We start from the raw sequence: 144,179 nt of genomic DNA on the forward strand, positions 1-144,179 counted from the left end.
GGTGACTGCTCTCACCCCATGCTGACTGGAAGCCTCTGGACATTGAGAACCGGGCCGCGGGGGTGGTGAGGGCTGGGGATGGCCTTGCTGCTCCAAGTGTGGTCCATGATGCAGATCCGTGGAGCTTCGGACATTTCCAGTCCCGGGCTAGGATCCGCATTTTCCCATGGCCGAGGTACCTCTGTTTCTTATGGCTGCAAATAAAACAAATCACTATAAACTTCATAGCTTCAAACAATGCAAATATATTGTCCTATACTTCTTGATGTCAGAATTCCACAGTGGGTCTTCTTGACAAAAATCAGGGTGGCTGTGTTTCTTTTGAATGTTCTAAGGAATTGTCAGTTCCTTGCTTTTTTCAGCTTTTAGAAGCCGTCCGAATTCCTTGGCTCATGGTACCAGCCTGGCTAGCAGCCTCATAATGTCATTTTCAAATTTCTTTTTCACTGATTCTGACCTGTATCCTTCCTTCCATCATCATGTTTTCTAACCCTGATCCTCCTACCTTCTATTTGTAATGACCCTCATGATTATGTCTGAATAACCAAGCATTCTCTCCTCAAATTCCTTAACTTCATCAATTAATAAAATCCCTTTGAGCCATATCAGGTAACATATTTAGAGGTTCTGGGATTAGGACATCTTTGGGAGCCACTATTCTCTCTACAACGCCAGACTCTTCATATCCATATTAAAGTGAGACCCTGGCTCACTGGCTATAAATGCGTTCTCTTCCCTACTTCCCTGGCTGCTCCCACACATCCGGCTGAAACCTCTGAAGCTAAGTGCATTATGATAAACTTGTTTTGCTTGTTTGCTTGACCCCTATACATGTGTGGTTCTGTGCGGGTTAAAATGACTCTGATCTTTATTATTAGCAGGTTTTGCTTCAGGAAGTGGTTGGAATTGGACATTGTATATGTGTCTGGTTCATATCCTCTGGGTATTTATATTGGTGAACGTGCTGTTGCTAGTTGGAATGTTCAAGAAAATTCCTTTCTGCCAAGTGCTGGTCATAATACCTTGCAAGAGTCACCTGACTTCTCTCGGCGTCTTTGTCACAGATCTGGCATGGAATATAGTGAGATGAAACTCTTCAATAATAGGGAGCCCCTGCGCAATTGTAAGACATTAGTGGATGCTGAACTGTGAGGAATGAAAGGCCCCCTCAGACCTTGTCACTGAGAGTGGGCCTGTCCCTGCGTGTGCTGCCCCCTTGTGGTTAAGGCTTTTAATAGACTGGTGTGGATCAGATTAAGAAGCAGAGCTGGGCATTTAGATACCTGGACCTGCTCATCCAGGGAAACCTCTGCGACATTATTTTCTGAAATCTGAGTGCACATTAGAATCACCTGGAATAGGTCTAAAAGAAAGCCTCCAAGGAACCTGCTTCTAGAGATCGCTATTTATTGGAGCTGGCAAGAACTAGGCATCTGAATTTTGATAAATCTCCCCAAGGAAACAGAATGTGAACTATCTTTTCACTCAGCAGGTTTGTGTAAGCTTGAGCTCCACTAGTAGGAACACAGGAAGTGGGATGAAGAAGAGGACATGTCACAGAGTTGTGTATGGCCACCCTGCTGTGTGGGACAATTGGATGGACATCTGAGTCTCCTGCTTCCAGAGGAACTTGGACAAAGTCTTCACAGTTGCAATAAGTGAGTGGTATCAGAACTCAAAGCTGCTAACAGAGAAATGAATGACTGCCCAAGATTAGCCACCAAGATTTATCTTTGAAAACACCCAGAAAAGAAAACATACACACACACACTTCCTTTGGCTTTGAACAAATCTGTTAGATCATGAAGCCAAATAGCATAATGATGAAAATAGTTAAGTGTGGGTTTTATCGTCCTTTTTTAAGTAAACAGTGTGCAAAACTCATGTGTGCTGAAAGTGTCAGACAGTTAAGGAGTAAGGAGAGAAATGCAGTGAGGGTAACCTAGACTGGGATGCTTTCCCTTGAGATAACAGCAGAATCTTTCTTATCACCTGTAGACAGGTGGGTCTGATTTCACTGGATGCATTTCCTTAGAAATGCTCTGGCTGGACGGTGATTTTATCTCTGCTCTGTGCAAGAACCATCCCTCATGTCATGTCAAAAGCATGAAGCCTCAAAGACACGCCAGAGCCTTCTACAAGCACCCCAACATGTGTTACTAATGAGCTTGCCCTCCTCCTCCTCTTCTTCCACCTTCTTTTTTTTTAAGATTTATATATTTTTTAAATTTATTTATTTATACAAGCACTGGGCACAGTCAGAAGTGCGGGAGGGTGAGAGAATTCACCAAAGCCAGCGTGGGGAGCAGAACAGGCAGACTGTCGAAGTACACTGCTGAGGGGAGCAGCGGGCGGCAGGAGAGGTCTGCACGCCATGTGGGACCCTTCCTGGTGGCCAGGGATCGAACCAGTGCTGCAGAGGCTGCGGGTAGCTTCACAGCCCAGCGCTCAACCGCTGCGCCACCAGGGGAGGCCCTTCTTCCACCTTCTTATTGGTATATTTTTATGCTTATTAGGACATCACTATGGAACATTCTAGTTGAAAAACTTGTGAAAATATAGAAATTTTATGAAATATAAAAAAATAATGTCCTTTTCCCCTCCTTCTCCCCTTTCCCAGGGCAGGGTGCTGTCATCCCTCTCTCTGTGGACCCCTCACCTGGCACAGCCAGGGGCAGAGAGGGCACTCAAGGACACCTGTGGAGGGATTAGAGGAATCACCACCATGAGCCCCAGGTGAGCCTCTGCCTCTACATTCAAGGTGGAGTGTGTCCAGGAAGGGGCCCTGGGTGGGCTCGCTGGGCGGAAGGCGCCTCCTTTCCGCCCCATTACTGGGCTGATGCCTGAAGAGCTGAATTTCCCTGAAAGATAAGTTGGACTGAGGAGAAATTCCTTTCCCTGGGAGCGGTGGGGAGTGTCCGTCCTGGGCTTGCATCCTGGCTTGGCAAACACATGCGTGTGCACATGCACACGTGTACACACACATGTGCAATCATAGGTCATCCTATCCCAGCCTGCTCCCCAGGGAGCCTAATTTCACAACACAGACTGATCGGTGGGAGCACACTGAGCTGAGAGGCCTGAGCGTTGAGTTCTTATATGAACTTTACACGACGTGGCCTAAAGCGTGGAACTAAGCACGCAGTCTTCATGGGCCTCATCTTCTTTATCTTCCAAATGGGCCAGCAGAGAACCAGGCATGGAGGAGACACCAGCCCCGGAAGGACACTGCACCTTCCAGGGCACGGCTTCGGGAACTGCCCTTGACCCCCGGTTTGTTGTGGGAGCCAAGACACAGGAAACTGACATTTTGGGCAGAGCAGGCAGCTGTGCAGGGGGAGGGGTGATGTCGGAGCCAGCAGCTGGTGGCCTCTGCCCAGGTCAGCAGGTCAGCAGCCCCTCCTCCTGCCCTGGAGCAGCTGGCCAGGAGCTGAGTGACCCCCAGCAGGGCACGCTGCACCCCTCAGAGGACAGACTGGAGAAGCCCCCAGCGCCCGGTCATGGGTGTCTTCTGCAGGCTGCAGATGACACCATTGGGGATGCTGCTTCTGCCTTCCTGACAGTGTGACCTGACTGACGCAGAATGTGAGGACGGGCTACAGGCGGCTCACCCCAACCCTACCGGCTGTCAGCTGAGTGAGCTGGCCAGTCACCAGACTCTTCCTTCCCTATCGTGAGGTGTGGAGCGAAGTATAAATGTGCACTTCTCATATGAACAAATAATATGAGCTTGGTAAACATGTATTATTGTTACGACTAATGCCGGCAACAATTGCAGCCTTTGGAGTTGGGGACCAATGATGTCCAATGAATAAATGAGAAATGCTGGGGAGCTAAGAGGCTGCCGTTTCTGCCACCAGCTCCCCGCAATGCCAGCCCCACAGCTCTTGCCAGTAGAACACCTGTGCCCTAAACTCATCCTTAATGCCAGTCCTAGCCCCTGTGATAATAACTTGTGTTCATCTGGGATTCTAGGATCTTAATTTCAATTGAAGTTGGTTCTGTTTCTCTGCAGACACTAACAGACTGGTCGCTCAAAACTGCATCTAATGCCACAGCCCTTCTCTATGCCCAGGCTGTCACTGGTTCGAGTCATCATCATCTCTCCCTGGGGTGTTAGGTTTGCTGCATACCTGGAATCTCGCTGCAGCTTATTTCCCAATGAGCAGTCAGGGTAACCCTGTAAAACCATGAGTCAATTGTGTGACCCCCTTCTTTAGTGTCCTCCATCGGCTCCCGTCTCAGTCAGAGTAAGACCTGAAGCCCTTGGACAGCCTCCCCTCCTGCTCCTTTCTCTGACCTTCCTTTCCCCTCCCTGCTCACTGGACCCCAACCACGTGCTTCTCCTTTATCATGCCAAACAAGTTGCATTGTGAAGGCCTTTGCAGTTGCTCCTCTCTCTGCCTGAAAATCTCTTTGCTCTGGATAATCCACCTGAGCCAAGCACAAACTGAGTAGCACTGGTTTCTTCCTCTCAAGAGAAGCAACAACCTTAGGCAGAGTGGACTGTTCATTTCGGATTTGTCAAACATGTGTCTGAAACAACATCCGCTTCTTGACAGATGGCTTGGGGAGAAATTCCTTCCCCTAGGAGTGGTGGGGAGTGTCCCTCCATATGTTGGTCTCGATCATTACGTCATGTCTGTTGCTGCACCTGTATGAGGTCGATGTGCAGGTGAGTCAAGACAGGATGCTAAGTTGGAGCGTTTGTGTGAAAGGCAAGTTAGGCCATAGTTTGTCTTTTATGTCTGCTCCTCACTTCCTTCCAAGTCTATGATCACCCACTATCTAAAGAAGCCCTTGCCCTTTGATCTTGGGCCCAAGATAATTCATGCTTTGGTCAGGGAAATGGCTTGGGATGCATGGTAGGAAGTGGATACTCTAAATAGGAGTGCATGGGGGATACACCCCTTTGGGGGTGTTCAGATGAGAGAGCCCTGTGTCCCTATACGCTCATCCTTGTCAGCCCTCCTCTCCTGGACTTACCAGAAGCGGCCAACTAGCTTTGACTGTTCACTGTCAGAACACCCAAGCCTTCCTCATGGTAGTTGTGGAAAGAACCTGTGTATCTGGACCGTGGAATTAGCTAGACCTGGTTCAAGTCCCTCATCTGACATTCTTAAGAGGTGGGGCCTATGACAGATTGTGTGTGCCTCTTGGTTAGTGTCCTCACCTGCAAGATAGAGATGATAGTGCTTATATCGTGGTGTTGTTATTGTGTAGCGAGTGCCTGGCTGGTAAGTAGTGAACATTCAGTGACTTTGAATCAGGATGAGTCTGCCTGGCAACAGAAGCCTGTCCAGATGTATGGCCCAGACCTGTCCCCTGAGATCATAGTGATGTAGCTACAAGTCAAGGAATGTCACCAGAAACTAAAAGGCAAAGGGAAGATTCTCCCCAAAATCTCTGCAGGGAGGGTGGCCCTGTGGATACCTTTATTTTAACCCAGTAAACTGGACTTTGGACATTTGTCCTTCAGAGATATGAGTGAATATCATTCTGTGATTATCAGTTACCAAGTTTGTGGTACTTGTTACAGTGATCATAGGAAATGAATGGATTAGGTATTCAGTAAATATCAATGAAACTGGTAGGGGAGCTAGATGCAGATTTATGTCTATTTAACTGACCCATAAATACATCAAGCTGAAAACTTGATGTATCTGATCCAAGCGTACTGTCCACATTGACACAAAGGGAGATTCTGGTCTTTTGCCAACCTCAGCTCTTGTTCCAGAAATCTACTGATTTTAACTCCAAAAGCACCTTAAAACAATTAAACTGGTGTGTGTGTGTGTGTGTGCGTGTGTGTGTATGTGTGTGTGCCTATATGTTGTCATTTTTTAAAAAAGTTTTAGGTGGTTCTAACATATAGCTAGGGTTGAAAACTATCTGGACCAGGTTCTTCATAGAACTGGTTGATCCTCTCGAAGATCACTAAGAAGTTGAGTCTGTGAGTGACTTCAGGGTTTGCAAAATACAGTTAACCTTTGAGCAATGTGGGGTTTAGTAATGCTCACACCTCCCTCAGCACCCTGAGGCTACCAAGATGCTGGTATGTTCCACCCCTTAAAGTTGGCCTTCCATCTGGTGCATGCAGGTCAGAGGCGAGGTCCAGACGTTGTCACCTAGGACCGAGCTGGTACCTGCAGCAGACACTCATGACCACTCCAGTGGGACTGCTCTCCTTCACCTTGTGACCCACTGCTCCTTCCAGAGTCGAAACTCGATCAGCCTACTTCCAGCTCTAAACTGCAGGTAAGATTCACTTAAAGTGCAGCCCCCAAGCAGCTGCAGGACCCAGTCTTAGCCCACACCTTCTCACTCTTTGCCCATACACCGAGAGTCTTTGCCCTGGGCATTAGGAAATATTAAGCAGTTAGTGACCCTGAGGTCTTAACATTGGTCATGCCTCTGCCTAATGCTGTTTGCATTCAGCCACAGTCTTTTCATCTCCTTGGGGACATCTCATGGCAGGTTTTCTGAAGCTCAGACACACTGTCAGCTGCCACTCTGCTCCAAGGCCTATGCAACATGGGAGAGCGGCCAGTCTGATGGCACCAGCTTCTTCTGCACTCTTGTAGCCTCAGCATATTTGGTCCTGCATCCTTTCTCCTGTAAGATCACATCCAGGTGATTTCCTAATTCCTGCTGACCAGGACCTGGGGGGAGAAGGCAGCAGGGGGAATGCATGTTTACCGTGAGGAGCTGGCTCACTGAGGCTGTTGGGGTGGAGAGGTGATGCCGTACCCCCAGCTCCAGCCTCACCCAGAGAGCCAAGGCAGTGTTTACAGACAGAGGGCATCCCCAGGAGGGGATGGCTTTCCCTGTGGAGGGGAGCCAGTGCAGGCCTGGTCAGTGAGCCAGGAGCAAGAGCACAGCCCTCATTCCTGGGTGCTCTCTGCCCTCCTCCCCCGCCCTGACCACCCTCACAAGAACTAAACTGTGTATCTTGGTGCTAGAATGCGAGGAATGTGCCACAGCCTGATAGGCATGAAGCAATCTGCAGAGGCAGGGAGGAGCCCTGCTCCCTGGTCAGAGGCCTGTCAGTGCAGGGCTATGGGGCCCGCTGGCCGGCTGCCCCTCCCATCCTCCCTGGGCCTCCTGCTGCAGCAGGCATATCAAAGGCTGCATTGTGCATTGGGCCGGCCTTGGTCCCTCGTGTGCAAGGGAGGAGGCGGGAGGAGGGACACCGTGGCGTGGCGGAGTGGTGAGGCTGTCCCCTCCCTCTGCTCTTCTGGCTGGTGTTCCCAGGGGCCTCGGCCCGGGGAGGATGGTGCACACATGGGTGGCTGCTTCTGCATCCCTGGGGAACAGAGTCTGCCCTGGGGCCCAGGTGAGTCTCCGGGGTCGGGGGCTCTAGGCTGTGGCTTGGCCAAGGTGGCCGGTCCAGTGAAAGCTCAGGGATCTGCTGGGTTGGGGAAGCTACTCTTCCAAAGGTGGGGAGGTGGTTATGCTTTCTGGCTGCCTGTCCTCCCCCCAAGTTCAGTATTTGTCATTCTGACTTTTAAAAGGGGAGTGAAGCCTGGGAAACATTTACTTTTTGAGAGAAAGAGACTTTGAGTTCACTCAGAGTGAGAGCTGCACTTGGCGGCCACTCCCAGGGTGTGACTAAGCCCTTCCTTCCTTTTTTCCCAAGATTCCCTGGGTCAGGAAGAAAGCTCAGGCAGCCAGTTCCTCTGTGGCTCATGGGTGGTCATGAACTTGACCTCAGTCACTCAACCCTATTTTCGTCAGTATTGCTGTTACTGGAGAAAAACAAGCCGTTTCCTGTCTCCTACCTCGACAGTGTGATTTTTGAGGGTATGTCAAGCTGAGGCCATGGAGATCTGTTGCTCTAAGAAATTGTCAAGTCATCTGAGACTGGATTCGAGTGACCAGCCATCCCGGTTTGCCTGGGACAGTGGGCTGCCCGAGGATGTAGTCCGGGCTCAAACGGAGACCGTTCCCGGGAAACCTGGATGGTTGGTCACCCTAAGGGCAGAACGGAGGTGAACCCCGTGGCCTGGCATAAGGCAGTCTTCAGGACGAGCATGGCTTTGTGGGAGGGGTGGCTGGAGAAGGACTAGCTTGGGCGGAGAAAGAACATTCCTATAAGGAGTCATCCTAACCCTCCTTAGGATTCTGTGTCTTCCTGGAGCACAGGCTCCCTGGAGGGAGAGGACAAGAGCCACCTAGAACATCGGCTTCTAGAAGGTGACTTCTCCCTGTGGCCTTGTGACTTGGCCTGACGGTGTGAAGGCTCTAGAGGTCCTTAAATGAACAGTGAACCTGAAGCATCTGGGTCCTGCTCTTCTGCTTGGAGTTCCAGCCTAGCTATTTGGCTTTTCTGGCAGGAAGCGGTGCCCAGACTAAGGCTACCCTGGACCAAAAATTATTATCAACCCCTCAAACAACATCTTGGCACAAAAGGCACAACCTTTAGCTATGAAGTATTTTCCTTCTCCAAATTTTTGGATTTTTAAACTTTTCAGACCTTCTCCTTAAATCCTGTTGTTATGGTAACCCATGGGCACAGGCATAGCATGGAGCTGGGGAGACATGAGGATCGCCATTCGGTAATCTGGGGGCCTGGCTTCTCGATCTGACTCAGTTTACCTCCCGCGAGGCAGGCATCATGAAGGCCAGTTTTGATCTTGCTTCTTTGTGGTGCTTTGAGCAATTTATTCTGTGCTTAGTTTCTGTGTTTTAGTTTCCTTGTCTATAGATTTCACGATATAGTTATGCCTTCCTCATCAGGTTATGGTGGGAAGTCATGTGGAACACTTAAGTCAACCTGGCACAGTTAATTACTTACAATCAGTACATAGCCACATTAACTGTGGCCAATATGCTATACTCTTGCTAGGTCTCTGCCCAGCTGTAAAGTGAGGGGAGGTCTTAACTGAGCCCGTGGAGGGCACTGCGCTGGCTCCCTGACCCCCAGCTTCAGCTGGAGCATCTCTGCTCCTGTTTGACATCCTGTCCTCACGCGAAGATTTCATGCAAAGTGGTTCTGCAGCTCAAAAGCAGCCAGAAAGTCAGTTCCTACTGAAGGAGGCACCACAAGTTTCTTATGACCCTCTGCCTCTATTTCATCCTTTCAGCTGGTTTTTGCCATTGATGATTGGTTGACATCCTGGATCCTCATTTTCACCAAGAGTTAGGCTTCTGGTTATTTCTCCGTACTGGTCAGCGCTGATATGGGTGTTGTAGGCAGATCTGAGGCCAGTTGCTGTAAGTATCCCTTTGTAGGTGTCTATTTATCCTAGAGAAAGGGAACCAAGAATGAGATGACTTAAGGTGGTGTGGCTGTGGGGCGCCACTTACACTCTTGAAGCTAAGCTGTCCTGGCTGCCACCTGGGTCTAATGGCGGTGTCTGTCACATGGAGGCTTTGTGAGGATCCAATCAGATAATTCCTCTAGGGGTTTAGCACAGCGTCTGGTTTCTGATAACCCCTCAGTGCTTGTGGGTTGTTTTATTGTTGGCTAGTAAGACCCCTCCCACATCCTTTCTTCCCAGTTCCTGACTCTGCCGGCTGGCGTTGGCAGAGGGGCGGTCTGTGCTTTTTCTTTGGCCGCTTCTGCCGCTGTGGCCATTTAAGTGGGAGTGAACAGTGAGGACTGATAGTCCTCAGGGCTGAGGGGGCAGAAAGGAGCAGGATCCTGATAGCACCAGGTTCTGGATGGTTGCCCAGCTGGCTTGCTGAGGCGTGATACGTGACATTGTTGGCTCTGAGGACCTGAGGCCTGTTGCTTTATCGCACGGCCCCTGCCTGTAACATCTGCTCCTCAGGATGTTCCTCATTTGCTCACATAAATCTCCCCTTTGCACATGATGGGAGGGCAGTTCCTGGTCACTTGCCATCACCCGTGGGCCTCCTTGGTGGCGCAGCGGTTGAGCACTGGGTTCTGAAGATGCCAGCAGTCTCTGCAGCGCCGGTTAGATCCCCGGGCACTGGGTGAGGGTCCCACATGGCACGCAGACCTCTCCTGCCTCCCACTGCTCCCCTCAGCAGTGTACTTTGTCAGTCTGCCTGCTCTGCTCTCCCCTCTGGCTCTGGTGAATTCTCTCACCCTCCCGTGCTTCTGACTGTACCCAGTGCTTGTATAAATAAATCTTTAAAAAAAAATAAAAAAAAAAATCCCCCCCTTGCTCACCTCAGATCACAGGGCAAGTCATGTATGAGTTTGTTGGTGTCAAAGTTTCCAGAACATTCCTCTTATGAGCAACATTTTCTTGAAGAAATTTGGGAGACTGACACCCTTAACTAGCGGACGAAGAGAGACTGTGGTCGTAACTGGTGTTTGGAACTATCCACCTTTCTGGTAAATTTGCATCATCAGTGTAATAATAGGAGACTTAGTGCGACTGCCAGTGACAGCGACTGAAATTGTGCATTTGAACTTTAAAATACTAATGAGGCATTTCAAACACATCCGAGAACAAGAGAACAATAGAGCCACCTAACCTGAGCACATTTCTGCTTTATGCTGTATTAGCTTCAGAATAGCTTTATTTTTCTTCCTTTTCCTTTTGAAGAAGTAAAACAGGACAGATACAATTGGGGTCACCTGGTAATTCTTCCCAATCTCATTCTCCTCTCTCCCTAATCACTTCCATATTTTCAGTGGTTTTGTGATTTTATGACATAATCACATATTCATATGCTCATCATCAGTGCAGCGAGTTTATTTAGAAGATTTTAAAGCTTAAGCAAAATATCGCTATGTAACTACCCCCCCCCCCACTCTCCCCTTCCATGATCTGAGAGATATCTGTGTAGCTAGAAGGAGTTGTAGTTCCAATATGACACTTGTCTCAATAAGAACTATGTGAATCATAAAAACTGCTGGTGGTATATTTATCAGGTCAATGAAGGAAAAAATATGTAGGTAGAGAAAAAGAGCTTGGAGGGAAATGTTCACAATTTAGTTTTCTTTTCAAATTGGGTGTGGTGGTGCAATGTAGGAGCAAAGAGACTAAGAAAGAAAAAATGGGAGCGAATTCTCATTCCCGGCGCATTTTTGTGAGTGAGATTTTTCCTGCATTAGAGACTTTAGACCTCAAAGTTCTGAGGTCAGGCTAGCGCAATGAAAACAGCAAGATCTGCCCTCCGTGATCTGGATGCCTGCCGACTCTGTGCTTAACCTACTGTGCAACGGTGGTAAAATCACTGTACCTCTCTGGGCCTTTGTTTCTCCACAATAAAACTAGGAGTGAAACAAAATGACCTCTTAAATCTTTTAAACATTTGTTTTCTTTAATTGTCCCCTCTTTCTCATTTTTATCCCACATATGCAATATGTCAAAATGGCTTCTCTTTTCTTAGTTTAAAATATATTATCCGTCACTCTATCCCTAACTTCTCACTGCCAAGACCTCAGTCACATTCCCACACTCTCATACCTGGATTGTCATGCAGCTCTTCGACTGGCCTCCTTGCTTCTTATTTGCTCTGTATTTTCTGTGTTCCCCCAGCGAAAATTTATGCTTTATGCCATTCCCACGCTCAAGAATGTTTCCTGGCTCCCTATTGCTTGCTGTATCCATTCTAAAGCTCTCTGCCCATCTCCCCATGCTCTTCCTAGCCTGTCTTTCTTATGATTATCAGTTTTAGTCCCACAGTCACCCACCTTTCCAGTACATGTATCTGACCTCTGCCAGCTCACATGCCTGCAAAGCCTGTTTCCTCCTATCCTGCTGATCTCTTTACTGTTGATCCTGTTTGCTCCTCGCCCATAGAAATCTAGCAACAATGTAAAAAGGCAAAAAAACCATTGTAATGCAGAAATGAAAGGTAAACAATCCAGTTAAAACAGGGCTAAAATGTGTGCAGACAATTTCATTCTAAAAATATAATGGTGGCAAATAAGCATGTGAAAAAATGCTCAGTAGCATTAGTCATTAGGGAAATGCAGCTACAAGCTAAAGCTGAATAGCTACCAAATGGCCAAAATTAAAAAGATTGGTACAAGCAAGGGTTGGTGAGCATGTGGAGCAACTAGAATATTGCAGGTGATGCCAAATGTAGCAGCCATTTGGAAAAGCAGTTGGCTGTTTAAAATAAAGTCTCAGTGTTTTTCGAAATGAGTTAGTAACTTTTTCTGATCAATAATCATAAAAATAAATAGCTTACACCAAAAATAATTTATTGAATCACATTGTCTAATCAATAATATTAATACAAATGAAATTGACTTATAGCAAAAGTAATTAATTAATTTATGAATGAAGTCCAGGGGTTATTTGTTTCAGGTATGGCTGGATCAAAGTATTCAAATGAAGTTTGAATCAATGAAGTTAACTTTCCTAAGCTCTGTACTGAGTCGAACTTAGCTTCCACCTGGCTTTCTCCTTGTGGTGGATTCCACAGCTCCACCTGCCGAAGTAGAGAGGCTACCCCCAGATGTTTGGAGGTAGAATAGGTTAAAAAAGAACTCTAGGAATATTTTTAATTCATCGTTTTATTAAAATTTAGCATTCATATGGAATTGAGCCTCAAATTATGTGTGTACAGCTTGGTGAATGTTTCCTGGGTGAATATATCTACCTCTTCTGCTTCATTTGTTTATTCTCATTCTGTGATCTTAGTCACAACTTCAAGTGCAGCAGAAACAAATCTTCTCTCCCCTAAGAGTGCTGATAAGGTTCCTAGGACCAATTCTCACTGACTTAACTTGGTTCATGTGGCCATGGTGTAGCATAACCCCATTGGTATATACTTGAATTATGTGCCCACTTTAGAACCTGGCCCAGGAGCCAGCCTCACCTGAACTGTGTGGGCTGGTTTGGCATGGGTCACAAGACTCATGAAGAAGGCAGGGGTTGAATCCAAGAATGTCTAATTGCAGTCTTTATTCCATTCTACCTGCCTCAGTGTTTGAAAAGAAATGCATGCCCATTATGGCATATTAGTGTCAAAAGTAAATACACTGTACCTTTATAAACTTACATGTAGTAAGTAACTATAGAAAGAAGAATCAGAAGAGTGATTAAAAATGACTCAGCAGTAGTAAGCACAAATCATTCAAAGTTTATGTTTTTCTTAAAGCACTTCATTCTATATGACAGTTTTTGTTGTTGTATTGAATCATCTCTGGTTCTTTTTCAAGGCCCAGCTCAAATCTTCAAATTCCTTACAATTCCATGTGAAAGAACTTTGTGAATTGTAAGTTCCTGTGCCGCTAGTACCTATCCTACTTATTATAGGGCTTACTCTGATTTTCTAGATTCCATATTGTTTCTTTCTTTTTTTTTTTTTAAGATTTATTTATTTATCTTTAGAAACACTGGCTACAGTCAGAAGTGCAGGAGGGTGAGAGAATTCACCAGAGCCAGAGTGGGGAGCAGAACAGGCAGAAGGGCGAAACACACTGCTGAGGGGAGCAGCGGGCGAGATAGGAGAGGTCTGTTGCGCCATGTGGGACCCTCGCGGCAGCCGGGATCAAGCCAGCACTGCAGAGCCTGCAGGCAGCTTCGCAGCCCAGTGCTCAACTGCTGCACCACCAGGGGAGGCCCTCCATATTGCTCTTGAAGCACATGGATCCGGGGCTCTCTCTGCTCCAGAGATTCACACCAGAAACCCCCAAGGTGCTGCATAAAGTGCCTAAGTCCAGAGGCTACCTCCAGTTGTTTGGAGGTAGAATAGGTAAAAAAAGAGCTCTAGGAATATTTTTAATTCATTGTTTTATTAAAATTTAATACTTATACAGAATTGAGCCCCAAATTATGTGTGTACAGCTTGGTGAATGTTTCACAGGTGACTATATCTACCTCTTCTACTTCATTTGTTTATTCTCATTCTGTATTGAATTTAATTGTATGTCCTGTCCCCTATCCATTTTAGTGTAACTGGGCATTTCAGTTGTTGTTAGGTTTTTGCTGCTGTGCTGTTCTGAAGTTGTTTATAGATGTGTGTTGGGGAACATATGTGTGTATTCAGGTATGGACCTAGGTGTGGAGTTGCTGGGTCTCCATGTATGCATGTGTTCCATTTGAACTGATTCTGTAAAAATTTTCCAAAGTGAAAAGTTGCAAAATTCATCCTCACACTTGCATATATAGGAATTTAATTGTTGTGTCACCCTACAAACACTTGGTCTTTTCATTTTCGCCAGTCTAGTGGCAGCCCCTAGTTTTAATTTTCATTTCCTTCATGTGTTTGAGAACATTTTCAAGGATTTATTGGTTGTTTGGATATTATCTTTGTGAAAAGATAAGGGATAAGATAAGATCCCTTTTGTGAAATTACTGGCTACCACGTCATGCAGATATCCTTAACTATTTTTTTATACATCTTCTGGGACAGGTATCCTTTAAAAGATATGTATCTTGGTCATTCTGATGCAGACTGTCCACATTTGTGTTCTGTGCAATCTACAATTTTCTGCTCTCAAGCCCACATATTCTAGAAGAGCCACGTGTGGTGCCGTCTCCCAAGTCAGTACACTGTCCTGGGCCTCCTCCTTCAAGGTGGGCTCAACTCATGGGCCCTTCATTGTTTTCAGGCCATTGTTTCTTCTCCTGCAGTCTCACAACAGGGACACTCTCACCAAGGTCACCTGTGCCAGGGGCAAATGGGTGACCTGACAGAGACCAGATGCCTGCATAGGGGCAGCAAACACACAGGCCCAGCTGACTGTGCTCCAAGAACATGAGGGACCTGCTACAGATTTTCCAGGCAAGCCAAACCTCTGGGCTGTGTAAAGAATCCCAATTTCTAAATGCTGTCAAGTAGTTCAAACTTGAAATACTAACTGTGTGGACAAATAAATCAATCAACAATAGGGAGAAAGGAAAAAGATGTATGTAGGTTGCTATGGCCCATGGCCTTTGCCTTTCAAACTCTGTCCTCAAGTAGAGAAGCAGGTTGCCACCCCCCACCTCCCCTGCCCTGCTGGTGAAGCATGGGGCCTGCAGGACCACCTGCCGATACACTAGAAATGCAGGACCGGATCCTGGCAACCGCTGAGGCAGAATCTGTGTTTTAGCAATATTCCCAGGTGACTCTTACACATATGAGAATTTGAGGCCACCAATTCAGGTGTGTGGTTCTCAATACTGCTCAAATTAGAATCATTTGGGGAAACTAAAAAAAAATAGCTGGGGTTTCCTAGGAACCACATCAGTCAGCATTTCTGGAGATGAAGCCAAGCAATGGTATTTTAAAAAAATTCATCCTGAGTGACTCAAATATGTAGCAGGGTTGAGAAGCACAAACATAGATCAAGTCCTCATTTATGAGTGGATAAGTGAAATCTCAAAGATGCAGAGATGAAATGTCTTACCCAAGGTCATGTAATTGATGTGAGGGAGAATGTGATTTGTGCTCTGACCTCATAGCTCCTGGCTCTCCAGTCAGTGTCTTTGCTACAGTGACTCTTGGTTCCTGGGGAAGAAATAAAAAAATGATCCTGTTCAACGATAGCTCATTACTGCCAGCTTTCCAGTTCAGCTGCTTAGCTTTCTGCACTGAACCCCTAACAAAACTGACTGGATAAGAGCTACGAGGTGATGGGACCCCCTTCTGCATGTTCAAGCCTAAGTCTATTTAATTCTCCCTGTCTCTCACCCAAGTGAGTGCTCACTGCTCCCGCTATGAGGAACTGGAAGATCCTCCACTTGGATTTCAAAATTCTACTACCGAGAAACAGGAGGAGGCAAAGGTTCCAGGCAGCAAAGGGAGAATGTGACAATAAGATCCCTTATAGTACTCACCAGCCTTGAGTCCCGGATAGCAGCAGTAGAAACACCATCCAAATGCAAACCTGTTGGGCTACTTGACCCACCCTCCACACCCTCACAGGTGGAGAATCTGGGAGTATTGCAAGGACTCCTTAAGTCCTCTTTTCCAGGAGCAGATATGCTTGTAATTTCTGACCCCATTGCTGAATTGTTTTGTGGTCAGATCACAGAGTAACCACAAGTCATATATTAAGGACTCAAGTCCTTTGGTATTTTTGGGATATAGCAATTCTTTTGAAATTGCCTTTTATCCTTTCCTATCTACTGCCACATGCTTTATACCTACACTCTCTTTGCAACTCTCTCCCATTCAAATAGGGGGACCAAATAAGGGATCAGGAAAAGAAAAAGACAAAACTAGCAGGCAACTATAAATTGGAGATATTCAGCAGGAGAGAGGGAGGGAGTTGGATTAAACCAGAGATGGGGTGGGTCCTCCTTGGTGACCCAGGGGTTAAAGTCTCAGCGCTATCAAGCTATCTCCAGCCACTCGGGCATGAGTTCTATCTCAGCCCAGGGAGGTGACCCACATGGCGCAGCAGACCTCTCCTGTCTCTCCCGCTGCTCCCCTCAGAGGTGTATTTCAGTAGATCTGCCTGTTCTGCTCCCCACTCTGTCTTTAGTGAATCTTTCCACTCCCCCTCCCTGGCCTACACCCAGTTCTTATATGCATAAATAAATAGAAATAAATCTTTAAAAAAATAAAATGGGGGAGAGAAGAGCATAAGAGACTATGGTGACTTGGTGGTGGGAATTATATGGGGACTACACCTGAGAGGAGAACTCAAACGTTGTACAAAAATGAACAATGATGTAAATACATACATATATATATATATATTTATAAACAAAACCAACTAGCCTTCTCCCTAACTCTTGCCTGTGCCACAATCTTCCTTCTCCTTTCACTCCAATTCTGCAGCTGCAGAGACAGGAGCTTGTTGGAGAGCTGGGAGAGAGAAGTCTATTTAGTGGGAAGACAGGGCAGGCTGGGGATAATCATGCATTTCAGGGCCATTCTACAGTGGCCCCAGCCACCTCCCTAGAGATGCGACTCTCTCTTGCTCCAGCACATCTGCAGGCCACCCCTTGCTGTGGCCATAACCACAGTGACCTTGCAGCTTAATAGACACTGAACACCTTCAGTGTACTGAGCGATGAGGCTCAGCCTGACCTGTGGGGGGTGGATTCTTTCTTTCTTTCTTTCTTTCTTTCTTTCTTTCTTTCTTTCTTTCTTTCTTTCTTTCTTTCTTTCTTTCTTTCTTTCTTTCTTTCTTTCTTTCTTTCGTTCATTCGTTCTTTCTTTCTTTCTTTTTCAAATAAAATTGGGACACCCGAGCACCTGCAGGGTTGAGATGGCATGCATGGCAGTTCTTCGATAAGAGTTGAGTACTAAATATAAGGCAATGGTGATAGCAATGAGAATTCACGCATGCCACCAGCCCCAGAGAAACATTCTCATTTGACAAAATGTTGCTTATAACTTTCTAATACTCCCACAAGTGATCTTTCATTTGATCTTCTCTAGGTAAAGGAACTCCTTCCAAGGATCCAACCATATCCAGTGAGGTTTTAACCTCATCCGAAGACAAAGAAAAATGTTTCCTGCCACAGAACATGACTCCAGGTATCTAAATGACAAGATCTAGCAAAACTTCAGTAACCTTCTCTCTCCCACCTGCGGGCAGTTCCCTCCCTCTTATCCTTTCCAGAGACCACCAAATGCATCTTTGCAGGTGTGACCTTGGCAATGATATTGACTTTTTCACTAATCTTCCATTGCTCTCCAGTGCCTTCTAGATAAGTTAAAAATTCTTACACTGACACTCAAAGCCCTTCAAAATCTGGAGCCTATTGGGAGTTCTATACATACTTGCTGTATTAAAGCATATCATTGATTTGATTTGAAGGTGTTGGAGGGTAGGGTTTTTTTTTTTTAATAATTATGTATTCTACATAGTTCCTAAAAAACTGATTTGTACATAATCGGTGCTCAGGAAATTTTTCGTAAATAAATACATGGATGGTTGAATAAATATGTGGATGTCATTTGTATTCTATGTAGTACCTGATAGTATATTAGTAGGTTCTGAATAAATATTTGTTAAACTAATGAATAAATGAATAAAGGATTAAACATGCGGAAGGAGGTTGGCAGAGCCCCTTCTGGGCATCTGTATGACTCTTTCAGAAGCAGAAAAAGATTTTGAAGTTAATGTGAAAATATCTTACTCTCAATACACATCTCTCACAAGGTTCCTCTTAAGAGATCTCAATGAAGTGGGCAAAGAGAGATGTCATCAGAGACTGGCCAAAACTTGCTCTACAATCTCTGAGAATAAACCTGTAGAAGACAAGCATGTTGGGACTTCCATATATATTTGCTGTATTAAAGAAGGCATGTCATTGATTTGATTTTAATGTGCCGGAGGATGGATTTTTTCTATTTTTGGAATAATTATGTATCTGCAGGATAAGCCTGGAGCAAACCATGTGCCAGACACAAGCCAAAGTGATCCTGGTGTGTTCTCCTCATCCTCATGTACTCACCTGTTAAGAGATGGCACCAAATCCCTCATTTTGAAGGTAGCTGCCAGGGTCTCAGACAGGGAACTAACTTCTCTACCACTACACAGGCAATTCGTGGTGAGAAAGGGCAGGGTGAGGGATACCCCGGGAACCCAAACCTGCCAGCTTTAAGTAGGTTCTGTCATCCGTTGTGTTAAGACAAAACATACTCTAGTGCATAAGACCTTTAATGAAAAGAAACTTTAATACAATTAGTGTGCAATATAGATAAGAGAAGGGAGAGAATAGATAAAATAGTTTCCAAATCAAGCACCCAAAATTACCCATCCCTTGTGGGTAAATGCCCAACCAAACAGGGTTGGCCCAAACAGGGTTGCCACAAGTCCAAGGCACCTTCGGTGGGGACACATAGAAAAGGGGCAGAAGGCGCCAGACAAGTCTGGAAGGAAAGACCAAAATCAGGATAAAGGCTGCCATTGTTAACCTCCCCATGGGTCTCTTACCCATGTCTCTTTCAAGTGTCTTTTTCCATGTCCCCAAGTCCCTGGTACAAGTCCAAGTCTGAGAAGCAAGCATGGCTTCCTCACATGTCTCTCTGCTCCAAGTGCCTCCTGCAGGTCTCCTTCAGGCCTCCTTCAGGCTCTCCATCTTCTTCCTTTCTCTTCTCAGTCTCCTCCCTAGCTTCTCCTCCTCCCTGGCCAGCACCATCCTCCCTTGGGTGGGGCAGGGAATCTGGAATCTCCCCTTACCCTGGGGACCACCTTGTTACACTTGTTCATAGCCATGATGCTCCATTGCTCTCCAAAAAAGCACTTCTTTTTGGCACACAAAATACAGTTGTTTCCCATTGGGGAGATATGTTCTAATACCCCTGGTGGATACCTGAAACCTGTATGTTTTTTCATATATGTGAGTATATATATCATATGAGTATGTATACACACAGATATATGATATTTTATCAGTTAGGCACAGTAAGCAATGAACAGTAATAGCTAATAATAAAATAGAACAATTATAACAATATACTATAATAAAAGTTATGTGAATGTGGTCTTTCTCTCAAAAATATCTTATTGTATATGATATTTCCAGACCATGTTTGACTGCAAGTAGCTGAAACCATGGAAAGCAGAGCCCTGGAGGGAACTGGGGGAAGAATCTATACTACTGTATAGATCTGTGGAAAAGATTTGCATTAGGAATGTTTTAAAGGACAGAAACCATGGAAAACAGATATCGTATAAATGTCATACCAGCTTCTTTCCTTCCTCAATTTCAAATTCTGTCGAACTGCTTGATTGGCAATGAGAAAAACTTGTTCTTTGTCTCTTGCTGTTGTGTCAACCTGCTTATCTGTCTGTCAGCTGGGCCATCCCTGCAAGAAGCCAAATCACCGAGTCATCATTTGCCTTATCAGTGTGTGAAGATGGAGAATAAAGGGCATGTGTAGGTGAAGCCCAGAGACCAGAGGCAGGGCTTGTCCATCTTCCAGTGCTTTCTGCCATGATGCTGCTTCCAGGAAGATGGCGGACGAGAAGAGGAGCCAGCTCAGCTGCACCCTTGCCTTCACGCTTAAGAGATGCAAACAGACTCAATCATATATGATATCATAATTATCTGACTGGCTTCCAGAAGGATTAAACAGTGACAAGCTACTCTTCACGCTAAACCCTGAGTGAACTTGATTTTATTCCCCCTCCGCTGGTGTAGAGGGCCCTGGAGGCTCCGGAGAGTATGTGCTCTCACTGGTTGAGATCACAAGAGCTGTTTGCTTTCTTAAATCCAAGCCTTTTAAGGTGCTTATGATTAACCTGCTGCCAAGGAGATTCATACTCAAGGGATGTCATTTGTGAGGGGGGGATTCTGATGAGAAATTCTAGAATTTAGTTTGGTCCAGTTTTGTAAGGATAGGGTTTGGTGAAAAGGATGAGAGACTCAGAGTCAAGATTAATTGCAGGTGTGGCCAGGTGACAGCAATCATTTCTGGGGTACAGGGTGAGGGCAGGGGATTTCCAATGTGTAACAGCCAAGGCTTATTATGCTTTTCAAAAAATTTTTTTTAATTAATTTTTTTCCTTACATCATTATAGTCCCTTTAGTTCTGTCATTACATCACCTGTGATCCATCACCATATTCCCCTGTGCTCTTCTGTCCCCTGTTTTGACCCCCCCCTCCCTTCCCTTGCTATAGGCCTCAGTTCTATGGTCAGCTTGCCAGTTTTGACTTTTTCTTGGTTTCTCTATATTCCACATATAAGTGAGACCATCCGATATTTATCTTTTTCCTTCTGAATTATTTCAGCTAGTACAATTAAGGCTTACTGTGTTTAATGTACATTTAGTGTGGACCCAAAGCTTCTTGTGCATAATCTTGTTTAGTAAGCCTCTAAAAACCTCTGGGGAATAGATACTCTAATGCCACCTTGCTAATAGGAAAAGTCAAGCGTTGACAGGTAGTAACTGTTCAGGGCGGTGCAGCCAGGGCAGAGCCAAGCTTTGAGCTGGAGTCTGTGGCTCCTCCTCCTAGAGATCAGTGTGCACTGAGGTCACCCCACGGAGGGCTGGACTGATGCAGAGATGAAGGGCTCGGACAAGTTCAGAACACAGGCCCCGAGGATCTGAGTAGGACGAACAGCCACCCCAGGTTCACCCAATGTCAGGTCAGTGGGGTATGTTGCACAGGAGCTGGTCCTCCGACGCAGCATTTTCAGGCTTTCTGGGTTAAAGACAGGCCTTTTAAAGGTAGGAGGTCAGGGCCGCCGGCAGACCAGGCCACACTGCAGGGGCCGTTTTCTCTAATGTGCTCAGGAATCTGGGGAGTCAGAAGAGCATCCTCGTGACTAGCCAGTCCAGTGCCTCTTAGTTCATTGTGCCTGATAATTATTAACGGGGTTGCTACTTAGTGTCCCAAGAAGACAAGTGACACATGTTCTTCCTTGGGTCGCCTCTCCAGAAAACAGAATCTAAAGGGATATACGCTTCCCCACCAACTCAGTCTCCTCCACTCATCTCTTTAACTTATTTATTTTTTTTTCATAGCACTTTCTCCACCAGAAAGTACCGCATTCGCAGGATTAGATATTTACCATGTAGAATACATGTTGCATGAGGGGAGGGGTCACGTCTGTCCTGGGTCCTGCTGTGTCCCAGCTTTTACCACAGAAGTTTTGAATGCATTGGAATAAATTAAAAGCAGCTTTAATACATTAATCGATTACTCTAACAAACATTGATAAACACGTTACACGTTTCCTCTACTATCTGCAAGTAGAATGCTTCTATTTTGTATGATTTGGCAGGCTATTTTTTGGGTCTGGGGATATTCAAAATTTTTTCCGTATAAATTAGTGGTAATAGTGTTCCCAGATGCAAGACAACCTATGAAATCATGCCAAATAGTCACATTCTACTCTAAGATGGCAGGTGAAACCTGCGTAAGAAGAAGAAAATGTTAATGTGTAACATATATAATATCTATTACATATTATAAATATGATATATTTATCCATATGAATAATATAGCGCTTATTCAAAACCTTCAAATCATCCATAGAAGGAAATACATTTCCTAGCTTCTGTGTCAGCACCATCACCTCAGACCCAAGCTGTGTAGAAATAAACCCTGTACAAAGCAGAAACAACCTGATTGCAGTAGTTCCCTAACTCCAGAACATTCCTGAGCACTGTTAAATTTTCCTGGGGAGACAGTTTAAAGGAGGTGCTCCAAGGATGTTAAGACTCCCTACGCCTCCTAATCAGCCCCAGCATTTTTCACACCAATTTAGGGGCTAGGTATGGGAAACATTGGGGCTTATCTAATTCTTTCCTTTTGTCATAGTTTCACCCTGATTTTTTCCTCTGTTCTTGTTTCTTAAATTAATTTATTTTTTTACATTGCTGTTCATTTTTGGACAGTATTTGCTTTGTCCCCTCAGGTGTAGTCTCTGCGGTTCTCCCACCACCTTTGCCCCTGTGATAATCACCACAGTCCCTGTGCTCTTCCCACCCCTATTTTGACCCCTCTTCCCTCCGCTCCCCTCCTGAATGCCTGACATCTATGGTTCTGTCTGTCCCCTAACCCCTTGGTTTCTCTATATTTTGCATGTAAGTGAAGCCATCTGATAGTTATCTCTCTCTGTTTTCCTTAAGACCTGGCTCTCTCCTTCAGTGTGAGGAGCCGCTCCCGGAGGTGCGTCAATGGCCCCTTGCAGGAAGAGGCCCGGAGGCGGCTGTGGGCGCTGGAGAATGAGGACCAGGAGGTGCGTGCCCTGTTTAAGGTGAGCGGGGGCAGAGTGGCCCACCTGAGGCGGCCTCACGTAGGCACAGGCTCGCCAGCACCATGGCCAACGCCAGGAGCAAAGTAGATGCTCAAGAAAACCTCTGACCATTGAAAGGATGAGCAGAAAACGTACACCTCAGCTCAACAGGAATGGGGCAATGCCTGGGGCGGCGAGTCAGAGAAAACCACTTCCTTATCTGCCACTGTTAATTGTTGAGCCTTCAACAAGTGACTTAATTCACCTCTGTAGACTGGGAATGGGTGTAGTACCTATCTCACTAAGGATACATTTTAAAAAAATGTGGTAAATCTGAGTTTGTTATTTTTTTATTGTGATCAAATATACTTAATATAAAAATTTCAATTTAAGGACTTTTAAGTGTGCAAGTCAGTGGCATTAAGTGCATGCACGGCCCTGAGCAACCAGCACCACATCCAATTCAGGACTTCTCCTGCACTCCAAACCGAGACTTTATACCTGCTGAGGGATAACACTCCTTATCTCTGGCCCTCAGCTACTGGATGTTCCTTTTTTTTTTTTTTTTAAAGTAACAAAATTGTCAGTCAAATAATACCTGTAAATATCAGGAGAGGAGGAAAAGGCTATAAAGTAAATAAACCAGTTCTTCATCTTTCATACTAGATACATAATATCTTTAATCATTAAACCAAGGAAGAAGGGCATGATCAAATGATCATGCTCAGAACTGATGTGAAAAATGGTCCAAAATGGTTGAAACTTGCTGCTATTGAGTTGGGGAAGGAGACTATGGCTTCATAAATCAGCATACATTCTGGTTATCTTTATAGTTTCCATACTAACTTCATATAAACTGTCACATATATAGTGTCTGGTTTGTTGAGGGGAGTAAATGAGAGAGAGCATGCCTGGAGAGACTGTGGTATTGTGCCTGTGTGGTGATATGTGTTCCAGAAATAAAGGGAGAATTGGTTTTTGTCTGTAATCTCTGGAATTCAAGGACTTGGAGGCACAAGCTGGTAATTGTCACCAGAGAGTGTCTTTTGCTTTGCTTCCTGCCTGGGCAAGGTCAGGTTTGGCCGGGACAGTCGACCTGCTAGGCGGAGGCTGCAGAGGGGCAAGCTTGTGAGCCCACACTGAGGCCTGGACACAGCTTACGCACAGGTGATGTTGGACAAATTTATTGGTTGTCTGTGCACGACCTCCTTGATTATAAAACAGGGGTAATGCCATTGCCTATTAAATGCCATTGGTTATTAAATCCTAGATGCCATTTGTTTATTAAATGTGCCATTATTTTATACATCTCTAAAAAAGAAAATGAATGCTACTAGTTAAATATGATGCCATGCTTCCTTATCTTTTATTTCAGAAATGGTTAAGTGGGATGAAAGTGTGTTCTTAGAGGGGATTAGTGCTGTAACCATACCCTCTTCATAAGGCGTTGTGACAGCCAGCGAGGCCTTGCCCGTCAAGCTCTTGGTGAAGTGCTTGGTGTGTAGTGAGTTCTTTGTAAATGGATTTTTATCTAGAACCCCTTCTCTGATTACCAGGTTCTACATCTTCCAAGGACTTGGGCCTCCTGGGGCCTCATGTGGCAGAAAGAGTTTGATTTTGCTGACCTAGAGAATATTCTTTCAAAACTTTCTATCCACTTCTTTCCCCAAGGTGTCTCAGGACAGGGATCCAGGGGTTGATCTTTGATGGCGAGACCTGGCCTGGGGGGAGAGGGACTTTCTGGCCATCGCTCATTATAGTCAACTCCAGAAGCTTGGCTAAGCAACAGAGAGCTTCTCAGGGGAAAACCAAGTGTGGACATCAAGTCAGGCCTGTTTTACTCGATATTAAAAATGGAGGGCTTGCAGCTTTCCTCCTGCTCTGCTTGTGAGCATGTAAATTGGCACAGCCTTTCTGGAGGGCAGCTTGGCTTTTGCTTTTTAGGACTGAAAATATACATATGCTTGCATTCACAGTTGCACTTCTTAAAATTACTCACTCCAAAACAATCAAGGAAGTGCCAGAGATTTAACTGTTGGAGATTTATCACAGACATGTTTAGGATATTAAAAAATTGACAACATGTTGATTAACCTGACACTGATGTTTGATATATGGTAGTTTCCCCTTTATCTCTGGGAAGTATTTTCCAAGACCCCTGCTGGATGGCTGAAGTCATCCAGTACAAAACCCTATATACGCTGTGGTTTTCTCTGTACATACACACCCATGATAAAGTTTAATTTATAAATTAGGCACAGTAAAAGATTAATGCCAATGATAACAAAATAGAACAAGGTGAATGTGGCCTCTTTCTCTCTCAAAATATCTTATTGTTTATAATATTTTCAGATCATAGTTGACCTCAGATATCAGAAACCTCAGAAATCAAAGCTGATTTGGGGCTGTGCTATTTGGGACTATGGTATGAGGAAAGTTGCTAAGAGAGTGAATGCTTAAGCATTCTCATCACAAGGACAACTTTTTCCCTTTCCTCTTTTCTCCTTTTGTTTCTCCTTTGTATGAAGAGATGGATGTAGCTGAACCTATCACAACAATTTCACAATATATGTAGTGAAACCATCACTAATGCAGTGAGTCAATTAGTTCTCAATAAAACTGAAAAAAATGTAAATTACTCAAATGTCTAGCCATCAGGAAAAGGTAATAATTATGTTAATGCAACAAAAGCATATGTAACCATTAAAAGTAATATATATTATTTCATGACATTGGAAAATGACTCACAGGATATTGTTTGTTTGGTGCCAAAAGAAAACCATAGAATAATTTGTGTCATGTAGCTCTAATAATATACAAATAGTTACATAGAACTCATGGGGTGGGGGAAGTTGAGAGTGAACAAGGTGTTAACAGTGATGATCTCTAAAAGAAAGGCTTATGGACAATTTTAACTTTTTGTGCTTTGGTTTTTCTGTCAGCCCACTTTATAAAAAACATCATTAGACATAAAGTCAAATTTGATTCCAAGATGCCTTCTGTGACTCATCCTCCTCCCTTGACCATGCATCTTTTTTTTTATTTTTAGCACAAAAAGTAGCATTCTCTGTTCTTCTGTCTACACTCTGATTTCTTTTTGTTGCTGTCCTACTTAACAATGTATATTTGGAGTCTGATTCAGTACACAAAGAGCATCTTACTTTTTTTTTATAGTTGCATAATGTTGTATTATTCCCTTGTAGGGTGTATTGGGTTGTCGGAAAAGTCATGACATATTTTTGTTTGAAAAACCTAGGAAAAAAAATCATGGTTTATCCAACAACCAAATACATAATTCATGTTAACCAGTCTCCTGCTGATGAACATTTAGGTAGTTTTCTTTCTTTCTGGTGATGTAAAAATCAACGCCATAAACCAGAAGTTCACACAAAGCATTTTGTACAGATGGGTATTGTCCTAGGCCACGCTGTCATCCAGCTGACCTGCTTTTCTCTCTGTTCAGGACCTCTCAGCAAGGTTGATGAGTGTCCAGTCCCAGAAGGCACAGTTTCTCATCACTTTCAAGACCATGGAGGAAATCTGGAAGTTCTCCACCTACCTTAACTTAGGTAAGACCTGGAGAAGGCAAGTGGAAAGCATTTACTTCACAACTCAGTCAACTTGTAGGGCTTGGTGTTAAGGAATTGGTCTGGCTCTAATATGGATGGTTAACTTTCTTTTTTTTTTTTTTAATTTTGTTTTTGTTTTATTTGTTTCTTTTTTTTTTTCTATTTATGCATACAAGGGCTGGGGTGTAGGCCAGAGGTGAAGGGAGGTGAGAGGATTCTCCAGAGAGAGTGGGGAGCAGAACAGGCAGACTGACTCAAATACACTGCTGAGGGGAGCAGTAGGCAAACAGGAGGGGTCTGTTGTGCCATGTGGGTCAGCTCTCTGGCCGGGAATCGAACTCATGCTGCAATGGTTTCCCATAGCTTCATAGTGCTGTGCCACCAGGGAGGCCCCTGGATGGTTATTTTTTGAAATATCACAAACTTTTTGGAACTAAACCAAAGCAAACATTAACTGCAACTCTAAAATGCCATGGACAACATTTGTTTTCAGGGAGACTTCTTCATTAAATAATCAATTGACAAAGTTACAGATCATCTACTAAGTTCAAAGTACTGAGATATATGCAAAACTGATGGTTGTAAAAAAAAGGAAAAAAAAAAAAAGAGCTAGGCTTGAGTAAGGCCAAAGTAGCTGTTCAAAATAATAAAGTTTGGGATACTTTATCTTAGGTCTTTGGGAAAGAGAATAAGAAAGAGATGGGAGAATTATCTGTCAAAGGGCTTTCAGACTGGAACTTTTTCTAGAAGGTAAGGAAGGATGTGGTGGGGAATGGCCCACTGCCTTCTCTCCAAAGGTGAAAAGGAAGTTTCTGTTACAAATAAAAGTCAAGCATAGAAAGGGAAGCCCCTTTGACTTAACTGGTTTTATATCTCCCAGAAAATGCTGCTTCTATGCAGACTTATACAGGAGGTGACCCTGTGTGGGTCTGGAAGTTCAACGTGGCCCTTGGTAGAAGGCTTACTTCTCTGCTGGTAGCAGTGGTGATTTTCTGCTCTCCACACCACACCTCTCCTTTTGTGCTGATTAGAGATTCTCACTCTTTAAAGTGTTCTCCCTGGACTAGCAATATTGGCATCACACTGGGCTTGTTGGAAAAGTGGAATCCCTGGCCTGCCCACATCTGTATTTTAATAAGCTCCCCAGGTCGTTATTTGCACTTTAAAGTATGAAGCGCATGATAGAAGGTGCATGTGACCTAAATCAGTACAACAGAGTCAGGATGGAGAGACCAGCTTTTGCCTTTTAAGAAAGAGATGTCTCAAAAGAAGTGAAGTTTAATGCAACCAATTCACATATATATGCATATATAACTGATCATAAAGTTCCATGTATGACTGATCAAATTTTACAGTTTGCATAGCTTCTAGTCTGGTGTTAATGAGGGGGAGCTTAGTGGGCATGGGGTGAAGGGAGGGTCAGAGTGGGATTGCTGAGGTCAGCCTAACTCTTTTGTGGGTTCCAGAGAACCCCTCCCCCCAGCCATGGTCCAGGGTACAGGAATTTGAATTCTGAAGAAGGTAGTTGGCTTTGCTTATGCCATTATATATTGATGGAGGTCCATAATAGGTTGAAAGTGATAAATATCATATTAAAATGACTTGTACATCTCAGAAGATGATGAGAAGAATTGATTCATTCTAGAAAAGTCTAATTACTCCTCTGATGTGCTCTGACTCCAGCTAAGTGGGGTCAGCCTGGAGAGGAGGCTGGGACTTCAGCTCAGCCTCTTGTACACTCAGCTCATGGCAGAGATCCTCCAGGCCCCCTCTTGGCTTGCCTCCTAGGCTATGTGTCTGCATGCCTGGAGCACCTCCTCTTCGACCACCAGTACTGGCTCAGCAGCAGATTGGTGGAGGACACGGAGCTCCAAGTGTCCGTAGATGATAAACACCTGGAAGCCATCTACCTGGGACTCCTGCTGCAGGAAGGTGAGCAGGGAGGAGCGGTGAGGATGGGGTCTTAGCTGGCTCTGTAGCATCAGAGTCCCTAAAGTTCAGATAAAGGGAGGCAAAACCATTCAAACATGAGAATATTCCCACCAACCCACCTCTTACAATATTACTCCAACAGCTCTCTCAGTATAACATTGACACCCTGTGAAGTTATGTTGGCCTTTCTCATGATTGCCCAATGGCAGACCCACTCAGGGAGTCCTACAAGGTGCCCAGGCCAAGGCTCCTCCTCTCAAGAAAATTGAATTGGGGGGGGGGGTTTGCCCAGACTCTGGTATCGTTTGAAAGTTTCCCTGGCAATTCTGATTGCATCCAATGTTGAGAATGACTTCTCAATATAGGGTATATTTTGAGTGTAAAATAAAGTTGCAATGTTTGGATTTTCTGAAGGATTTCATGAGATTGAGGACAGGGATGTTGGGAATTTCTTCAAGTGCTCATCAATCTGTTTGCAAGGAAAGATCTGATCAAGGCCACAGCAGCCCAGTCACAACTGAAAACATAGTGGACACACTGAAAGAGCCAGACTGGGGTATTTTACAAAATGTTCTCTTTATAATTCCATTGCAAAAATTCTTTATGAAGGAAAGAACCTCATATTATGCTACTATACAGTTTAGTCAGAGAAATTGCATTCACCCAAATCAATGGAATTTATTCTTTGTTGGTCCTCAGATGAAGCATGAGGTTGTATCAAGTATGTTTTCTTAAGTTTTTGTTTCTTTTTCTTAAAGATTTATTTATTTATGCATATAAGAACTGGGGTACAGGCCAGAGGTATGGGGGGGTGAGAGGATTCACCAGAGACAGAGTGGGGAACAGAACAAGCAGATTGACTGAAATACACTGCTGAAGGGAGCAGCAGGTGAGACAGGAGAGGTCTGCTGCATCATGTGGGTCACCTTCCTGGCCGGGGATCGAACTCATGCTGCAGTGGCTGCGGATAGCTTCATAGGTTGCGACTTAACCCCTTGTTCCACCAGGGAGGTCTCTGTTTCTTTTTTCTTTTTTTTTCAAGGTAAAGTTCCCATTAAGCCTTATTCTTTTGAATTACTCAGACATTTTGCTGTGTATTTTAAGTGAACTCCCTTTTTTCCTCAGAACCAGTTTTCATGGGGTCACAGGGACCTCCTCAGTGCCATCCCCTCCCTCTAGGGTCTGTACTTTACTCCCAGGAAGAAAAGTATTTGGGCTCCAGATGGAAACATGATATCGTGTGATATTCCCTGTCCACTTCTTGCTACTCCTTGGAAAAGGCTTTTCTCATTACCTACAGGCCACTTCTTCTGCAGAGCCCTGTGCTCAGTGGCTCAGTCAGCTGAGAAGGAAGGAGAGTGTTTGCCGCTCTGCAAGAATGAGCTAATCTCAGTGAAGATTGCAGAAGACGGGTCCGAGTGGGAAGGAATGTCCTTGGTGACCGGCCAGCGGGGCCTGGTGCCTGTCTCAGCCCTGGAACCCCTGCCTCTCCCTTTCCACCAGTGAGTAGCCCCTGCCCCCTGGAGGTTCCCCAGAGCAGACTAGATTTGCATAGGACAGAGCAGGCACGCTTGCAGATATGGGCACCTGTGGTGCCAGGGAGAGAACAAGAGGGGTGGCCTCTTATCTTTCGCTATTTTTTAACAGTCAAGGTTTGCACAGTGTCATGAAATTGGAGACAACTCTAAGTTTCAGATGGACATTGCACCTGGTGTCCAATGTCTCCCAGGCTTGGGGCTGGGGGCCGTTTGGTCAGACTCAGACCCCTTAGCTTTCCACAGACTCTCTTGGTTTCAGGCACCTGTAAATTTTTTTTTTGGAATAATGAAATACACATATGTATGTATAAATACATGCATATATTTTTGGTGCTCTATATTTGTACATAAATCTGTGTGTGTGTGTGTATGCACACATAAATCTGTAAGAATTATGTGTCTCCTGGATAATGAGCTTTAGTATTTCCTAGGTATCATCTTTATACGTAGGGCTACCTGCCACTTAGCACAAAATACTTTTTTTTAAAGGTCTGAGCCCAAATAACACTTAAAAACATCAGCTTCCCTTATATAAGGGACATTTTTCGCACTAAGGTTTGAGAACCCCTAGAAGACACTGTGAATTCCAACTTGCATAGTGAAAATAAATGTCGTCCCAGGCCACGGGCCCTGTGTGTCGGTGGTGGTAGAGAATCTCACAGTGAGGATGGAGCGGGCCCTCCACTATTTAACTGACAGACTAATAGCAGAGGCCGAAACATCTAGGTCTACAGAACTGCTTCCTTTTCACAGTGCCTGGCACAAAGGAAGTTCTCAATAAACATCTGCCACCACTGCAGGAAAACTACCAATACTAATTCCCGTCCCCATTTGTTATTCTAATAGACTGACAACAGCTCAGGGCCATAGTTTTTGAAATCCATGCTTGCAAATCCTGTGTTCCTCTTGACAGGTGGTTCCTAAAGAATTATCCCGGGACCTGTGGCTTCTCCAGGAAGAAGGACTGGACAGACTCCTGTCCCATCGGTATGGCTGAGTTGAAGGCAGCGTTGCTAGGGAGATGATAATACTCTGCCTCCTGATTTTATCTGCAGCCTGGAGTCACTTGATGTGAATTCCTGCGTCACTTTGGCTATTGGCTGGATTTGTAAATAAGTTACTAGTTGACACATGGGTTTTCTTGCCTCTGAATCAAAAGGTCTCAGTCCAGGGCTGTGGCTGGGAATGTCCGCAGGCCCCCGAGGATGCAAGATGGTGGGGATGGCAGGGACCACAGGGGCTTGAAGATACACAGTGGAAAAAAGCCTAGTATGGCCAACTCTGGCTGCAGGAACCTGCTCTCCATCTCTAGTCAAAATATTTTCTAATTTCCATTAGAGATTTGTGAAATTAATCTTGAATTTAGGACGAATAAGAAATAAGAATTTAGGAAGAATTTGACAAATAGTGGGTACTCATTAAATTTTCTTAATAAATGAATGAAATATATATGTATAAAATATGCACATATTTTAGGTTCTCTGTATTTGTATATAAATCTGTGTGCGTGTGTGTGTGTGTGTGTGTGCACACATAAATTCACACGCATATCTGTAAGTATAAAGTTTCTCCTGGTTAATGAGCTTAAGTATTTCCTAGGTATCTTTATATATAGGGCCTTCCCTTACACCTAGCACAAAATACTTTTTTTTTTTAAAGGTCTGAGCCCGAATAACAGTTAAAAAAATAGAAATAGATGGGATTAGGGAATCCAGACATTTCGAGCTAATCGATAACCACTCATAACAAGACTTTTATCTTTCTGAGGAGTTAGGACACAGGGCTGGGCAGTCAGTTCTGGGTTCAGATTCCAGTTCTACAATGTAAAAACTAGAGTGACCTCAGCCAGCTCAGAGTTTCCCCCTTTTAAAACAGCACCACAGAGCCAACTTCAAGTGTCATCCTGAGTGTTGAACTAAGTGACACCTGTAAGCCATTCAGTACATTTTTTTCAGCGTTCAACTAGGTTTAGTTAAGTCCAGTTAAACAGTGTTTAGTGCACTGTAGATTCCACTAACCTACAGAGCAGTGAGAACTTCTCATCATGAAAATGCAATCAATAGAAACTTGACCAGAAATGTCAGGATAAAAATAAACCTGTAACTTTAGCAGAGGAGCTAAAATGGAAACTGAGGCACAGAAGTGCCTTTTTCTCAAACAGAGCAAGATTCCTGAAAAGAAGGGTCACCAGCAGCTGAGAGACTGAAGTGCTCTTTCGGGCTCCTGGGGAGACCTGAGAAGGTGGACATGTGCACTTTGAGCACCGGATGGTACAACAGTCAAGAATGTCATTGCTAGATCCCGCTTGGGCTACTTATTAAGCTGGATAGTGACCGGAGTCCGAGGGGGAAATCTTCCCGATCCTGCTGGGTCATCAGTTTTCTTTTCGAACAGCGACACGAGGCTGGCATGGCTCACTTTACCCCTCTGGCTTTTCCTAATGTTTGATAGAGGGTCGCAGTGGCCACAAGGTTGGAAGGAGCGGAGAGAGAGAGCCTCCAGTGGGGGTCACCCTGGGCTGTGGACTTGTGTTTCCACGATGATGATGGAGGCCAGACAAGGAGGGCACTAGAGTGACCTTTCCAGTTTCCCACATGCTAACCTTTCAGTTCTAAGGTATATCCAGTTTCCTGAGATCATGTCTCCTACATTTGTTAAAAATCCTTTTTACAAAATGATGATACAAGTGGGTGGTAATTCCTTTCTGGAATGTTCGAGTGACTAAATGAAAGGCCAGCTACCCTGTGTCACACTTGCCAATTCCTTTCTTTCCTTTTTTGGGGGGGGCGGGGTGGGGAGAATGGGTTTACTGGTACTTGAAATTCTAAATTCTGGGAAGGCCTCATTTCATATTACAATGAAAACTAGGGGAAGGCATAGCTGTTTCTGCTGATTATTTCACGTGTGTGCTATTCCCTCACAGGCAGAGGAAAATGTAAGGTCTGGAAAGAATATGAGAGGGAAGAAAAGGATGAGCTGAGCTTGCACCAGGGGGAAAGCATTGAGATCGTCGGCTTTGTCATCCCTGCGCTCCAGTGGTTCATCGGGCGGTCGGTGCGCTCGGGAGAGGTGGGCTTCGTCCCCACCAGGAACGTAGATCCTGACTCATATTCCCCAATGTGAGTATGACAGAGAGGCCCTCTGGGGTGTCTTGGAGTGGGGTGTTGTGTGTGTGTGTATGTGTGTGTGTGGGTGCCTTCCCTAGTAGCCCCTCCTCATTCCCAGCTGGTATGCACATGAACTCTGGGATTCCCTGGTAAAACGGAGCCAGAGGCGCACACTCCAACAGCCGAGGCTGGTGAGGAGTGACAGAAAGGACAAGGGTGAGTCGTCAGAGTGATCGGGGATGGAGTTCAGGTCCTTTCAACAGAAGGCCATGCAGGCCTTCCTCCCTGTGAGGAGGGAAGCACAGCCCCGAGGTATGGGGCCTGTGTGGGGCACCAAGGCTGTGGTGTGGTACTTGAATCCTGCCACCCACCCCATCAATCAAAGGCCACATTGAGAGACCTTGGATCACAGCGTGGTGAATGGAGCGTTAGTTCCTCCGTCGGGGTCTGCTCTCTGAAAGCTTAGTGTGTGAAGCAGTGTTGCTCAGGAGACTGGAGTGTGTCTTTTATTCCTCCTGCCTGAGTCCAGAAGGGCTGGGTCTGAGGAATAGAGCCATCCAGGGGACCAACCAGGAGGAGAGGGCCAGCCCACTCCCCCCACCCTGTCCAGAAGGGGCAGAGCTGGGGCTGTGGCCAGTGTCTCCGGATGGGCTTCCTGCAGGGGTTAGGAGGTCAAAGGAAGCCTGTGCTTGGAAAGCAGGAGTGGGAACACAGAGCATCCCTGCTGGGTTATGACGCAGCCCTCCACCCCAAGACAGTGGGCCTGGATTGTCTAAAGGTCTGACAGCCCGGGATTCTGTCCTCTGGAGCTTGGCATTCCTCTCGTGGCACATGGCAGTGTTCTGCTTCCCATACTGGAAGTTCCCTACTTTTTCCTTTTGCATTTTTTTTTGGGGGGGGATGGTTATTACATGGACTTGATTGATGCAATCTATCGGCCTTTGGTGATTGAGTCAAGCTCCAGTCTCTCCAGGGGCTGGGGCTGAAAGTTCCAACTCTCTTTTCAAGGTTGGTTCCCTGGCAACCAGATCCCCCATCTCTAGGGGATTTCCAAAGGTTGCCTCATCAACGTAAATTCAGTTCTGGTTGAAGGGGCTTGTAATGAATAACTCGATGCGGGGCTCACCTTTATGGCAGAGAAGCAATTTCAGGAACTGAGGATATTAATGTGAAAGATGCTTTAGAGAAATATGAAAACAAATGATGCTCCTATCGTTCTTTTAACTTCCAGCGATTTTGGGAGCTGTGAGCCAGAAAACATGGATGGAGGTCATACTATACATTTACTACAAATCATATATCACAGGCAATTTTAATAGGATTCTGAGGGTAGGCATCAGGTTTCAGGAATTATATCTGGATTTCTGCATCTCAAATCTTTCCCCAAAGATGACAGCTCGGTAGCACTCAGTTCACGTGACATCACATTGTCGTTGTCATAGTGGTAGCTGCTACACCGTCACCCTGAAGAGCAGCACCCCTGTTTCACAGCGGTAGGGCCAGACCTACTTCTTTCCAGGGTGGTCACCCAGTGGTCACCTACTTCTTTCCTCCACCTGGTCACCCAGTGCACCAGGGACTGCACATTCCCCAGGGAGGGGACAGTGAGGCAGGAATGGGGTGGGGTGGGAAGAACAGAGAGGGAGCTGACTCCTTGCCTTCCCCAAAGAACTGTCTAGATTACAGACACCCCTGACCCCTAGCAGTCAGAGGAAAGCCCTAGACCTGCCTACAGGTGTGGGGGCTGCGACATATGCGCTTGTGTGCTGTGCCATATCTGGCCACTAGATGTCACTCTTAGTCTATTTTCATTTGGCATCAGGTTTCTGAAGACGCTCCAGCATTCTGCTGGCCTCCATCCCCTCCCCACAGGTCCCTCCTCTGCTTGTGTATTACACCCTAGAGTGTATCTTTGTATATGTGTAGTCATTCATTTATTTATCCTTTAACCAAATTGGCAATATATTGAGAGTTAAATTTCTCAGAAGCTGTTTTCAGTGTCAGATTTAGCCTGTCCCTCTCTTGCATGGGAATGGGCTTTGCTTGTTCACAGGAATGAATTAGTGGATTTCCTTTACTTACAGCACAGGTTGCAATACCCGCCACCTAGTTCCGTAGGTGGAAAACCAGTGCTTAAAGCCTGTGGCAGCCATTCTGTCTGAATAAACATTATAACTGCATTTGACCACAGCGACATTATGAATCTCAGCTTTTGAGGGTGACAGAATGCCACCACCTTCCTTTCTTAGTTTTATGGTTTTAAAAGATAGTTGGCATTTGTGTATGTGTTTTAAGGGGAAAAAAATCTTCAGATGTAGTTGAAGACATCTTTTACCCTTTCCTACTTTTATACTTTGATCCTGTTTCCTGTTCCTTGAGGCAAAATATTTGAAGTTGATATGTATTTTTTCACTTTTCATTCTGATACATTTTAAAGATAGGATTTGTTCATGAATAAAACATTCTATAGTTTTGTGTATTTAGAAATTTATACAATGTATTTCTTGCAACTGCTTTTTCCAGATGCCATTAGAAATTTATGCTTTATTCACAGTGTAATATAATTTGCTTTAATAAAGTATTACTTAAAAGAAATTTATATACTTAAATATCTAAATTAAAAATGAGTAAGAATGAAAATCACTCAAAGCTAGGGGGAAGAAAAACAAAATTTGGTATTTCATATGATCGAACGTTGAAAAGTTTCTGTTTTTGCTATATCCCCACTCTCAGGCTTCCTATCGTGTCTGTATAAATCTCTTTCAGTGGCATCTGTTTTTGCTGATGAGAAGTCTCATAGTCATTTCTTTGTAGGTAGGCAGCGTTTCCCCTGACTGGTTAGTGGGTTTTGATTTTTTTTTTTTTTTGGTTTTCTCTTGATTATTGATGCAATTGTTATATAAAAAGCAATTCTGTTACATATACAGCAAACTGTCCACCCCCTACTTCATAGTGTATGGGTTCTAGTAATTTTATTGGTGGAGAGCTGTAAATTGTAAAAATCTCTCAATCTTTAGTTTTTGTCTTAAAAAACTGTCAAGTAATAATTTAACTATGTATAGAACAATACCTTTCTAGTGTAGAGGGAATAATAAATTTTCAAACCTGTTTTGCCAAGGCCTTGTGATTCTGCTTAGCCTTTTCAGAGTCAATTTTTCTTTTGTTGGTTATTTTATTGCTTACTTGCTTCTTCATTAATTTTATAATTACCTTGTCCTTTTCTTTCTTTGTTTATATTTCCTTATTTATGTTCTTAAACCTTTACATTTTACTCTTTCATACCATAAATTAAACAGTAAGTGATTGGACCCTGAAAGAAGGATTAAGACAAAGAGAAAACCTGAAAAGTTGATAACCTCCAAGAAATGAAAATCATATTTAAAATTAAATTATTTTTATTTATTTTGCTCAGGATTTGGTGTACTTCTTCAACTTGAAGACGCATGTCTTTCTTCAATTCTGGAAAATTCTCAGTCATTCCCCCTTTGAATGTTGCCCCTCTCTCATTCTTTTTAGCCTCTCTTCTGGAATTCCCACTAGAGGTATGTTCAACTTCTCGTTCTAGCCTCAATCTTGCTTAATGTGTTCTTTTATGTTTTTCATCTTTTTGTCACTCCAGATTATCTTTTGGGTGATTTCCTCAGCACAATCTTCACTTTCACTAATTCTCTCCTCTGCTGTGCCTTCAGTGTCCACACTTTTATTTCCATGTCTAGAATTTGTATTTTGCTGTTTTTCATGGATGCTTGTTTCATTGTAACTTCTACTCATATCTTTTATCACATCATTTTAATCATGCTTATTGTAAATTAAACTTTAGGTTATTGTTACATCTCGATTGTGTGGTGTTAATTCACCTATTTGGGAATGTTTTTTCTTTCTTTTTTTTCAAAGATTTATTTATTTATGCATACAAAAACTTGGGTACAGGCCAGAGGTGCGGGGCAGTGGGGTGGGGGACGAGAGGATTCACCAGAGATAGAGTGGGGAACAGAACATGCTACTTTACTGATATACAATGCTGAGGCGAGCAGCGGATGAGACAGGAGAGGTCTGCTGCACCTTGTGGGCTTGTTCTCTGGGTGGGGATCGATCTCATACTACCATGGCTGGCAATATCTTGATAGTGCTTTGTCTTTAACCCCTGTGCCAAAGGGAGGCCCCTTCATGCTCATTTTAAAGAGGCAGAAATTGGCTCATAGACATTAAGGTGCTTGTGGGTGGCAGAGGCTGGCCAGGCAGAATCCATAGGCCTTGGTCTATAACTCCAACTCTGTGCTGCTGCATGTGGCCATTGGGCACCTGAACATGGAAAATCCCAATCGAGGTGTACTGTCAGTGTAAAAGACACTAGATTTCCAAGACTTTACATATACAAAAAGAAGTAAACTGTCTTGTAAATAATTTTTCCATAGATTACATATCAAAATATTATTTTGGACATGGTGGGTTAAGTAAAATGTGGCATTAAACTTAACTTCACTATATTTAAAATCTTTTAAATGTAGTTATTCATGGTTGGGTAAAGGTCTCCTTTGGGTCTTGAATCCTCATATGAGGAAAGGGTGAGTAATTTTTTAATATAATTGTATCCCATGTTGTACGGGACATACTTATACTAAAAACAGTATTCACTGTTTATCTGAAATTAAAGTTTATTTATTTATTTTTATTTCTTTAGGCATACAAGGAATGGAATGTAGGTCAGAGGTATAGGGGATGAGAGGATTCACCAGAGACAGAGTGGGGAGCAGAACAGGCAGATTGACTGAAATACACTGCTGAGGGGAGCAGCAGGTGAGACAAGAGAGGTCTGCAGCACCTTATGGGTCAGCAACCTGGCCGGGGATCGAACTCAGGTTTCAGTGTTTATAGCATGATGGTGTTGAGACTTAACCCCTATGCCACCAGGGAGGCCCTTCTTGGACACCTTAGATACTTTTGACTTGGGATGTGGTAGATCAGCTGTGAGGTGAGGGGGCAGATGCAGAGAACTTCATCTTTGGCCTGAACTTTATCCCAATCAGCCGTGTCATTGTGAGCTGATTATGCAACATTTTTGAATGCCCCCAAATATAGATTAAAATACCTGAATTTTAAGATTGTGGCAAAGGGTAAATAGAACAGTAAATTCAGGAATGCCTTGCAAAATTTAAGTGTTCTGCACAAATTTGGGATTATCTAATTTTTAGTCTACAGTGACTTTAATTGTAGATTTCATCATATACCCTTTTGAGGATGGCAGCTGGGGTGGTGCTGGTGGTCAGGCTGGAGAGGGGTCAGTAAGCGGGGGTCAGTCAAGTGGGGGTCAGTAAGCATAGTGGGAGGAGTCCCAGCTCAGAGGGCAGAGCACTGCATCATTGCCAGCTCTGTCACCAAGTGATGGCATGACCTTGAGCAGTTCATGTTAGCTGCTGGCCTTCTCATTGCTGGTTTTCAGCTCATTATCTGAGCTGTGGGACAAAGGGTAAGTGGCAGACAATGAAACCCCATTCCAGCCCCTCCTTCAATCCTGCTTTCACCAGAGATGCTCTTCCTATGTCCAGTGCTCCTCCCCTTATCCATGGGGGATGCATTCTGAGATCCCCGTTTGCTGCCTGTAACGGTGGAGAGTACTGAACCCTCTATCTGCTCTGTTTTTTTCCTATTATGACATACAAATGACAAAGTTTAAAATCTAAATTGGGCGTGGTAAGAGATTATTATTTTTTTTTAAGAGGCATGTATTTTTATTTATTTATTTGTTTGTTTGTTTGTTTGTTTGTTTATACAAGCACTGGGTACAGTCAGAAGCGTGGGAGGGTGAGAGAATTCACCAGAGCCAGAGCAGGAAGCAGAGCAGGCAGAAGGACTGAAGTACACTGCTGAGGGGAGCAGCGGGTGGCAGGAGAGGTCTGCGTGCCTTGTGGGGCCCTTCTCCGGTGGCCGGGGGGCAGCTGGGGATCGAACCGGCGCTGCAGAGGCTGCGGGCAGCTTTGCAACCCAGCGCTCAACTGCTGTGCCACCGGGGAGGCCCAAGAGATTAACAACAATGACCAGCAATAAAATAGAACAGCGGTAACAATCTACTGCAGTGAACATCAGTAATGTGGTCTCCCCCACCTCTTGAAATATCTCCTCACATGGATATTTTCAGATCTGGTTGACTGTGGGTAACCAAAAGTGGAAAGTGAAACTGCTGATAAAAGGATAACTGTTGAACTTCTCTACCACTTTCTAGCCACCACTTTTATTCTTCTGGGCCTCAATTTCTCTCTCTGAGAAAAGAAGATAAAAACAGTAAATACCTCATAGGGCAAATTGTATAGAATAAATGAGATTGTGTCTAATTCATATTAAGCTTCCCCTGGCCACCCCCCTCATATTAGTTGTTATTAACACTTTGTAAAAATGGATTCTGAAGTTAAACAAAATCTCCATTTTACATTGAAAGAGATCTTAAAAAATGTTCAGATAGATACTGGTCTAATATTTTCTGAGGCACTTCTACTCTTCCAACTCTTCTATGGTAAATCAGTTTGAATAATTAGTTTATATAATGGAGGGAATAGAAGGATCTCTGTTACTTATAACCAGTTTTCCCCACCCCCGACTCTCCTTTTGCCCACTCTCAGCACTCAGCATGAGATTCCCCTCTCAACACTAAAGACCGTTGCTCTATGTCATGGAATCCCTGTCCACTACGTGACATTGCAGTCAGCCTTTCTTCATCGTTCCTCTAGATGGTGACGCCTGTTCTTGCATTTTCTTGAAATAACCTGACCCAAAAACTTCTTTCAGTGGTCCTTTCCAACTCTTCCATTCAAGACAACCAATTCCTCCATGGGCCATTAAATCTGGCACCACGTGGTTAGCACCACGTGGTCTCAGAGATTGGTTTGAGATTGACATTGAGAAAATGGACTTGGCTTTTCTTAGGAGGCTCAATTTTTAACAGGAAGGGTGCTTTCCATCCCCCTTGGGCTTAATCAGCAGGACTTCATTCTCCAGGACTTGGTGCTAATTGCTCTTCTTTCTTGATTCTGCATAATTTGCACAACAGAGAGGAGACTGATTTCCACCATGGAAAATGGCTGATGGCTGCTCTGTGTCCTTACCTACATCCTAGGGTGAAGGGCGAAGGGGCTGCCTCAGGAGCCTTGCACTGATCCCTGTCCATGTCGTTTGCCTCACAGGAGCAAGAACTCTGCTTTTTTCAGTGATGAAGAAAGATGCTCTCTGTGGGCCCTGGGAAGTGACAGGAAGGCCGAGGGTGCCACCTTCCTCCACACGCTCGCCCACACCGACATCACGTCTGTCCACCGGCTTAGTGAGTGCTTGCTCCTCAGACGCCTTTGAAAGCCCAGGAACTTCAAGAATGTTCCGATCCGGGGAGAGATAGCTCTAGATTCTAACCCCATCCATGACCTTAGGGATAGAACACCATTCAGAGGCTGATCTGGGTCATATTTGATTAGCAGCATTTTCACTTTAAATTTTGGCATTTCTGGGTTATGCAAGATTTGTTGCCTAGAAACTGTGAGATGTGGTGAAACCAACTCTGCTGTCACATGAAGGTCAGCCACCTTGAGCCTTCCATTCTAATCTTGGGGGAAAAAAATCTTCCCAAGAGGTGACTGAGGTCCTTCCTTCTAGGGCTGAAGGCCCAATGACAAAGGGTACCATAGAATTGTTACAGTGAGCAGGAGCCTAAGAGATCATTTCCTCTCATTTTATAGATTGGGAAACTGAAGCCCAAGTGACCCAGAGCCTGAGCCAGGATAAGCCTGGCTATTTTCTAGTCAGGGCAATCCCTACTTTACCACTCTTCCCACCACCAAGTGACATTGGACTATTAGTTACGTTGCAGGTGGTGGCTGTGGAGAGTCAGTGCCTGGGGAGGTTTTCAGCATGTCCGAAGGGCTGGTGGAATGAATGAATGAATGGATGAATGAATGAATGACACCTTTCCCTTACTTTGGGAAAGTCTTCCTGCCCTGTCAGGAGGTACATTCACCACTTACAGTGGTTATGGACAGATTCTTGCTTCTCCCATCTCTTCAGGGGTGGTGATGCTGTGCCCACCCCGGTATGGCTAGGTCAGATGGGTCAGATTTCAGTGGCACAGGCAGAGATTCTGCAAAACAGCCCTCAGCTTCCAGAGCAGAGGCAGCCAGTGGAGTCTGTCTCCATGCCTAGGGAGTATTTGCCATAGCCTTGGTATTTGCGCCCCGCCCTGGTGGAGGTTTCTTCCCACTAGATCCCCATCACCCCTCCGGGTGTGGGTGCTGCCTGGTCGGTGGGAGCTCAGATCTGATAGTCAGGGTGCACCATGGGGTGTATCATTGGTGGGGGCAGCAGAATGGTATCACAGGTAACTGCCAGCTGTTGCTCCAGTTGCTGGGTAGCCCAGGCAGCCCATCGCTTCTTTTCTGAAGACCAGGAATGCGATGCAGGGTGCACCTTCTGTCTGCACAAACTTCCCTGGGTGCCAAGGCAGATGCCACATTCTTTTGGCAAATTCCAGCACCCCCAAGACCTGTCCCCTGGGGACGGACAGCTCTCTGTAAGGGGTGTATTTAGTAGCTCATGTCCCGTCTATGCCCTTGGTGGTCCTGCTGAGAGAACTGGCTATCATGAGAGAGCAGGAGATCCTCAGGGCAGTGAGGGGGGCACTGCAGAAAACTGTAATGACATTCACAGGAGGAGTCTCGCCCAGAGAATAGTGGCAGAAGCTTGACTTGGTGACGGTTCATGCTCATAGGAGAGCCAAGATAGGGCACAGGAACTTGTGCTTCTCTATCAGGGAGAAGTAGACTCTTCTGGTTAGGAACCCCTGTATCCCCCCTTATTTTTCCCTTTGATTTTGCCTTTTCAGTCTACTTTGCTGGCCCCATCTACTAGTAAAGGCTGGTATTTCTCAGGCCTGGTCACACCCCCCACCCTCTACCTCCTCCCACTTGCTTTGCTTTTTTTCCCAAATGCTTTTCCCAGGACCTCACCTGCTTCTTGTAACCTGCTGGGGGTCCCGAGTCTATAGTTACAGGTCTCAGCTTTTTTTCTTGGATACAGATCTACTTCATGCCCTGCCTAAAGCTCCTGCAAGAACCTCCAACTCAAAATGTCTAAAACCAGGCTCAAGACTGTCTCTTTGTTTTACCTCATCCCACTGTGTTACTTTGGGGACAACTCGGAGCCTCAGAGGCATCTTCATTTTCTTCTCTTCATATACACATCTGTTCACCTTGTCCTGTCAGTTTGACAGATCAGCGGCACACATTCAGCGGGTGTCTGTTGAGTGTAGACAGGCGACAGAGGAGGAAGGAGGAAGAAGGGGCATTTTGTGTACACAGAAACGGGGCGGGGGGAAAGGCCTTGTCCACAAAGCCAGCTGCACTTGGAAATGTGTTTCCTGCCCTGCTATGGACTCACTGAGAGCCTGGTCCCCCAGGGTCCCCAGACCCAGTTCTCTGGGCATAGAGGTTGTGTTCCTGGTTTTTCTTCTCTGACTGCGTCTCACTTCTACCTCAGCTCCCAGCTGGAAAGTGAGTGGGTTAAACAAGATGATCTTTAGGTCCTCGCAGTCTGAACTGATGGTGAAGGGAGAAAGCTGCCCAGTCCTTAGAGATGACAGGAGACATGAAAACTGAACACAGAGTATCCTAAGGGGCCGCTGATCTGGGGTACACCTGCTGGCTTGGGCACGGGGCCCACTCTAGTCTGACGCCAGGTTGTCCTTCATCTCTATCCAGGTGGGTTTGAATCCCTCCAGAATCATCCGAACGATTTGAGCGGTGAGTAAAGATCATGCTGCACCTGACCTCCGTTCTTCGGGACAGCATCCTGCCCTCTTGCCCAGAGCTGGCCACTGTGGCTGCAGATGCTTAGGGTTGCCAACTCTGCCTGTCCTTACAGTGCCCCAGGGCTTCAGGGAGGCCAGGCCTGGTGGGGCCTGGGAGGAGCGTCAGCCCAGGGGCTCCAGACGGTCCAGCGGCTCCGAGGACTCCAGTCTAGAGGAGGAGCTCCTCTCGGCTGCCTCAGACACCTACCACCTGCCGGAGCCTGATGACCTCGATGACCCGGAACTGCTCGTGGACCTAAATACTGGTCAGGAGGAGGAGGAGGAAGCGGAGAGCTTCGCCCCCATACTGGCCTTTCTGGACCATGAGGGTTACGCCGACCATTTTAAGAGCCTCTATGATTTTTCTTTCTCTTTCCTCACATCTTCCTTTTACAGCTTCTCCGAGGAGGGCGAGCTTGTGGCCTATCTGGAGGCCTCGAGGAAGTGGGCCAAGCGGAGCCACATGACCTGGGCCCATGCTCGGCTCTGCTTCCTCTTGGGCCGACTGGGCGTCAGGAAGGTCAAACTGTCTCAGGCCAGGGTGTACTTTGAGGAGGCCATCCACATCCTCAACGGGGCTTTTGAGGACCTCCCCCTGGTGGCTGCGCTCTACATCAATTTGGCTGCAATCTACCTGAGGCAGAGGCTGAGGCATAAAAGCTCGGCCCTGCTGGAAAAAGCCAGCACACTATTGGCCTGCTTGCCTGACCGAGAGTCCAGTGCCAAGAATGAGCTGGACATGGTGGCCTATGTGCTGCGGCAGGGCATTGTGGTGGGCAGCTGCGTCCTGGAAGCCAGGGCATGCTTCCTGGCCATCCGACTGCTCCTGAGTCTTGGGCGGCATGAGGAGGTGCTGCCCTTCGCAGAGCGTCTGCAGCTGCTGTCTGCACACCCTCCTACCTCGGACGCCATGGCCGTTATCTTGAGTTTTCTATATGACAAGAAATATCTTCCACACCTAGTAGTGGCCTCTGTGCGGCAACGTGGGGCCCAGAGCACCCAAGCTATCCCTCTACCTATTTGGCAGGCCCACCTGGTCCTCCAGAACACCAGCAAGCTCCTTAGTGTGCCCTCAGCAAGATGGGGCGAAGTCTCCGCCCTGGCCTGCCCAGCACTGAGGCAGGTGCTGGCCGCCTGTGAGGAGCAGGCTGATCGGAGCACCCAGAGGGCTGTGTGTCTCATCCTGTCCAAAGTGTACCTCCAACACAGGTGTCCTGATGGTGCCATCCACTACCTGAGCCAGGCCTTGGTGCTGGGGCAGCTGCTGAGTGAGTATGAAGCTTTTGAATCTTCCCTTTGCCTGGCCTGGGCCTATCTCTTAGCCAGTCAGGCCAAGAAGGCTGTGGACATCCTAGAACCGCTATTATACTCCCTGAGGGAGACAGAAAGTCTGACCCAGAAAGGAGTGGTCCAGAACCTCTTGGGACTTGCATTTCAAGGTGAAGGCCGGGTGAACAGGGCCGCCAAGTGCTACCTGCGGGCCCTGAACAAAGCCCAGGAGATGGGGGATGTGAGGAATCAGGCAGTGACTTTGGCCAATCTTGGCCACCTGACTCTCAACTCCGGGGCTCAGCAGCTGTCCAGGGACTACCTCCTGCAGGCTTCCCGGCTCTATTCTGAACTCCCCGCCAGCATGGAGACAGACATGGAGTTAGTACAGATGCTGCTCTGGTTGGCCCAAGTCCTTGTGTCTGGACACCAGGTGGTCAGTGGCCGCCTGTGCTATGAAGTGGCATTACTGTTCGGCTTAAAGCACCGGCACTTGAAGAGTAAGTATGTCCAGGTTGCTGGCAAGTCTTAGAGAAAAGTCTTAGAATGTGTCTTGCTGTGTCCTGCCTCCAGTCATCTCATTCCTGTCCCTGCTTTATGTTCAGGTCAGCTTCAGGTCACCAAATCCCTCTGCCATTTCTACAGCTCTGTGTGCCCCAACCCCGAGGCATGCATCATCTACCACGAGCACTGGCTGGCCCTGGCCCAGCAACTCAGGGACCGGGAGATGGAGGGAAGGCTGCTGGAGTCGCTGGGGCAGCTCTATCGGAACCTGAACACGGCCAGGTGAGTCTGGGCCAAGTCAGAATATTTTCTCTCAGGAAGTCAAGTCCAAAGGCACACGGCACATTTATGGCATCATGGAAAAGAACACTGGCTCTGCAGCACCATACGAGCCAATCTGGTGCCAGGCATCACTAATTAGCTGTGCGGCTTTGGGCCAGTTATTGAATTTCTCTCTGCCTCAGCTTCCTCATCCATCAAAGGAGAATAACCGTGGCATCCGCTCATTGGTGTTATATGAGGAGTAAATGAGTTCTTGCATATGGAAGACTTGGAACAGGGCTCAGTGGTGTTGGTCATAATATAATTCTTTGTATGTTTCTATAGCAACCCATCATGTGAGCATGGCTGAGGGTGCAGAAGTCGAGAGGTGGCAGTTACACAGGACTGGAAGCCTCCAAGGAGTGGCCTTAGCTGAGGGCAATTGGCATTGGAGAATTAAATTATAAGTTATACAATTAGCCCACTGAAAGCAGGGGTATAGAATTTCAGAGAAGTTAGGTTAGGACCTTATTCTTAGAGTGAAACTGAAAACTATGAAACTAAATTTATATTTACCTTTTAGTTAAGAAATTAGGTTATAATTGCAACTAAATCTTAGAATAAGCAAACAACAGGAGCAGTGCTGACTTCTTAGCCTGATTTGTTGACAAATATATTTGTATAATAGCATACCCAGACATCCTTGTCTTATGACTGGCTTTTCAGCACTTTCTTTCTTTAAAAGGCTCATTTTTGCAAAAATACAACACATTTGACTGTCTTATCCAAAGATATCTTTTAACCCTTTGATATTTCAGTGTTCTCATCTGAAACAGCCTTCTATCTTTTGTTGATTTTTCTCATCTCCTTCTTTTGCTGGTCTAATCTGCTTGATAGCATGGCCCTGCAGTTCTGTTCTTTAACAAGCCTTTAATTGATTCCATAAAGTCCTACATGGTTTGCAAGATATTCAATTTCACTTTGCAACAGATTAGCATTGTATTCATAATTATGAATGACTGCTAAAATAGAGCAGGGATAATTGTTAGTGTTGAGCCGAGAGGTGGTTGAGCAGAAGCAAATTAAATGACAATTTTTTTTTTTCCAGCAACCTGGTAATCTTGGTTCCTCTCTTCCCTCTACCTCTCCATTCTGTCCCTGTCCTGTTCCCTTACCCTCCCCCCTTTTACAAGAAACTGGTGTCACCTAAACCTTCCATTGGCTTTGTCTTCACCCCAGGAATGGAGTTTTGATTGCGGAACATTCTAGGGGTTTGCATGGTTCTCGAGCAGATCCAGAAGGCAGGCCCAAATGACCCTTAGAGATGAAATAGTCAAGTCCAGTTTGGGGCATCATCGGGATGGGTTTTGGTAAAGTTGGATTTTAAGGGACAGAAGCGAGGATAAAATAGGTGTCAAACTTATTACCACCTCCGGCTGTGTGAAAGATGTCTCAGATTAATCTGGGTCATCACCTAACCCACTGCCACTCTTTGCTCATCACCCTCCCTGACACCTCCAGTTGCTGAAAACCACAACCCCCAAGGGGAAGCCAGAGGAACAACCCTGGACACTGTCAACACTGTGGAGGCCTTCCTTAAACAGTGTGAGAATCACTGGGGTAATAGGGCAGAGGTGAGGACTGGGCTGTACTTGACCCAGAAATGACTGCGAGACAGAATCCATGGAATGGGGAGAGGAGCATCTAAAACTGAATTACATGTCCTAAACAAGTTACTTCTCTTGTTTGCTCCATTTTAAAGATAAATCAAGGTGCCTTCCAGTTCTAAAGTAGTGGACTGAGGACCACCTAACTATGCTATTCTGACCCTGGAAATAGCCCTGTTAGAATTAGAATTCTTGCTGCCTTGCAGAGTCCTGGATTATGGATGTAGAGTATTACAGCTGTGGGTCTTCTAGAGGGCCTCAGCTTTCAATATTTTGAAAGACTCCGCAGTAGGCTCAGAAGGTCCTGATGTAGTGACTGTAAACAGCATGAGGCAGAAGTTGTGTCAAGCACAGAATAGAGGAGACAAATAATACACGTTGCTGTGGGACAGCCAAGTTGTTAGTTAATTGCAGTTGACTCTTGAGCAATACAGGGGTTAGGTTCACCAACCTCCTGCACAGTAGAAAACCTATATGACTTTTGATTCTCCCAAACTTAATTACTAATAGCCTGCTGTTGACCGGAAACCTTACCAGAAACACAAACAGTTCATTAACACACTATATTGATTTTTACTGTTCGTTAAGTGGAGTGCATCATCAAAAAGGCCTTCACCCCAGTCACCTTCACACTGAGTAGGCTGAGGAGGGGGAGGAGGAAGGAGAAGAGGAAGGAGAAGCAGGAGAGGCAGCCAACTCTGTATTTTACAGAAATACATCATTATTTCTGTCCCAGTCCTTCCACTGCTTGCTTTAGATTCAGGGCCTGAATCACAGGAGGGCCCACGTCATAAAAGAAATCATGATCAGTCTTGACCCATCGAGCCCTCCTGCCAGATTGTCTGCTGGCAGTTGTGTCCTGGCGCTGAAGCTTCTCCGTTCTCTCCCTCATGGTCCGGCTCGGGTTCCCCAGCACTTGTCTCCATCACGTCTCCTGTGACTTTCTCGGGTGTGGCGTCTCTCCACGTGTAAAGGGGTACTAGCAGTTAAATCTGTGTTGTTCAAGGTCAGCTGTAGTTGATCTACTAGCTCACAGCCTTTGAATTCCAAGTATATGCTGATTGACTTCCATAGAGGAAATTAAGATGGGAAATGGGGACACTTAGCTGGAGGGGGTCCCTGAATTCTTTGCTTAAGGCTCAGGCATGATAAAAATGATGCTTAATGCTTAGAGGCAGGTGCCCTATAGTGGTAATTACAGTAGTGAGAACCTGTTAGGAGAACTTCAGATGCTACCTAGAATCCTACCTACATAGTACCAGCTACACCCTTTCTTAAGGATAAAGAGCCAAGTGACAGTGAATTAGATAGTAAATTAAAATACCAGGGACTTCCCCCCCTAATAGAAATAATATTTTTTCTCCAAAATAAAAGTTATTTAAAATTATATTTGCTGATGATAAAATAATTAAACCATTATTAAAAGTTATAAGTTGAAAAATAACTTAAAGATTCCCCCCCCAACTCTCCTTTCCCCAAAGCTTCCCAGAAGATTTAAACATACCCATCAAGAAATATTTCATGCACAGGACAAGTGTATGTGATACATATTCTATATATCAAATATGATATATATAACATATACACACACAAAATGCTCATTTATAACGTTTCTTAAGTGGAATATGATAAAAGTTCTGTTATGCAATATTCTCTTCTGTTACTTGTTTCTTGCACTTAAAAACATCACGATGAAATGTTGATCTTTTTATCACCTGGTGGGGGGCTTCTAATATATCAGGAACTGAGGTAGCTGGAGAGGAATGTAATAATTTGGAAAAAGATTCCCACGGCACTATCTCGACATGGAGCAGTCCATCCTCTGTGGATGTGAGTGTGGCATCATTACAAATATTCAAGCAGAGCCTGATTATTCAGAAATCTTATTGAAGACTTTCCCGAATTGAGCTTTTAAATAATAGCTTTATTGAAGTATATGCACATACCATGAAATTCAGCCTTTGAATAAATGTACAGTTCAGTGAACTATACAGTTAGCACACTCACAGAATCCTCTAAATGTCAGAATACATTCAGTGCCTCACAAAGGAAACCCTATTCCCACTAGCAGTCATTCTCCATTAACCCACGCCCAGCCTGGCGCTGGCAGCCACTGCTCTACTTTCCGTCTCTGTGGATTCACCTCTTCTGGACGTTTCATGTAAATGGATACATGTAAGATGTGACTTCCGTGACTGGTTTAGTCACTTAGGGTAATTTTTGAGGTGTATTCATGTTGTCACATATATATGTATTTCATGCCTTTTTATTGCTGAATAATATTCATGGTAGATTGGTTCTTTTATCATAAAAATTCCCTCATTATCTTTAATGACAATTTTGGAATTTTTACCTTATTAGTCTAGCCATTCCAGTTCTCTTCGGTTGATGTATCTTTTTTTTAACTTTTATGGAAACTTATATTTTTTTCTTGTGTCTTTGAATCTAAAGTATCTTTTGTAGACAGCTTAAAAACGCTCATTATGCCAATCTTTTTTCAATTTTATGTTTTATTAATTTTTTTTTTACATCGTAGTCCCCTTAATTCTTTCATCATCATCTCACCATGATCCATCACCATATTCCCTTGAGCTCTTCTCTCCCTGTTTTGACCCCCTCCACCCTCCCTTGCTGCATGTCTCAGATCTATGGTCAGCTTGATAGTTTTGTCTTTTTCTTGATCTTTGGTTTGGTTTCTCTATATTCCACATATAGGTGAAACCATCTGGTATTTACCTTTTTCTTTCTGGCTAATTTCAGCTAACATAAGCCATCCTATTGAATGGGAGAAAATATTTGCACACTGTACAACTGATAAGGGACTGATATCAAAGATCTACAAAGAGCTTACATAACGCAACAAAAACAAAGCAAACAACACAGTCAAACAATAGGGGAACCAAATAAGAGATCAGGGAAAAAAAAAAAGACAAAACTAGCAGGCAACTATAAATTGGAGACATTCAGCATGGGAGCGGGAGGGAGAGCATAAAAGACCATGGTGATGGTTCACGGGTAACTTGGTGGTAGGAATTTTGTGGAGACAACACCTGAGAAGAGAAATCAAACATTGTACAAAAATGAACAATGATGTAAAATATGTCTATATATAAATATTTAAAAATAAATGGGCAGAAGAACTAAAGAGACACTTCTCCAAAGAGGAAATGCAAATGGCCAACAGGCATATGGAAAAATGTTCAGCATCACTTATGATTGGGGAAATGCAAATCAAAACCACAATGAGATACCACCTCACTCCAGTAAGAATGGCATATATCAAAAAGGCCAGAAACATCATTCTGCCAATCTTTGTTTTTTGACTGAAGTATTTGACCCATTTACATTTAATTCATTTGCTTTTACTAATAAGGTATGGTTAATAGCCTCCTTTTTGCCATCTATTTTCTCATTGATTACTCTGAGGATTAAAATTACCATCTTAACTTTTGACAATCTCAGGAGTTTCCTAGACAGGCACACAGTCCTGCATATGCGTGTGGTGTTCTAGATTCCAAGAATAGGCAGTTTTTCAAAGCCTAATGAACATTTCGTTTTCCCTTTTATTTTTGACTTTTTAAAAATCAGCTTCTTCTTTGCTCCAAATGCTTCCACCACCTTGGGCAGGAGCCATGTTAAGCAATTGTTGTTGTTGGTCTTTTTGGACAGATACCCCAGGGGAAAGGGGAGTCAACACAGAGAGAGCTCTGGGTTAACAAAAACAAGTTCTGTGAGTGGAGGCTTTCAGGGAACTTCCAGACAGGTCAAATAGTGACAATACAATCCCCTGGGGACAGAACTTTGGGGATTTCCAACCCCTCCCATGGTTGCTGCTAGCGGTTTTCCCAGCTACTGGAATTGCAAGACTTTTGGTTTTAAAAGTCACAGAGCTGCAGAGAGGTGATAACCCTAAAGGAAATTAAAAAAGCAAGACAACTCAATATTCTGAGAATGATTCAGCTTTTTTCTTGAAAAAATGTTCCTCAAATTATTTCAAGTGTTTGGTTAATTTCTAGTAGTTCTGAACGTGTTGATCTTGACTTTTTTTTTTTTTTTTTCACCAGTATTATCATTGCTTTTACTGGGGAGTGAAGTTTTGGAGGTCTTGGAAGTTGATCCATGCTAGGGTATTTTAATACTGTATTTTAATCTATAGTGCTAAAGTCAGAGATTGTTGTTTATTTAATTAGGAGGAAGTAAACATCCACTTCTGCTTTACCTACTGACCCAAGAGGGAAAACTAGACTAGAGGGAGAAGGGAAATGCCTCAGGTGCCACGTGAAGCCCTCACAACCACAGGGTCCTCATTTCTTTGTAGAAGGCTCATGAAGGAGAACATGCTATAATGCTGTATCTTAAAATTTTTTTTATTGAATGTTGGTTTATCACATTGTATAATGCTGTATGTACTTTTAGTCTGTTTAAATCACCTCCTTCTGCAGAGTATTTGAGAAAAAAGGAAAACCAAAAGAACAAAGACCAGTTAACAGACACAGAGAAACAGGTGTGTCCATGCACCTGGAGGAGGTAACTGTAATTTAGCTCTAAGCTTCCTGGTAGCTGAGGTGAGAAGGGGAATGCTGTAAGAGGTTTTCCCTGTCTGATAAAAGAACTTAAACAAAAGTATCTGCAGGAGTATTTTTCCCCCCTGGCACTGAGTTGTTCTAGGAGGAATATATTGAGTGGGTTTTGATGTCATGGATGGATTTCTTCAAAGGATTTCCATTTGCACAAAACTTGAAGTCATCGCAAGCAAAGGTCACAAGTATTCACGGGAGAGACGGTGGGCATCTGAAGGGCAGGATTCGAGGGAAAGGGGAGAACACTTTCAGCTAAGGGTGGGGAATTCTGTCAGGGAATTCCAGGAAGGCATGAGACTGGGGATCAGGCTGATTGGTGGCTATCCCACCATGCTCCTCACTTCTTTTGACCTACAGCCTTAGGGGTGACTAGAGGAACTGGGGTGCTGGCCCTTTCCAGGCCAAACCATTGACTCATTTGGTGTGTCAGACAGCAGAGATTATTGATTGACAGAGGTGAACAAATGGGGTGATGAGTGATGATAGGAAAGAACCAAAGGAGTTGCCGACTACCTCATAATTTAAGACCATAAAGACATTGTGTTTTACTGGAGGTCATGGATGAGGTGTGAATCTTGGCAGGTGGCAGTGGTCTTTGGGAAACCCTTCAGTGCTCTACAAGTCTTGTTAGTGCTTGTGAGTAGCTGGGTCTCTATAAGCCCTCCCCCACTCCCTCCCTCCCCCCATGGGAATATTTCCTGGAGAGAGATACCGATCTTTCATTCACAGACATAGTGATCTAAGAGAGAAAATAATCCAAGAAACAAATGCCTGCACTTTGAGTTGGCTTCTATACGAATCCAAATCTTGCTTCTTGGGGGTCTGGAGAAAATTGCCTAAAGGTCTCCCAGAGCAGAAGTGGGAATAAATACAGAGCAGAAACCAGAATTAGGATGGTGCGCCAGGGTCCTGTCTCCATCAAATCTTCCAGTGGGGGTGGGGAGAGTGATGGAAGCCAGTTGTGCCAAGGATCTCAATACTGCTTGAGGTTTGGGGGTACAATGTGGATGAGAGAAGGGCAGGGCTTCCTGTAGTGAGAGAACTTTGGATGACCTAGCTCCTCCAAAGAGGTGGGTGAGGTCCAGCATTGCATGCAGTAGTCCAGGTCACAGCCCATTCTCAGCAGCAGCCTGGTGAGAGGGTGACAAGTGCCCATCCTGACAGCATTAAATCTTATGTCAAGAGTAAGCCTATAGAGAACATCAAGTTCTTTCTTCTCAGAATTAATAAGGGTCAAGAGTCTGGAACTTTCTCCAGAGCTCCAATGGCTGCCTCATTCATAAGACGTCTCAGGCAAAACCTTCTTATTCCCTGTGCTCAAAGAAGCCTGGGGGGTGATGGTTATATCTGATGAAGCCCTCCTAACTGGTCACAGACTGGTCAATGATGACCAAAGTTTTTAGAAGGATTCGCATAGTTTGGTGCAGTGGTCTCAAATTTCCTTGAGCCTGAACATAACCTGGGTATGTCTTATGTGTCTTGGAAATACAGATTCCTGGTGTACAGCCAAAATGGCTCTGACTCAGCATCAGCTCCAGGAATCTGTAATGCTGATGCATTGCCCAGCTGTGAATTGGACCTGAAGAATGGGTATGTGGTGGAATGAATCCTGTGCCAGAACTCAGAGAAGGGGGTTCTGGCTTAGATCTTTACCAGTGTGCCAGGCAACCTTGTGCAAGTCACTTCCCATCTTTCGACCAGCCATAAAGGGGCTGAACTAGATCAGCAAGACTCAAGCCCAGCCATGTATGGCATTCCTACTAGAGAGTATTGCAAGATGCTGGTGCCTGAGCCACCTGCTCATGGCCCCCTGGTAGCATGCATGTCAACAAATGGGATGACTTTGCCTACGTTTTTATGTTTGAAAGCTTCCAGCTCATTCTGATGTTGTTGGAGTCAAGAACTACTGTCTGGATGATTTCCAGTACTTGGTCTTGTTCTAGAATTCTGAACCTATGCAACTCTACATTACCTCTGTCTCTTTTCATCATTAATCCCTGTCATGGGGGAGAGTTTTCTAACATAAGACAATTTTCCAGAAAATTCAAGAGTACTATGTTAAGTACCAACTTTAAAAACTTTTGTCCTTTGATTTTCCTTCTTAAACAAAGATCAAAGTCATCATTTATGGTCATTTATTTGTGCATGTATTCCATAAATATGCATTTGGCATTTACTGCTTGCTAAGGGCTTCTGACAAAAAATTCTGTAGTGTAGTCAAAAGAGCGATGGATGATGGGTTGTAATAATAATAATGATAACTAACATTTAAATATTCACCAAGTGCTTACTATACGGTAGGCACTGTTCTGAACACAATAGTTCTATTACCTCATTTAATCCTCAAAGTTGTGATAATTATATGCCCATTTTACAGATGGGAAAACTAAGGCACAGAGAGGTTCTGCACTTCCTCAAGATCACACAGCTGGTTAAGGCAGAGCTGGGATTCAAAAGTCTATGTGATGATAAGTTGTTCCCTCCCAGAACCTTGGCTTCCTCTGTGCTGAGTAACTCCCAGATCCCTTTGAGGCCTCACACCCTATGATCCATGTCTGCATCCTAGATCCCTCAGGAAGTCCCTCACCTGCATCAAAGAGAGCCTGCGTATCTTCATCGATCTGGGAGAGAGAGACAAGGCTGCTGAGGCCTGGCTGGGGGCCGGGCGACTCCACTACCTCATGCAGGAAGACGAGCTGGTGGAGCTGTACCTGCAGGTGGGTCTCCTGTTGGCGCCGCTGCTGACTCGGAACATTTGGGCAGGCAGCTGCACATTCCAAAGTGACTGGCTTAACTAGAGAGAGGTGATATCCAGGCCAAGTCCTTTGAGGGGGGTGGGGCAGCTCCCTGGGCATAAGATTGAACCCAGGGAGGTCTGGCGGGCTGAATACAGGAGGCAAACAGCAGACCCCACGTCCCACGTACAGCTGTGAGCCCCCACCCCCGACCCCGTCACATGGTTATAGCCATTTTCCCGACTCACACACTTTGGTTTTTTTTTTTAATTCTTTGCCTTGATCATCTTTCACCTCCATCTTTTTTTTAAAATTGATTTATTTTTTAATTTTCTTACATCGTTGTTCATTTTTTGCATAATATTTGATTCTCCCCTCAGGTGTTGTTCCCATAATTCTCCTACCACTGCGGTGGCACCCGTGATCCATCACCACAGTCCCTTGCTCTTCTGGCCTCTGTTTTGAGCCCTCTCCTTCCCCTCCCCTTGCTGTGTGCCTCAGATCTATGGTTTGTCTGCAAGTTATGTCTTTTCCTCATCTTTGTTTGGTTTCCTTATATCCCTCCTATAAGCGAGACCACCAAAAAAACCCACATGCATTTTGATTCTAGGGTTTTGCTGCAACTAGAGTCAAGGTTGATGTGTGCAGGGTTTTAACATGATTGCCTCTTAGGATTCTTTTCTTTGCACACCTTTAATGTCTGAGATATGGTACAGTGTGGTGATACAAGGCCTGGGCTTTGGAGACAGACAAGCCTGCAACCAAATTCTGTGGTCACCAATTAGGTACTGTGTGACTTTGGGCTTGCTATGTGAGCTCTCTGAGCTTTTTTCACTTCTTAGCATAAGGAGTAGAAATCACTTATAGTAAATGCATTTATTAAATGCTGGGGACTTAGAAAATACTTAATCAATCAGATTATTATTATAACTATTTTTCTGCTTTTTTTTTGGCATGTAAGGACATTTGTTATCTCAAAAATAGGCCTGCTGTCATTCCTTCCTTCCCCTTATTATTCCCTTTATTCTATTACTTGAACCTAAACTCACTTCCACTGAGTCTTATATGGTGTGTATGCTGACTGCATGCCTACAGCACCCTGGAGGCTTTGTTGAGCGTATCACATGCGTGATGTAGTTTAATTCTCATTACAAATGCAGCAGGAGTTTCTACTGAAATTTCCACTTGCTGACATATTTTAGTGAGACTGAATAACTTGCCTGAGGTCTAACGACTAGTGAGAAGTAAAGACTGCACCATGGCAGTTTGACTTAAAGCATTCATTCTCAGTTCTAGAACATCATACCTTTAGATTTTAGAGCTGGAAGCATTTTCAGAGTGCAGACAATGCAGTCCTGTGCATCACTTTCTGGCCCCAAGGGAACTGTCTGGGTGGTTCCCTGCTGGGTGGCAGTGCCTCCCGACTCAGACTCCAGCTCACTGCCAAGTGCAATGATAGTGGGGTCCTGCGATTCTCTGGTCTCAGGCCCACCCCACTGTGGACTGCCACCTAACTGAGGCTCTGGGGCCATCCCCACCAAAGTGTTTTGAGGTCCTGGAGCCATGCTGCAGAGGTTGGGGGACATTCTGTTTAGATGCAATATGAAATACCTTGTTGGAGAGAAAGAGGGCTTTCTTTCTCTTTCCTCATGGGGGTTGGGAGAAGGATAATGGGCTAGAAGACACTAGTGATTGCTTTCCACTAACTGGTGATGTGAACTTGGCCGTGGAGAAGTTTCTTGTTCTTTCCTAAGCCTCAGTTTCTCCATCTGGAAAGGGTAGGTGTTGGCCTAGACAACTGTTTTCCAAGCCTCAGTCATTTACACATCCAGTCAGGATATCTTCTGTATGATTATTTACTCCCCACTTTTACTCCGCTTCAAATCAACTTAGATTTTAACATTAAGTGATACTGCCTGAAGTCACAGGTTTTGATGTATTATGAGTCTTTTTTTTTTTAATAAATTTTATTTTTATATTCCCCATACAATTGCAATCCCCTTATTTTGATCCCAATCCCTCCCCTCTCCACCCCCCACCTCCCATAGAGTGTCTCTTGTTCATAGCTGTTTGTTGATTTTGATATTTTCTTTCTTATAGTTATTCTTTTTCCTGGTCCCTTATTTAAGTTTTCTAGATTTCTGCTATGAGTGAGACCATCCGGTATTTTTCTTTTTCTTTCTGTCTTATTTCACTAGCATGATCCCTTCCAGCGCCATCCATGTTGCTGCAAATTGCATGTGTTTATCTTTTTTGAATGCTGAGTAATATTCCATGGTATATATGTACCGCATCTTTTTGATCCAGTCATCTATTTTTGGGCATTTGGGTTGTTTCCAAAGCTTAGCTGTTGTAAATAGTGCTGCTATAAACATAGGGGTGCAGGTGCTCTTTGGAACTGATGTTTCTGTATCCTTTGGGTAAATACCTAGGAGTGGAATTGCTGGATCATATGGAAGCTCTATGTTTAGTAGGTCCAGAAATCTCCACACAGCTCTCCATAGTGGTTGGACCAGTTTGCACTCCCACCAACAGTGCTGAAGAGTTCCTTTTTCTCCACATCCTCGCCAGCATTTGTTGTTGCTAGTATTTTTAATATGTGCCATTCTCACTGGTGTAAGATGGTATCTCATGGTAGTTTTGATTTGCATTTCCCTGATGACAAGTGATGTTGAACATTTTTTCATATGCCTGTTGGCCATTTGCATTTCCTCTTCAGAGAAGTTTCTTTTTAGCTCTTCTGCCCATTTTTTGACAGGATTATTTTCTTTGTTGTTGTTGAGTCTCATCAGCTCTTTGCAGATTTTTGTGATCAGTCCTTTATCATTAGTGTTGGGTGCAAAAATGTTCTCCCAGTTGGTGGGGTTTCTCTTTGTTTTTGTTATTGTCTCTTTTGTTGTGCAGAAGCTCTTTAATTTGATGTAGTCCCAGCTGTTTATCTTTGCCTTCACTATCACTGCTTTGGGAGCAGGAACCCACCGCCGGGGCAGACCCGGCACGTAGGGAGTGCATCCCGCATCGCCATTTTAGAACAATCCAAAAGGAGTCTTGTTTTTCTAAAACACATTGTTTGTTCTATTAAAACACAAAATGTTTGTTTTTATACTGCAAAAAAATCATTTCTAGGGTTACCAAAGTAATCTCTCCTAGCATGATGGGGAGATGCGAGATCAGAGACCCTCCATAGCTTTTCACCAGCCCTGTGAGTGGGGGTGTGGGGGGCAACTCAGAGTTCATGCACTTTAGCAGAAGGTTAAACTATTGGCCTGCTATCACACGCCTGCCTGTCCTGTGGGCGTTTGGAAGTCCTTCTCTCTATCTTCCTGTCTTTGACAGCCATCTCTGTCCCTCCCAGGCCGCCATCCAGAAAGCCCTGAAGTTGGAGGAGCCCTCCCTGGCTCTTAAGCTCTATGAAGAAGCAGGTGACTTGTTCTTCAATGGGACCCGCCGCAGGCACCGTGCTGTAGAGTATTACCGAGTGAGTCCTGGGCTGCCTGTGTCCAGCTGGGCCGGGCACAGATGGGGTTTGTGGGGACTGGGGCCTGGGATCCAACCCTTTCCCCTCTCTGACTGGTATTTCTTTTTCTCCCCTTCCTCTCCAATGCCCACGATGCCCTCTCTTCTGTATGGCACTCTCCAGGAGGCTGCGGGTATACCTTATCATTCTCGTGCTTGATAAACACTCTAATCATCACCCCTCTTGTGTGCATTGTACTTTACAGTTTGTAGCACACTTAATACTTTCCAGAATGCTCTCATGTACTGCTGGTGACATCGTGGGAGATGATTTTAAATGGGCCATGAATGAATGCTTTTCTTTGACTCTGTTTTTATCAAGCATGCATTTTAATATATTTTAAAAAATTAAAATTGTGTAACACCAGTTCATCTAACCCATGATTTCAAAGATATTGCAGTGGATGAGGCAAGATAATAAGGGTTTATTTAATAAATTATACCAATTAGATATGCCCAGAAGTTAACGAAATGTCAAAAATCATATTTGCTGTTCACCCTGACTAAAATTTGGGGAACCTAATTATCTTATTTGAACCTAAAATTTCATTTATTCAGATATTCATTCACTTATCAGTTGTTTATTCAATCATCAAACACTTCTCAAGCACCCAGTTAAGTTTCAGGCACTGAGCTAGGGTGGGGAGAGCAGGAAGCACTTTCCTGACTGTTGTGCTTATCTTTATATGTATTTTATAGATGAGAAAATAAAGGCTCAGAGAGGTGAAGTGACCTGCTCCAAAGTCTATCATAATAAAAATAATAGAGCTGACCATTTATTGGGCACTCTCAGACACTATGCCAATATTGCATATGTGCACTTTGTAGATATGGTGCTAAGGGAGCATGTAGTTAGGAGAGAAATAACTTCCCATGTGACCTTGGAGAAAGTCATATCCCTTTTCCCACATTCAGCTTTTCTAATTTTAGGAGGGCTGATGACTTCTAGTTATTCTACCTCTAATTTCTGTGTGTAGCAACCAAGAGCAAGGACCAGGTGAGCAAGTTAAGGAAAGACATGCATGGAAGTACAGCTGTCATTCTTTGCTTTTAGTCACAACAACCCTCTGTGGCTCAGCCCTGCCTGTGGCATGCAAGCCTCTTAGAGTCCATCTTTATCCATGGTTCTTGCCGAGGCTAAGATTCCCGTGCCTATTATTGGGGAGGAAGTACTTTCCTTTCTTTTTACCCTTCTAGGTTCCTTGGCCGTTCTAATGACTAAAATGGCATAAGCTAGACTAACAGAAGACAAACAGATTTAATTATCTACATGGGGGGTAGGGAAGGCCTTACAATGACCCAAGAGCCCCAGAGAGGCAGCGTGAGGTATATCTGCAATCTTGGGCGATAGCATCTGGGACTTCAAAGGGAAGGAAGGCAATTCACAGGAACAGGAGAAGAGCAAATGTTTGCTAACCAATGTTTCCTGAGCCTGCAGAAATAATGGGGCAGAGAAGACTTTGAACACAGGTTTTGCTAAGTGTCTCCCAGTCTACTGCATTTAGTTTACGTATATGTGTGTTTTTGTTTTTGTACTTACTGGATGTTACATAGCTTACTTCCTTGACAGTGCTTTTTTTTTTTTTTTTAAGATTTATTTATTTATTTATACAAGTACTGGGTACAGTCAGAAATGCGGGAGGGTGAGAGAATTCACTAGAGCCAGAGCGGGGAAACAGAGCAGGCAGACTGATGATACACTGCTGAGGGGAGCAGCGGGCGGCAGGAGAGGTCTGCGCGCCATGTGGGACCCTCGCCCGGCTGCCGGGGATCGAACTGGCGCTGCAGAGGCTGTGGGTTGCCTCGCAACCCAACGCTCAACCACTGCGCCACCGGGGAGGCCCCTTGACAGTGCTTTCTATACAAATTACGTTAAACAATTAAGGGAAAGACAGAAAAAGGCTTCCTGAGTAAGCTGGGTGCAACTTGTCTTTAGCTGCCCACATCTCAAAGCAGCCTATCTGGGGGAGGCATATTCTGAACCCCTCCACTATGTTCTCAGGCTGGGGCTATTCCTTTAGCAAGGAGGCTGAAGGCATTGAGAACGGAGCTCCGGATTTTCAACAAGTTGACTGAGTTGCAGATCAGCCTGGAAGGCTACGAGAAGGCTCTAGAATTTGCCACACTGGCTGCCAGGCTCAGCACAGTCGCAGGTAGGTGGCCTTCCCTGCTGGTGTTTGAATGGAAGGAGAAATACTCCCTGAGGAGGGACAGCAAAGCAGTGACAGCAGACACTCTGAAATCAGACTGTGTGGGTTCAAATCCCAGGTCCAAAACAATCAATTAACCAAGTTGTTTAATGTCTCTAAGCCTCAAGTTTGTCACTGGCAAATAGCATCAGGCTTGAAAATAGCACCCATCTCCTGCAGTTGTTGTGAGGAGCAATGATAATCCGTGTGAAACATGGGTCATAGTGCTTGGTGTAAAATACGTACTTGATATGTGATACCAGTGCCACATTAATTATTATTATTATTGTGTAGTTGGTATTGTTCGCCAGCACAGGGTAAATGGTATTTTATCTCCATACCAACAACAGCCCCTGTCCTAACACTCCAAAGGACTGTGACCTAAAGTTTTGACTGTTCGATCCTTAGTCAAAAGCACATTTCCCCCAAGGAATTAAAATGTAAATGGTGACATTCCTATCAACTTAACTCACTAATAAGCTGACACAGTTTGCACTTATACCAAAAGCTATTGGGGAGCAACAAAGGTCATTAAAAAAATAAAAAAAGACTGAATTAAAAAAACAAAACCTCATCTCAACTGTTGGTGCTCGAGATATGCAGTTTGATGCGAGAAGCCTTGATTCCATTTTGAGGCAAATGGAGTCTTGGGTGAAGATTCCAGATCAAGGGTGTTAGACACTTTAGAGTGTCTAATTGCTCTCTCTCCTTTTCCTACCATTTTCCTTATTGCAGAAAACCTTATTGAGCGGTTGCTTCTCTGCTAATCCCAGGAAAGGCCTTGGGGACTCCAGCAGTTCCCTCTCTGAGCTCTCTTTATCCGTCCCCCCCCCCCCGGGGAAAAGCGAAAAAGAGGATATAGCCACCCTTTCACACATTTCCCTGTGACTGGATTTTTCCATATCAGAGTATTTTCTCTTTTAATTGTGCCTTTTGGTCCTTTGAAACTTAAAAGTGATATTTTTAGATTGCATCAAACAGCCACCTTGCAAATATTCCAAGCACACAATTGGAAATTTTTGTTCCCTTTCAAAGGCCACATTGTGTTAAAGAAATTGGTTATAAAACAGCAAACCTACCAAAAACCAAAACAAGTCATAGACCTATTGGAAATCAATGTAAAACAAGCATGTTGAAAAACAAAAACAAAAGTGAATGGGTCTCTGTAGCTTATCTGAGACAGGGAGTTGGTGACTGAGCCTGAGGTGACCTGACCAGAGGTGACCACTAGCAGGACAGCCCCAGGAGCAGCTGACTAGAGCCTTTTGTGGAAAGTTGTTGGTTATACGAATTTGAGTAGTTTGTCAGGATTCGTAGCTACTCTATCAAGCGAAGACTCCATCAAGTCTTGTCATCATGACCTATCACAGGGGTTTGGAAAGAACTAGTTCCTAGAATCTCAAGTTACTGTGACATCTGCAATAAGGAGAAAGTTTTCTTCAGGAATCATCTCTGAAAACTTTGACCATATGCTCTAATCGCTCTCCTAGAGAGCCCCGTCTTTGCTGTTGTAGCTGTGGGAGTGGAAAACATCTCCTTCTATGCTTTTGGGTTCTTTCCATTAGCCTAATAATTAAATTGACATGACAGATTCCTAGGAGAAAAACAAATTTAATTTCACATGTACAGGGACCTCAAGACCTGGCACTCTGAGAAGTGACAAAAGCTGGCAGTATTTAGACCTTCTTGAGAAGGAAATAGCAAACTTGGATAAATAAACAAGAAACCTTGAGCTGGGGTGCTAATAGGAATAAGTAGCAGAGTTTGTTTACATAATTTCTGTCTCTGGTAATATGGTAATAAGGGTAATAATATGGTAATAAGGGTAATAATATGGTAATAAGGCTCAGGGAGGGTGCCGTTCCTGCTTTCAGGGAGACGGAAAAGGGTCACAATGACTTTCTTTAACAAGCTATTTCTTAAGTATCTTTAATGCAAAATATGCCAAAGTGGTGTATTTTGGGGTGAGTTGCCCCACACCCCGACATAATACTCAGCACAAGTGTAATTTTCCCTCTGTGAGATTATTTAAGGAGTGTCTGTGTTCCACGAGACCATTGGTCTCCTCAGGGCAAGGTCTCTTCTACTTTGTCCCCAATGCCCCAAACTTCGTCCCTGACTCTAACAGACCTTCAGATGTCTTCACGGATTATATGGACGGTTTCACTTATATGTGGAATCTAGAGAAACTAAACAAAGGTAAGACAAAGACAAACTGTCAGGCCAAGCCTGAAAGCAGATCACATATCTGAGACCCCTGGGAGGGGAGGGAGGAGGGGGAGAAGGGGACAGAACAAGAGGGAGGAGAGTGCGGTGGAGGCTGGAGGACTGCAGGGACTTCATCGGGGTGGGGGGCAACTGTGGTGACCGGGCCCAAGGGGAGAAATCCTATCCTGTGAAAAAAATGAACGAGGAAGTTTACAAATAAAAAAGAAACAAGGAAAGCCGTTCCGAATGAACGCGTGAACACATGCGGTGAAGCATTGGCTGCAGAACCCTCTCCGTCTTCCATCCCTAGGAGATCAGAGGCAGGAGCTGGTGGCCTTTCACCGTCTGGCGACCGTGTACTATTCCCTGCACATGTATGAGATGGCCGAGGACTGCTACCTGAAGACGCTGTCTCTCTGTCCAGCCTGTCTGCACAGCCCCAAGGAGGCCCTGTATTACGCCAAGGTGTACTACCGGCTTGGCCGACTCACCTTCTACCAGCTGAAGGTAAGAGTCAGGCTTCCAACTCCGTGCAGGAACTACCATCTGACCTTAGGACGCTGAGCCTTCAGGGTAGAGTTGAGGGCTAGATTGGGGAGTTGTGTCTCGTAGGGTAGGGTGGCCCCACTGAGAACAAAATGGCTCTTTCTACCTGTATCGGAGGCCTCAGGGGGCTCCATCTCTGCCTGGAGATCAATCCCAGCTCCTCAATCTCCTTGTCCTTCTTCCATCTCTGTGGCCACATCATCCATCAATGCTATGGCATGTTGCTTGGTGCCTGTGAGCTCCTCACGGTCCTGTGAAATAAATGAGACCAAAAACAATATATGAGCCCCTCAACAAAAAAACTATCAGCTCTGACGTTAATGTCTACCTGCATGTTTAGGGGTACAGGGGAATATTTCCCCCATCCCTCCTGGCTCTTCTCACGTTAGTCAAGCAAACAAATTCACATTAGATAAATTACGAGAAAAAAAATAATGGGAGAAGTTACATGGATGTTAATTCTAGAGTAAATGGGATAGACTGGGGGCTTATATCCTGAGCTAAGTAGGGTCTGGAGCATCAAGAAGAGAGGTTGGGGTCTCACAGGGCAAGGAGAGGGTGAGGCTTGTGACAAAACCAGATGCTCTAGAAGTTTGCCTTGCCAAAGAGAGATGTCACTGAAAATATGATAATTTTTGGAAATGACCCTAAGGCTGCTAATTTAAAGTAAGGTGAGAGTTTCTCTTGAAGCTCACAGGATCTCAGTTGACTTTAACTTCACAAGCCAAGGTGATGTGTACTTGGAGAAGCTTATCTAAATATTTTTTTAGAGGCCTACCTTTCCTATGTCTACAAAAGGCTACAGGTTAACTGATCAACTGCAACTCACTTCCTATAAGGTTCTACACATCTATATTTTGGGAGAAATTTAAAATTAGGTGCATGGTAATATGTCAGAGATAAACATATGTTGAGATAAAAATGTGTTGAGATATATGATATGTTTGAATGGAAGCATGCCTAGGTCCTAAGAAGGCCTTGCTTTTGATTCTCCTATTTGTTGTGCTGGAGTTGAATCTAGGACTTCTTATTTTTCTCGTCTCTTCTGGGAATGTATAGGTGGTCCTTTATTCTGTTACAATTTTGTCTCTAGAAGCTTTGACTTCCTCTTACCAGAGGTCCCAGCCTATTCCAGCTCAAACCTAATCTCTTAATACAGTGACTGCCTGTTTGGCCCCCTGGGGGCCCTTGGGGCTGCTCTGCTGTGCTTTTCTTATTTTCCAGACGTTGATTCTGGCCTGAATTAATTATTGACTTATGAGGGCTAATGGGAACCAGACATCTCTTTTTGAATCTCACCCAAAGAAACATCTGTTGCTTATTCCTAGGGAATACAGCGAGTGTTGAGGGTTGTGGGGTATGTGTGTGTTTGTGTGTGTGGGTTGTTCTCGAAGTACTCCTAGCCATCTTGCTGTGTCTCACAGCTCCCAGGAAGTGGCTCAGGGACCAAGTATGTGGGATTGAATAGTATGAACCAAGGACTCTAGGAATTGCCAAGACGAGAGCTCATCTCACATTAGCTTAAGCAAAAGAAATGACAAGGTATTGCTACAGAGACTGGGAAGCTCAGGTGTAATATAATTTTTGGTTGTTTCGGATGCTGGTACTCAGAAATCTTCAAGGGTTTCCCTATCCATCTCTATGTCTTGGCTCTGTATGTTTCTACTTCTGTATCTTGCCCTCCCTCTCCTTCGGCTCTTGATAGGCTCTAACCTCTGTCTAAAAGGGTGTAGGACCACTTTCTCTGCCAGGTCACATTGAAAGGTCCCAAGTGATGACTAGATGGGTCATCTGGGGTCATCCCTGAAGCGCTGGGTCTAGGGCAGTGCTGCTGCATGATTGATCAAGTCTGGCCAGATTCCACTTTTGTGCCAGGGTCACAGAGGACCACAGTGGAGTGGGGGAGGAGCTCCCCAGGAGACTGGCAGAAGGTGATGGAAACATCTATTGGACACAAAAGCTAGGGTTCCTGGAGCTCCTGGCAATGCCTCACAGCCTGTCCTGGAAATATTTGCTAACACTGTCTCTTCTTTGCCCCTGCCATGGGGTTAGGATGCCCACGATGCCACTGAATACTTCTGGCTGGCCCTTGCAGCAGCGGTCCTGCTTGGTGATGAGGAGTTGCAGGACACCATTAGAAGCAGACTGGACAACATCTGCCACAGCCCCCTGTGGTATAGCAGCTCTTCTGGGCGCTCCTCAGAAAGGGCGCGGTGGCTGAGTGGCGGGGGCCTGGCCCTCTGAGGAGAGCTGTCCCGTCTCTGACCAGAGGCCCCAGTCAGAAGCTGCCTCCCTGCCCCAGGATCCTGGACACTGATCTATCTGGAGGATTGAGTCATTCCCTGACCAACCCCCCTCATTTTACAATGGGAAGAGAGAAGTCTAGAGGCAGAGGTCTTGTTCTGGGCCACACAAGTTGTGGGTGTCGGAGCAGGGATTAGGAGGCCTGGCTGTGCGTCTAGAGCCTTCCAGTAGACTGGCCCTTCCACACACATGTCCACTTTCTCAATGTGAGAAACCTGGCTTAGGAAACCTATCTCCTTCCTCTGTGAGGAAACCAGATGGCAGATGGGACTCTGTTCCCTTCACTTACTTCACTCAGTGGTGGACTCTTCGCTTGCTAGTTCCTTTCCTCTTTCTTTTCAGCAAGAACCAAAGGAGGTCTCACTCTTCCTGCCACTGGGCACTGGCAGGAGGGAATTCACTGTGTTCTTAGCACGAAAGAACCTCAGGAGAGCCCGCTGGAAGGCACAATATGTGAGACCTGAGGTAGATTCACCATCTCTTCCCTGTCCCCGGCTCTGCTCCCATATACCTGCCCAGAACCCTTGGGGAAGCTTCCCAAGGGTCAAAGCTTAAAAACTAAGCACCAAGAAAATGATGCCCTAAGTGACGTGTAAACAGTATATATTATTAAATATTGACCATGGACATTTGTACATGTGTATCTCCTTTATAATAGGGAGAGAAAAGATGGCAGACTTGAAGGATGGCTGAAGTAGCCAGGTGTTGTGTTGGTTTCAGGGTAGCTCCTTTTCAAAGCGTGTCTACTGGTCATACACCGTTGCCTAACCTGTGCCTTGAAACGTTAGCTCACAGTTTCTGTAGGAAGGCAGGAATCCAAACTTGATGTAGCTGAATCCTCACCCGTGTGGCTCATCAGGCTGCCTTCAAGCTTCTGAGGTAACTGTGATCTCTCAACTTCACCAAGAAGAATCTGCTTCCACACTCACTCAGTTGTTGTTGGTGAGAGTCAGTTCCTTGCTCGCTCCTGGCCAGAGGCTGCCCTTGGGTCCTTGCCACGTGGCCTCTCCCCAGGGCATCTCACAACAGGTAGCGCACAGGGGAGCCAGCGAAGTCAGGAAGTCACGGCCCTTTCATAACCTAAGCTCTTAAGTGACTTTGCCCTTCGTTGTGCTTTTTCTGTTCATGATAAGAGAGTCCTTAGGTCCAGGCACACAAAAAGGAAGGGAGTTACCAAGGGTGTGAATATGAGGGAAGCTGAGTACTTGGGGATATTTCTGGAGCTGCCCACAACATATCTGAATTCTTTGATAGGCAGTGAAGCCAACATATGGTCCACTGACTGCACCAGCTGCATCACCTGTGATATTGTTTGAAATGTAAATTTTTGCCCATCCCCTCTTACCACCCTTCCACCCCAATATCTTGGACTTGGAGTCTCTGGAGCCCAGGTGAGCTTTACCTTCTCCCCAGGTCACCCAAGTGCACACAAGCACACGAGGAGCACAGACAGGCTCCAGAACAGTGGTTCTCAGATTGTGTGTAAAACAACCATGGGGAGAAATGTGGGGCATCACTTTCTGGGTCTACCTCAGCACTGAAATCTGGGGGGTCTGGAACATGTGTTTTAATGAGCAGCTCAGGTGACTCGAATGCAGGTGAATGATCCTGCCCTGGAACGTCATACCTGGGCATGGATTTAACCATAGACAAGACACCAGCTGCCCTTCAGCTTTGATTTTACTCTTGGCCCTGCTGTTCTTAATTTCTCGCTTCTTGGGCTGAGCAGATGGTTGGTGGCTTGATGGGGCGAGTTGAGTCAGCATTGCATCTTCTAGGCTCCAAGCTTGTCTGCATAGCCACTCGTCTTAGTTTCTTTTAGGAGCTTGGTTGGTTGTCAAAAGATTTTTCTACTGTAGAAAGTCTTCTCTGGGAAGGAAATGCAATGACCTGATCTACCATGTAAATTAGGTGTGGTTTCACTCCTACCACATGAAAGCCGCTAGTAGGAGCGGGTGTTGTGGGCGAGTCCAACTTCCCATGCAGAATCCTTTCAAAAACATTCCTGGGAGACAGAGGGCTCATGCTCCAAACTGTATGCCCCTTCCCTGTGACCCCGCTCTGTGACACCCCTGCCCCCTCATCTGACTCAGGTTACACACCTTCTGCCTATTCCCAACAACCTGTTACTCTTCACCTGTCAGATGCCAACTTCTGTCCCTCTGAAAGTGGGGTTCTCTTAGCTACACCAGGCCTTTGGCATTGGCTGGTGGGTAGTGAGTGCAGAGGGACATGACTGTGCTGAAGGAAATGGAAGGTTGTATTTGAAACTTGCCTTCAGATTTTCCTTCTTCCTGGTAGCCACATCTTGCCACAGCTCATATGGAGCTTATGGCCAATTGTAATGTCTTTCCACATGAGCTTCTGTTTGGCCAGATCTTTCTCAATTGCTCCAAATACACATTTTTCAGTCAAGGACATGATATCTACCCCTTTTACATTTTGTTGGGAATTTTGGTTAAAATTGTCTGATTCAGTACTTTGGTTCACCTGTAAATCTGGTAGATTTGCCTCTAAAATGTTTAGTACATTTCCAAACACTGTGATAGAGCTATTTTTTAAAGGAGAAAGGCATAGTGCTCTAGCCTGGCAACAATCACACGCTATATGCAAATCCCTCTGCTAATATTGTCTTTAGAAGTGTTTAAAAGTCCCATTTTAAAAATGTGGTTTGATGTTGTTTTTTCATGACCCACAGAGAATGAAGTGATGATTGAATTGGGTCTCTGTTCAAGCAGGTTTAATTATACATAAACAGTGGCCAAAAATGAATGAGTTACCCTCTTTATTCTATCTGCACCCAACTGCCTAGCCCTCCTGGCTCCTGGCTCCTTGTATCTAATCTAAATAAAGAATAAGGAGGGAATTACATGTTTTCTCAACTTTCAGTATATTGCTTCCCTCTCCAACAGTGTTAATGCCTTGAAAGCCAATGTTGTTTTTTTTCTTTTTCTTTTTTTGTTTTTCCACTGTTTTAAAATGTCTTTCTATTGCCTGTGTACACAGGAATCTACACATATGTGCATGTGTGTGCCTGTGTGTTTGCTTGTGCTTTGTAAGTAAAATATAACTTTTGACAGAAGTTTATCTGGGGAAGGGAATGCAGAGAGCTGGAAGGGGTCAGATCAGGGGTGAGAAACAGATCACCTGGTGGTGGAGAAACATGAATCTTGGTCTAGAATTTGATATAAACTTATAATCTGACCTTGGGCAAGTCATTTAGCCTCGATGCACCTTGGATTTCTGTTCTGTAACATAACAAATAAGATCACCTCTCTGTTCCTTTGCAGCAATGTTATTTCTGTGTCTTTTAGACAGGAGGATAGATGGTAACCGAGAGGTGAAATTATATATTTTTATGGCTCAATATTATTCTCCTCTTTTTATGGGTGAGTAAGCTGAGAAATAGAAAAGTGATTTTCTTCCAGTTACACAGGTAGTTAATGGCAATGACAGCATGACCCAAGGACTTAGTAATATTGAGGACAGGTTTTCTCTCAGCGCAAATTTCATAGTTGAGTGCATGTATGCATGTGTGTATATATAATAGGTGTGTACACACATGTATGCAAGCACGTAGATGTGCATGTATACATGCATGGCTGTATAATGCATTGTGTGCATACTCACATATTTATTACCTTATGTGTAGCTGAACGTTTATCACATTTTTTCTTTTTTTTTTAAAGATTTATTTATTTATGCATACAAGAACTGGGGTATAGGCCAGAGGTGTGGGGGTGAGAGGATTCACCAGAGACAGAGTGGGGAACAGAACAGGCAGATAGACTAAAATACATTGCTGAGGGGAGCAGCGGGCGAGGCAGGAGAGGTCTGCTGCACCATGGGACCAAACTTGGCTGGCCAGGGACCAAACTTGTGCTGCAGAGGCTGCGGACAGCTTCATAGTGCTGTGCTTAACACCTTGCGCCATCAGGGAGCCTCCATATCAAACTTTTTCTAAGGCAATTTATTCTCTTCACTCATATCAATTGATTTTTAAAGGATGATTGAAGAAAAACTTGTATTTTATAAATATAATTTCATAAGTGAAATAAATTCAATGAAAAGAAAACAAAATTCAAGCTAGATCTTGTCAGCTATGGCAAATAGCTAGCCTAGAACTGATCTGGAATTAATTGCAAATAGAGTGATTGACAAGTGGCAGGGAGTATTGAGTGGAGACTACAAGTTTCTTTTTGAGCCATGAGAACAGTGGGGAAGGCAGCACAGAGGATGACCTCCCCCAAATGAGAGTCAGTGCTGCTTGATGTCTGATCTCCAAGCACATGCTTCCCACTTCAGGGATGTGGGATTTCAGCTGTAGGAGAGAAAGGAGCAAATGATATAACATGAATGTGATTCGGGATGAGAACTGCTGCCATGGGAGTTGATTGCAGGGGCTTATGGGAACTCAGAGTGGACTGAACCCAAGTATGGGCCGGGGCAATCAGGAGGGCTTTCTGGAGGAAGTGACATCTCAGGTCTGGGAGAGGTCTACTTGATTTCATGGCAGGCCAGGGAGTATGGAGGAGATAAAGCATGTGCCAAGCAGTCCAGAGGATGGAGAAGGCCTGGTGTTTTCTGAGAACAGCAGCATGTTCAGCAAAATCTGAACACAGTCAGGGTGAGGGGTGGGAAAGTGACAAGAGGCTGGAGAGGGAGATGGAGACAGACCCTGAAGGTCTGATGTTTGATCTTCACCTTGAGGTTGGGGGTGGGGGGAGAAGGGCACAAGAAAGTTATAAGCAGAAGAGAGAAACATGATCAGACCTGTGCTTTGGAAAGATGGTTCTGGGAGTAGCATGAGAAGGGATTAGCAGCAAGAGAGAGGGCAGTAGACTTAGGATGTACGTTTTGGATTTCACTGCAGCCTTTGTATTTCCCCAGTTTCTCCAGTAAAATCCTTTTTGTGATCCAGGATTCCAGGGCATTAACTTTGCATTTAGTTGTCACTTTGTTTCCTTGGTCATCTCTTGTCTGAATAGTTTCTCAATCTTAGCCTTTCTGTGATTTTTATGACCATGACCATTTTGACCTCCTTTGCTGTGATAATTGCTCCATGGACAGGGGTAGGGGAAGAAACAATTCAAGGAGATGGTTCTGCTCTCACCAGGGAGAAGTTTCAGGTGGGTTAGGGACTTGGGTGTATGTGGGTTAGAATCTATCTCTTAGTAGCTGTGTGACTTTCAATAAGTTAATTAAAGTCTCTGAGCCCAGTGTGGTCAGGGTTATATCAGGCAGCACATGTAAAAGTACTGAGCACACACAGTGCCTGGCACATAAAGGATCTGATAAAGATTTGTGTACCTTCTTTATTTCATAGATGAGGAAATGACTGAAGCACATTTATTTTTGAGGGCAGCCCTTTACCCAGGGAAGAAAGAAGCCTAATTCAGACTCAAAACAAATGAGTTTATTTTTAAAGGCAGTTAATGAAATGGGTTCTGTTCTAAAAAATGCCCACTCTGACCACACCCATAGTTTATTTATTTTAAAGTTAAGATTTAAACCTTTTTTAAAACTTGGCTTTGTCTGACACTTTGCAATGGAATCACGTTTTGTTGCTTTCCTGATGTGAGCCTTGAAGTTAAAAGTACAGCCAAGGAGCTATCGGTGGCTGGAAGCACTGGTCCGGCATCAGGGACTCCTGTGTGAAGTTGGCCTCAGCCTCTTCCGCAGGGAGTGACCTGAGCAAGCTACTGTACCCCCTTGTGCCTCACCTTTTCCTCTAATTCATTATGATTTGGGACCCCACTTATGGATAACTTGGACTGAGCACCCAATTCATGGTCACTGTTAAAAGGAAGCAATATGAGGTAGATTCTTAGTAAGCATATCTGGCTTGGGACGTGATGCATATTTCTCCAGGCCTTTTGGGGAGGACTTTCTGGTGGCCAGTTTGCCTCTTGAGTGCGATAACGTAGTTTTCCTAGTTTGTGCCTCTCAGCTCCACCAGCCCCTTTCGGTTGTTTCAGAGCCAGGAGATTAGTGGGTGGAGGCTGTAGGCAACCCAGGCTCTGAGAATACAGAGTTGGTTGCACATTCCTCCAAAGGGTGTTGTCTCCCTGTGTTATAGGACAGGGAGAGGGGCAGCCCAAGCCCCGCAAACCTGCCTATTCTAAATGGGTTCTGCCATCCGCTGCATCAACACAAAACATATGAGACTTTAATGGGAAGGAACTTTAATAAAACTAGGAAACAATACAGGAAAGGCAAAGAATCTAGTTTCTAAATCAAGCACCCAAAGTTACCCGTCCCCTCGTGGGTAAAAGTCCATCCATATGGGATTGGCCCAGAGCAAGGCCCCAAAGCCTGCTACAAGTCTAAAGCATCTTCCAGTGGGGACCCACAGAAAAGGGTCACAAACAACTGGACAAGCCCGGAAGGAAAAGAGCAAAATCAACATCAAGATAAAAGCTGCCATTGTCACCTCCCCATGGGTCTCACCCACATCTGTGTCACCCAGTCCACGACCAAAAGACAAGTGCAGTTTCTTCACGTGTCTCTAGGCTCCATCCTGCTTCCTTCCTCAGTCTCCTCTGCAGCTTCTCCTCTTCCTGCTCAGCTCCACCCTTCCTTGGGTGGGGCAGGGAACCTGGAACCTCCCCCTTTCCTGGGGACCACCCTGTTACACCTGGAGAAGCAGGGACAGGTGGCTCGGGAAGAGCTGCCAACTGTGGTGTGCGGTGGCAGGCAGGGGGCTGGGATAGTGTGTGGCTGATAATCATGGTTTGACTTGGTTTCCCAAGAGCAACTAGGGGGGCAGCGGGAGGGAAGGACACTGTGCTTTCAAAGGTACTGCAAAGGTAAGAGCTCTCACTCCTAGTGAATCTAGTGTGCCCAGGGCATCAAGGCAACTCCAAGGTCAGTTGCCTCTTGTTGAGCTTTCAGACAGCAGGAGGAGGATGGCTGAGGTCAAAGGCAATAAGAAACAAGGCTTTTGCTGATCTGCTCTGGAATTCCAGCAGGGGGCAGTAATGTCTCTCTTAAGGAATAGATCATTTACCAAAGTATGTATTTAATCGCTCTGGGTCAGCCTAGAGCTGTGGTTTTAACACCTTGTTTTTATAATTTTGTTTTATTTTTTACTGTGATACATAGTAAGAAATGGATTTTATATTCTGTCTTAATACAGAGACACACAAACACGCATATGATGATGTATGTTGGATAAAACACTCTTTCATCCTTACTACATGAAATGCATTTGGAGAAGCACTATTCCATTCTGTTCTGTTCCATTTCCATTCCATTCTATTCCATTCCATTCTACGCTATGCCATCCATTTTTAAACATTCTGTTGTAATGTTAAATTCTCCAGCTTATGACTACTAAATTGATTTCTAGACTTACTAAGCAGCAGCTTGAAAACCACTGACCTGGAGTGAGGGCTTTCAAAAGTGCAAGAAGGAGCTGGCCATTGTTCTCTCTGATATATCATTTGATGGACAGCTTTGTTGAGAACAGAAATGCTTACATATCAAAATAAAGATGGCAGAGGACATTGTTGAATGGGTACTAGGCACGTGATCCAATGGAAAGCATTTCTGAGAACGCTCTCATATAATCTAGCAGCATTTTGAGGAAAGTACTTTTTAAAAAACAAAATCTCCATTGAGATATAGAGAGTGGAATGACGTAGGCAAGTTGAGCTGAGTGGTCGAGGTGAGATCTGAAGCCTTGTCTCCCTGATGCTGGGACCAGAGTGCGAAGCTGGCACGTTATGTTCTGGTCCAAGGCAGGTGGCACAGCCTTGTCATCATGAATAAAAAAAAGATGAAAACTTGTTTCGGCAGCCTGGGATACTAGGCTAAAATTCTGGTGAGTCAAAAAATGAATTACTCCAGAACAGGACTAGAGAGATTTGATATTTTTGGAGTTATTCTTGACCATACTCTGGAAGTGTAGAAGAAAGGATAAACCTTGTTTCCTAAATAAAAAAAATGAAAGAAAGACTAGGAAATTTATAATGGTATAGTGGTGATAGGGGAAAACAAATTATAAATTAGATTTTGAAGGTTCCAGGTGAGGACTAGGATGAATGAAAGGAATTTGCAAGGGATCCCAGAGCCAATAATGCAAGACTATGGACATCTGGTAAGTGTGAGCACCAGGTGGAACCTCAAGGGTGGGCTTGAGAGGCAGTGGCAGAAAGGTGATCATGCATGTGGCAGAATTAAGGACTCTTGATAAGGGAAAGCAAATAGGACCTCTTCCTCCTCCTCCACATGTGTCTTGTGAAACAAGTAGCCTGGGAGAAGCCCATGCTTATATTAAGATACTTTAATTTTTACACATAAATGGTGTTAGAAACAATTTTTACTCGCCCCTTGTACTCAGGAATGCCTGTTTATTCTCTTGAACTTCCTTATCATTCCTATTTGGGATTGCATATCTCCACCATGATCTAATAGGAATAATTATGAAAATGGTTCTTATATTCTCTTTTTGATTCTTACCTTTCAGATCTATGGTCTGATATTTAAATATACAGGATATGATTCTCAACTACTTAAACCACTCTTACATAGGCCAAATATTATGTGTGAAGATGACATTTCTGTTCTTGAACTTTCTTGTAAATTGAACACTCTTGATGTTTGTTCATCCGGGGATTTTGGGTGTCTACTTCATAAATATGTGCACAGGAATGTCCCTGACTTCTCTGAACGTGGGGCCAGACACCACAACACCAGCTCCATCCGCCTTCCTCAGGGGGGTGTGCCAGGCCAAGCTGAAATAACAGCTGCTTGGTAATCTTGGTGACCCAGCAGCTTCTTATTCATGAAACAAACAAAACGAACGTTTGTCTTAGAACATGTTACTTTGGGAGTTCTGTGGGCGGAGGGAAGAATAGCCAGAGATGACTTGGAGGATATGCATTTTCGGTTGTTTGAAAGTCCAAAGGGATATTAGAGATGGAAAATCTGACCCTCTTCCAAGTCCTGCCTAGTTCCTTCCTTCCCTTCCCAGTTATGTAAAGTCTGTCTCTCTTCTTTCTCTTCATGTCCTTAGACTAGGTTCTCCCCTTTGCATGTCCTCATAGATCCCTGTAATTTTCATTCAAGGTATTTATCACAGTTTATAATTATACTATCTGTGTGGTTAAAAAAATTCCTAGGTACCATCTAGGTTGGAAGCTCCAGGAGACTGGGGACCTTGTCTGGGTCACCCACCTCTGAATTTCCAGACTTGAGTCCAGTGTCTGAAACATGGTATTGTCACCACGCACGTGGTGAGTGGATGAATAAAAAATGATTGAATGAAACTTTAGTTTCAGTTATCAAGTGATAACTTCTTATCACTTATGAAAGGGAGAGAGTATTCAAGCTTAATCTATCTATCTATTGCTCATTAGTGCCTGGGGAGTTGGCAATAGGGCTGCTCACATTCATAGCACTAAAAGTTGACCGAGGATAGTAAACATAATTTTAATTTATTGAGGAAGAGTTGTTCAGGTCTCTTCCTGATTTTCAAAGAGGTAACATCTGTCCAGAATAATCAGTCTTTTACTGAGGCCCTGCTAGACCTGGTGCTAAATAATTCATCTTCAGTATTTGATGTGATCCTCCAAATGACCCTATAAAGAAGGTGTTATTAGTCCTAGTTTCTAGGTGAAAGAATCGGGGATCAAAGTAGTTAAGACACTTGCAGAGATTCAGAATCTGCTTTGTCTGAACTGAAAATCAGTCTTTTGAAAAACTATGTAATTCTTGTATTACATTTTCTCTTTTAGAACTCATTGTCTTGAAGAAAGACATTTCCCCTGTGAACATTTGATGGCTCCCCTTTGTCGTAAGGAAGAGTGATGGCCAGAACACCTAGTGGCAGGAGCCTTGATTTATGTGGTCACTGTTATATCAAGTCCCCTAGGAAATCCCTCTGGTGCTGAATGCACCTAGGAACAAAGGGCACCAGAGGACAGGTGGCACCTTTAGCATATTTCAAGACTAGGTGGGCAGAGTATTATTTCAGAATCTCAAGGTCCTTCATTAGAGAATCATAAATTGGGGATGTTGTGAGATGCAGGACAAAAGACCTGGCCTGCCTTTGAGTACCTTTTGATCTATTCGGAGGAGAATGGATGCACCTGTGGGATGCTCTAGGAGAGAAAGTCTGAGTCATGGAATAGCTTGCATCTATCCATCCATTCATCATGCATGCATGCATCCATCCATCCATCCATCCATCCATCCATCCATCCATCCATCCATCCCCCATCAGTCTACCCATCCATGCATCCTTCATCCTTGCAAACATCTATCCATCCATCCATCCATGCATCCTTCATCCTTGCAAACATCTATCCATCCATCCATCCATCCATCCATCCATCCATCCATCCATCCATGCATCCTTCATCCTTGCAAACATCTATCCATCCATCCATCCATCCATGCATCCTTCATCTTTGCAAACATCCATCCATCCATCCATCCATCCATCCATCCATCCATCCATCCATCCATCCTTGCAAACATCCATGCATCCATCCATTCATATATCTGAACAACCAATATTAGCACCTATTATGGGCTAGGCTTCACTCCAGTGAGCAAAGTAATCATTATTCATGACCTCATGGAATCTACAGGTTCCTGGATGGGCCAGGCACCTCTGATGGACTTCTGCATTATTCTTAACCATCATAACTGAGATTTGAGCACTTACACTGTAGACGCTGGCTTAAAGTTGTGATCCCATTATATCAAATACTTCTCTTAACAGCTCCTTCCCACATAGGAAGTAATTGCACCAAATAATTGTTCATATAGCACATATAAAGACATGAATTCCAAGAGATCAAGGAAGAGGGTAGCTCCTGCAATGTCCTGCAAATACAAAGTGGAAGAGTCAGAATATCAACCTAAATGTCATCCTCATTCCAAGTATTACATTAAACTGAAGTTAGATTTTTGCAAAATTTCTTGGAAACTAGCTAGATCTTGTTCACCTGAACATCCAGTCCAAGAGGGTTGGTAGTATTATTGAATAACCTGTTCATCAAATGTGTGACTCAAAAAAGTTTCTATTCTCTGGGTGCCTCACTTTCATAATTGGTAAAGTGAGTGTGTTAGTACTTATCTTCGAGGGTTTTTGTGAGAATGAAATGAGTTTATAGATAAAATTCCTTGACTAGTGTCTGGAGTGTTACATAAATGGTGACTATGATTGCTGTTGTATTGATAGGCATCTCAAAGAGCACTTGTTTGAGTGAAGAAGATAATGAAATCAGCTTGTAGAACAAGCTTAAAGTTGCATCCAGCAGATTGTAAAACCAGTTTAATGTTCCCATTGAGACCTGACCTGATGTGCCAGGAGGTCAGGTTGTCTGGCTCAACAATGCACCCACACAACAGTGCTTGACCCTGGCAGGGTGCTCAGGATTGATCTGTTGGATCAATGAACGGCCTGAATGCATTGTTAGAGCATAAATCACACATGGATAAAATCATGAAATGAATAAATGTGCTCCCTGTGGAATGCTGGAAGAACCTGAAATAGAGAGGTACTTCCTGAGGAGATTCCACGAGACATGTGGCTTGCGGGAAGGTGAGGGGTCATTCTCTTCCCAGTTCTGGCATGAAATGTCCTTTCAGGGATCTGGTTTGACCTGGATGAGGCCCTCACAGCATCCCAGAGTTCTCCCCCAGCCAAACCATGTGACCAATCCCCATAAAAATAGGACCTTTCTTCCTGTCCTTTAACTTCAAACTGGGGTCAAAGGCTTTAGGCTGGTGTGAAAATAAATAAAGACCCTAAGCAGACAAAGGCTATTTTGAAGCCAGTCCTCACTGTAAACAGTGGCCTTCCTTTTCTCTGCCTTGAAGCTTCCAGGCACTTCCCAGGGCCCACCATGCTCTCACTTAGCCTAGAGGTCTGGAGACTGCGGCAGGTCTGGATGGGAGGGATGGGACCTTCTGAAGAAAGTTAGAAGTGAATGTCCAACAACAGACTTTCTGAAAAAAAAATTGTGTGCATGCTTGTGAGTGCACACTCAAGTGCAACCTAGATGCTACCTTTAGAGAGGATTCACAGCATACAATTCACAGACAACAGTAAAATGTAAATACTGTTTTGCAAATTTCATATAGCCAGCAGATCCTCAGACTCTGCGTTCATGGACTTAAGTGGAACTCTTGTATCTAGAGAGTCACATGGTTGCAATTGAATAGGCCGTGTTGTTTTTACATGAATGTTGGTTAATATTTTCATCAACGAGAGAGATGAAAGTGAAGTAACCAAGAGGTTGGGAAATCACTCCTTTGTCAATGGTGTAAGTGACTTTGTTGCTGAATTGGGAAAAATATTGTTTCAGTTTCTTGTGCTCATCACAAGCTAACAACTGTTAACTTGACATGGTTTTAAGTATAAGCTACCTTATTAGCATCATTTTCTTAAATCTAGACACTCAACAATGCCATAAATAAAGGCCTGAATTATAGCATTTGCAAATTTTTGTGGTTATTAATATTTCCACCCTGACTGGTTTCAAGCTACGAAAATGGGGCTCGGAAAGATGTTCAACTCTATCACATTTTGACTACACAGAAATGATAGGTGTGGGCAACCTCCAAAGTATCAATACTTGCAAAATTGACCTTATAATTTAAATGGGTTAATGAGAGTTCTTGAAGAAAAATAATTTCCTGGCAAAAATCCAGCCATGTTGGATTTAAACCCCTGCAGTTAAAGGCATGCAATTAGAACACCCTCAGTGCCAAATCATGGAGTCAAAATGTGTGGCTGGCAAAATGGATCCGCACAGAAATGCCCATATAGGGAGCTCAAAATTTCCTTTAGCTGTTCTGGGTGACTGGAGATGTGATCATTTTCAGGGGAGGTGTTGACAAGCAGGCAAGGGAGATAGTCACCTCCTTCGCAAAGCCAGTAACCACGTATGTTCTTCTAGGCATGCCTTCCCCCCACGAGGTCAAAGTTCAGTAGGTGCAGCTAAATCATTTCTACTTTTTGATATCTCCCTTCTTATTTTTTCAGGATTATTTTTATAGCTATTAATATTCTTGTGAGCTTTTACAAGGATGACTTCATTTATCAATTGTGATTTATGGGCACCAAACTTCGCCTTCTGTCATTGTGAGTTTTCAGTTGAGGCTTTAATTCTCCAGTTTTCCTGCTTCATGTTTTGTTGATTTGAGCTTTGTTTTGTTGATTTGAGCTTTGTCAGGACATTTCGATTCATCTGTCAGTTTAGTCATTAACATGTTTTGCTTAGTGTGCTGCTGTCAGTTTTATTTTAGATGATGGATTATTTCAACCAAAACAAGGAGAAACAAATGCCCCATCACCTTAAGCATCTAAAGAGGCCATGAGTGGGCCAGGGGAAGGTAGATCTGAGTGAAATACCCTCAGTTTTCAGAGGGGCAGACAGGAAAGTCAGTGATAATTATCAATGACAACAACTTTAGAGAAATGTGAGATGCAGAGGCTTGAGATGCATGAAGCCTGACAGTTTTCTAAGCCTCAGCCAAGCCTGGGGATTGTGCATGTAATCCCCATGGCCGATCTCCAGCCAGGCCCTTGGGCATGGAGGGAGCGGAGTTAGATCAGCATGATGCAGTCCAGGATTCCGGGCTTTGGGCCGGGTGATCTGGGATCCTCACTTCCTGCTGTGTCTGCTTGGGCAAGTCCATTTCCCTTCTGTGACCTCACCTTGATTCATTAAAAGATGGATCAGTGACGATATCAATGAAATCTGTCCTTCAAGTTTTGTGTACACATTCACATTTTGTACACAACTTCAGGGAATTCCTGGACCCTTTAATGATGCTCCAGGATGACAGTTAAGAACACCCAGCCTTGGTGACCCATCAGGACCTGTCTAAGGCTGACGTGGTGGGACTTACATAGGTGATACACACACACACACACACACACACACACCTGCCAGGTAATGACTGAGAGCTGACATACATACATATGGAGAAAAATGGAGAAATCCAGAGAAGAATCTGGAACGCTTAGTATGCAAGACTAGTTCAGTAGTATTTTCGTTAGTATTATTAACGATTAAGAGTGTAGATCTTGGGGTTATGCTCTCTGGGTTAAAATCCCAGCTCTGTGCATTATCTTGGGCAAGACACTTAACAATTCTGGGCCTCAGTTTCTGCATCTGTAATATGGGAAAATGAATGGTACTGACTTCACAGGGCTGTTACATGAAATAGTTAAATATTCTATGATGTTACTTCATATTACCTCTTGGATGAACAAATGCTCAGAGAATTTGATATCACACAAGTGGTATCTATTACAGATGGTGGCCTTTTGAGATCAACTATTGATATTTTGATTCTTTCATCTTATGAATGACGAGCCAGAAAAGGGAAGATCCTGCTCTCTGACACTCCCCTCAGACGTTGGGAAAACTTGGCCGCTAACATGATGTCATCAGCATAACATTTGCAATGCAAGAGGAGGCTCGCCTCCTCAGACCAGGCCCCCCGTGTAATTATTTGCTGTGTTTGTGGGGTTCTTTGATACCAGCTGTTTATCCTTATGAGTATGGTGTGATTCAGTGTGGGTCGGACATCCATGGGAATGATTTCTACAAAAGCAATTTGTGAGAGCCTCTGATTCCACCTGGAAATTAGTCACCCTAATTCTAATTACAAGGCTCTCTGACCCCGGCCTCTGTCACTGGCAGCCTCTCCCAGAATAGGCATTTCAGCTACCCAAATGCAATGTCTAGGGGCTGCTTCGTGTCACCACCAGCAAAAGAACTAGAGCCTCAAGGGGAAACCTGACATAATCACATTATTGTCTGACTCAAGGCAAAAACAAAGGTGGAAGCCTGCTCAGGAAACTTTTGAATTCTGCTAGAAACTAAAAGGTAAGGATGATCCTGCATGATCTTCAAGTCTTTGCAAAGACCTGAAGGAATTGTGGGTTAAGGAGCTGGTGGGATGACTGTACTGCTGCGCTCTCAGAAGAAGCAGACTCCATCCTGGAGCCGGCGAGGGGTACACACTGCCTGCTGGAAGCCCCTCACTGCCCTGCTGGTTCCGGGCAGGTGGACTCTATTTATACACAGCCCGGAGCCCACTGCCAGGCCTGGGGGTGGGTCCTGAGCAAGCCACCCAATCCATGTGAGCTGATATCCTCATTTCTGTAGAATATTTTCAAGAATGGAATCTTAGTAACAGTTACAGATACCATTTCAACACTTAATTATTGCAATAGATTTATAAGACTATGTATCAAGGGTCTCCCATCTCTGAGGTAAGTATAAATATTTACAGGTGGAGAAACTGAGTCTCAGAGAGCCACATATTTGCCTTTCCAAAGAGGAACTATTGATCATCTCATGCAACTGTATTTTAAATGACCACTCTGTTCTGGAGAGGAAAAGGGACGGCAAGTGTGACTGGAGACATGAATAAGTTAGAGGAAGAACCAATAGAGCAACCCGCCTCACCCCTGGACCCACCACTATGAGATCTCATTTTGAGACTCTCCGTTTCCCCAGGATGCTCACCTGTGAGAGATGCAGAGAAAACTGGCTTAAAGGGCTACAGATTACGTGAGACGAGAGGCTATTTGGAAATGACTCACGGAAGGCCACCCCCACCCCATCCAACACACACGCGCTCATGAGTGTGCACGCACATGCTCAAGCACACACATGCACCCACATATGTTCCCACACAGCTGCCCCAGGAACCCATCCTTTTCTGCTTTGTATCTTCTCCCCCCACCCCATGGATATATAGAGAAAGTTCCTGAATGTCCAGGTTGCAACTTCACTCTTCCATTCAGCCTGTTTTGCCTGCTTTTAGGCTCCAGACTGTTGAATCTCTTGGGACTCTGTGACTGCCCATGTGTCCTGAATAAGTAGCCCCAATATCTCTGCACTCGAAGGGTGAGGCACACAGGCTTAGCAGGGCAACCACCAGAGTAATCTGGACAATACAGAATTATTACTATTTTTTTAAGATTGATTTATTTTTGCATACAAGAACTGGGGCACAGGCCAGAGGTGTGGTGGGGGTGAGAGGATTCACCAGAGACAGAGTGGGGAACAGAACAGGCAGACAGACTGAAATACACTGCTGAAGGGAGCAGCGGGAGAGCCAGGAGAGGTCTGCTGCACCATGTGGGTAGCTTCTTGGCTAGCCGGGGATTGAACTTGTGCTGCAGAGGCTATGGGTCGCTTCATAGTGCTGTGCTTAACCCGTTGCGCCACCAGGGAGGCCCTGGACAATACAGAATTATACCAATGTCTGAACTGACATACACAACCATCGGAAAATGTCAACACCTGGTAATTCCCAAGCTCAGATGTAAGTCCTGCCCTCAGGGTAATCCCCAAGGGTGCCCAGTTGTGCTGACAAAGCTATGGCGCCTGCCCGCTGATTCAATCACTCTGTGAGATTCTGGGTGTCTGGAAATTCCGAGACGTTCCCAGCTGTGTTTCTGCTGCTTAAAAGGTGGACTGAGGGTCAAATCTCAACTCAAGGTACTTATTATCTGTGAGGCGTTAAGAAATCATGTCACTGTTCTGAGCCAAAGCTCTTCAACTATACAATGGGGATAATAAATACCTATATCACAAGGTTGTAAATGTATGGAGTCAATGTGTCTAATGCACTTAGCTCAATGTCTGGATATAGGAGACACTAAATACATTATGGCTATGACTTTATCTGGAAAAAAAGAATCATAAAGGAAATTCAATGACTCCAGAAAAGAACCCAGAGAAATGTAAAAAAATAAAAAATAAAACAAAACAACACAGCAGCAAATTCTTCCATGACTCAAGATATCATTTTGTGTGTATTGTGTGTGTTTATGAGTGTGTGGTTGGCGGTGGTTTATAATTCCCTCATGCAGAGCATAACCAAACCAGATAAATTGGCATCTCAAACCCGAAGAAGAAAGCAAAGTAACAACCCTTGAAGATTACAGTGACGGGAATTATGTTTTTTGAACCATAAAAAGAAAAATTGTAAGCTGGCCTAGGATTTTTATGCTCTTCTTTGGTGTCTGAGGCAGCTTCAAGATACAGTTTGGATGAGGAATAGTAACTTCTAAAAAATTCCCGTGATTCGTGGGAAAGATTATTTGAAATGTGGATAATTTTGAAGGACGGTCACTGGCGCTATAGACCCATTGTTGCGGATTTGTATTTGTAGCCAACAACTATAGTTGACCCTTGAACAACACGGGTTAAATATGCGGGTAATTGTGGAGACTAGATAGCAAAGAGGGCTTTGTAAGATTCCCATTTAGGGTAGGATTTTTGAAAATTCTCTTCATTTCCATGGAAAAAGGAGAAGGAGCTTTGTTGACTGTTTTTCATCAAGTGCAGCTAGTTTTCTTGACTCTCCTGCCAGGCAACTCCTAGCACCCATGCATGGGATTTTCATAATCTATGAGGCCGAAACAAATCAGTCTTAATCCTAAGAGGGGCAGGAAGGATGTCACTTTTTCAGTCCCCAAGTGGGCAGGTAAGACTCTGTCCCTGGCCAGAGGCAGGTGTAACAGCACTGTCTGCCCATTTTGTGGGAGTGTGTCAAGAGTGGCGTGGGGCTCACATTTGGGCACACTCACTACAGAACTGTTCTCTGGGCCACAGAGTAGAGATCTGTGGATGAGAAAACCCGTGATGGAAAGAAACCCCTGAGATTTTGGATGAGAGCTGGAGCGAGGACGTGACTTGGCGAGCCTTGCGTACTTCTTAAGTGGTGTGGGAGTAACCAGAATTTTGTTCTTCTAAGTCTTAATCTGATGATACTCATCCAATCACCCCGCCTCCCTCATACAGTTTCCCTTTGTTTCTGAGGTGGTAGCTGGCACCCAGCGCTTGCCTGGAGTGAGTGAGGTGCTCAGGGAATTACCATAAATTAGCTGAAGTGAGAAACCAAGCCAGCACGTGGGGGTCACACGAAATATGCCTGACACAATGGACATGAAGACCACCAGGTCTGCTCTGGAACAGGGCTGGTGGATGGAGACCCAGTCTGATCACCCCCTGAATAAGTCATGGGGAAGCGTCCACTGGGGTAAATAACCCCAAGTTTGTTTATGCACTAGCAAACAGTTATTAGACACCTTGTAGGAGCCTAGCTCTGCCCCAGGCTCAAGAAATAGCAAACAAAAATCACAAAGTCCCTGACCTCTGGGAACTCACAAGCCAGTGAAAATATTCCAGAACATTCCCAAAGGGTGGCAAATGGAACCAATCTGTGGTTGGCCATTTGGTCAGCAATTATGCATTTTTCTCCTCCATACTGATGGGTTACAATGATTGAACTTTAACTTAAATTAGATTTAGAATTATTTGCCTCACACATTTCTTCTAAAAAGTGAGACTAATAAGATGGTTATGGGATAACTCGAAAATAAAGTATTTCAAATTAGAGAATTACACACCATGAATTCCCATGAAAGAGATTTGTTACTGAGTTAATTCTTGATTTTCCGAAAATCATTTCAAGAACAATAGCTTCTTGGCATGGAACTGGAGTCTTTGAAAACTCTGCTTCTCCTCAGAATTCTTGATATGACCTCATCTTATTGCATTGTTAAATAATCTCAACCCTTTTGGGTGTAACTGATTTAACAAGTTAACACTTGAAGCTGTTTAGACAACGTGTCCCTCAGAGGAGCAAGACGGAGCAGGACCGGGCAATAACTGCATGGGAATGGGACTTAGGCCCCTCGCATCTAGTTGCCCGAACAATTCTCAGGCTCCAGTTTGGCTGTGATACCTCCAAGTCACCCCAACGAAAGACTTGGGCATGTGTCAAGGAAGATACTTGTCATGTAGTCAGACTTGTGACCCTAAATTTGTTTTTTTTTTTAAGATTTATTTATTTATTTATATAAGAACCGAGGTACAGGCCAGATGCGCGGGAGGGTGAGAGGATTCACCAGAGACAGAGCAGGGAAGAGAACAGGCAGATGACGAAATACACTGCTGAGGGGAGCAGCGGTTGAGACAGGAGTGGTCTGCTCACCATGTGGGTTGCACTGAGGCCGGCGGGGATGGAACCAGCACTGCACAGGCTGCGGACAGCTTCACAGTGCTGCGCTCAACCACCTGCACCACCAGGGGAGGCCCGTGCCCATAAATTTGATTAAAGTTCACTTTTGTAATCATTGTTCAATGAACATTGCTTGAGGACCTGTTACGTGCCAGGCGACACAGTCAACAGCCTTCAACGGGGCAGAGTGAGAGTCAACAAAGCTTGAAGGTGAGACGTAGCATTATGAGGACAGACAGATGGCCATGTGGTAGGGAGTCATGGGGTTACCATAACTCAGATGCCTATTCTATGTGCTGGCTACTGGCCTATAGTTGTTTTCTGCTCACTGTTCAGACCAGTCTTTGGAAGCAGGTCACGCAGGGTAACGAGAACCCCAGCTGCAGGGTGAGATGTTGGAATTCTCAGATGTTCCGGCAAGATGGCAGAATTGTAAAGACATAGAATCACCTCCTCCCATATAAACAACAAGATTCTATGTAAAGACATAGAATCACCTCCTCCCATATAAAGACAAAAGCAACAGTCCCTTAAAAGACCTGACGACCGGGGCTTCCCCAGTGGCGCAGCAGTTGAGCGCTGGGTTGCAAAGCTGCCCACAGCCTCAGTAGCGCCAGTTCGATCCCCGGCTGCTCCCCGGACACAGGAGGCGGGTCCCGCATGGCGAGCAGACCTCTCCTGCCGCCCGCTGCTCCCCTCAGCAGTGTACTTTGGTCCTTCTGCCTGTTCTGCTCCCCGCTCTGGCTCTGGTGAATTCTCTCACCCTCCCGCGCTTCTGACTGTACCCAGTGCTTGTATAAATAAACAAATAAATAAATAAACAAACAAATAAATAAATCTTATAAACAGCTGGGACTACACCAAATTAAAGAGCTTCTGCACAGCAAAAGAGACAATAACAAAAACAAAGAGAAACCCCACCAACTGGGAGAACATTTTTGTACCCAACACTAATGATAAAGGACTGATCACAAAAATCTGCAAAGAGCTGATGAGATTCAACAACAACAAAGAAAATAATCCAGTCAAAAAATGGGCAGAAGAGCTAAAAAGAAACTTCTCTGAAGAGGAAATGCAAATGGCCAACAGGCATATGAAAAAATGTTCAACATCACTTGTCATCAGGGAAATGCAAATCAAAACTACCATGAGATGCCATCTGACACCAGTGAGAATGGCACATATTAAAAAAACTAGCAACAGCAAATGTTGGCGAGGTTGTGGAGAAAAAGGATCTCTCCTGCACTGTTGGTGGGAGTGCAAACTGGTCCAACCACTATGGAGAGCTGTGTGGAGATTCCTGGACCTACTAAACATAGAGCTTCCATATGATCCAGCAATTCCACTCCTAGGTATTTACCCAAAGGACACAGAAACATCAATTCCAAAGAGCACCTGCACCCCTATGTTTATAGCAGCACTGTTTACAATAGCTAAGCTTTGGAAACAGCCCAAATGCCCAAAAATAGATGACTGGATCAAGAAGATGTGGTACATACATACCATGGAATATTACTCAGCATTCAAAAAAGATAAACACATGCAATTTGCAGCAACATGGATGGCGCTGGAAGGGATCATGCTCAGCGAAATAAGCCAGAAAGAAAAAGAAAAATACCGGATGGTCTCACTCATAGCAGGAATCTAGAAAACTTAAATAAGGGACCAGGAAAATGAATAACTATAAGAAAGTGAAAATCAAAATCAACAAAAAACTATGAACCAGAGACACTTTTAGGGGGTGGATGGCGGGAGGGGAGGGATTGGGGTCAGAATGAGGGGGTTGTAATTGTATGGGGAATATAAAAATAAAATTTATTATTTAAAACAAACAAACAAATAAATAAATAAATCTTAAAAAAAAAAAAAAAAAACCACCTGATGACCGGAACATCAACATTTTCACAAGAGAAAGTGATAATGTCAGAGAATGTAGGAAAAACTTCGACTTACTTTCTTTGCACACCACAACCCAAGAAAGGGAGGGACAGCTGAAAATGGAGCCCCTTTTTGGTGATTGAGGGGCTCATGTTACATGGAAGCCCTTGGTCCTAGAGACTGCTTGGAGAGGGCAGTGTTTACAACCAGGTGGGGTGCACAGAAGGTCTTTCCTCTGAGAGCAGAATACCAGGGAGCAGAGATCCGCAGCCAAGTGCTAGGGGAGCAGATCCACATGGCAAGGATGAATGTCAATGACTAGATATCAACTAAGGAGCAGGTGCTGGAGGTTGAAACACCCCACACTCCTGCTGCTCGGGGCACTAGAGATAATTGGATAGTCCTTGATGACCAGCACAGTGCTTCTCCATAGTAATTACTATCAATTTGAACCTAAATTTCTGGGTTTCGAGCATTTAGGGGAAAGTCCTGGTAATGGAAATAGTTTGGAGCGGAATGAGGTGCACCAACGAACCCCTCACATACGTGGTTCCTCTCTGCAACTGGCCTCTATGTTATGTGAAGCACCTGCCCTACCCTCGCCTGGAATCACCACTGGGATTACATTTACCTGTGGCATTTAAAGTACGCGGGCCCTGACAACAGTAGCTTGCAAATCTGGGGAAAACTTTTTAGAAGTCAATGGGAGCAGAGCCTGGTCACAGCTCCCTTCTGACAGTACCTCCCTCCTGGGGCCACAAGCCCCCTAAAGAAGATTAAGAGAGTTCTACGAAGGAAGCAATCTTCTACGGACAGGGCCCCCAAAACTGAGAAACACCTGTCCCTTATCTGTCTGTGACTTGCTGAGACTGTGTCCTATCTGCAGACAGGCTCAGATCAAATCCACAACTCCCGGATCACTCTACTCCTGCCTGGGAAAAATACAGGTCACAGAACTGAAGACCAGAGCTGAGCGACAACTGAAGGGTCAGTGTTAGCTTTACGCTGCTAGGAAAGCTTGAAGGAACTGACCTAGAGGAAAGGGTGGTTGAAGATCTCCTCAACAGGCAGCGACAGCCCCGAGCAAGACTTGAACCCTTGGCACTCTCTAGCAACAGCCACTTTGCCTCTTGCTGTCCCAGCGCCTACCCTGTGCCTACAGTACTAGACTCTAATCATCCAAACAGGTGCAGAGGTATCAGTCTGTGAAGCAACAGATACCCCAGTATCCTGGGCAAACAACCTCAGATTTTATCCTGCAACTTGTAATCTTTTTTTTTGTTTGTTCTCATTTTTTTATTTTATATATTTTTACATCATTTTTCATTTTTGCACAATGTATGCATTTTTATCTTGGTTATAGTCCCCATACAATTCCCACCCTCCTTGTTTTGATCCTACTCCTTCCTCCCTCCCTTCACCCCCGTAGTGTGTCTCTGGTTTATAGTTGCTTGTTGATTTTGATTTTTTACTTTATTATAATTAGTCTTAACATAAGGCTGAAACCATGTTAAGGAAAGAAAGCTGTTTGGCTCAACATATTAATACATAGTTTCAAACAAAATAAAGAGACAGAGGAACATACCACAAATGATGGAACAAGGTTTTTGGGAAAAACTTAAGGGCAACAGAACCAGATAATTTTCCTAAAGAAGAACTCAGAACAACAGTCTTAATGATCCTTATTGAAATAAGAGGGTAAAATCAATAAACAAAATGACAACGACAATGAGGATAGAGAAAACATGAAAAAGTTTCAAGCAGAAATAATTGAGCTAGAGAACATACTAGTTGAACTCAAAAATACAATAGAAGTTCTCAACAATAGAAAAGAAGATGCAGCTCTTAGGATTAGCAATCTGGAGCCCAGGGTAGTGGAAAGCACCTAAACAGATAAGAAAAAAAAATTATGAAAATAGCATAGGAGTTTTATGGGATAGCATCAAAAGGAACAATATCTGCTTCACAGGGGCCCCAGAAAAAGAAGAATGAGAGAAAGGAGTAGACACCTTATTTGAAGAAATAATAGCCAACAGCCACACTAAATTGGGGTAGAAAACAGACATCCAGATCCAAGAAACTCAAGAAGTTCCCAACAGACACACTTAAAACATAAAGTGGTAAAGACTAAAAATAAGGAGACAATATACTAAAAGCATCTAGAGAAAAGCAAGTCATACACTAGGGAACCCCAACAACATTATGTGTGGTTTTCTTAGTGGAAACCTGTAGGCCAGATGATATTTTTAAAATGCTAAAAGAAAAAGATTTTTAACTAAGAATACTCTACCCTGCTAGACTGTTACAAAAAATGAAGGAGGGATAAAGAATTTTACAAAGTATAGGAATTCATTACCACTAAATGATCCTTGTAAGAAATATTAAAGTCCTTGTATACAATGAAAGTAATCCCACCTAGAAGTAGCAAGATAACAAAAATATACAATGTGGAGAGGGGGATAAAAATGTGAACCATTACAATGAGCTTGAGATCAACATACCCATTAGATTTCAAACACGAAATCTTACATGTAAACATTATAGCACCCTCAAAACAAAATTCATAGAAGAAACATAAGAAAGGAGGAAGGGAATTCAAAGATACATCAAATGTAAGATGTCTAAGCATGAGAAGAAAATGAGAGAAAAACTAAAGTACAAAAACAAACTGCAAACACCCTTAAACATGTAATAGAATGTCAATAAATATGTTTCAATAATCTCAATGTTAATGGGCTGAACTCACCAATCAAAAAATATAGAGTGACTGATAGTCAAAAAATGGGCAGAAGAGCTTAAAAGAAACTTCTCTGAAGAGGAAATGCAAATGGCCAACAGGCATATGAAAAAATGTTCAACATCACTTGTCATCAGGGAAATGCAAATCAAAACTACCATGAGATACCATCTTACACCAGTGAGAATGGCACATATTAAAAAAACTAGCAACAACAAATGTTGGCGAGGATGTGGAGAAAAAGGAACTCTTCTGCATTGTTGGTGGGAGTGCAAACTGGTCCAACCACTGTGGAAAGCTGTATGGAGATTTCTGGACCTACTAAACATAGAGCTTCCATATGATCCAGCAATTCCACTCCTAGGTATTTACCCAAAGGACACAGAAACATCAATTCCAAAGAACACCTGCACCCCTATGTTTATAGCAGCACTGTTTACAATAGCTAAGCTTTGGAAACAGCCCAAATGCCCAAAAATAGATGACTGGATCAAGAAGATGTGGTACATATATACCATGGAATATTACTCAGCATTCAAAAAAGATAAACACATGCAATTTGCAGCAACATGGATGGCGCTGGAAGGGATCATGCTCAGCGAAATAAGCCAAAAAGAAAAAGAAAAATACCGGATGGTCTCACTCATAGCAGGAATCTAGAAAACTTAAATAAGGGACCAGGAAAATGAATAACTATAAGAAAGTGAAAAATCAAAATCAACAAAAAGCTATGAACCAGAGACACTTTTAGGGGGCGGGGTGGGAGGGGAGGGATTGGGGTCAGAATGGGGGGGCTGCAATTGTATGGGGAATATAACAATAAAATTTATTAAAAAAAAAAATAGAGTGACTGATAGGTTAAAATCCAAAATCTAGTTCTTTACTATCTATAAGAAAGCCATTTTATCTCTAAAGACAAATACAAGCTTAAAGTAAAAACTGGAAGATAGTCCTATAAATGGCAACAATAACAACAACAAAAAAGAGATAGGTACAGCCATACTTACATCTGATAAAAATATATTTTATTTAAAAACAGTAATATGACACAGGGATAAGTATTATATAAACATTAAAGGCTCAACACAATAAGAAGATTTAACACTTACTATGTATATACACCAAATGATGGAACATCAAAATATCCAGAACAATTATTAATAGAACTAAGGAGAAAATTGATAGCAACATAATAATAGCAGGAAGGTCTAACACCCCACTTACAATTATGGACATATCAACCAGACAGAGAGTAAATAAGGAAACAATAGCCTTAAATAACAAACTAGACCAGATGGGCTTAATAGACATTTATGAAACATTTCACCCCCAAATAATAGAATTTATATTTTTCTCAAGTGAACCTGGAACATTCTCAAGAATAGACCATATGGGCCTCCCCTGGTGGCGCAGGTGCTTGAGTGCCACGCTGTGAAGCTGTCTGCAATCTCTACAGCACTGGTTCTATCCCGGCCAGCAGGCGAGGGTCCCTCATGGCAGGGTAGACCTCCCCTATCTCATCCGCTGCTCCCCTCAGCAGTGTATTTCTTCAGTCTGCCTGTTCTGTTCCCAGCTCTGTGGTGAATTCTCTCACCCTCCCATGCATCTGGCCTGTACCCCGGTTCTTGTATAAACAAACAAACAAACAAACAAACAAATAAATAAATCTTTTTTTTTTTAAAAAAAGAATAGACCATATGTTGAGACACAAAGCAAAAGCCAGTACTGACTTACAAAGACTGAAATAACACTGAGTGTTTTTTTCTGATAACAATGCTATAAAACTATAAATCAACAAAAAGAAAATTAGAAAAATCTCAAAAATAGAGACTAAATAGTGTTTCCTATAACCAATTAGGTCAATACAGAAGTTAAAGAAAAAATTAGAAAATACTTGGAGAGAAATAAAAATGAAAACATGAATTATAACCAATAGGACACAGCAAAAGTGTTATTGAGAGGGAAGTTTATAGCAATAAAATTCTACATCATGAAACAAGAAAAATTTTAAATAAGCAATTTAACTTTACACTTAAAGCAACTTGAAAAAAAAGCCAAAACCTAGTAGAAGGAAATAAGTATTACAAATTTGAGTAGAAAAAAATAAAATAGACATCAAAAAGTTAAGACCAAAAAATTCAATGAATCCAAGAGTTGGTGTTTGAGAAGATAAACAAAACCTACAAAACTTTAACTAGGTTCACAAATAAAAGAAGAGGGCCTCCCTGGTGGCGCAAGGGTTAAGCACAACACTATGAAGCAAACCATAGCCTCTGCAGCATGAATTCGATCCCCAGCTCAGCCAGGGGAGCTACCCACTTGGTGCAGCAGACCTCTTCTGTCTCGCCCACTGCTCCCCTCAGCAGTGCATTTTAGTCAGTCTGCCTGTTCTGCTCCCCTCTCTATCTCTGGTGAATCCTCTCACCCCCCAGCACCTCTGGCCCATACCCCAGTTCTTGTTTGCATAAATAAATAAATCTTAAAAAAAATAGGAGAGAAACCTTAAATGAATCAGATCAGAAATGAAAAGGGAGACATAACAACAAATACTGTAGGAATACCAAGAATCATTATAGATTACTTTGAACAACTACATGCCAATGAATTTAATAATCTAGAAGAAAATTAATACAACCCACCAAGATGGTACCAAGAAGTAATAAAAAAAAAAAAACTTGAGTAGACTGATTACGATCAAAAATCTCTCCAAAAATGAAAGTCCAGGATCAGATGCCCTCATTTGTGAATTCTACCAAAACTTCAAAGAACTTATGCCTGTTCTCTCATACTCTTCCAAAAAATTTGAAGCAGAGGGAATTCTTCCAAACACATTTTTATGAGGCCAACACTACTCTGATGCCAAAAGAGACAAGGACAAAACAGAAAATCACAGGCCAGTATTTCCAGTGAACATAAGTGCCAAGGTTTCAGCCAAATACTAGCAAACCAAATCCAGCAATACATTAAAAAGATCATACATCATGACACCATGTGTGATTATTCCAGGGGTATAGCATGATTTAACATACACAAATCAATTAATCAATTAATATAATCAATCTGTCATCAAAAGGAAAGATAAAAATTGTATGATCAATCAATAGATGCAGAGAAAACATTTGACAAGAGTTAATACACATTCATGATAAAAACTCATAATAAACAGGGTTCAAGGAACATCTCAATGTAATAAAGGCCATATATTATAAACCCACAGTCATTATCATACTCAATAGTGAAAAATTGAAAGCTTTTTTTTTTTAAACTTGTTCTAAGTTTTTTTTTTTTTTTAATTTTATTTATTTATTTATGCAAGCACTGGGTACAATCAGAAGCGTGCAAGGTGAGAGAATTCACCAGAGCCAGAGCAGAGCAGGCAGAAGGACTGAAGTACACTGCTGAGGGGAGCAGCGGGTGGCAGGAGAGGTCTGCACGCCATGTGGGACCCTCCTTCGGTGGCCGGGGAGCAGCCGGGAATCAAACCGGTGCTGCAGAGGCTGAGGGCAGCTTCGCAACCCAGCGCTCAACCACTGTGCCACCGGGGAGTCCCAAGCTTTTTTTTTTAAGATCAGGAATAAGACAAAGTTATCCAATCTCACCACTTCTATTTAACTTAGTATTGGAGGTCTTACCAAAGTAGTTAGGCAAAAACAAGGGGAATAAAAGGAATCCAAAGTGAACAGAAATGAAACTATCACTATTTATGGATAATAATATGTATAATCAACAATATACAAAAATATGTTGAATTTCTATATGCAGATAAGGAGCAAGAACAAAGGGAAATTAAGAAAACAATCCCATTTAGAATGGCATCAAATTTAACAGAAGATCTATACAATGAAAGCTACAAGGTACTGTTAAAAGATATAGAATAACACATAAAGAGATGGAAAACTATTGCATGTCCATGGATGGGGAGAATTAACATAGTCAAAAACAACATATAGATTCAACGTGTTCCCTATCAAAAGGTCAATATTTTGGATATAGAGCAAAAAATATTAAAATTTATATGGAATCACAAAAGTTCCCTCAAAGCTAAAGCAATCATGACAGAAAAGAAAAATGGAGGCATCATGGTATCTGATTTTGTACAATATTATATAGCAACCATAAATCAAACAATATGGAAAAACTGGAATACAAATAGACATAAGGATCAGTGGAACAGAATCAAGAGTCCAGTAGTAAACCCATGACACTTATCTATGACAAAGGAGCCGAGACCATATAAAGGAGAAAGGAAGACCTCTTCAACAAACAGTGTTGGGAAAGCTGAGCACTTATGCAAAAGAATGAAATTCGATCATTCTTTAACTCCATACACAAAAATAAATTGAAAATGGTTATAAGATACAAAAACATAAAATACATAGAAGAAAACAAAAGTGATAGAATTAAAGATGTGTTTGGAGACCCGACCCCAAAGGCAGGGGAAATGAAAGCAAAGACATAGGATTGGGATTACATCAAGTAAAATCTTCCCAGCAAAAAAAGTATCAGCACAATGAAAAGACAGCCTGTTAGTGGGCAGACTGAAGGTGACCATGAGAACCCCAAACTTGCAACTATAATGAGGCGCAGCCAGCTGTGCACACAAAGACAAAGCAGGCTTAATATAAAAGAACTTGAATAGGATTAATGTGCATACAGAGAGAAGAAGAAAGGATAATAGTTTCCCAATAAAACACCCAGAGTTACCCATGCCCTCGTGGGTAAATGCCCAGTCAAACAGGGTTGGCGTGAAGCAAGGCTGATGAGGCGCAAAAGCCTGCCGCAAGTCTAAGGCACCTTCTGGTGAGAACCTATAGGAAACTCCATGAGTCTCAACTCCATGTGTCTCCTCCAAGCTCCCCAAGTCCTGGTGCAAGTTCAAAGCTGAGAAGCAAGTGGGCCCTTCTTCTCTGCATCTCCTTCTGTCTCTCTTCTGTGTGTCCTGAACCCATCTGTCTTCTGTGTTTTACATCTTCACCTTGGCTACTCAGCTCTGCACCTCATTAGGTAGGACAGGAACATAAAATAGAACCCCTTTTCTTTTGGAGATGCCTCTGTTACAAGTCTAGTAAGTGGGAGAAGATATTTGCATGTAATGCATCTGATAAAAGGTTAATATTTCTAAGATACATGAAAAATGTATGCAACTCAATAACAAAAATCAAACAGCCCAACTAAAAATGGGCAAAAGATCTGAAAAAATGTATCTCCATAAAGGACATACAGATGGCCAACAGGCACATGAAAAAATGTTCATCATGACTTATCACTAGAGAAATGCAAATTAAAACCACAGTGAGGTATCAATTCATACCTGCAAGAATAGCTTACACACAAGACTAGTAACAACAAGTGCTGGTGAGAGTAGGGACAAAAAGGAATCCTTATACATTGTTGTTATAAATCTTAGTTGGAGTAACTATTTCGGAAAACTGTATTTTCCTTAAAAAATTAGAACTAGAGTACCATGTGACTCGGCAATTTCACTTCTTGGTATCTATCAAAACAATATGAAATCATTAACTCTCAGAGTTAAATGCCCCCCAATATTTATTCCAGCATTATTTACTATATTAAACTATGGAAACATCCTAGGTGTCCATTGATAGATGATTGTATTAAAAAAGATGTGGTATACATACACAATGGAATACTATTAAACTATAAAAAGATGAAATTTTTCCACTTGGAGCAAAATGGAAAGAATTTGAGGGGATTATATGAAGGGAAATAAGTGAGAAGGAGAAATACAAATATTGGATGATTTACCTATATGTGCAATATAAGGAAACAAAGTAGATGAACAGACAAAACAAAATAAAAATAAACCATTGGACACCGACAACAACACTGAAGTCACCAGAGGGGAAGAGGGTGAGAATGGGAACAAGAATGGTGGTGACTGTTTTATTAACAAAATAAATTAAAAATTAAAAAAGAAGTTCTGGGCCTCCCTGGTGGTGCAAGGGGTTAAGACAACCTATGAAGCTATCTGCAACCACCGCAGCATGAGTTCGATCCCCAGCCAGGGAGCAAACCACATGGCTCAGCAGACCTCTCCTGTCTTACCCGCTGCTCCCCTCAGGAGTGTGTTTCAGTAGATCTGCCTGTTCTGCTCCCCACTCTGTCTCTGGTGAATCCTCTCAACCTCCCACACCTTTGGCTTGTACCCCAGTTCTTGTATGCATAAATAAATAAATCTTGGAAAAAAAGTTCTGAATTCTTTAATTATTTGCCAACTGGTAATTCTGTATGACTTTGACCTTTCAGGGCCTCTGTTGCCTCATTAAGACCAATATTAAGTTATAGTTAGTACTATCAGAAGATCTAAAAATTTCTTTTAGTTCTAACATTTAATAATCACATGCCCTGTGCTTTTAGGTTTTAAAAAATACCTGGGTTTGGCAAAGTTGCCCAGAGAAAATGACCTTAATAGCAATTCTTATTAATACTTAATGGCTAATTGCTTTCTGATTCCAGAGCTCTTTCTTACATGTCTTTCTTTCAGTCCTCACAAAAACCCTGTAGAGATAAACAAACTGAGGTTTAAAACAATTAAGTAACTGGGTTCCTTTTTTCCTCAGTGCAGAATACTAAGTTATGAATTTACATTAATATAATCCCCTTGATTTTTCCTATTTATTAAGGTACTATAACTAAAAAGCATTGTATCTGATTTATATTATTTTAGGTTCCTCTGAAATACCTTCATTGGATTATTATTTAATATTATGTTCTTGGCCTTTATAAATATTACATCTAAATTCAAGGAACATATATAATTTTGTACAAATCCAAGCTTAACTGCATTGTATGGCCCAATATCTCTGTCAGGCACTAGATAATAAAATTTTCATAGAATAAAGAAATTAAATGAATAAGGCAACTATGTAACATACCCAATTTCACATGAGCTTAGACATAGAGTGTATTGAGCAGGACCTTCATGAGTGACAGCTGATTATAACTGGATTAAAACAGCCCTACTTAAATAACATTTCTTTTTCATGGCTATGTATGCATCTGTGCTTCTCCATATGTAGATGGATTCTATGCCTATTCTATCTATCCATACATCTATATGGATATATATGTATTATACATATGCATATCCATGTTTATAGATATCCACACACACATATGTGTTTACTCAGTTATCTGTGGACAGACAGGCTATTTCCAAATCTTGGCTATTGTGAATAATGCTTCCAAAAATCATGAAGAAAATTCTGCCATTTGTGGCAACATGGATAAATCTGGAAGGCATTATGCTAAGTGGAATATGTCAGACAGAGAAAGACTAATGCTCCATGATGTCACCTACACATGGAATCTATAAAAACTGAACTCTTAGAAGCAGTGTGAACAGTGGTTACCAGGATCTGTGTGAAATGTCAAAGTGGACAAAAGTTCAGATGCGCAGGGTTAATGGGTTCTGGAGATCTAATGCACAGCATGCTGGCTGTCATTAACAACACTATTACACACTGGGAATTTGCTAAGAGAGTAGATCTTAATTGTTCCCACCTCCTGCCCCCCATATGACTGAGGTGCTGGATATGTTCACAGTAAACATTTCACAGTGTATACCTATATTAAACATCATATTGTACACCTTAAATATATGCAATTTTTATTCATCAATTAATACAACTGGGGGAAAAAACCAACAACAAAAAAATTTAGCCCTATTTAGAGATATAAAACCAGTGATATTTAATTTCCTTCAAACACCCAGGTTCTGTGTTTATGTCTTTTTCATGCCTGGACTCTGTGAGTGTCATGCCACAAAAATAACTGAGTGATATCTATAGGTGATCTTTCCCCTGCCACAGACAGTCCTTTAAACTTTGCTGGATATGACAATGTAGCTAAACCCATTACACCCATTTAAAATTGAAGGTGGTTATATTGCTGCCAGGAATGCAAAATGGAATAGCCCCACTTTGGGAAGTGCTTAGACAGTTTCTTTTAAATTATATCTACACTTACCGAATGACCTAGCAATCCCACTTTTAGGGACTTATACAAGAGAAATGAATACTTGCGTACACAAAAACCTACAGGAAAATGTTTAAAGTGGTTTTATCAGGTTATCCCAAACAGGCACACCTAAGTGTGTAAATAGTTAAACTAACTATGATATACCCATGTGGGGGACACACTAGCAATTGGAGATTTGTGGGTTGGGTTCCAGACTACCAATGTAAAATGAAAATCACAGTAAATTGAGTCACAATTTTTTTTGTTTCCTAGGGCATACAAAGCTATGTTTACACTATGCTGTACTTTATTAACCGCGCAATAACACAATGTCTGAAAAACAGTATACCCGCCTTCATTGAAAAGGAGGTTGTGAGGGCCTCCCCGGTGGCACAGCGGTTGAACGCTGGGTTGCGAAGCTGCCCGCAGCCTCTGTAGCGCTGGTTCGATCCCCGGCTGCTCCCCGGCCACCGGAGGAGGGTCCCACATGGCCCGCAGACCTCTCCTGCCGCCCGCTGCTCCCCCTCAGCAGTGTACTTCGGTCCTTCTGCCTGCTCTGCTCCCCGCTCTGGCTCTGGTGAATTCTCTCACCCTCCCGCGCTTCTGACTGTACCCAGTGCTTGTATTGGAAAAAAAAAAAAAAAAAAAGGAGGTTGTGAAATCTGTAAGATGCTCACCATCATTTGAGTTTTCAGCAAGTCCTAATCTTTTTTCTGGTAGAGGGTCTTCCTTGGAGTTGATGATTGCTGACTGATTGGGGTTGAAGGATGAGGTGGTTTTTCACAAAAAATACAAATGTTTTTAAAGACAATGAAGTTTGTTGCATCAAAGAACTCTCCATGAAAGATTTCTCTGTAGCATGTAGATGCTGTTTGACAGCATTTCACACACTCTAGAACTGCTTTCAAAATTGTATTCAACCATCTCAAATCCTGCTGTTACTCTGTCAACTAAGTTTATGTAATTTTCTAGGTTCTTTGTTGTCATTTCAACTATGTTCACAGCATCTTCATCAGGAGATTGCATCTCAAGAAACCACTTTCTTCGCTCATCCATAAAAAGCAGCTCCTCATCCACTTAAGTTTGATCATGAGATTGTAGCAATTTAGTCACATCTTCAGGCTCCACTTCTAATGCTAGTTTTCTTGCTATTTCACTATCTCAGCGGTTACTGCCTCTGCTGAGGTCTTAAAACTCTCAGTCATCCATGAGGGCTGGAAGCAGTTTCTTCCAAATTCCTGTTTATGTTGATTTTTTGACCTCTTCTCATGAATTATGAATGTTCTTAATATCTTAATGACTCCTTTCCAGAAGATTTTCAATGGACTTTGCCCAGATCCATCAGAGGAATCACCATCAATAAGAAAATAAGACCCTACAGAATATATTATTTTTTTAAGATTTATTTTTATTTATGCATAAAAGAAGTGAGGTATAGGCCAGATGTGCAGGGGATGAAAGGATTCACCAGAGACAGAGTGGGGAGCAGAACAGGTAGATCTACTGAAATACACTGCTGAAGGGAGCAGCGGGTCAGACAGGAGAGGTCTGCTATGCCATGTGTGTTAGCTACCTGGCCAGGGATCAAACTCAGGCTGCAGTGGCTGCCAATAGCTTGATAGCACTGACTTTAACCTCTACACCACCAGGGAGGCCCCACACAATATATTCTTAAATAATAAGACTTGAAAGTCTAAATAGCTCTTTGATGCATGGGTTGCAGAATGGATGCTGTGTTGGCAGGCATGAAAACAACACGGATCTCCTGATACATCATATCAGAGCCTGTAGGTGACAAGGTGCCTTGTCAGTATGCAGTTGCACTTTGAAAGGAATCTTGTTCTGAGCAGTAGGCCTCAAAAGGGGACTTAAAATACTCAGTAAACCTTGTTATAAACAGATGTGCTATCATTCAGGCTTTGTTGTGCCATGTGTAGAGCACAGCAGATTTAGCATAATTCTTCAGGACCCTAGAATTTTCAGAATGATAAATGAGCAATGGTTTCACGTTAAAGTCACCAGCTGCCTTAGCCTGACAAGAGCACCAGCCTGTTCTGGGAGGCTTTGGAGACAGGCACTGACTTTTCTCTAGCAATGAACGTTCTAGATGGCATCTTCTTCAATAGGAGGCAGTTCCTTTCACACTGAAAATCTGTTGTTTAGTGTAGTTATCTTCTTTTTTTTCTAGTAATGGAGCACCATCTTTTGATATCCTCATTAATATTTTGGCAATACAGGATTTCTCCTCTCAGGTCTGGTCTCTGTAGCTCTCCTACCACCAAAGCCCCCATAGTCCTATGCCGTGATCTATTATGTCTGCCCTTCCCCAGACTCATGCCTTCCACCCCCTCTCCTCCCTAGTGCAGTCATCTTCATTAATTACCTAGATTTTGGGGATCACTTGCTACAGTGATCCCCATCAGCACTTCCCAAAGTGGTCATTCCGTTTTGCATTCCCGGCGCCTTTATGTAACAGCGGTGGTTTCTTTCTTTAAACCACATGAATCAAATTCTGCTAACTCCAGAATTTTCTTCTGCAGCTTCCTTACCTCTCCCAGCCTTTATAGGATTGAAGAGAGTTCCAGCCTTGCTCTGGGTCAGAGTTTGGTTTAAGGGAAGTTTGAGCCTGATTTGATCGTCTATTTTCCACATTAGCAAGTCCCCTGAACACTGTTTTGCTGTCTTATCATTCGGGTGTTGACTGGAGGAGCATTTTTCATTTCCTTCATGGACTTTTCCTTTGCATTCACAACTTGGTTGGTAAACTGGTGCACAAGGCCAAGATTTTGGCCCATCTTGCCTTTTGACCTGTCTTCCTTACTAAGCTTAATCTTTCTAGTTTCTGATTTTAAGAATCCTTCCTTTCCCTTGAACACTAAGAGGCCACTGCAGGGCTATAGGTTGGCCGAATTTCAATACTGTTGTGTGTCAGGGACAGGGAAGTCTCAGGAGAGGGTGAGAGACAAAGAGGCACTGGCGGTTGAGAGATCAGAACTCACGATGTTTACAGTGAATTTCGCCATCTTATATGGTGGGGCGCAGTTCAAACAATTACAACAGGGACATCAAGGATCCCTGATCACAGATGGCCTCGACAGATTTAATGATGAAAGAGCCTTGTGAGAAGGCTGAATGCCCAGAAGGTGACACAGACACAAAGTGAGCACATGTTGTTGGAAAAATGGTGTGAACTAACTTGCTCTTGCTTGGGGCAAGGGTGCCACAAACCTTCAATTTGTAAAAAATGCAAAATAACTGTGAAGTGCAACAAAGCTTAGTTTGTCTTTCATGCTCAATAATCCAGTGGTTGCCCCATATCAGGGAGAGTACATTCTCAGAAAACCCAGGGGGTGCCTGAAACAGGGAGAGCTCTGAGCCCTGTATACTGGATATTTTTTCCTATGCAGACATGCAGATGATGGTTTAATTTCTAAATTAGGTACAGAAAAAGATTATCAGCAACTAATAATAAAGTAGACTAATTCTATAATATATGCACATAATAAAAAGTTATGTGAATGCTCCCTCTCTCAGTCTCTGTCTGTCTGTCTGTCTCTCTCTCCCTCTCTCCCCAAATATCTTATTGTATGTGATATTTGCAGACACTGACTGCAGGTAACAGAAACCTTGTAAAGTGAAACTGCTGATTCAGGGGCACTTCTGTAAAGAGAAACAGACCTGCGACACATGCAACAACTTGGATATACCTCAAATGCATCGTGCTAATTGAAGGTGGCCTGACTCAAATGGTTATAAACTATGATTCTGCTGATATGACATTTTGGAATACAAACTCCCTAAGATTCTGTTTGTCTGAGAAGATCTTTATGTCTCTTTCATAGCTGAAGGAGAGCTTTTCAGGATGGAGTAAAAATGCATCTGCCATATGACCCAGCAATCACACCTAGGTATTTACCCAAAGGACAGAAAAAACACTAATTCAAAACAAACCTGCATCCTATGTTTATGGCAGCACTATTTATGATAGCCAAAATATGGAAACAACCCAAATGCTCCAGAACAATTGAGCGGATCAAGAATCTGTGGTATATATACACAATGGAATACTACTCAGTGATCAAAAAAGAGAAACTCATGCCATTTGTGGCAACATAGGTGGAACTGGAAGGGATTATGCTCAGTGAAATAAACCAGAAGGAGAAAGATAAATACTGGATGGGTTCACTTATATGTGGAATATAAAGAAATCAAACAAAGGGTTAGAGGAAGACAAACTGTAAAACTGAAACTTGAAAGCTGACCACACTGCTGAGGCATCCAGAGGGGAAGGGGTGGGGCAGGGGAAAGAAGAGGGAGAGCGGCAGGGTTGGGGGTGGAGAGAACAATGGATGGATTATGGATGTTTTGGTGGTAGGAGAACTATGTGACCACAACTGAGGGGAGAAATTCTACAATGTGAAAAAATTAGCAAGTATATAAAATAATGATACATCATTAAAAAAAATAATATTTTTTTAAAAAAAAATGATAGGACATTGTGTATATGTACCACATCTTCTTGATCCAGTCATCTGTTTTTGGGCATTTGGGTTGTTTCTATAGCTTAGCTATTGTAAATAGTGCTGCAATAAACAAGGGGTACAGGTATTCTTTTGAATGATTATTTTGTGTCCTTTGGGTATATCCAGAGTAGTGAAATTGCTGGGTCATGTGGTAGCCCCATTTTTAGTTGTCTGAGGAAACTCCACACAGCTTTCCATAGTGGTTGGACTAGTTTGCATTCCCACCAGAAGTGTAGGAGAGTTCCTCTTTCACCAGATCCTTGCCAACATTTGTTGTTGCTTTTTTTTTTTTTAATATGTGCCATTCTTACTGGTGTAAGGTGGTATCTCATTGTGGTTTTGATTTGCATTTCCCTGATTATGAAGGATGTTGAACATATTTTCATATACCTGTTGGTCATTTGCATTTCCTCTCTGGAGAATATTCAGCAATCAAAAAAAGACAAATTCATGTCATTTGCAGCAACATGGATGGAGCTAGAAGGGATTATGCTCAGTGAAATAAGTCAGAAGGAAAAAGAAAAGTATTGGATGAGGAATACAGGGGATCCAAATAAGGCTTTAGGAAAAAAAAATAATAAACATAACAAAACAAAACAAAAATAAAGACATCTATAAATCAGAAACATTTTGCAGGGTTGTGGAGAGGAGAGGGATCAAAATGAAAGAGGGAAGAGCACAAGGGACTATGGTGAAGGTGCACGGGTGAATTGGTGATGGAAATTCTATGGGGATTACACCTGAGAAAAGAAAGCAAAGACTGTAAAAAAAATGAAAAATTATGTAGAACATACATAAATAAATAAATTTTAAAAAATAGGAACAACCGAGGTATCCTCTGTGCAGAGGGTGTCAGGGATAAAACAATAATAACCAGAGATCAGTGAGCTGATGTTATCTATAGTTTACTTAATTTGTAACATTGATTAAGCACCTGTTGTGCCTTGACCACTAGGCTGGAAACTGAGAGTAAAATAAGTAGTAGAGAATGACCCTAGTCCTAAGTGGTTGTTTTGTAGCTAAATAGTATTATTTGAGTGAGTCATACAGTGAATGACATTAACAGGGATGCACATCAACGGACCAGTGGTTGTTGAAACAATAAAGTAACATTAGAAAGGATATGTGAACAATGATAGAAGGCGTCTATTCTGTCTAAACATCCTAACGATAAAATATCATGTGTCTTTAAAAAAAAAAATGATAGGACATTTTAGAAAACTAGTCTGTGGTTGAGAGGGGAGATAATAAAGAGACATGAGGGAGCTGTGTGAAGTGTTGCATCTATTCTATATCTTGATTGGGGTAGTGGTAGCACAGGTGGATACATTTGTCACAACTTATAGAACTACATAACTAAGAAGGATGACTTTTACTCTGCAAGTGATACCTTAACCTGAATGTCTCAAAAAAATGAATAATATATATTTTTGTATATTTTGATTTTTAAAGTGTTTTGAGTAAACAGCTCTCTGTCGGAAAAGTACCCTATTCTTATGCAGGTTCTATTTTCTAAGTCAAAATAAATAAAAATTTCATCCCTAAGAATCACTATTAAGCAGAGCTGGGTGTGCAAGTTGGGGGACCATGAAAATCACCCTCAACATGATTAATGGGCGACCTTTCATTGTGTCCATCCCTAGGATTCACTTCCTAACCTCGGTTTTATGAACTTTTAAAGTTCTACCTCTCTAAATATATTAATATATATCAATCTATTAAATATATAATAATATAAAATAATATATAATATATAAATAAAATATATAAATTTATATAGATTTTTATATATTACTATATAAATATATTAATATATTAAAGTTCTACCTCTCAAATATATATATTTGTCAAAATATAATCCATTGCCCTTTTAATATTATCACGAATTTGGGCCATATGCAGATAGCAAAACATACAAGGTCATGAAGGAAAGTCGGTTTTCCCTTCAGTGTGTAAGACCTTTGAGGGCAGGTACTGGAAATACATTTACCTGTGGCGCTGAGCACAGTCTTTGAAGGCAGGAGCACCCGCTAAACCTCTAAGCAAATATGGGCAGTTGCTCTTCTGGGACATTCCAACAAATTCTTTCCCATATCCCAACCATAAGACCAAGCCTTGGAAAAATATGTAACACTGCCCGGTCCAAAGTGAGACAGAGGACTGAGTCAGGAGTCCATCTGAGTCAAAGGGACGCACCATTTTACTCATCTTCACGAGGCCTACCTTCCTCATGAGTCACGACCCCAGAAAAGGCCCCGGGGTTTTTCCCAATATAGTTCTTCAGTCAGTCACCATTGGCTCCCTGGAGCTGGCATTTGTCAGCAAGCCCTTTTCACTGCAAGAAACAGTGGCTTAACTAATTAAAGGGGAAAAAAAGCATATCAAGACTGTATTGGTTCATGTGACTTAAAAACCAAGCCAGTTGTAGGAGCAGGTTGACAGTCACTCAAAGATGTTGCCAAGGAAGCTCCGCTTCCTTCCATTCCTGAACTTCATGCAGTTCCACGTGGTGACGAGCAAGCAGCAGCTGCAGACCTTCCAGCCTCCTCTTGCAGGTTGGAGTGTAACAGCGAAGGGGTATCTTACTCCCCAATCCTTTACACCAAAGTCCTGGGCTTGATGATCATGGGGACAGGGTAGACACCTGGACCCAGGGATGGAGTCCATGGATTGGGGACAGTGGGCAGGAGGAGACACCCCCCCCATAGGAATGTTGTTCCAGGGAGGGAAATTTGGGGAACATTCACATCAACGAGTTGAAACCAGTGTGTTCCCTCACCTCAAACCTCATTACTCAGAGCAGGTGAGCTCACAGCTCCGGAGGGTGGGACGAAGTTGGTTGCATTTGTCTTCTTACATCTTCCAGCTGGGTAGACTGAGTTCAGGGGCTCAGCATGCATCTGGGAGGCTGTTCCCTCTGTGCATCTCTGTGAACTTGTTTCTTGGTGCTCCTTGTTCTCTGTCTCTTAGGGGGTCTTTATCCATTCAGGACCTGGCCTGTGCTCTCCCCCGGGTGAGGTGAGTTTCTCAGAAGGAATTCTTACTAAAGGAAGGTAAGTGACAATTTTAAAAAGGAAACAAATGAAGCAAAGACAAAATACAGTGCTCAAAAGTCCTTAGCAGGACATAGGCTATAGAACATGTGATTTAATTCAAATTAAGCAAAGCCTAGCCATAGATTAGATCCCATAATGGCAGATCAGCAAGGGGCCTTTCAAACATCCCCTAGTTCATCCTCATTATCCTATAGATGGGGCACTGAGAGCCTGGGAAGGGAATGACTTCCTCAAAGTCAACATCAGCATCAATGCCACGTCAATGTCAGACCTGCCCAGGACTAGCACCTCTTCCCGCTTCACTTGTTTCCAGACATATTTCTATTTCTCCAACCTTCTAACATGACCTTTCATGGCATCCATCCATGTTGATACTGCTCATTTTGTTTTAAAATTTTTTTTCTAGCAATTTATATATATATATAGACAATGCATTTACATGGCTCCCAAATCAAAAATTAATCAGGGAATGACATCAAAACCCCCCTTCTCTTCCCTGCCTCCATGTCCCCTCCACAGACAGCACTTTTCCAGTTTTATTGAGCTGTAATTGACAGATATCACTGTATAAGCTTCAGGTCAACTGCACAGTGGTTTGATTTCCATGTATTGTGAGATGATCACCACAATAGGTTCTGCTAACGTCCATATTTTTATTAAGATTTATTTATTTATGTATACAAGAGCTGGGTACAGGCCAGAGGTGTGTTGGGGGCTGTGAGAGGATTCATCAGAGACAGAGTGGGGAGCAGAACAGGCAGACTTACTGAAATACACTGCTGAGGGGAGCAGAAAGTGAGTCAGGAGAGGTCTGCTGCACCATGTGGGTTGCTCTCTGGCCAGCTGGGGATCCAACTCGTGCTGCAGTGGCTGCGGATTGCTTCATAATGCTGTGTTTAATCCCTTGCGCCACCAGAGAGGCCCTAACTGCCATCTTTTTATCTAGATAAAACAACAAAAAAAATTATACAGGACTGTTAGCCTCCCCCAATCATCATGTAACTGGGAGCTTGTACTTTTTTATTTTTCTGATGCTACCTACAAGGGAGATCATACAGTATTTGTCTTATTTCACTTAGCATAATGTCTTTAAGGTCCATCCAACTAGCTATAAATGCAAGGATTTTCTCATTTTTATGGCTGAATAATATTCCATAACTTCTTTATCCATAACTTCTTTATCCAGTTAACCATTCATGGACTTATGTGGTTTCCATGTCTTGTCTATTATAAATAAAACTGCGATGAATTTGGGAGTACAGATACCTTTTCAAGTGTTTTCCTTTCTTTTGGGTATGTGTATTCCTGAAAGTGGAATTGCTGGATCATATGTCAGTTCTATTTTTGATTTTTTGAGGAGCCATAGGCAACACATTTTGTTAGCTTCTTGCGTATTCTCTGGGAATATTTTGTGCATATATAACCAAGGCCAAGACAGACTGCATCCCGATATTTATTTTTTTTCTTTTAAATTTATTTATTTATTTATTTATTTATACAAGCACTGGGTACAGTCAGAAGCGTGGGAGGGTGAGAGAATTCACCAGAGCCAGAGCGGGGAGCAGAGCAGGCAGAAGGACCGAAGTACACTGCTGAGGGGAGCAGCGGGCGGCAGGAGAGGTCTGCGTGCCATGTGGGACCCTCCTCAGTGGCTGGGAAGCAGCCAGGGATCGAACCGGTGCTGCAGAGGCTGCAGGCAGCTTCGCAACCCAGTGCTCAACTGCTGCGCCACCGGGGAGGCCCCTGCATCCCGATATTTAAAACACAGTTTACGGCATACTCTGCTTTGCACTTTACATTTTTCACTTAAGCATTTCTCTTGGAAAGTTTTCCCTATGAGTATATAAAGGGCGTCTTTATTCAAATTCACAGCTGCAAAAATTTCCATTGCATGCATGTGATTATGGTTTATTTAGCTAGTTCTCTAATGGTGGTAATTTTGATGGTTTGCTATTATAAACAATGCTGCCACAAATAACTTTATAGAGAAGTCACTTTGTGTTCTGTGATTGTGCATGTGAGATAAAAGAAGCGGCAGAGCCCTTGGGAAGAGTGCATTTGCCATTTCCACAGATGTTGCTGAGTTGCTTTAACAAGAGTGATGTCAACATACATAACCCCATCTATTTGAGAGTGCCTTTTCTTCAGGTCCTCCCCAGTATTTGTCATGCTAATTTAAACCTTTGCATATTTGATAACAGCGATATGGTAGCTCAGTATTTTTCAATTCAAACTGATTGACTGAGTCATGTTTCCTCATTTCTTTTTTTTTTTTTTTTTAAAGATTTATTTATTTATTTATTTATTCATACAAGCACTGGGTACAGTGAGAAGCGCGGGAGGGTGAGAGAATTCACCAGAGTCAGAGTAGGATGCAGAACAGGCAGAAGGATCAAAGTACACTGCTGAGGGGAGCAGCGGGCGGCAGGAGAGGTCTGCGCGCCATGTGGGACCCTCCTCCTGTGGCCGGGGAGCAGCCGGGGATCCAACTGGCACTGCAGAGGCTGCGGGCAGCTTCCCAACCCAGCGCTCAACAGCTGCACCACCGGGGAGGCCCATGTTTCCTCATTTCTTAGGAATCCCATTCCCAGGATAATATCTTTTCTTTCTCTGACGGTGATTTCACCAGGTACATTTCACCTGAAATACACCTTTTACATTATTCACGACATACAGACCTGCCTCGCTCACTCACACAACAGATCTTTGCTGAGCTTGATCAACCCGTGGGAGAAAGTCCTAAACCAGAGAGACTGTTCTCTTGTGGCTTGTATTCTTATTGGGAAAATGTTTTTAAGTAGATGAACTGATAGACTATCATTCCAGGGAGTGTCAGGTGTTCTAAAGGTGAACACACGGTGCCGTGTAAGGGAGAGGTGGGGTTGGAATGTCGTCTCCCCTCCCTACAACTGTTAGGAGCAAACAGGATGGAATGCAAAGTGACCAGCGCTCCCTTAAACTTACTACTAATAATAGGTTTTTCTTCTAGTTTTGGCCTGCAAAGAAATAGAAAACCAATTTTCTATTCATTTTGGCCTGAACTGACTTGCTGCTTTGGTGTCATGTGAGCAGAACCTTAAGCTCACCATGAAGACTGCTCCAGGGGACCGAGCTAGAGACAGAAAATGCCATTCTAGTTCCCCTAATGAACTGGTGCAAAGAGGCGCAGGTCAGTCTAACTCAGCCTGGCACATCAGTGAGCCAGAACACAGGAATATTACTAAGCAATCAAAAAAGATAAACTCATGCAAATTGCAGCAACATGGATGGCGCTGAAAGGGATCATGCTCAGCGAAATAAGCCAGAAAGAAAAAGTAAAATACCGGATGGTCTCACTCATAGCACGAACTTAGAAAACCTAAATAAGGGGCCAGGAAAAAAACCTAATTATCATAAAGTAAAAATCAAAAATAACAAGCAACTATAAACCAGAGACACAATACAGTGGTGGGGAGAGGGGCGGAGAGGAGGGAGTAGGATCAAAACAAGGGGGGTGGGAATTGCATGGGGTCTATAACCAAGATGTACAAAAATGAAAAATGATGTAAAAAATATATAAAATAAAAATAAAAGAGAGAGAAAATGAGCTCCTCTCTGCTCCAAGCCCTCAGTGAGCCGCCCATTGTCTAGAGGAGGTTTAGACCATCCTGCTTGGATGTGGCCTGGGGCAGTGTGGGTGGGCTAGTGAAGGGCCCTGCTCTGAGCGGGCACGGGTCTATGTTTCTCAGGCCCCCCTTGCTGTCTGTGTGTCTCTGGACAAGACTTGGTGGGAGACTCAGCAACCTCTGGTCAGGGAGCCTGAGTCTAAGCCTGAGTCACCTTGTACAGCGCTCACTCTGGCTTCACTCTGAGTAGAGGTTCCCCTTTCAGAAAACAGCCCCACCCCCACCCCCATGTTGTTTCATGCTGCTCTAAATCTTCGCTTCTGCTGTGAGTCTTTGCTTTGCATTTGTGTCCAAGTTCCTCCTAGATGAGGACCCTGTTTAATCCCAACCTGTCTCTTCTTGAGACCCTGATCTGTTACCTGTTTTAGAATTTCTAGAAAATTCTCTAGTTCTCAGGCATGCAGTTCTACGATCCTAAAACCTGGGATGTGCCTGATACTACCTCATCTTGCTGGACTCTGTCTGGCTGCTTTCTCCCTCCCTGACTCCACCATAACATGGCTTTTCCTCAGATGCCACCTTCCCAGAGTGCTTCAGCTGCCCCAAGTTGGAGGTATGTCTAGTTCCTACCTTCTTCCACTCTGGCCCTCACTAGATTGGACTAGGGTAGTGGCTTCCAAGGAACTTATTCTTTTTTTTTTTTAAAGATTTATTTATTTTATGCATACAAGAACTGGGGTATAGGCCAGAGGTACAGGGGGGTGAGAGGACTCACCAGAGACAGAGTGGGGAACAGAACAGCAGATCTACTGAAATACACTGCTGAGGGGAGCAGCGAGCAAGACAGGTCAGGTCTGCTGCGCCATGTGGGTAGCAGCCTGGCCGGCCGGGGTTGAACTTGGTGCTACAGAGGTTGAGGACAGCTTCATAATGCTGTGCTTAACCTCTTGTGCTTCCAGGGAGGCCCTTCTTTAGCAGTGGAATTTATTTTATAGATGAACAAAAGTGTACCCCATGGGGAACCCCAAAATAGAAAACAGAGGTCTTGTTTAGGTGAATTAAATCTTCCTTCATAGAACCACAAGACTGATGAATCCAGAAAGCACCACAGAAACCTGGAATTCCTCAAAATTTAGTTTAATATTCTGAACGAGGTGATCTAGTCTATCCCCTTTCTAGGCAACCAAGAAAATGAAGGGGTTTGCTTAGGTCACGTGGCGAGGATGAGAGTACCCAGCTCTAGAATGGGTTGCCCGTGAGTAGAATATGAATTCCGCCCTTGGGAGAGTAGACACCATCCCTGCAAGGCAGTCTGGTCTCCTCAGCTTCCAGTAAGGCAAGTAGTAGGTGCTGGATGGGTATAGGTGAGTAAACAAGTTTACCTTCTTGAGGCGCTTGTAAGTCGAGCTCCTGATAGGTCCTTCAGTCTAAGAATAGAAGCATAGATAAGGCTGACCTAGCCCTGAAGCAGTGGCCGTGGAGATTCCTGAAATAATTACAACTTTCTGGCCCTTTATGTAGGAGAAGACAGGAGTCAGGCAGGAGACAGGGTGGTGGGAAGCAGGATGGAGGTGGGTCTTGACACCCCAGGCTTTTCTGTCTCCTTCTTGCCTCCTGGAGTGGGGCCCTGTCACCTTGGCTCAGGGTGAGTCCCGCCCAAGGGGAGGCAGTGACTTCAACTGCTCAGTGCAGGAGCCCTTCCAGGCTCTTTCATACCTGCAGTGGGCTGCCTCTACCTGGAGCATGGGGTGGGGCAGGTATGAGTCTCTGCTCTCCTCCCTAAGTCTTCTACCCCTCAGTCCTTCCCAAGCTGCTCTCTCTGTGGGAGGTGACTGGGTTTGCTCCTTGTTGCCTGACAAAACTCTTTCCATACTTCAAGGTGAAGTTTAAATACTTCCATCTCCTTCAGGGAGCCTGCCCTGATTACAGCCCCTATTTCCTCACTCAGGAGCAAGCGGTCACTTCCTTTTCTGGCCTCGCATAGCACTCATTTCTCCCTCCCTTTTTGCAGCTAGGGAAGCAAATGGTGGGTTCCTTGCGGTGAGTTAGACCATTCATCCATTCATTGCATAGCTATTTAGGGAGCCTCTCTTATGGACCTGAGGTTGTAGACAAGGCTCCTACTTTTATAAAGTTTGCTTTCTGATGGAAGAATCAGAAAATACTAATAAAACAAATGAAATATCTTCAAGTTGATAAGGGCTAGCTAAGTAAATCAAATGAAATACAGGCTAGAGAGATTTGGGGTGGGGTGTGTGTACACCATGTTAGACAGGTCGGTCAGGGATGGTCTTGCTGAGGAGGTGTAATTTGAGCTGAGGTCTGAAGGGCAAAAAGGCTATGGAAAGAGCTGGAGGAAGGGCATTCCAGGTTGAGGAGTGTGCAGGTGCCAAGACCCTGAGGCAGTAAAAAGCATGATGTGTTGGAGAAACAGGAAAAGGGGTGGGGGGAGGGAGGGGTCATGGAGGGAGGCAGGACCTAGATCAGGTAAGGTCTCCTGGGCCATGCTGAGACTGGCAGGGGGTGAAAATGGTTGGGGGAGGTTTGTAGATCCAGAAAGCCATTGAGGATTAGGTAGAGCAGAGGAGAGAACTGACTGTAGTCCACTTATTCAGCGATGACCCCTTACCTCCTTTGTTACAGCTCAGAACTGGGTGCTGAGATCACAGGAAGAGCTGCCTGCCCTTAGGTGTGCAGAGGTGTCTACCTGAATAAAGGGATCCCATGCTCATGGCCTATTTCCTGCTTTGCCGATTCACACATTTGATCTGTCATGTTCCTCCAACCCCTTGTTGTTGAGGGTGAGAGCCCCTTCTGTGTTCCTGGGAGCATGTTAGAAATGTGGGCTCCAGGCGTCCACCCCAGACTGACCGAATGACAGTTTGTATTCACATTAAAGTTTGAGAGGGACAGCCTAGAAGTAATCAGGGGCTGGGCTACCAGATTCTCGCTAACCAAACCAAGAGTAAAGAATGCATCCAATGCCACTCCAGCAATTCTTTTATTATTATTATTTTATTTTATATATTTTTTACACATTTTTCATTTTTGTACAATGTATGCCTTTTCATCTCCGTTATAGTCCCAGTGAAATTCCCACCTCCCATTCACCGTGAGCCATCACCATAGTCCCCTGTGCTCTTCCCACCTCTGTTTTGATGCTACTCCCTTCTCCTGCCCTGCAGAATATCTCTGGTTTATAGTTGTTTGTTGATTTTGATTTTTACTTTATTATAGTTACTTTTTTCCCCCTTTATTTGGATCCCTACATTCCTCCTATAAGTGAGAACATCCAATATTTTTCTTTTTCTTTCTGGCTTATTTCACTGAGCATGATCCCTTCCAGCTCCATCCATGTTGCTGCAAATGGGATGAGTTTATCTTTTTGATTGCTGAGTAATATTCTAAAACATTAATTCAGAAGAACACCTGCACCCTAAGTTTATTGCAGCACTGTTTACAATTAGTGAGCTATGGAAACAACCCAACTGCCCAAAAATAGATGACTGGATGAAGAAGATGTGGTACATATACGCTTGAGCAATTCTTATATCAGCACTTCTCAAAACTTTGAGGTGTATACACATAGCCTGGGGACCTTGATAAAATGCAGATTCTGATTCATTAGTTTTGAAAGGGGACCCCAAATATCTAACTTTATGTTCCCAACAACCTTTAAGCTTTAAGGTGATGACTCTTCTTGTGGACCTCAGAGCCTGGCATGACGCTCCCACAGCAGCCCGCCTGATTTTTGTGACTTCCCTGTTGTGAGCTGTCAGTTCACATGATATGGATTGGAAAAAGGGGTGCAGTGCTAACATTTGAGTTGTGGGTTTCTAGGCTTGTTGTCCTCATTGGCACTGGTCTGTGGTATTCTGGCTGCTCTAGAGGCTTTCTTGGGAGAGTTAATGAAAGGAAGCCTGATGTGTGTGTAGCACTGTGCACACACACAGCAAGGGCTTTTTGTTTTCTGGGACTTTCTTTGGTTTTTGTTCTCCAGGTGCTCGGACTCCAAAACTAGGTTCCTCTCCACCAGCTTAGTAGAAATCAGGGGTTGTCTCAGCCAGAAGATTAGGTTGTAAATTAAAATACTTAGCAATAAATGAACAAGGACGGAGTTGGCAGGTGGAATTCTCAGGGGACTGTGACAAGATCACTTCTCCTTTCTGAGGACGTTTGTGCATTTGGAGCTGGGAACCCATCAGAAGCTCCTTTCCTCAGTCTGCACTAGAGATGCATTGACACATCTTTTGGTCTCTTCTTAGTTCCTGCCTCTAGAGCATATGTTCACAGCCAGTCTGTTCTGACACGATAGCTGACCCATCATGGTTCAATTACAAAGGTCTCAACCTCTGTCTTACCCAGGCATGGCTTCTTGAGTTGATGACTGATCCCCGGGGACCTCAAGCAAGTCTCTGAAGTCATTTGAACAAAGAGGCGATCTCAGAGGGACGGTCGTGGCTTCATTCACTAACCTCTCTACTTCCGTTTCAGATAATGGTATTTCTGGCAGTGCTCCAAATCCTGGGGACAGATTCCATTAATCAAAACAATCTTAATAATTCATAACACTTAATGATTTATAGCACTTAATAAGTCATAAAGCACTTAATTTTATTTCATGGCCTCAAAAAAAAAGACCTGTTAATTTCCAATTTGCAAACGAGAAAATTAAAAAGGTTAACTAATTCACCCACTATCTCTCCTTAGTACTGCCTTCTAAGCTCTTTTGAGTTCATGTATTCAACCAGTGCTTATTGAACAGCCAGTATGAACAGGTCCTGTGCTGGACCCTGAGAATGCAGTGAAAAATAGACATCCTTGTCTTCATGGAGTCCATGTTCTTGTGAGGAATAACGTCAAATTAATAATTGCACCTATGTATAAATGCAGCATTGCCACTGTGATCAATGCTGGTTCACATCAATGTCAGTGTGTATAGAGGAGCTCTGATAAAATGGATGGTTTCCCTGAAGATGTGACCGCTACACTGAGATTGGAAGGCTGAGCAGACAGCTCCCTGATATACACCTTTGAGTTTATCCTGACGGTATTGGAGGACTGATAAGGCCCAATGGATGTTTCTCCTAGAAACTCCCTGAGCACTAATCCTATACTTGCTTTATTCTCCTGCTTCCCTGGGACAACCTTGAAGATAGAGATCAGGTCTTCAGTTGCATGAGACCCAGAGGCATTACCTGTGAGTTGGGTGACTCAGTCAAGGCTGAAGCCACCGTGTTATCTTCAGCCAGTATCTAGAGTGCGGGCAGCAGAGGACTGCGGGTAAGATTCCACACTCTCAATGGGCAGGATGGTGCATGACTTCTATTTTGGGCACCTGAGCCTCTGTTTGAAAACAGGGACAACAGAGAACCTGGAACACTTCTTTTTTCATGCTGCCCTTTCATGCAAAATCAGGAAGACCGTTCCAGTGCCACAGGATGGAAGGCAGGGAGGCATGGACTTGTCAGGCTGCCTGCTTCCAAATCCCAGCTCTCCATTCTGCAGGTTCTAAGCAAATGGCTTTCCCCCTGTCCAGCTCCTTTATTCACCTGCCAAGCAGGGAAGACAAGGTCTCACCTAAGGTTGTGGCGAGGATTAAAGATGGTGGCTCAGAAGTGCTCAAGTCAGTGGCCGGCACACCGTGTGTGTTCAGAAGTAGTTGTGATGGCATTAATAAGGGAGCTGTCTTAGAACTGGGTAATTTCATAGTAATGTCACTGTGTGAACCCAATTCCCTGACTTGTCGAAGGGAAGGGCCCCTTGGGAAGGCATTGCCTCCTTCAGGTTTTGTTGATGAGTGACTTGTCACTGTTCTAGAGGAAAAAAAAAAATAAACTTCTGAGGTTGCCTCCAAAGATTATCACCGCAGGGTCCCTGCCTACTTTTCTATCCCATTTATTTCCCTCTGCCCTGTGCTTGCCCTGCTTGCCCACCATCCCCCTATCACCCCAAGTGTTTGTTTTGGAAATGCTCACCTGCCTCAACGTTCACCTGGCAGCCTCCCAAAGTCATGTCCTTCTGAAGCCTTTCCTGATTCCCCAGGTGGGATGTTCATTCAAGTGTTTGCTGTTGGCTCATGTGATCTGTGCTCAGCCAGTGCTAGACACTGAGAGTATAGTGACAAACATGAGGTTCAGAGTTCCCACTTTTGTGTGGTTTGCTCTTTATTTAGGGAAAACAGACTATTGGCAATATACAAAGAAATTAACAGGGTAGTGTCACCTAGTGAAAAATGTGGAGGTTGAGGGAGACACAATGTGATTGACTGTGGGTCATGAGTGGGGAGCTGCAGGAGATCATGAGACGGCTGGGGAAGACCCCGTTGAGGAAGTCAGATAAGCCGAGGGCGACGAAGGATAAGGCCAGCGGAAGAGATGGCGAAAGGGCCATTCCAGGCAGAAGCAAGAAAATAATAACTGGGAACAGAAGGAAGGCCAGGAGGCCAAAGCAGAGAGCAGAGAGCAGAGGGCAGATCTGCTGAGCCAGAGCCCGGATGCAGGCCGGGATTGGCTCACGCTGTCCAGCTCTGTGATCCCCATGGTGCCTGGATCATAACCCTGTGAAGTCCTTTCCATGTTACCAGGCAATCAGGCACCAGGGACCAGGCTTTGTCACGTTTCCAGCCCCAACACAGTGTCTGGTCCATGGTTAGGACTCACTACATGTTGATTGAGTGGGGCCAGAGAATCTGGGAACCAAGTTGGGCGATGCAGGCTACCTGAGTCAGTCTTGGCCGAACCAGCTTCCTCGGTATCCTTTCTCTAACTGCAGCTGGTAATACTGGGCATGTGCCCCCAATTTGGAGACAGTTTCAGAAGAAGTCCTGCCTGTGGTTAAGACAAAATAAATCACTGTGTCTCCTAACTAAAGGCAGCACTGGGCAGGAGGTGTTCTGGAAACAAACAGTAGGGGTTCATCAAGACCTAATCAATTTCAAAATAGAAACTGGAAGTAAGTGCAAGTGACTTAAGAGGAAGGTCAGAGTTGTGGTGTCCCCAGGAAGTCAAAAAGGCTGGCAGGACAATGAGCACTGGGCAGAGAGGGAATGTGATGGCTGAGCATGATAACTGGAAAGAAGTCAGAACAACCAGGATGAGTGATCATCCAGGAGGGAGGGTCTGAGTCATCGTTAATGAAACAGCAAGCCACAGCTTTTCCTGCCTGCCTAGTGAAAACCGTTTGCTCAAATCCTGTGCTATTTCAGGATCTGCCAGCTGCAGTGTAGGAAGTCTTGCTCTTTCACATTAGGAACAAGAGTCACTTCTCTTTGCTTTTGGCACTAATGTGGCACCAGGAGGGCACAGGTGATTCTGCAGCTGGTTGAGAGACAGGTACAGTCCCGGGAGCTCATGCAGGCTTCATTCCCTCAGGCAAGGGAAAGCTGACCTTGAAAGTCACCATCAAATGTGGATTTCAGTTGCTCCAAGCAGTCTTCAAAAGTTCCCTTGCCAGCTTCAAAGAGAAAAAAAGTGGGCCAGATTTCGTGAATTGCTTTCTGCCCCTTCCATCCCTCCTGTGTTGCCAAAGGAACTTTGAACCCTGGCCTCCTCTTCCCAACATGAGCGAGGCTGCTGGAGGTCCCCCCTGTATGAACTGCTGGTGTCTGTGTGCTCTGACATCCATTTGGTTCCCGGGGAATCTTGCTGAATGCTGCTCTTTGCTCTGGGCTGCAGGTGACTATCACGGAAGAGGAGATGGGGTTTTCCCTTCCTCTCTCTCTCTCTCCTGGATCTGATTTAAAGAGTGACATTCTGTTATATTCACTGTGTGTTGGGGGTCACTGAGTAGACTGAGGATGTTGTGGTGATGTGTCCCAGAATCTTGTAGGACAAATTGTCCTTCCAGGGTGGGGCTGGGCATTGCCACCAAGAGTTCCCTATTGCAGCTAGTAACCTAAGGATCTTCTTTAATCTTTGGGGTGTTCTGAAGTCTCCACAAACTTTTTAAGTTTTATTTGGAATCTCAGTGGATATTTTTACAATAACACATGGAAAATGAATGGGTAGAGAAAATGGAAAAATAAAATGATAAATTTCCCTCTTTGCCAGTGAAAGAGAGACCCTCCAGTCAGTCATTCAGAGATGGATTTTGGTTTCTTCCCATCCCAAAGTAAAGAGAATCAAGGCTGGCCTTCACTCATGGTGAAGACAAATATAAAAATGTATCTGGATGTTCATTTGGAGGTCCACAGCTCAGTGTCGGTGAAGATACTGGCCTGGGAAGGCACACAGAGTCCTGGGGTGCAGGGCTGGCTGCCTTGGAGCTGCTGTGTGTCCCAGGTCAAGATGGCCCCCTCTCTGTGCCCTAGGCCCCCCTGGAAGATGAGAGGGAGGGATAGGTTATGATTTCCTCTCCATCTTTGTGGATTTCCTTAAATGCTCCCATCTACAGGAACACATTTATTTTAAGGGAAAACTCTACATAACTGCTGTCAATGGAAAACCAGGATCACTTGTCATAAAAAAGGGTAACTATAAAAATAAATAAGATGAAAACCAAGCAATGTGACTACATTCTCACCCATATAAATACTTGGTGTCCAAGGAAGAGTCCGAGCCCACTCTACTCTCACTTAATAAAAAAGTATGTTGAAAAGGCATTAAAGCAATAGTAACACTCCATGAGGTCTTCCCTGTTCTTTGATCTGGAGAACTAAATTAGGCACAATTTTCTACTATGTGATTTAATTGCTTTTAATATTGTGACAATTAGTCATGAGATTTAGGAAATCATAACCTATCCCTCCCTTTCATCTTGCAGGGGATCTAGGGCGCAGAGAGGGGGGCATCTTGACCTGGGGCACACAGCAGCTCCAAGGCAGCCAGCCCCACCCCCCAGACCAGTGTGTTCCTTCCCAGACCAGTACCTTCACTGACAGTGAGCTGCGGACCCCCAAATGAACATCCAAATGCATTTTTATATTTGCCTTCACCGTGACCTAAAGTCTGTCTTGAGTCTCTCTGCTTTGGGCTGGGAAGAGGCCATGAGGGTGACAAAAACCGTGACTGCTACATGAATGACTGTGCTTTGGAAAGACTGCTGCGGCTGGGGTGTGAGCGCGTCCGGGGCGGAGGGCCTGTGCGTGTGCACACCTGCAGAGCTTGCTGTGGGGCTCCAGCCATGTTGAATGTGCACTTAGTGTGTGCAGCAACTGTATATGTCTTCTTGGCCACCCCTGAGGCGGTGGGTGGCATTTGGTGGAACTGCAGTACGTGATTCTGCAGGACTGAATGTATGACTCAGGTAGAAAATACTGGGCTGTGAATTTTTACTTTTGGTAAGGAGGAGAGAAGGAAACCTCTACATCTCAGACCCAGTGCAGCAGCGAACAGGTGCGCTCAAACACGTAAGTATACACACACACATGCACACGCACACACACACACACTGTTTGGAATGTGAACTCAATTTGATTTTTTTTTTTTGGTAATATCATTGAAATTTGCAGAACATGTGTAATACTGTACACTTTTAAAAAATAATTTGACTCTTGACATCTTAAATCCTCTCTGGAAAAAGGCAGGGTTTCCATCATGAATGAGTGAGTGAGTAGGTACATAAACATGTTTACCTTTTTGTTATTAGTTTCCCTTGTTTTCAAATCTCATTGGCTCTCCGCTTGGAGTCTTTTTAAACTGACTGGCTGTTTGGTTCAAATTATGTTTTTAAAAAGTCTTGGCGCGAGTCACAGACCTGGAGCGTCTGCCGGGTTGCAGTTTGGGCGTGCCACCGAGCAGCCCTGGCTGGGTGACAGTTTAAACACAGCAAACAGCTGGTCCCGCTGACTGAGTCATCAGTGGGAAGGTTCCATAGAAACGGTGTTCTGGCTGCTGCATCCTTGTCCCCGCCGAGGATCCTGTGGGGCCCGGTGGTCGCCTCCGGTCCAAGGAAGGCTGCTGGATTCAGCCTCCATCCCAGTTTCTGTTCTTCCCGGAACCAGACTTGGCTGTGACTCCCAGTGGCTGTTGAGAACAGCTGCCTCTGGAGCTGGAGTTGGTGGAACAGAGTATCAGATACTAAACTGTCTTCTCAGCCTCAGCTCACCTTTCAGGTGAAGGCTTGTCCTGAACAGGGGAATAAGGGGTCAGAGACCCTTTCCGGAAGGGTCAGCCCTCTCCTCAACTCTGATCACTTGGTTCAGCCTGTGAACGCCTTTTTGGAGGACCCAGGAACAGCAAGGGCAAGAAATGGACACAGAATTACTGCAAGGGCATGAAGGACTTTCTAATTACCCGGCACACATGGTTATTACAAACACAGCAAAGTGGGAAATGCTCCATTGGGCTGTTGGAAGGATGAATTGACAATGGGGTAAAGCTGGCAGCTGGTCCCGCCCATCAGATGCACACTATAAATAATGCTACAGTTATTATTTAACTCGCCACACAGTGCTTGGCTCCTCCCCCAACTCAGTACTCAGTTGATGAAGAGCTAATGATGGAACCGGTGGCCTCAGGGGGAAGAAGCTAGAGGCATCCGAGCTGAAGTGTGCACTGAGCTGTGGTGTCGATACTTCCATAAATACTCAAAGAGAAGGGGAAGTGCTTGGAGACGCTGCTTTGCATCCAGTGCAGGGCAACTTGTGTCAGTCTTCCCCTTTCTGCACAAGATTTCTTCAAATTACACAGGCCAGGCAAGAAAAGGTTCAGTCTCTGCCAGGCCTTGGAGAGCAGAAGAAATCCTCAGGATCGAGCAATTTCAGCTCCCTTCCTGGGTCAGGTTGCTGACTAGCTTCTCCAGGCAGAACTTTGTCCTCAGCCTTCTCATCCCTCTTGTCAATTGCCCCATGCACCCCAGTAATAATCCTCTTAGCAAGAGTCTTGAGTGGTCCTAAGTTCATTTCTGCCTGCCGGCAGCACTCATGAACTTCACCATGATGCAGTAAGGAGACCCTCTAACCTCCTGCCCCAAGGTTCTAGAAGGTTCTGATTGACGGCCTGCATCTGAGTGAGCAGATGAACCCCTCTGCTGTTCTTTCTGAGCTGCTCAGTATTCACCCCTGCAGCACCCCCACCCCATGGATGGGCTGAGTCATCAGCAGGCTCTCAGGCTTGAGTCCAGCCCATGGTCTGGGCCCTGGACTCCCACACCCCTCCTTGCAGAGCCCGAATGGGGCCTGGCCACCCCAGCGAGGTTCACTCCCTAAGACCTGGGTTATGACTTCCTAGGTGAAATCTGAGCACCCTACAGGAAGAATGAGAATTGGTGAGAGAAGGGGAAGGAGTTGGGTGCTTGGGGCCCTAGGAGAGCTGTATCACTCAGTAGTGATGAGCAGAGCCTCGTGGCAGCTGCAGGAAGGGGCCGCGATCCACTTGGAGAGTGAGAGATTAGAAATGTCCCCCAGGTCACCATAAGGTGAGAATAAACTGATGCACAGTCTTATTTTTTTAAAAGATTTATTTATTTATGTGTACAAGAACTGGGGTATAGGCCAGAGGTACAAGGGGTGAGAGGATTCACCAGAGACAGAGTGATGATAAGAACAGGCAGACTGACTTAAATACACTGCTGAGGGGAGCAGCGGGCAAGGCAGAAGAGATCTGCTGTGCCATGTGGGTCACCTCCCTGGCCGGGGATCGAACTCATGCTGCAGGGGCTACCGATAGTTTCACTGTGCCATGCTTAACCCCTTGCACCACCAGGGAGACCCCAATGATGCACAGTCTTATTAAAGCAACGAGAAAGTAGTCCTCATGTCCTTCCTGCTGTCCTCCCGCCAACAAAGGAGATGATTTAAGCCGTGCCAACAGCACTGTTTTCCCCATATGGGACTCAGTGAAGCTATTTTTATTTCAAACTAAGATTTAGCCCAATTTTCCCTCAATTGCCCTTTGCCAAAAAGTCTCGCTTCTCTCAGGTTGCCCTCTGTTGGCGCCTTCAGGGTAGGCCTCACTTCCTCTAACTCATCTGGGTCCAGTGGCCAGCGTGGGAGGTTTCCAACATTTTGTTAGCAATGGAACTATTTTTTTCTCAACCTCAATTTTATGTGAAATTAATACACAAAACAGAGAAGATGGAGCCGCTCTGTTGCAGGCACCCCTGACCTGTGGTATTCCCAGCATCCTCCTTCCTGGGGCCCTTAGGAAGCTCTGAAGAATCACAGGGGTTGAAAAAGCTTTGAAAACTACCAGCTCAGTTCCTCATTTGAACTGAATCAGGCTCAGAGGACATGGGCTGACTAAACACGGACTAGGACGTTTGTATCATCTCTCTCTCTCTTCACCACCCTCCTCCCTGTGCCCCCAGCACCCTGTGCCCCTGCCTCTCTCTCCTTGTCTCTATCTTGTCCTTCCCTCACTGCCTCACACTATGGCTGAGGGGGCGACTTTCATCTTCAGGGACCAGGCGAGTGGGAATCTTGTGACCAAGGTAGGTGATGTCCAAGCAGGTGACCCCACGGGCGGATTGGAGATATGGGCTCTTGGTCACATATTGGTGAGAGAAGCAGGCGGTGAGCTGGATAGGGTAGGGGAGGGGAGGGGAGGCCATTGATGGAACAGAGTCTCTGGTTCTGGCAGAGCCAAGGGCTAAATGTGGAGACTTGAGAGAGATGAAGGAGGGCAGGTCAGGGTACCCTTTAAAGTTGAGATTCCACGCAGACACAGGCAGATTGGGGAGCTGAACTGGACAGTGGAGGACCCCCTGGCAAATACTGGGAAGATCAGAGTGACAGGAACTGGTGGGAAGGGCAAAGAAGTCAGTGAATAGGTGAGGACAGCAGCTAAAAGAGCCAAGGACAGGTGCCTTGCTCAGCTGTCTGCCGCCTGGGCCACTTCAATGGTGCCGAGCTTCCTCAGAGCAGGGTCACACACGCTGAAGGCCTTTGTACCAGCGGGAAACCTGCCTGAATTCTTTTATTTTGTGTCCGTCTTGCTGCTAGGGGTTTTTGACCTTTCTCTCAAACATATACTCATAACTAGAGGCTTTGAGTAGATGTCTGGGGCTGTGGAAGCCCAGAATCAGTCTAGTGGACCTAGACTCTATGTGGTCTCCCTGGGATCTCATTGCTCTTGTTAGGTGTGTCAGGAAGGTCTGTGTGAGGAATGGCACCTGAAGTCAATGAACAGAGATGATGCCACCACTGTGTAGAGAAAGCAGAACACAAAGGCGTAGGAAGAGAAATACACATCTGACAGACTAACTGCCATCTTTTCTGTGCATGGCCTCATATAAACCGGGGCACCAGGCAGGACGGTAGCGGTTATGCATTCCATTAGCAGTAGGTCAGACTGGCTTTGTGCTAAGTTTCCTGGATCGTGTCACTCAACTGTGTCATGTGTACTTGGTTGTCATAGCACGTTGCTCAAGAAGGATGATCTTCTAGGCCAGAGGTCACCAACTGACTGCCCCAGAGCTGTGCTGGCCCCCAGATGGATTTTGTTTGGTCTGCATCAAATTTAAAATTTTGAATTGGTTGCCAACATTTTCGAATGAGGAGATAAAGATAGCTGCCTCTCAGCTTTTTTTTTTTTTGAAAATTTGAAGGATCTGACAACACTGGTTTTTGCAACTTCTCCCTTTCCATGAATCATGCCCTATCCACAGACCCCACCCAGCCTACTTCACTTCCTTCCCTTACCTGTCTTGCCTCACCCTTGTGTATTCCAGTTTGAGACCCTTGGCCTAGGTTGTTGTCTTAGGTAACTGCCTGTGTAGAAGAGAATGTTGTCAAACTACAGTCTGTTTACCAAATCTGGCCTACTCCATATTTGTATAAATAAAGTTTTATTGGCGCACAGCCACACTCATCTGCTGACACATTGTCTAAGGCTACTTTCATACCACTGAGAGTGCAGTCGTTACCACAGAGGCCATATTGCTTTTCAGTCCTAAAATACTTAGTATCTGGCCCTCTGCAGAAAATGTTAGCCATTCCTAATTTAGACTGTGTTTGCTAAACAAAAGTTTTCTTCTCTCAGAGGAATTCAGTTGCTATTCTTAAACTAAGTTCATTTTCAGGTTAACTTCAGGTTTCATTAATAACCTGCCAAGCTGAGAGAGAGAGAGTTGGTGACCTGGACCTGAGTTATGATGAGGTTGTACAATGTTAGTTTTAGAGGTCAGAGCCATGGACAGCTGGCTCTCTTTCATTTGTCCCCTGTTTACCACATCCCTGAGGAAAGAGCAGGACTACCAGAATTATTGGCATCATGCTTTTCTGAAGACCTTTTCTTCTGTCATTATTTGTAGGAACAAAACCTTTCACATTTGTAGATGGGTTTCACATTATCCCTGTTCCACGTTATCTTGCTTTTCTAGTCTTCTACAGTGGTAGAACTCATGCTGGCTCATGACAAACAAGGCAAGTCTTCAGGGAGACTTTTAGAAAATATTTTCCTCCCTCTGAAGAAAGTAATATGAATAAAAAAAGATTCCTGTGTTCTTCTTTTCTGCTTTTGAGTAAGACTTTCTGAGGACGTGATACTTGGTGCTGTTGCAGCCATCTTGGGACATGAGTGGCGCAATCAGTGATATGCAGAGGATGTTGGGAAGAAAAATCAGAAGATCCTGAGTTCTTCAGACATCTTTGAGCCTAAAACTGTTGCCCTTCAAACGGTTCTCATTGTGGACTATACTAATAATGCCTAAAGACACTGGGCCAGGTGTTCTGTTACTTTATGCCAAAATGTCTTAGTTCAAACAATCAGGTACTCTTACTTATAATTTAAATAATTTTTTAAAAAGCTAGGAAAAATGCATGTCGTTTTTACTTTATGCTAGCTATTGTTTGGAGTGCTTTCGAAATAGAAACTCATTTAGCCCTCATAACGACATTAAAAAAAAATGGGTGTTATTATCCTGACTTTACAGAAGAAACTGACACTCAGTAAATGTTAACACTGCATGAGGTCTACAAAGAACTAGCTACAAAGACCTAGCATTGAATCCTGACAGTCTGACTCCAGAGGCTGTGGATTTTGTCACTGTACTGTTCTCCCTCTATAAAGAGGAGATGGTTTGTTCCATGTCCCATGACACAATTTTCTCTCATAGCTTCTGGTGCCACCCTTTGCTTGGGATGGGCATTGGAACAGTCTACACTCCTGTGCATTCAGCTCCTCACTGGACAGTGGGCTCTATATCACCATCATCTCCATCACCCTTGAAACTCACAATTAGGCCATGAGCACTGGGCTTCCAGTCAGGCAGAGTCAAGTTTAGTTATGGCCTTGCAACTTCTGGCTGTGTTACTATGGGAAAATTGCTTTCCCTTCCTGATCCTCAGGGTCCTCTTTATAAAATGGAGCAATAATGACCTTCTTACCCAATGAGGTTGTTTTGAGTATTAACATTAGGCACTCAGTCTTAGGACTAGATTTCAAACCTCTTTGCTGCTCACCTCTTCTTCCTTCATCTTCCCTCTTGGCTACAGGCATCAAGCCCTTGGATGAGCTCAGGAGAAGAAAGGATCAGGGCCAGTACCCTGTGACCTGCATCCTTGTGAGGGACACTGCAAGGTGGCCATGAGCACTGGGCTTCCAGTCAAGCAGAGACAAGTTTAGTTATCACTTTGCAACTTCTCACTGTGTTACTATGGGAAAATTGCTTTCCCTCTCTGATCCTCAGTGTCCTGTTTATAAAATGGAGCAATAATGATCTACCTACCCATTGAGGTTATTTTGAGTATTAAAATGATAGGTATATAAAATGCTTAATAAAGTAACTTGGACCAAGTAATCACCCAGTAGATGGCAGATGATGTCAGTGTGGAGAGGTATTGGGTTCACAGGCAGGGTCCTTGGGTTAACTCTGGGAAATGTTTCACTAGGGCATCCTTTCAGTGGCACGAGGAGATATTCCCACTCAGACAGAGACGTTTGATATGGTCATCTTCTCTTTGGGAGGGATTCAGTCCTTTGTGAAGTTGTTAACTTACTTTAACTTGATCAACTGGGTGGAATTTGAAAGGACCTGAGATTTTCAAATGGTTCTCAATCTCTACATCCCCTCTTCTAGTCTGGGCTTCGAAATTTACAGCAGTTTGACACTTGCTATCGGTTTGTGCTATAAAGAATTTCTTTAATTTGGCTTTATAGCAGCCTGAAGCTTGCTACTGGTTGGAAACTAAGGAATTTCTTTAATAGACTTGACTACGTGGATTTGAAAAGACCAATTGTTGTTTTTTTTTTTTTTTTCCAATGAAGAGAATGTTGTCAGTTTTCATAGCCCTTCCCGGAGTCTATGCTCTGGATCTTTCCTATAGCTCGTTTACCAACTATGTTAATCACTTTCACTCCCACCTCCAGCTTTTGGCCTTGTGGGAGCTGGTTTCTGGTCTCCTGATGCCTCCTTTCCAAATTTTCTACTCTGCCTCCATCAGCAGATACTGAGTTTACTTTTTAATTCTCACAGTTACTATGTTTATGCATTTAAATATCTCAAGAACCTGCTGCTCTGTGAGGAGCACCTGTAGTCTGGGGGCACCTGGGGTAAGGGAGGGGCTCGCTGACCTAGGACCTAGTGCCACCTCCGGAGAGCCGTGACCTAGGAAACAGGAAAGTAGGATCCAGCCCAGCTTTGTGCGTTCATGGGCTCCCTGTTTCTCTCTGGGCTCCCAGTGCACCACTGGTCAAATGCGTGTTGGCTGAGATGACCCCTAATGGCCTTCCAGTCCAGCTGGCAACAGTGGGAGAGGTACTGAGCACACTGGACCTTCTTTCTCTCTAGAACTCAGCACAGCCCAGGGCAGTTACCTTGCCTGAGGGCCCTGATTTGTTTTTCTCCAAAATCAGCCAAGGCGGCCCAAGGTTTCTACCCCATCGGCCACCACCAACATGCCCAGTGCCCAGTTCCTGGCTCCAGGTTCATGGTCAATAATTCCGAGTTGGATAAGTGAATGAACTTTATTGAGTGAGTGAGTGGAACCTGTGACCCCTGAAGCTTGGCAGGTTTGGTTTCTTGTACTATAAATATTTAGAATATCACCCCAACTATAGTTTTTGGCAAGGTTGAGTCCCTTACTCATGGTCATGGTCTTGAACCTAACCAAGCTGTGAGCTCAGCACCGAACTGTCGGCCTCGGAGCTAAAGGGAAAAAGGGAAACTGACTTTCCATTGACCCATCAGCCACGCTAGGTTTTTATTTATTTTTTTAATTTACAAATAATCTAGTGACTAGCACGCTTGGGCAAACCAGATGCTCCCTTGCATTTTCTACTAAAAGCCTGAACTGGGGCAAAATTATTCTTTTTTATAATATTGCACAATATATGCAAGTAATAATGTTTGCTAACATTTTTCAGGCTATAAATTTGTGCAAAATGCATCACCTCATTCATTTCTCAAGAAATATACAAAACCTATTTTTATTCCCATTTTCCAAGAGAGGACAGTTCAAGAGCTAAGACTTTTACCAAGGTCACAGAGCCACTAGCAGACAGCGGACACTTAAGCCCAGGTCCCTTGGATCCCTCAGCCTCACTGACAGCTGCTGTTACTTAATTGCATTCTGAGTTGGCGGGGCTAAGCACTTTGCATGCTTGAGCTCAGTTAATCCCACAATATTCTCTAGAGTACACCATTATTAGCTCCATTTTAGAGATGAGGAAACGAAGCTTTTGAGAGATTACATAACCTTCATGTAGTTTGTGGGTGGCGGAGCCAGTGATTCCCTACAAAACAGAGCTGAGGAAACTCTCGAGGTGACAGACAGGGAGGGATGTTACCAAGGTTATGCAGGGAATCACTGTTAGAAGTGGAATTGGACTTCGTGAAGATTTTACTCTTTCAGCACCCTCGTGGGAGGGTGCTGCTCCAATAACAGCGGGACAGGGCCTGCCATGGCCAATAGAGGCCATCAGAGCTCTGTGGATTATGGTGTGTGATTTGGAATTCAAATCACAGCTCTAAAATGAACTTGCTGGGTGACCTTGAGAAAGAACCTGTCTCCCTGGGCCTGTTACCTCTTCTGCATAATGGGCCAATGACCATGCCTCCCTCTTGGGGTTGCTGGAGTTAAAAATGAGAGAACACCTATAATGACTGCCACTGTTGCTGAAATGATTGTGAGCTAGAAGAGGTTTCAGAACCACTGCTCCATATAACAGCCCTGCCCTGAAATCTGCTACATAATGATGACTTATGATCACTCCAGAAGAGACACATGCACTTGGGACACACACGTGCACCTGCACACCTATGCACATATGCACAGGTAGATATGTGTGCTCACACATATGTGCAAGCATGCATGCACACACAATACACCCATTGCAAGTATTGATACACACATGCATACAATGATGACTATTGGTGCGTGAGTGCATGCATAGACACACACTCACTCCCTCTCCTTCTTGGTCTAGTTAACTCATCTTTTAACTCTCAGCCCCAAGGTCAGGGCAGGGGCAGTCCCTCTGACCTCCCAGGCTAGGTGGGGCTTCTCAGATTGGCATCTGAATTTGTTCTCCTCCATTTGCATCTCAGTCCTCGCTGTGTAGTTGTGGAATAAGTTGCTTAATTCAGTACTTCCTGCTAGAATATTAGCTATGAAGAGGGCAGGGATGATTCTCCACAGACTGAAAGCCCCTGCCACAGCCTGGCACATAGTAGGCCCGGGATGGAGGTATGCCATTGCTCCACACAGCCGCCTGATCCCTTTTGCATGCAAGCTGGGGAATAAGCCAATTCAAAGCAGGCTGCTCTGTTCAGGAATCTTGACCTTGGAGTCTGTGATGGTTTGTAAGGTCACCAGAGAGACCCAAACCTCAGACACTGTGGAAGTTGGTAAGAGAGAAAACCCAACTTTCAAATGCATTCCTAGCCACAAGGAAAATATCGGTTGGTGGTGGAGAGAATGTCTAGTAAATGCAGACAACCGCTGGACTCTCCGGGGGAGGGGGAGAGGGACACCAACAGTTGCCTCAGTAAGGATGTCCTTCCCTCCAGTGAACTGACATCAGGAAGCAGGATCCCGTTAGTCATAAGGAGGGCAAGGCTGACGGGCAGGTGGCAATGAGCACTGCAGCCCAAGGCCACGAAGAGCGGCAGCTGGGATTAGAGTCATTTATGGTTATTCATATTTTTTTGTAAGAGATAGTTCTGGGTACCAAGTGTCAGACACTATGCTAGCTGCTAGGGATACAGGAGAAATTGAGGTACACATTGTACCTGGCTTTGGGGTGCTCAAGTCTGCTGGACATATGGCCAAGCACATGGGCATTCAAAATGCAGTGCAGTCCAGGCTCCAGTGAGGAAGTCCAGAAGAAGGGTTCCCGGGAGGCTGGGGATGGCTCTGGAGAGGACCATGTCTAAGTTAAAACCTTCAGATGGGGTGCAGTTAGCCAAATTGAAAGGGAAAAGTGTGGTGGGGGGGGCAGAGAAAGAAGAGTGTGTGGGGCAGTGTCCATGGGAAAGAAGTCCGGGCATGGCAAGAGACATGCTGGCTGCTGGGGACTGGGGAGGCAAGGGTTCAGGCTGGGGGTCTCAGAGGCAAGCTCCAGTGGGAGGCAAAGCTCATCCATGTGGACCCTGAAGCCCCCACCCCAGGGCTGATGGCAGATTGAGGACATCCTCAGGCTGAAGTACCGATAGGCTGAGAGAGGATGGTGCTGAGGAGAGGTGCTCTGTGGAGAGGTGGCTGCCCTCAAAGGAGGTTGGGGGAGGGGACTGCAGCTTCTTGGGAGCATAAGCTCTTCCAGACCTGAGGACATGAAGAAAGAGCTTTGTCTTTCACTGCTGCCTGACCCCTCTCCAGACCTGTTTTCTTACCCACCATGTGGGTAAGGAGACTGGATGACTTTTCAGTAGCTGCAGCTTCCTCAGGCTGGATGATCTGTGTGCCTCCCTCTCTCCCACAGGCCTCTCTGCGTTCCGCCTCCTCTCCATCCCCACAGCTCTTTCTTCCACCCCCCTCAGAAACTGAGTGAGCAGCTCCTGTGCCATCTCTGGGCCGCCATTTCCACATCAGTGGGAACAGGCAGGGGTGAGGACACCTCCTACTTCCTTAGCCCCTTTTTGTGCCTGCTCCACCTCAAGCCAGCACAGCACTTTCTTGCCTGGAAATCTTTGGTGCTTCTTCCCCCCAACCCCTCCCCGCTTTGCCTTCTTGGCTAACTCTTGCTCATCTTTCAAATCCAAACTTAAGCATGATTACTTCAGAGAAGCCTTTCTGAGGAGGGACCCATGCTTGTTCTCCTGGATATTAACACTCTATATACTCCTTTATAACAACCCCCCATGTGGTATTTCTCCCAGTTTTGTTTGATTATTGAGTGCCCCCTTACTTTCTAAGACACAAGCAAGTGTAACCAAGGGTGAACCCCACATCTCCCTTCACCTGGCACTGTCCCAGGCTTATAGCAGGCACTGGGTGATTAGCTGTTGACTGGATAAAGGACTTTCTCAGTGGATTTAGTATATTTCATTCATATGTAAGTTATTAATGATACTCAAGCTAGGCTATAAACTTACTTAAGCTGTTTTTCGGCACATTACAAATGATAGTGACATATCCAGGCCACTAGAGGGCGATGTGAAACCATAGAGCTGGGTGGCCTCAGAGACCCCAGCCCCTGCTTTTGAGGAGAAAAATGTTCGGTCATCTTCTCCTCTAGCCACAGCCTAGACTCATAGAATACTATTTTTTAAGACATTTATTTACGCATACAAGAGCTGGGGTACAGGCCAGAGGTGTGGGGGTTGAGAGGATTCACCAGAGACAGACCGGGGAGCAGAACAGGCAGATGGACCAAAGACACTGCTGAGGGGAGCAGCAGGCGAGACAGGAGAGGTCTGCTGTGCCATGTGGGTCTCTCTCTGGCCGGCCGGGGATCGAACTCATGCTGCAGCGGCTGCGAATTGCTTCATAGTGCGGTGCTTAACCCCTTGCACCACCAGGGGTGTCCATGGAATACTATTAAAGCATATATAGATGGCTAGACAGTTTCAAGTCTTGTCAGAGTGTTTGGTCCAATCCTGGACACTTAGGCCAGAGGAAGAGTGAGTCCCCTCTGCCTTCCCAGCTCCGCAGCACAGACTTGTTCCTAGTGGGGGGCAAACCGCTCTCTTTTCCAACATTCCCATCTTATGTTAGGCCATTGTGACTTCTATCTGTCCATCCATCCCACAAATATTTGTTGGTTTTCTACCCTGCGCTGGGCACCGTGTCAAGTGCTAGACGTCTCAGTGTACAAATTGGAAGCCACTGTCTAACTGGGAAGACAGAAAAATAAGTTACCACCGGGATTAGTGTCAAGGAGCAAGGCTGAGCCTGGGGACTGCATAGAATAGCGACTCCTGTTCTTTTGGAGCTCACTCTTGGAGGAACAGGGTCTCTGAGCAGAGACCCTGAGGGGAGAAGCCCTCAGCAGAGGGGTCTGAAGGTCCGGCCTCTGCCCCATGTGCCCGCCCAGCCTGCGGGAGCTTGCTAGGCAAGTCTTTTTCCTTTTTGTCTTCTGACCTGTCTGTGTAATTGTACAAGCATTTTGAGCCTAAGCTTTTGAGAAGGAGGGGCTTGTGCCTGAGATACATGGGGTTGTTAGGTGCAGGTTCTCAGTCAGGGAGTCTGGGGTCCACACTAATGGCCTCCCACAGAGGAGGGCTGGGCTGAGCCTCCCTTTTGGCTTTATAAGCTCTGGGTGGCTGAGCTCAGATGTGGGAGGATGGCTTCCTTAAGAGCTACACAGGGCTTGCCCTCTGTCACCTGGGAGATGATTAGGGGTGCAGGTCCCTGGGTCCCACCCCCAAATGTAACCCCCAGGTAGGGTAGATTTGGAAGAAGGCCCAGGAATCTGCATGTTCATGAGTCTCCCACTGAGTCTGATGCCCATTAAGGTCTGGAAAACAGATCCCAGGACTTTGTAGAAAAGACTTCTGACATCCAATCTTGACTGCTCTTGACTTATGCTCTTATATATGTAATTCACAAAAGTTATGGCTCAACTGAATTTTTATAGTTCAAATTATATGCTAAAAACCCAAAGGGCTCTCACTTTAAACAGGCACCATTTTTTTTTTTGTTGTTGTTGTTTTTTAAAAGATTTATTTATTTATACAAGAACCGAGGATACAGGCCAGATGCGTGGGAGGGTGAGAGGACTCACCAGAGACAGAGCAGGGAACAGAACAGGCAGACTGACCAAAATACACTGCTGAGGGGAGCAGCGGGCGAGACAGGAGAGGTCTGCTGTGCCATGTGGGATTCTCGCCGGCTGGCCGGGATCAAACTCGCACCGCAGAGGCTGTGGACAGCTTCACAGTGTGGCACTCAACTGCTTTCACCACCAGGGAGGCCCTAAACAGGCACCATTTGTAATGGGAATTTTCACTCCCATGAAGTTCATTCATGTGTGTTAATTTTCCTGTAGGACTGTCACACCAATTTACACTTCACAGACTCAATAAGTGAATGATTAATGAAGAACATCTAGAAATCAGTTTTGTGGAAGATTGGCAGTCTTAATTTCCATAGGGTGGGGAGATGGGAAAGGTTTGTGGTAGGAGGCACAAAGAATTAAATTTCAAAGCTCAGAGTTAAGCTCCACCAGGTTAGAGCATTTATTTATTGTCAGATTTATAATCACTGCCCACCTGGGGCAGGTGAGCCCTAGCCCAGTGTCCCCTGCATGCAGCTGAAGACCTGATGCCCTTGAATTTGCTTGCTGAGGAGGTTACAATCCCATGGCTCCTCCCCCATCCCTAGGACACTCTCCATGGGGGTAGGAAACATTATGATCCCTTTTGTTCTGGGTGCAAATATCTTGGCTCTTGACAGGGAATATTTCCATCAGAACCACATCTCCTTGACTTTCTGCTCCAGTCCCTGGCTTATCTGTCACTCTTTTCTTCATGGACAAGATGCCGGTGGTGATGGGGCGGGCCTAGAGCAGAGTGAGGGCATCAGACTGTAGTTGTAGTCCCCCTCGAGTGCTGTCTCATTGGGGGTTGTTCTATTCAGCTCTGGCCTATCCCAGAGATCTCCAGGACAGAGACAGGGGAGAAAATGGATGAAGATGATGTACATAAGTACAAAGGTGTCAGGTCTCCTCCATGTCATGGTGGCTCAGCAGCGCAGGCTGTGTTGGATCAGAGAGGACAATCAGCCGGATTATGACTCAAGGACTCCTTATCATTTGCATTGATGGAGAGGGAGGAGATGGAATCCAGAGGGGCTCAGAAGGTGAAATAAAAAAGGCAGCAGCAGACGATCAGCATTATTGGAAGCCAGGACCCATGGAAGGAAAAAGGGGGAAAGAGTTGGCTTCAAATGCTTTCAATCATAATACACCCATAGCTTTGTTGGCATGTACTCCTCATGCCTACTGAACCGTGTGCACATGTATTGGCACTGTCTTGCCATGAGTTACTCCCCCAACAGACAGGCTGGGCATTTCCATATCACCAGGGAGGTGACTGAAGCCCAGAGACAACCTCTTAGTGACAAGTGCCAGAGAAAGCCTACTGCCACTCCTGCAGTTTCCCAGACCAGCCTTATTCAAGTGACACTTCATGCAGGAAGCAGTTGTCAAATAAAGGTGGGATGCCCTCTCCTTGAGGAACATGGGGGGACTCTGTTTAAGAGCCACCAGATTTTCTGGTGCTTTGAGCTTACCCCGAGATCCTATCACCCCTTGGTCAGGGAGAAGCGCTGGTTTCCTGCAGCAGCTGGAAGGCCTTTAATCTGATGGTGCATGCAGGGAGGCTCGGGGAGGGAAGATAAGAAGGGAAACAACCCAAAACACACTGCAGGGTCTTATCACAAGTCGTGTTCAGTAGGTCATGGGACAGGGGAGAGTGGTGGAGTCATGACCGTGGTTCCTGGACCAGGAAGTCCCTGCTGTCGGGGATGAGAGCCTGGCTCTGGACTCCCCGCTTGGCCATTTCTAATTGTGTCCTTGGAGAAGACACATCATCTCATGGAGCCCCAATTTCTCATCTGTAGAGTAGGACTAAAGTGGTTGTGAGGATTCAATGAAATCACGCTTAAGGAGCACTCCCAATCATCATAACAAATATCGGCGGTGTCATCATAATCATACTGAGTAACCTGAGTGGAGTGGCTTCTTGTAAATATGCACCTATGTCTTCCCTGGACCTGGTCCTCCTGGGCTGCCATCCGAGATCACTTCTGCCTTTCTCACCTGAATCACTTCTAACAGCTTATTATTTTTCAGATTCCATTCATTTCAGAAAAATAAAAGGTCTGTGGCTGAGGACGCTGACTCCTGGAGATCTGTGGTAACGCTGGTCAGTAAGCTGAGCTTGCTGCTGCAGCTAGCAGTGCCAGCACCGGAGCTGGAACCTTCTCGCCTGGCCCCACAGCCAGTGCATTCAGCCACTGCTGTTGAACAGAAGACACACTGTCCCATGAGAACAGGAAAGTACAGTTAGTGCCTCAATAGGGGCACACAGAGGCATGTAGTCTGATGTTGGGGATCAGGCAGGGGTCCCTGGGAACGGGCAACACTGCACAGGATCAAGGTTTTCACCAATCGAATGAACTGGAGATTACCAAAGACCCTTTGAGGAATTCTTCGGGGTGTGGGGTGTGGGGGGAGATATGCTTACATAATTCTACATTCCTTATATTACATATGCGAGATGGTCAAGAATTTTTCTTTCAAACAAATACATACCCATAAAGAATGATAATAGGTGAGCAGTAGTAACTTACAGATGATGGTCATGGCCCCCGAAACCAATGCCCGGGAGTTGGGAAGCTGGTTTTGTACTACTGTGTTTTGTTGTAGAAGAGAAGATTGAGATTCAGAGATAATAGAGACTTGCTTAGTATCAGAGAGTGAGTGAGTGGCCCAGTTCAGTCATGAAAATGCATTTCATTTCCCCCACATCCTAAGATAATGGGAAAAGTGATACATCAAATCTGAGTTCTGGGAGACATTTGATAAATGATTCTCAGTTCTGCAGGCAGCAGATTCTCTGATTAGAATCTTGCTGATGCTGTCTCTGTTTTTTTCAAATTAATTTCTCTTTCTGGTCTTCGTTGGTCTACCAGATCTTCCACCAGATTAGAGGGCCTTGAATCTGTTACTCAGTGGTTGAACTCTCCTAGCCCTGAACTGGAAGGTCAAATTCTGACTCTCAGTTGACCTTACCTGGTAACGAGGAGGGAAAGAAGCTGGATGTCAAGCCAGTGGAGGGGCTGGAGCCCTGATCACCCCTTCCTCTCAGACTGCCTACCCCTGGGGGTGTCAGGGAGGGGAGAGGAGACCGGACAGTGGCTCCTCCACTGAAGGGATTGTTTTGATCAGATTAGTGCCTTTTCTTTCAACAGCCACAGGCACATGGCATTGACCATAAACCACCCTAGCCAAGTCCACAGTGAGACCCAAGGTTGATCCTGCTCTGACACAGCTCAGAAACAACTTTCATTTACTCAGAAGCCCAAATGCTTCTCCTGAAAGAGCAAAGTTGTGGCCCATTAAGTAATAACATGTACAGAATTTTGTGGATATTGACAAAAACCCTCAGAGTAATTATCATTACTATTTGGGTAAAAAGACAACTGAAGTTGGGACTGGAAAAGGGATCTGCCCATGTCACCCAGCTGGGAGTGGTAACCTTGGGACCACAACTGTGGGTTTTCTAGGTCTTAGACACCAACTCTTCCTCAGCCCACCAAGGCCACCACCAATCCCCACACTGAACTAAAGAGTGGTAGAAAGAGGACTAGACCATCTTCCTTATTCACTTCTGCATTTTTCATGAGAGTGTCCCAGGGTCTTCATTTTATGCACAGGAAACAGGTTTGGAGAGAGAAGAGGATGGACAGAAATACAATTAACCTCTAATTTCTAACCAACTGGAAAAATCACTTTTCAACCTCCCGGGCTTTCTGTTATATGATCATCTGATTAATATCATCATATGTCTACATCTGCTTCTATCTCTATAGGGATCTCTGTATCTATATATGGAGTCTGGTTTCTGCGGAGAAAGAGAACCAATAGTAGAATGTGGGTAAGTATGGGAGGGCGGGGGAGGGGGTAGAGAGAGAGAGATATTCAGAGATTCGCTAGTTCAAAATCTGTAGCATAAGAAAGGGAAGAGCTGATGTTTCAATTTGAGTCTGAAGGCAGTCTGGATGCAGAATTCCCTCTTCCTTGTGGGGTGGGAAGGTCAGCCTTTTTCAACTAAGACCTACACCTGATTCGATGTGGCTTATCCACATCAGGGAGAATAATCTGCTTTACTCAGCCTCCTAGATGCCCTTATGGAATATTCAGATGTGTTTGACCAAGTATCTGGATTCTAGACCTACCCAGCTGATACATAAAATTAGCCATCACAATGTATAAACACATATTATTAGAGTAACACGCACTAACATATTTTTTAAGATTATTTAGGCATATAAGAATTGGGATATAAGCCAGAGGTGCAGGGATGGGGGTGAGAGGATTTACCAGAGAGAGTGGGGAGCAGAACAGGCAGATCTACTGAAATACACTGCCAAGGGGAGCAGCGGGAGAGACAAGAGAGGCTTGCTGTGCCATGTGGGTTAGCTCCCTGGCCGGACCGGGGACTGAACTCATGCTGCAGTGTCTGGCAACAGCTTGATAGTGCTGTCTTTAAACACTGTGCCACCAGGGAGGCCCCCACACATTTACTGAGCATATACAATGGGACAAGCACCATGATCTTATTGGCTGATTCCTAGTGATGGCTTGGAGGAAGTAATGGTGGTTTTAATTCAGAAGATATTCAGAATACAGATAAAAAAAGGGATTGGGCAGCAGAAAGACCTGAGTTCAACCTAATGCTGCCAAACCTAACTTGGGCACATTCATCTCTCTAAATGTCTTTTTCTTAGTCTAGAAGATGGAATTAAAATAGTACTTACCTCCTCAACATAGCCAGAGCTTAATATGTATTTGCTGACCAAATGAATATTGAAGGAAATGCCAAGGCTGTTGAGACAATGAAAGAAGTGATTTACCTAAAACCCCCCCCACAAAGTGCCTGGCATGAGCTGAGAGCACTGTGGATGGAGCTGCCTTCTACCAGAGCTGTTTTTCTTCTTGACATCTGCAGAGGCAGAGTCCTGGCTGGCTGGCATCTGTGGGGCTCCACCCCACAGGGCTTGGCAAGGTGTGGCTTCCAGGAAGATTTTTGCCTCAGAGAGCCAGGACTCAACAGAGGTCTCCCTTGCCTGAGTCAGAGGCTACTTTCTCTTACTCTGCCTGCACTGTCTTCGGGGTGGTCAGTTCTCTTCTGCTCCCAGAATTCCTTTCTTGGGGCTTGGCTGTGTCTGGGCTTGGCAGGGAGCGTCCTCTGCAGAACCAGGTAAGGCTTCCACACCTCTGCCAGGACATCCTGCCTGCAATTGCAGCCTTGCCATCAGCTCTGTCACAAAGGCGATTTACTGCCTCTCAGTGGAAAATAGCTGCCTCAGGGCGACGGTCTCCTACATTCATTGATTGGCTAGCCATTCCCATTTATTAAAAAAAAATTGTATTATTTATGGCATCACTTGGAGTATACCGACAGCAGGAATAAATTCATCATTCAATGAAACCTGAGGAACAGGGTAGAATCCCAGTTCAGATCCTTTCCAGCTGTGGGACCTGGGTCAAGTTCTTAATCTCGCTTTTGCTTTAGTTTCTTCATCTGTAAAACGGCAACAATATTAATGCCTACTCAGAGGGATTCTTGAGCTATCTGAATGAGTCCATTGATGCAAAGTGTGCAAAGGTGACTGGCACATGGCAAGTGCTCAGTAAACAGTTGTTGTTCCTATCATTGCAATTATTACTGTTACTTCCACTTCTGTCTGGTGCCAGAAACTCGACTGGGCACTGGGTCAACAGCAGTGAACACAACACCTTCTGTCCCTGCCTTTGTGAAATTTACACACTTGTAAGGAAGGAAAAAATTAATAAAGAGGTAAAAATCTTAAAAACCTACTGATGGGATTACAAATTGTGACCTGAAGAAGACCAGCAGGGCACACAGTGGGCCAGGAGCTGCTGGAGGGACAAGCTGCTGGAGGCCTCCCTGAGCTGCTGATGTACATGTAAAGTGAACTCTGAAGGACAGGCGAGAGGGAAAGAATGAATAGTAGGAATAAGGAACCAAAAGACATTGGCACATTCACGAGATGGAAAAGGCCAATGTGGCAGATAGGGTACGCGGGGAGCAGCAGCAACCAACACTTACAAAACTTTTGCTCTGCGTCAATGCAAACCTGGCATTTTATGTACGTTTATTCATCCAATTCTTGTTCCAGCCCTCAGAGGAGGAGCTGTGGCAGCCTGGATGGGCTGGTGTGGACTCCCTGCCTCTCTTCTTTAGCTGCCCACTGTGGCTGCAGTAAACACACACTCTCAGTCTGGCGTTTCAGAGGCATGTAATATAGTTCCAACGTAACATTTATCTCATTTTGCTGTTTACCTTGACATTAATTTTTGCTCACATAAGTAATACATAAAAATGTATGTATTACATACATTTTGGGGACTCCCTGGTAGCACAAGGGGTTAAGTCTCAGTATTATCAAGCTTTCAGCAGCCACTGCAGCGTGAATTCGATTCCTGGCCAGGAAGCTAAGCCCATGGCGCAGCAGACCTCTCCTGTCTTGCCCACTGCCTGTTCTGCTCTCCACTCTGTCTCTGGTGAATCCTCTTACCCGCTGCACCTCTGGCTGGCACCCCAATTCTTGTATGCATAAATAAATAAAAAGAGATCTTTAAAAATTTTTTTTCCTTATAAGAACTTAAAATAACACTGTTACATTTAAAGTTCCCTGCCTTTATCTATCCCTGCCTTTATCTCCAATGCTTCCCCAGCCAAGTTGCTATGAATTCCCAGACATCTCTACCGTCTAATGATTTATGAACAAAGCTAAACAGTGTATACATAAAGAGCATGGAAAATATATAGACTTGTTCATTAAATTTATTTATTTATTTTCTTACACTGTTGTTCATTTTTGGGCAGTATTTGAGTTCTCCCCTCAGGTGTAGTCCCAATTGCACCCAAGATCCATCACCACAGTCCCTTGTGCTCTTCTATCCCTGTTCTTTTCCCCTCCCTACTGTGTGCCTCAGATCTATGGTCAGCTTGCAAATTTTGTCTTATTCCTGACCCTTTGTTTGATTTTCTATATTCCACATATAAGTGAAACATCCCATATTTATCTTTTTCCTTCTCACTCATTTTGCTTAGCACAAACCTTTCTAGCTCCATCCATGTTGCTACAAATGCCATGAGTTTATCTTTTTGATCACTGAATAGTATTCCATTGTGTATATATGCCACATTTTCTTGATCCATTGACCTGTTTTTGTAAAGGTTTATTTATTTATGCATATAAGAACTGGGGTACAGGCCAGAGGTGCGGGGGGTGAGAGGATTCACCAGAGACAGAGTGAGGAAGAGAACAGGCAGACTGACTGAGATACACTGCTGAGAGGAGCAGCGGGCGGGTCAGGAGAGGTCTGCTGTGCCATGTGGGCTGCTCCCTGGCCAGCTGGGGATCAAACTTGTGCTGCAGAGGCTGTGGACAGCTTCACAGTTTGCGTCTTAACCCCTTACACCACCAGGGAGGCCTTTGATCCATTCATCTCTTTTAGGACATTTATCAATAGGTTGTTTCCGTATCTAGCTATTATAAATTGTGCTGCAATAAACATAGGAGTGCAGGTTTTCTTTTGAATTAGTGTTTTTGTGTCCTTTCAGTAGATTTCTAGGAGTGGAATTTCTACGAGTGGGTCATATGGTAGATCCATTTTTAGTGTATTGAGGAACCTACACACAGCTTTCCATAGTAGCTGGACCAGTTTACATTCCCACCAGTAGAGTAAGAGGATTCTTGTTTCACCACGTCCTCACCAGCATATGTTGTTTCTAGTTTTTTTTTTTTTTTTTTTTTTAATATGGGCCATTCCCACTGGTGTGAGATGTTATCTCATTGTGGTTTTGATTTGCATTTCCCTGATTGTAAGTGATGTTGAACAAGAAAGAACCCAAAGAAACAAACTAATCTCCCATCTTGAAGAACTAGAAGAAGAACAAAAAAAAGGTCAGAAGTTAGGAAGTAATGAAAATTAAAGCAGAAATAGATGAAATAGAAATTTAAAAAAACAGTCCAAAAGATAATGAAAACAAAAGCTGGTTCTTCGAAAAAAAGAAAATAGACAAACCTCTAGCTAGGCTCACAATAAAAAAGTGGAAGAAAACTCAAATAAATGAAAGAAATTACAACAGACAGCAGAAATCCAGAGGACAATCAGAAATTACACAGACAAGTTCAACAACCTAGCTGGGATGGACAAATTCTTAGAATTATATAACCACCCAAAGCTAAATAAGGAAGAAATAGAAAACTTAAGCTAGTTACAAGCAAGGAACTTGTTTTGTTTTTCAATCAACGTAAATCAAAGTTTGCTGTGCATATGATTCTGTGACTTCCTTTTTCCATCAACAGCATGTCTTCCACATTGGCACATATAGGTTTACTTCACCTTAAGGAACCACTGCATAGAATTCTGTGCTAGTTTTGAATGATGAACATTTAACTTTTTGCTATTACATACAGTGCTAAAACAACCATGTAGGATCCAGTAGGAAAACAAAACACCTGCCTTGGTACTTAAAACAGGGGATTGAATGCAGGGCATTGGTGCCAAAGGTGATGAAGACCTGAGATGTCAAGCAGAAAGGAGAAGTAGAACAATAGGAAGCAACTTATCCCAATAGCTGGGGACCTAGGGTGAGGGGATATCCCCAGATCACAGAAGTCAGGGCCCTCTCTTGGGGGCTAGGCCCATGGAGGGACAGCTCAGATAGTAGCTGGGAGAGAAGGGAATTAAAACCTCAGTTTTCCCTCTTTTCTCCCCTCTGGTTTTTCTTCCCAGTGCCTCCCAGTACCCAAATCTCTCAGAAGTCCATGAGTAAGGGATCCTGGGAAATGTAGTTCCCTTCAGGGAAGGCATTTGTTAATATTGTGTAAAGCTCTTCGCACGATGGTTTCTGTTTTTCCAGCTCAGACACTACCAAGAAGTGGGGCTGCTGAATCATAACAGTCACATAGTTTTTTAATGGGAGCTGCCAAGCTGTTCTTCAGAATGACTGTACAAGTGTATATTCCCTTCAGCATTGTATAAGTGTTCTACCCATTTTCCAACACCCTTGCCAGCACTCAATATAACCAAGGCTTTCACTTCCACCAATAGGATGGCATCCACGTTCATTTCACCCTCCACATAGCTGATAACCTCAGCAGGCAGGTCAGGGCCTGAGTCTGCTTGCGCTGCTCTGTTCCAGGCACAGGACAGTAACCAAGACAGCACATTAAAGTCTTCTTTATTTTTTTTTAAAGATTTATTTTATTTATTTATGCATACAAGAACTGGGATGTAGGCCAGCGGTGTGGCGGGTGAGAGGATTCACCAGAGATAGAGCGGGGAGCAGAACAGGCAGATCTATTGAAATACACTGCTGAGGGGAGCAGCAGGCAAGACAAGAGAGGTCTGCTGCACCATGTGGGTAGCTCTCTGGCCAGGGAGCTAACTCAGGCCACAGTGGCTGGCAATAGATTGATAGTGCTGAGATTTTACCTCTGTGCCACCAGGGAGGCCCTAGAAGTATCCTTTAAAAAAACCCAACTCAGGGGAGTTTGGAAAGTCCTTTTGTTTTAGGTTGTCTTTGTTCCAGAGGCTTTTGTGACTTAAGGTCCCTATTTATTCATTACGGCCTGAGGCTATTGGAAGAGGGCAGGACTAGGTATGCTTGGAGCTCCTTAGAATGCGAGCCAGGTTGTCAGGTGTCCCCACTGTGCTGCGGCCTGTCATCTCTCCAGAACTGTGCCTTCGAGTGATCCTTGGCAACCTCTTGCTTTTGGTTATATGTGACCTTCAGTGGCATTAAGGTGTGTGTGTGGGGGGGTTGTTCTTAGCAGTCAGAAAGATGTCTATTGCCAAAGTTGGAGAATCTTCTGGACTTACTGAGTGCTAATTCTTTCCTTTACAGATCAGAAGCCTGAAATCCGGAGATGTTAACGGGCCTGCCCAGGAGCTCAACAGAAGCCTATACTTGATTTTGAACAAGTCTCCCAGCTGGAAAGTACCCCCAGGCCCCAAAGATATCCATGTCCTGATTCCTAGAACCTATAAATGTTACCATGTTGCCTTATTTAGAAACCAGGTCTTGGCAGATGAGATTAATTTAAGGTTTTGAAACTGGAAGATGATCTTGGATTATTTTAGTGGGTTTCAATACCATCATCCATGTGGCTACACATGTGAGACAAAGGGAGATTACAGAGAAGATGGGAGGCAGTGGCCCCAGGTGCAGACACACATCAGGGAATGTGGAACAGAGGCCAGGAATGGATTGCCCCCTGGAACCTTGATTTGGGTCCCGGGTAACTGATTTCAGACTTTGGCCTGTAGAACTTTGAGAGATAAGTTTCTATTTTAAGCTACCATGTTGACGTCATATATTACAGCAACCATTCCCAAACTATCTTCACCTCCTACTTCGTCTTCTAGTTCTCATTCATGACATTCCCTCTTTTTAACATTTTCCCTAAAGGCCCACTTCTTCAGCCTCTGCGAAGAGTGGGCTTTGCATTTGTCTTTGGCCCTCCTGACCTCAGGCTCCTGCAGGACCCTGCCTCTCAACCACTCAAGGCATTCCCACCAGCCACCGGGTGTGTGATGTAAACATGAGTTGATCTGGGGATGTGTTTTCTGTGATCACTGAAAGCCTGAGGTTGGGTGTTATGAGGAGTGCCCACTGCAGCGGTGTAGAGACTGGGCTCTGGCCTCAGCTCAGCCTTCTAATTTGCTCTGTGACCTTGGGCACGAACATGCAGAATTCTAAGGCCCGGCTTCCTCCTAAGCACAAAATAAGGAGGTCAATTAGATCAGTGTCTCCCAAAAGGGTGGATCACATACCAGGAGTGCTAGCTGAGATGATTTTGGGTGGGAAAATGGCAGGTTAATTTGCACAGCACTGAATTACCGAGTTAGAGTTAGTCTCTTTTCAATTCAGACTCAGTTCTTAAGGGGGAAAAATGATGCTGATATCTCTTTAACTTGTTTAAATTGTACTCATTTCCCCTTTCAATAAAATTGTTGTGGTCTCAGTGTCCAATAAAATTACTTTTTTGTTCAATTGAATAAGCTTTTTAAAATTATGTTTGTAGTCTACTATTACCTTATGTGTTTGGCAAGTATATTTGTTTTGCATTTATCAGTCAGGATAAGCTAACTTATGTTGTGATAACAAATAAGCCAACTATCTCAGTGACTTAATACAACAAGAGTTTATTTCTTGTTGTTTCTAGCAAAGTCAGTCATATCTCCAGCTGACTCCCTAGGGCTTAAAGAGTCTAGGGCAATGATTCTCAAATTTAATGTTCACCAGTCCATCCTGGAGCTCCTCCAGGACCCCTCCCCCAGAGTATCTGATTAGTGGGTCTGTGCTGGGGCCTGGGGATCTGCATTTTTAACCAGTTTGCAGGCGATGCTAAGGCTGCTGGGTGGGCCCACACTCTGAGACACAGCTCTGGGATAGCCACTTTCATTTGGTGCTTCAGGAATTCAGGCTGTGGGAGGAAGCAGCACTGGAAAGATTCCCATGAGTAAGAAATGTTCTGGCCCGGAAGTCACACCCTTCATGTCCTCTATGAGGCCAGAACCATCAGGAGCTTCTGCCCAACTTAATAAGTTGGGCAATGTGATTGGAGGTGTGGAGTTACCATTCTCTCAAGAGCTTGGAAAGAGAGGAGGCCTGAAAAAGGGGAGCAAAAGGAAGCCTCTACCATGGCGAGTGATAAAATGCCCTCTAAAAGAACTGTTTCCACAATTTATAGCAATTATCTTTTCATTCTTGCATAGAGACCCGAGGAACCATCCAATAGCTTTCTGGCAGGCGTCTGGGCTCAATGTATAGATATAAGGATGTGGGGCGGAGGTGTACCCACTGTTAATATGAACAGCTGAATTTTCAGTTGCTGCTCTAATTTGACAACAACCAGCATTTCATTCATTCATTTATTTATTTTATAAATTTCTTTTTTTTTTATTTATTTATTTATACAAGAACCAGGATACAGGCCAGATGTGTGGGAGGGTGAGGGGATTCACCAGAGACAGAGTGGGGAACAGAACAAGCAGACCAACTGAAATACACTGCTTAGGGGAGCAGTGGGCAAGACAGGAGAGGTCTGCCTTGCAGAGTGGGTTGCTCCAAGGCCGGCGGGAATCGAACCGGCACTGCAGAGGCTGTGGACAGCTTCACAGCACTGCGCTCAACCGCCTGCGCCACCAGGGAGGCCCATGACCAGCGTTTTAGAAAATGAGTGTTGCAGCTTGGGATTCAGTACTCTCGCATTTTATTTATTTATTTTTTTAAAGATTTATTTTTATTTTTATTTATACATGCACTGGGTATAGTCAGAAGCGCGGGAGGGTGAGAGAATTCACCAGAGCCAGAGCGGGGAGCAGAGCAGGCAGAAGGACCGAAGCACACTGCTGAGGGGAGCAGCGGGCGGCAGGAGAGGTCTGCGCGCCATGTGGGACCCTCCTCCGGTGGCCGGGGAGCAGCCGGGGATCGAACTGGCGCTGCAGAGGCTGCGGGCAGCTTCGCAACCCAGCGCTCAACCGCTGAGCCACTGGGGAGGCCCTACTCTTGCATTTTAGAGCATGTATAGAACTCTATCTACTGCAACAAATTGAACACTACATTTTCAAGTAGAAAGTAACTGTCTTATAAGAGATGCTCCTGTACTGCTTTGCAAGTACAGGAAAATGTGATGTGTTTTGGCTTTTGAGTATTTCTGAATAGAAATCACTATAAGACGCCCATTTTATTTAAGATAAATACACATATACAGAACCAGTTATCAAAAATGTTAGTTCTACTCACCTAGGTTAAATTGTTTCCTTGATGGAAAAAGTAAAGTCATTTAAAGAAAAATTTAAGGTGAAGAATGGATAGTGGATATAAGCCTATGGCAAAACTGGAAAGGGTGGTTTGAGAATGGACTTTGCAGCCTGAAAGATCTGGTGCTCCTACTGAACTAGCAGATTGAGTGACAAATGTTATCAACCTCTTCCGGCAGAGATCTCCACCCCCGCTACCCCATGTCACCACCCTGGCTTTCCAAGCCCAGCGTGGGGGATGCAGGTCTCAGGCATCCTCCACCCCCTGCTCCAGCCCCCAAATATCTACCCCTTCCCTGAAGCCCTCCTCCAGTTGTCCATGGGAGGACTCTGCCACTTTCCCAAATGCCTGGTGACCTTGGTAATGGCCTCCTATAAGTCACCAGCAGCCTCCACATCTGTCTGACCTTCCCTCCTAAATAACCCACGGCTCCAGAAAATATGACATAGGACCAGACTTTGTGCTGAAGAGGCTCTTGTGCTGTTTTGGCAAGATTCTGTTTCAAGATGTTTTGGAATACAGCCAGAATGTGGAGCAACTGCAGGGGGGGGGAGGCAGAGAGAAAGAGGGGATGGGGAGAAGGAGGGGGACCCCTGCCTCTTGCTCACTGTGCTTTGTATTTCTTCCATTCCTCACATTTTAAAATGAATGATCAACTGATGTCTGTTAAGCAGCATGAAGCACTGAGCTGCCCCTGGGAGGGCCCCCTGGAGTCACCTCTTCTTGCAGGGGAGCTGGGAGCAATGCATGGAAGCGGCTGGTGCTGAGACTCTGGCTTTGGGCTGCTTCCCTGTTCTGTTCTAGAGATAGTAACTTTTTGTTTATTAGCAAATTGCACACACTCAGAGGATGTCAGAGGCAAAAAGGCCTGAGGAATCAACTTCCCCTCCATTTTGTGAACAGGTGCATGGTGTGGCTGCTGCTGTAACCTTCCCACAAGCTTCATGTCTTAAAACAATACAAGTATGTTATTTTGAAGCTCTGTGGGTTAGAAGTCCACCATGGGCCTCACTGGACTGAAATCAAGATGCTTACAGGGCTGTGCTCCTTTCCCAAGGCCGCCTGCATTCTTTGGCTCATGGCCCCTTTTTCCACCTTCAAAGCCAGCTCACGGGTTGAGTCCAATCACATAGCATCACTCTGACCTCTTCTGCTTCTCTCTTCTACTTTTCAGGGTCCTTGTGATTATGCTGAGTCACCTGAGTAGCCCCAAATCCTCTTCCTATCTTCAGGTCAACTGATTAGTAATCTTAGTTCCATCTGCAACATAATTTCACTTTGTTGTGCACCATGATATAAGTTCCAGGAATTCAATTAGTTCCAGGAATTAGCATATGGATATCTCCCACACTTGGAATCCCAGAGAGGGTTAATGACTCACTTGAAGCTGAGCTAGATACACCTGTTGCTCAGGGCTTTTCCACATTTTCGTGAAATTTTTAGCATGCAAGATACATAGCAGCTTGGTTAACAGCACAGGTGCTGGCGTCAGAGAGGTCTGGGTATTGGGATCAAGTTCTAGTTCTGCCCTTCTGTGCTGTAAGAACCTGAGAAATGACTTTGGATCTACTTAGTTTCATCACCTAATCAAGTGGCAATAATAACAGGACCAGGTTGACAGGGTGGAAAAGTTAAGATTGAAAAGTCCATGAAAAATGTTTACTATCATTTCCAGTACACAGTACCCAATAAGTGAGGTCTCTTAGAAGAATTTACACCAAAACACCACAATTGACCTTCATAAGACCTCTTGTGAGGTGAGCAGGTCAGGTGTTATCATAGCCATTTTATAGGTATGGAAATTGAAGCTGAGAGTTGAAATGACCAGAGTTGAAACGACCAGAGTTGAAATGACCAGAGGGAAGTCATTTAATGAGTTGATGCTCTGTAAACCAGGGCTTCATTGAATTTCTAGTCAGTAATCCAAGAAAGATGCATGTCTCGTTTTTTGTTTTCACCTACATTAGAGGAAACGATCCTTTAATCATTTTAGAAGTGACCTATATTCTCACACTCAAAATAGTCAGCTGAATTCCTAATGCAAAATGCTCTGAGGTTAAGTTCACTGGTTTCTCCCTTGTGTAAACACGCTGTGGTTCACCACTAAGGCAATGTTCTGTAGTTTGAAGCAGTAATTAAATTAAGGCTTCTCTCCATCATTCCTGGCATGTGTGGGTGTAATCCTGCATTGGATTATACAATCACAATTCCTGTTGTTGGGATTGTGTCCTTTACATAGAAGAGCACATGTTCATTGGACTACTCCAG

At 44.3% G+C, this 144,179-nt stretch overlaps 1 protein-coding gene across 5 annotated transcripts; it reads left to right on the plus strand.

Annotated features, from left to right (window-relative positions):
• Positions 1-7,108: 7,108 nt before the first annotated feature.
• Positions 7,109-68,239, plus strand: SH3TC2 (SH3 domain and tetratricopeptide repeats 2). 5 transcript variants are annotated; one of them, XM_037508990.2, is made up of 17 exons: positions 7,109-7,336; positions 17,257-17,355; positions 22,410-22,537; positions 25,980-26,085; positions 27,874-28,017; positions 29,318-29,519; positions 30,469-30,542; positions 32,479-32,674; positions 39,838-39,971; positions 42,394-42,435; positions 42,557-44,251; positions 44,357-44,537; positions 53,330-53,480; positions 56,854-56,976; positions 59,017-59,167; positions 61,722-61,918; positions 64,010-68,239. In XM_037508990.2, exons 1-17 carry the CDS (start codon positions 7,285-7,287, stop codon positions 64,199-64,201), a joined length of 3,867 nt encoding a protein of 1,288 aa, XP_037364887.1. In that variant the 5' UTR covers positions 7,109-7,284; the 3' UTR covers positions 64,202-68,239. The 5 variants fall into 5 exon arrangements, with proteins under 5 accessions (XP_037364887.1, XP_037364884.1, XP_037364885.1 ...); XM_037508987.2 differs by lacking the exon at positions 7,109-7,336 and adding an exon at positions 7,360-7,803; XM_037508988.2 differs by lacking the exon at positions 7,109-7,336 and adding an exon at positions 7,360-7,803 and having other exon boundaries at positions 22,410-22,519.
• The last annotated feature ends 75,940 nt before the right edge of the window (positions 68,240-144,179 follow it).

The sequence above is a fragment of the Talpa occidentalis genome, unplaced genomic scaffold (genome assembly GCF_014898055.3).
Source record: "Talpa occidentalis isolate TD23 unplaced genomic scaffold, MPIMG_talOcc4v2.1 talOcc4.13, whole genome shotgun sequence".
In the NCBI taxonomy this organism is placed as follows: domain Eukaryota; kingdom Metazoa; phylum Chordata; class Mammalia; order Eulipotyphla; family Talpidae; genus Talpa; species Talpa occidentalis.

Coding starts and splice junctions, on each gene's coding strand:
- SH3TC2 (XM_037508987.2), top strand. CDS start 7,689: ATGGGTGGTCATGAACTTGACCTCAGTCACTCAACCCTATTTTCGTCA. Junction 22,538..25,979: donor AGGTGCGTGCCCTGTTTAAG/GTGAGCGGGGGC, acceptor CTCTCTGTTCAG/GACCTCTCAGCAAGGTTGAT. Junction 29,520..30,468: donor CTGCCTCTCCCTTTCCACCA/GTGAGTAGCCCC, acceptor TCCTCTTGACAG/GTGGTTCCTAAAGAATTATC.